Source organism: Gordionus sp. m RMFG-2023, chromosome 1 (assembly GCF_954871325.1).
Source record: "Gordionus sp. m RMFG-2023 chromosome 1, tfGorSpeb1-WG-v2, whole genome shotgun sequence".
Taxonomy (NCBI): domain Eukaryota; kingdom Metazoa; phylum Nematomorpha; class Gordioida; order Chordodea; family Parachordodidae; genus Gordionus; species Gordionus sp. m RMFG-2023.
In genome coordinates, this window is record NC_088775.1 from 39,382,969 (window position 1) to 39,527,147 (window position 144,179).

At 26.8% G+C, this 144,179-nt stretch overlaps 2 protein-coding genes and 1 long non-coding RNA gene across 3 annotated transcripts; 2 read left to right on the forward strand and 1 right to left on the reverse strand.

Moving 5' to 3' along the window:
• The first annotated feature begins 10,577 nt into the window (after positions 1-10,577).
• LOC135923004 (probable glutamine--tRNA ligase) lies at positions 10,578-95,209 on the forward strand. The gene is made up of 19 exons (XM_065457589.1): positions 10,578-10,735; positions 10,779-10,926; positions 10,971-11,080; positions 11,120-11,195; positions 11,407-11,471; positions 32,657-32,804; positions 34,109-34,210; positions 38,927-39,099; positions 43,446-43,545; positions 48,901-49,088; positions 62,003-62,133; positions 68,110-68,340; positions 69,670-69,843; positions 69,967-70,168; positions 78,210-78,302; positions 93,128-93,258; positions 94,418-94,484; positions 94,680-94,805; positions 94,988-95,209. Exons 1-19 carry the CDS (start codon positions 10,622-10,624, stop codon positions 95,033-95,035), a joined length of 2,427 nt encoding a protein of 808 aa, XP_065313661.1. The 5' UTR covers positions 10,578-10,621; the 3' UTR covers positions 95,036-95,209.
• Positions 95,210-136,374: 41,165 nt separating this feature from the next.
• Positions 136,375-137,473, reverse strand: LOC135925344 (mucin-3A-like). Its single transcript, XM_065460616.1, has 9 exons — positions 137,454-137,473; positions 137,153-137,208; positions 137,074-137,109; positions 136,969-137,022; positions 136,883-136,924; positions 136,780-136,836; positions 136,694-136,735; positions 136,588-136,643; positions 136,375-136,502 (listed from the first exon to the last, which is right to left on the reverse strand). The coding sequence occupies exons 1-9, from the start codon at positions 137,471-137,473 to the stop codon at positions 136,476-136,478; spliced, it is 390 nt and encodes a 129-aa protein (XP_065316688.1). The 3' UTR covers positions 136,375-136,475.
• A 3,784-nt stretch (positions 137,474-141,257) lies between these two features.
• Positions 141,258-142,149, forward strand: LOC135922445 (uncharacterized). Its single transcript, XR_010570907.1, has 4 exons — positions 141,258-141,449; positions 141,492-141,560; positions 141,621-141,711; positions 141,760-142,149. It is a non-coding gene; the product is annotated as an uncharacterized LOC135922445 (long non-coding RNA).
• Positions 142,150-144,179: the final 2,030 nt, after the last annotated feature.

Below are 144,179 nucleotides of genomic sequence, written 5' to 3' on the forward strand. Positions count from 1 at the left end.
GGACAGTTGCTTGATGATGAGTCTGAGGTAGAGGTCTGCAATGGGAAGGTTTTTAGCCAAAAAGCCCGCCCACTCATTGTTTTAAATTTTTTTAATCCGACCGCTCTCCCATTTATAATTTTTTAAAATATCGCCCTACAGCCCATTTATCTAAAAATTTTGTTTAACCCGCCCGCTCGTCTATTGCTTAAAGATTATTTAATTGCTGGTTTGGCTCTTTATTATATTAATATATTTTTAATTAAACATATATAATATTATGAAATAAAACTATTATTTTTAATAAATTAAAGTCTGTTCTGCTCATTTCGCTTGAAAATATTAAAAATATATCCGCTTATTACTTTACAATTTAATTTAACCCGTCCAATGTTAAAAATATTTTTAAAACCGACCACACCCGCCAGAAATATGGGCGACGTGGAAGGGCGAGCTATCACCCAATGCAGACCTCTAGTCTGAGGGTATTATAAAAAAAAGCATGCCGACCAACTGAGGGATGCTCATGTATTAAAAAAAGAGTTTTGAAACCCAAATTCAATTTGTAGTGGGGAGAACTGTAGAATGTATAATAACTTTAACTAAATTATTTTGTTTAAGGATACAATATATGGTAATGGTTTGATTATATCGTAAATGTACTTTCGGTGAAGATATAAACATATTATTAAAGAAATATTATCTTTTGATCCTTTCATTTTGTTAAAATAAAATTTTATTTTATTCTTATAAAACCTTTTATATCTTAAACACCACGAACGTCCTTTATGAAGTGAGGAGCCTATTATAAGTGCTCTTAGTGAAATGGCAGAGGCCTGAAAAGCCCAATAATAGAATCCAATTTTTTTTTATATTAAAATGTATTAAATAAATTTTTAATTACTAGTATTTTATGCAATCAATTTCAAATTTATTGATTTAGTTGAAAAAAATCGTATATTATATTGGAGCTTAAAGAAATTAGGTCAGATGTTGATGTATTTTATAAATTATGAGATTTTCGAGTTCAAAGTCAAATGAGATCTTTATGAATTTGATCTTCTCATACGTTAACTTGCGCTTCTGGCCATAGTTCAAATATTGTAAGAGGAGTAGAAGAATATTATAAAACTAGCTGATAGCCCTTCAAGAATGAGGGGAACAGAATTTTCTCCTTATGGATAAATATAAAATTTACCTTCATTTGACAATGGATGAATCAGAATTGAGGGAATAGATTATCCGTATTCATTCTTCCAAGATATCTATAAATATTTAGAGAAAGGGCAAAATATATTATGGAAAATATGGAATAAAAAAATATGACCTGTAAGTTCAATTCTATTAACAAATTTTCCACACCCAGACGCAATTGTTATTGCCCTCTCAGTCTCACTTCGTATAAAATCTATATTCAACTCAAAGGATCATTTAAATGCTTTTAAAACCTTCCTAAATACTCTTTTAAAAAAAGACTAGCCATTAATAGATTCTTATCAATTATGGGGGAAAACCTGATTATCTCATGGGCTGTATATTTTAAATAGTCATTATTATCTATAAAAATTGAAAATAAATATAATATATTTTTAAAAAATCCAGACCGGGCCATGCCAAATTTTTTTTTAAAAAAGAATCCAGGGCAGGCTGTGCAAATGGTACATACAGGTCTCTAATATATTTATTACCTTCAATATAAATATATAATCGGAACATATGAATTTTCATTATATTAATTTCATAAAATTTGTAAAAATTATATTTATGTACTCAATAAAAAAATATTCCTAAATGAATTATTTATACATTCATTTGCAATTTAAAACCTAAAAAATTTACTCGCCTAACTTAAACCCACCTATTCTGTGGATAGACTGAAAGATATTGGGTTGGTGAGTGGGAGGGTTAAAAAATATTTTTATAACAATGGATAGGTGAATTTGAAATATATTTCAGGCAAAATGAGTAACTGGCTTCTATTTATTATTAGATATCATTTTTTTATTTCATAATTTATAAGTCTAAGTAAATAACATTAAAATAATACATAAAGAGCCAAATCAACCAATATAATAATTTTTAAACATGGGCAGGCAAGTTAAACAAAAATTTTAAATAAATGAGCAGGGAGGTGCACCAAAACCTGTCCATTGCAGACCTCTAGTCATGGTGATATCGGAAACAACAGATCATAATGGATTTTTCCTCTGCCAAAGAATTTATTAATAAATGATATGCGTCTCCCACTTTTATTTTCACATCAGGCCCAGTGAGAATTTAGTTAATGCCCATCCCAAGTTTTGCTTGGCCCAATTTCAATATTTTTAAAGATTGTAACAAAGTTATAAATTGTATAAAATGCAAATATTTATTAGATTGTAGGAATATTTATAATGGAAGCAAAGCACTCCTTGTACAATGTTCTTCAGAATTTTGAGATTTTATTAATTTAAATAAAATTAGTTAAAAATTATACTTTTGAAAGATGAATATTTCACCTGTAAGCACTCAGTTAATGATAGATACTACAAATCAACGTATAGCAATTTTCTAACTATTAACCTAATTTGTTAAATATCGACCAAAATTTATTAAAATGTAATAAGACCCTTATTATTTCACATATATTATAACGGAATCACGTGGTCGAGCCCGGCCTCCTATATATCATCTAGAGTTGTTAAACGGCTGAGCCAAGCCCGTTTAGCACTCAGCCAGTTTTTGAGCCGAAAATCGGCTTAGGTTCAAGCCGATTTTGAGTCGAAATTTATCTATTTGAGATTAGTGTTGTTAAACGGCTGAGTTTTTCTTTATTAAAGTCTATATATATTTAAATATTGGTTTACCTTCTATTTTTTTTTCCTTACTTTACTTTTTTTTCTTAGTTAGTTTTCTTATATCAAACAATATCCTAAAGCTTTTGTCAAAACTAATAATTTTGGAGGAAATATTTTCTGAATAAAATAATATCCTAAAAATGGAAGGAAACAATGATCTTATTTCGTCTTTTTCTCTTTTTTCTACTACATAATATATATAAATTGATTAATAATATAATTAATTTACAAACATATGACATAAACAATTTTTATAATTAATTCTTTTTATTTTTTTCACAAATAATAATAATATATTAAAAGAATGATTGCGCAAAAGAATCAAACATGAATGAATTCACAATTTAACATTAAAAAAACGACCCACATAACACTTTTAAAAATAATTTTTGTTAAAATTAGCTAGAATAAATATTTTGAGCATGTTTCGAGATGATTTCGCTGATTGTAAGACATATAAAGTAAGGTGACAATTGTCGTAATACGCATCTTAGAACTTTTAAAAATAATTATAGTTAAAGTAGGATAGAATAAATATTTTGAGCATGTTTCGAGATGGTTTCGGTGATTAACATATAAAGTTAAAGTGACAATTTCATAATACGCATCTCAGAACTTTTGAAAATAATTTTATTAAATAAGCTAGAATAAATATTTTGAGCATGTTTCACATAATTTCAATGATAATATATTAAATGTAGTGGTCAATTGTCATATTATACATTTCTTTAAATTAAAAATAAGTAAAAATGATTATTTTTTTGACATAATTTAAATGTATTAATATTTAATGTAAACTGGAAAAATAACAATTGTCATAAAATTCAACAGGAAATTTTTTTGAATAATTTTAATTAAATAGTCTAGAATAAATATTTTGAGCATATTGGTAGTCGATTTCATTTATTGATATTAAAACCTGTAATAAAAATTAAAATTAACATAATATTATTTCACATTATTTTTAATTTGGGTTAACATTATTATATTTTTCGAAAACACTTAATCTTCTGTGTTGATAATGGTATCATCAGTGGCGTAGCTACGGGGGGGGGGGGGGTTTCGGGTTTGGACCCCCCCCCAGAGCAATTAATTTTTTTTTTAGAATATTCTTTTAAAAGACTCAAAAGTGACTTTATATCAAATAAATACCATGAATATTTATATTTTTCTGGTTTTGATGTTTGTGGAAGGATATTATTACTTTTAATTTTAAATATATATAAATTATTCTGTATATTATTTTAAAGTCATTGATAATAATCTATTAATTTTAATAATATATTATTGATGCATTTTTAAAAAAATATTTATTATAAATTATCCAAGATATGGTTCGATAATAATAATATGAAATAAAAAAGTGCATAATCTACCCCCCCCCCCCCTCAGTGCAATTTTTTTTAGATTATTCGTTCAAAAGACTCAAAAGTGACTTTATATCAAATAAATACCATGAATATTTATATTTTTCTGGTTTTGATGTTAGTGGAAGGATATTATTACTTTTATATATATATAAATTATTCTGTATATTATTTTAAAGTCATTGATAATAATCTAATAAATTATAATAATTTTATGCATATTTAAAAAAATATTTATTATAAATTATCCAAGATATGGTTCGAAAATAATAATATGAAATAAAAAAGTGCATAATCTACCCCCCCCCCCTCAGAGCAATTTTTTTAGATTATTCGTTCAAAAGACTCAAAAGTGACTTTATATCAAATAAATACCATGAATATTTATATTTTTCTTTGATGTTTGTGGAAGGATATTATTACTTATATATATATATATAAATTATTCTGTATATTATTTTAAAGTCATTGATAATAATCTAATAAAATATAATAATATATTATTTATGCATATTTAAAAAAATATTTATTATAATTTATCGAAGATATGGTTCGAAAATAATAATATGAAAATAGTGCATAATCTACTTTCTCTGCTTTTATTTCTAATAATATATATTTGGTTTATATTTTGTAGCATTTTTATAAATGAAATTATTAAAGAGATTAAATTTATGACTAAAAAGTAAAGATTGTTATTTCCTATTTACGAACTTTAAGATTGAAGGAAATGGACATTAGAAAATATTTACTAAGTAACAAAAAAAATTTACCAGCTAATATCTCATGCAATTTATGCCCTGTTGAAAATGATAAGCATGATATAAATACACGAGGTTAAAAAATATTTAATCCAGTGTACTAATTAATATCTTATGCATTATAGGCTCTATTGAAAATAATAAGGATGATGTAAATACACCAGGTCAAAATAACATTTAATATAAAAGATATTTAAAATTAATAGCTAACTATTTTTATTTTAGAATTTAAAATTAAACACCTAGTCATAGTTTTAACTAAATTAAAATTGCCAGTACAAACCACTTTGGGTAATTTATTATTTTAAATAATTTTGGCTAACCAAAATATTTTGACATTTATAAGATATACCCAAACGTAGGAGGGAAGAAAATGATCTTGATACACTCATTTATATACCCAAAGACCATATAAAATCACTACTTAGTACAAGTAATATAATCTATTAAGATTTAAATATTTTTTATTATAGATTTAGATATATCAAGTATTACATTTAATAAAAATGATTATAGTCAACAAAATGAACATACCAAATCACTAATTAATATAGAAAATCAAAATTTTAATGATGAACTTGATATCATAAGCAATAATTTACCACCCACATCAGGTATTTTATAATGACCTTATTTAAATGAATCACTAATTAATATAGAAAATCAAAATTTTAATGATGAACTTGATACCATAAGCAACAATTTACCACCCACATCAGGTATTTTATAATGACCTTATTTAAATGAATCACCAATTAATATAGAAAATCAGAATTTTAATGATGAACTTGATACCATAAGCAACAATTTACCACTCACCTCAGGTATTTTATGAACTTATATTACCTTATTTAAATGTATTCATTTAAATTTTAGAAATACCTAGATACTCTATAAAAAATTATGATAAAAATAAGCTAAATACACTTGATCACTTCAAATCTCTACCTAGTAAAAGTAATGTTAACTATTACCTTTAAATATTTATATCATAATTTTAGGTATATCAAGTATCACATTGAAGAAGAATGATAGTAGTCAACAAAATATTATAGGCTGTATCAATTTAGAATTTAAAGGTTATCTAATATGTTGTTTTATTTTAATTTATTTTTATAGGAATATCTCAATTAATATTCACACCAAGGGGTAAAAAAAATAGTGATAACAAACAAAAAAATACACTAAGTCACAACAAATCACTATCTAATAAATGTAATGTAATCAATTACTTATTAATATTTACATTAAAATTTTAGATATATAAAAAATCTAGGGAGAATTTAAATGGAAATAAAGTTCCACTCATGTCAGGTATTAGTCTTATTTAAATTATATTTATTTAAAATCTTAGCAATTCCCACATACTCCAGAAAACTAAAGGATAATAGACAACCAATTATACTAGATCATTTAGAACCATCACCTACTACAAGTGATATAGTCTATTACTTTATACTAATAATCAAAAGTTGGTTCCAAAGCTAACATGTCATCTATGATTATTAGCCTAGGTTTCTCAATATTAATTTTAAACATCTATCATATATTGGTAAAAAAATATTGCCAACACAATTTTGATTTTTTCACTTTGAAGGATATCGACTTAAATTTACAGTTTAAAAAAAACATTTATTTTTTAATCTATAGTTTTAATGTGTTTACTAATTATAAAATATATCATTTATAATTAAGGCAATATAATATTTATAATTAACGCAATTTATATGTGTAATACTAATATTTATAATTAAGGCAATATAATATTTATAATTAAAGCAATATAATATTTATAATTAAAGCAATATAATATTTATAATTAAAGCAATATAATATTTATAATTAAATCAATATAATATTTATATTTTAAATAATCGCTTTTTATTTGTAAATAACTTCTAAAAGTATAATAAAATGAAACGTATATCAATAAAATTGTGTCAATGTGTTATTTTAATTAAAATTAGTGGCTCAATTTTAGCCGATATGGCTAACTCAATATATTAGCCAGAAAATTTTGCTCATGGAGATACAAGTTTTATATTATTCGAGAAATCTCTAGGCTTGAACAATATTTTTTGGCAAAAATATTGAGTTAGCTGTTTATAAAAATCAGCTCAAGTCGAGCCGTTTAACAACACTAATTAAAATAATTAATAATTCTAGGACTTTTATATTATAAGAAAAACCAATATGATTTTTAAGATAGGCGAAGCCCCCCAGGCTTTTATATATGGACCCCCTCTAAGGAAAATTCCTAGCTACGCCACTGGGTATCATATAAGTTAAAATATTTAGATGTAATCTGCAGGGAGTTCAGCTAGAAAAGATGCATCAATATCATAATAGGGAAAACCGGAGTAAAGCGATTGATAGGGTAACAAACGCGAATAAATTTTTAACAGTACCATAAATAGTTTAAATTTAGTGTGAAGATGTATTTTTATATCTAATTTCTTACGTATGTTTATTTTTTGATGAACCTTCCTGGTTTGACATATTTTGCTATAAAACCGTTTTTTACCCAAAAATTTTATTCTAGTTTATTTTGCTTTTAGCAAAATACATTAAGACTAATAATTTAAGGATTTTTTCATATATGTTTCTTAAATAAAATTTTTATGGCAATACTAGATGTCACGCAATAACAATTTGTATAATAAATATCACTCAGGGGTAAAGTTGTTATGAGTAAAACGGTTAAAATATTCCATCTGATTAAAGTTGGGAAAAAATAATTTTTAAATATTAACGTCCACCAAACCATATAAAGTTATTTTTGAGCACAAGGGAACATTAATGAATAGTTTATGTGTTATTTGGAATGCTAAAAATAATCGCAAAGGGAAAGAATAATTAAAAAATACAAACAATATCCCTAAAATGGGCACACTTTAAATATGCTTATTTTGAAAAAATATTTTACATTCCCATATTGAATTGATTAGTTTATACCTATAGTGATGAATGGATGTCAAAATTGCAATATTTTGTTCAATAAAATAATAGTTATGTACATTCACTTTTATTTTAAGCACTTTACACTGATTACCCTAAATGGGCAAAATGGCTAAAATGGCATACTATATATATTTAATCATAAATCTTATAATATTATAGTTAAAAGGCTATACTTTTTTTATTTTATAGGAGGATTTTATTTATAATTATTTTTTTCAAAATTTTATTGCAAAAATGCAAAATAAAAATACCAATAGTTTTACCCAGGTTTCTCCCATAAAAAACATCTTGGTAAATATTTTTTATTTTTTTTCTAAAATCTAAAAAAAATAAACATTAAATAAATAAATGTATCCTAAATTTATAAAAACAGTTTTATTGATGGCTGAGGCTAACTAAATAAAATTATTTTTTTTATTCATTTTTCTATAACATTAAGTCCTTATTTTTTTCAAAATATAAGCAAGTATAAATAAAAATATAAATAAAAGGAAAAACAGGAAAGTTAAAGATATGAAAACTTTTAATTTTATTTTTATATAATGCTTCCAAGCTTAAATATCAAAGATATTCCAAAGGAGATCGATTCTTCTGAAAATTTAGCGAATTGCAGCATGTGTGACAAAAAGATGAAGTATACAAAATTTAATATATTTTTCTAGCATAGGCGTAGCCAGGATTTTTTAAGGGGGGGGGGAATTAAAAACCCCTTTTTTGCCCGGCCTTAGGCCGGGTTACCTTAGTCTATATATAGTCATAAAATATTTTTACAAATTATAATAAAAAAAAAATAAGCCTGGAACAAATATGAAATATATTTTTATTAGTTTATATAAAATATAATAAATTACTTGTATATACATTAATACAAAAGCATGGTAATAATTTATTCCAAACAATTATAAGAAATTTATTTATAAAAAGTAAGTAGACATATAGTTGATATTCCTCTATTATATAGAATTACTTATAAAATACTAGGTAAAATTACACTTTTACAGACATATTTGACAGTTAGAGAATATATTACAGTTACTAATTTAACAAATTTTACTAATCAATGATCTTGATAATAAATATAGCTACAATTTGCATTCAATTATTTAATGCTATCTATTTATTTTAAGTAAAATGATATTAAAATTAATATTCATATTATTCATCCCACAATGTCTTTAGAAGATAATATGTCCTTATCAATATTTTATAGTTTTCTGTAAAATATATAATTCGCTCTGTTGGTAAAAATTACTTAATTGCCATATGATAATTGATAAAATTAGATATATTTTAAATCTAAGATATATAATATTCCACTGTTTGTATTGTGTTTTAATATTTTTATTTAATTCATGATTTAATTTTATCAATAGTTTTATAATTATATTTTACTTTTATTAAGATAAATAAATTAAAATTACTCACTTTATAAAAAATTATATTTGATATATTATTTTATTTAGTAATTTTATGGATCTATTATTAATAATTATAATACTTTTCACCTTTGTCTTAAGACTTATCTTTGGCTTATATTCCATTTATTAAAAAACATTTTTGGTTCATTTTATATATATATAAATTAATTTATCCAAAAATGTATAAATTATGATGAATAGTTTTATAAAAAAATATCAACTTTTACATTCTTTCTTTCATTTTATTGTTTAAGATATATGCATATATTTTTAAGGATCAGGGAGTGGGGGGATGACTTAGGGGGAAATTTTTATTAGCTAAAAATGATATTAACAAAAAGTGATAAATTTTTGAAGAAAGGGATTTCCCCTTGCCCCCCCCCTCACCTGGCTACGCCTATGTTCTAGTAAATCTTGAAGGGCATATAACCTCTCAGCATTCAAACATAATGAAAGTAGATCTAATAGTGATTCGTCCTTCAATGATAGGAATACAACAGCAAAAGAAAAGTTCCAAAAAATGAAGAATGATAAATCAAAAGTAGTTAAAAATATTTAAATGGCACAATAAAGAAAAAATAATTATTTTTTAGATTTTAGAATGTCTTGTAAAGCTGATTACAGTTAATAATACTAATTAATATAGTTAATTATGGGGGTTACCATATTTTACTAGATCCTTTATGTCATTCTCTACATATGAAAATAAATTATAGACTAAAAGATAATTGAAATTAGTAGTCTATATTTTAACCTCTATACCTTTAGAAATTACCAAATAAGAACAATATTCATATTTTATGTGTGAAATTGCAAATTACTAATATAATGGTCAAAATAAAGTGACTCAGGATTCAGAAAGAAATTATATAATTTCTTATTTTTTATTAATTGGCAGATCTCTTTTCTTTAATCGACATTTATCAGAATAGAATCAACGGTGAGCATCATAATCATATCAATTATAATGTTAAAAGGATTATAATTTAAGTCAAATCTACCCCCCCCCCCAATCCCCCACCCCACCTCCTGTTATGTAGACACTGGTAACAGTTATAAATATATAAGTTTAAAAATGAATTTGGCTTATACTAAGTATCCACCATATGAATATGAAATTGAGTTGGCGGAGAAATATACAATATTATTTTAATTTACTAGGATATTCTTGTTTAAAACTCTTAATAATTAACAGTAAATCAAAATAAAATAGATCAAATTCAAAATTTGCGAATATATTTATGTTTCGCAATTTTATATTAAAACGTAAAGTGTAACAACAACACTGAATATTTGGAATGATTTTATCTGATGTAAATTTTCTTATGAGTATTGGACTTAGTATAGAAAAGGCCAACCAGACAATAAAAAATGAAGCGCTAACAAGGCTTTTAAAATCAAGCATTGAAAAGGTATAATTTTAATCTATTAGCAGTCAAACAGTTTATAATTAAGGTTAAAGAATATGGTGAGGTAGATAAACCCACTGGCATTTTTATATACAATTTGGTTACTAAGATAAAACCTCAAATTAAAAACCACCTTTCTTTATTGCTTGATTATATAGGATCAAAAAGAATTACCAATGATGTTCAATTAAATGGTAACATTTTTATATCTCTTTATATCTAAAATTATTTATATAAGCTGCTCTTGAATATCTCCTTACTAGCTCAGCTTCTAATGTAGACATTAACATGTTAGAGAAAAATTCAGGCATAGGGGTTACAGTTAGTCCAGAAGAAATTGAGCTAGAAGTATATATGCTATTAAAACAGATAGAATGTTTAATATAGGTTGAAAAAGCTTTAGATAAATATAAAAAAGATCTTCAGCAAAAAAGATATAAATTCAATACTGGAATCATAATAGGTAATATTTAATATTTGTTTATCTTTAATTAAAGTTAAAATTCTCTACATCATTTTGTTTTCATAAAATTTCTAAATAATTAATGAGATATTTGTTAAATTAATAGTAAGCATTAATTGAAGATAATTAAAACAATAATATTTTGAAATCAATCATATTTATTATGACATTATCTTTTCCAATATTTTATTTAGTTTTTATAAATTTTTAGGTGAAGTAAGAAAACATCTTAAATGGGCTGAAGGCAAAAATGTCAAGAGTGAAATAGATATCCAAGTTTTTATACTTTTTTAATCTCTATAAATAAGGATCTATGAAAAATAATTTAAAAAAAAATATCACTCAAAAAATTTTTTGGTTTTTTTTTCTGGATAATTATTTCCCACTTGCCATAAATAAGATAGATATTGTAATATAATATGTATATAAAAAAAATAATTACTTAAATATCATATATTTGTGTAATTCCATTTTAAACAGGGCTGTTAACCCTCGTTCTAAAAAATGGGTTTGTATTCAGTGAAACCCTTGAACCAGTTGGGCTCATTAAGAGTCAAGAAAAATAATGACTTATGAAATAAAAATAACAAACATACATTTTAAAAATAGTATGCGAGATTTTTGGATGACCATCTTTAAAATAAACAAAACTTTAAATCTTTTTTTTAAAAATAATACTTAAGATAGAGTTAAAAATTATATATCATTTTATAGCCCTTAAAATTGTACAATAAAAAATATTAAATTAAGTGTTTTATTATTTCCAGTAAAAATGAAATATTAAGATTGTTGCAAAGTGATTTTTTATTGAGTTTTGAATTTGCTAGAAATGTTTATTACCTTCATAATTAACGTTTAATCAAAAAAATCAAAAGCCTATTATTTTTATAAATTATGATATGTATTGAATTGTTTATGTTGTTATTTTTGTATTTTTTGTAAAATGTTTATTTTCATTATTATATTATTATATGAGATTGAATAAGAAAAATCAATTGCAAGAATTATTTCTGGCATTAAATTTCGATTATTACTAACATTACATTTCAAGAATGGTCCAGTAAATAAAAGTCTAACAGATTCAAATGTGTTACAAAGATTGGTACAACTTATTTAAAGAATTTAAAAACACATAACCAAGTTTAACAACATCACAAGAAAAATCACTGTTATTAAAAATAATAGGATGTGATTACAAAATACTGGTAAATTTATATGCATCTGATAGTCCGGGAAACAAAGAGGTATTAGAAATACATAATATTTTAATCAAACATTACTATCCCATACCTAATATAATAGTAGAGAGATATAATTTTTATCAATATAATCAAAAAAATGAGGAAAAAATAATTGACTTTATACAAAATCTTCGAAAATTAGCAACGACTTGTGAATTTGGGAAATATTTAAATACTGCATTAAGAAATAAATTTATATTCATAATAAAAAATCCTAAAATTTTACAAAGACTAATATTTGAGGATGATATAGACATAAATAAAGCTATTCAAATAGCTACTGCAGTTAAAACAGCTTAAAAAATACAAAATTATACAAAATGATGAAACACACAGTTAGAAGAGGAACATAATAATATAAATAAAATTAAAAAAGTTAATAATAATAATGATAAAAAATCAAAATCATATAATAATTATAATGCGAGCTACAAAAAACCAAATCCCTGCCACTCATGTGGCGGAAACCATAAAAGGGAAAATTCTTTTCAAGAATGCCACTTGTTATAAATGCAACAAAATTGGGCACATTGCTCGAATTTGTAAAAAAGAAATAGTACAATGAATATTATCCAGAATTTTGAGTGGATATCAAAATTAACAATAGCTATATCAGAATGGAATTGGATGGAATAGATTGGAAAAATAAACTTAATCATCCCTTAACAAATTGCATGCTAAAACTTAAAAGCTATACAGGAACCAATATACCACTATTAGGTCAAACTCTAGTAAAAGTACAATATAAAGGACGAGTATTAGAACCACCTCTCATAATTACAAAAGGATATACAAAAAATTTAATTGGAAGAAATTGGATAATTAAATTTCCAAAAATGACTGAAATAATTCAAACATAATATACAAAATGAATTTCCTCAATTATTTACCAAAGAATTGGGCTGTTTGAAATATTTTAAGGCACAAATATATATGAAAAACGAAAAAACAAATTTCTGTAAATCATGTTCCATACCATACTCATTAAAAAAAAGTTGGAAGAAGATTTAGACAGATTGCTAACATCACTCACAATAATTGTTCAAGAGAAAGATAAAACATTACGAATTTGAGAGATTTTAAAAGAACCATAAATCAAAATATTAATATTGATTCATATCTAACACCATGAATCCAAGATTTATTAGCCAGTTTGTGAGGCCAGGAATTTTCAATATAGGATCTCTTAGATGCCTATTTTCAAATTAAAGTAGGGGAAGAGTATCAAAAATATCTTGTAATCAATGTGCATAGAGGATTATTTAAATATATAAGTCTACCTTTTGGTTTATTGTCTTCTCCAGCAATATTTCAATGAGCCATCAAGAATTTATTAAAAGGAAGGAGTTGTTATTTAGATGATATTATAATAACCAGAATAGTGAGAAGCACAAAACAAATTTAAAAAATGTACTAAAATGTCTAGACCAAAATGGAATCAAGCTAAAGATAGAAAATTTTTCAAACAACATGTTGAGTACTAGGGCATAATATTTCAAAAAACGGGATTACAACTATAGAAAAAAATACTGAGGCAGTAAAAAAAGCACCAGAACCAACAAACTTGAAACAATTATAGTCATATCTAGGGTCAGCAACATACTATTCAAAATTTATTTCAAATTTTGCAGACAAAGCCAAACTACTATACAAATTATTAGAAAAAGCAGTAGTTTGGAGATGGACAAATGAATGCAAAGATGCAAATAAAAAAATATAGCAAGAAAAAATAGTACTCCAATATTACTACATTATGATCCGAAATTACCCATTATAATAGCAACAGATGCTTCAATAGGAATTGGGACAGTAATATCACATAGAATGGGATAAGGAGAGACAGACCAATTGCATTCACTTCAAGAATGCTACAGAGAAAAATTATAGCCAAATAAAAAGATAAGCTCTTACCATCATATTTGGTACAAAATTCAAGAATTTATATATGGAAAAAAGTCACACAAACAGACCACAAGCCATTAATGAGTTTATTTCATCTAAGAAGAGATTTACCAACAACAGCTACTGCCAGAATACAAAGATGGGCTTTATTATAGCAGGTTGTCAATATAAAATAGAATTCAAAAGGAGTTGACAACTAGCCAATGCTGACATGCTATCTCAATTACATATACAGGTAACCACAATATCAAATGAGAAACACTAGATTAAATACAGGTAGGAGAAGAAACCCCTTTAAATGCAAGGGAATTGAAAGAAAAACAATGCAAGATGATGCACTCTTTAAAGTATACGGTATACAATAGATGGATGGCCAATAAACTATGATATATGTTTAAAGGAGTATAGGCAAAGGAGAGAGGAAATTACAACAGAGAAGGTTTGTTTATTATGGAGAACTAAAATGATAATACCACAACAACCGAAACAACGTGTTGGACATGATATATCAAGGACATATTGGAATGGTACAAATGAAGATAGTTTCATTCATTCTTGAGATGGTCATCTGAAACATTGGTCATCTGTAATGGAATGGCCCAATAAAATAAATATTTATTTTTTATAAAAAATTCAACATAAAATTGATAAATTTAGATATATTAAAAAAGATTTCTAAAGCCCGATTCGACCTGGCCCAAATTTTCTTAAAAAATATTAGGCCCGAACCTGGGGTACAGGCCTGGCCTACTTTTGCAGTTCTCTAGTTTGAATCAGACCTAATGTTAATCTTGTAAGTGGTCAATCCGATTCGATATTAAAATGATATTAGCCTAATACCTATCCAATATTATATCTGATTTTGTATTCTGTAAATATACTAACCGTTTTATTTTTTAATTCATACATCTCATCTCATATACTTTTTCTATAATCTAAGTACACCATAACATTAGTCATTTAAAATGTTATAATGATCATTTAAAGTTTATATTCATGAATCTTAAAGTGTATGAAATATTTTTTATTGATAAATCACTTTTTTTATATAAGAACATTAATCTAATCACTTAATAGAAATAGAAAAATATATTATGAAATATTAAGTTAATTAAAAAGAAATACTAAAATTTATAGTTTATTAGAGGCAGGTCTTGGTCGATGGAGACTCAATATCACTAGCTTCAATAAAAGATTCTGATGAGGTACCTGTGGCAGGTGTTGCTAGATATTGACGAGCAAGTTTAGAGAGAGTTTAATATTTATGGAAGTTCACTGCTTAATATTTTAATGGATCAAATTATTTTTATAATTAAGAAGCCATTTAATGGATCTCGATAACCTATTATTAATGAAATGCTTCCTACTTTTAAAGAGTTAAAACGTGACTTTTCTTTTGTAATAATTATGGGGGGGGTTATGGGGGCGCCATGGTAATTGTTATAGCATACTAATCCAAGTTAATATGTTATATTTAATATAACAAGATTTTTAAGACAATATTAAAAATATTTTTTATTGATTTACTAATAACAATTATGATGTAATATTTCCCATGTTTATAATTATTATATTTTATGGATGATTTTAAAAGAGACAGATTTTCCATCGGTACTGTGGAGATAGGCTGAAAACTCTTTGCATGAATAGTTATAATTTTGTTTAACCATAAGTTCAGCTTCCAATGATGATAATAATCTATTATGTACTTTTCGCCAAGCAGTAGTCATTAGACTGAATATTCTCTCTGATGACACATTTGAATGCGGTAAGAAAATATATAATTGCATATTTTCTCTATCAAAGGTTAGAAAGGAAATCCATCCATTTTTCTTGTCCATTCATATGATTGTTTTTCTCATAATTTATGTTCATAATAGGAATCTATATATATAATCACCGTAATCAAGAAATGAACGTTTTCGTATAATCTTAATGTTAATTTTTATTTTTCTTATCATCTTAATGTTAATTTTTATTTTTACTATCAACTTTCCTATCTTCTTAATGTTAAATAAATCTATGGAGACTATATATCTCTAATGTTAAATTTTAAGAAATTTTTTTGTACATCATTGGATTCGAATCTATGACTTAACGTTTTAAAGACAAACGTTCTTCCCACTCAACCACCTTCTATATTAATTTTATAATATAATCTTTTTAATATATGTTATTATTTTGCTATAAACATTTATTTTTCAATTAATTTATATAATTTAGATCTTAGTGTTATATTAAAAAGAATACTAATCTCACCTCAAATTATGGTAAGAATGAATATTATTTAATTTAAAAATTAACATTTATCTCATATTAATTTTAGCATAATATTTATATTCAATCAAAGTAAAATTTATTAATTTTTATAAAATTATTTTTATATTACAATTTAGATTTAACAAATAAATTTAAATTATTTACCACCCCAAAATATGGCAGTAAATTTTTTTTATCTCAACCACAATATGGGAGCTCTGCAAATAGTATAAAATACCTATTTATCAATATCTTCCATGCCAGAAAATTAATTTCCCTCACTAATCCTAATATTACAATTTAGATTTAACAAGATTTAACAAATAAATTTAAATTATATTTGCCAATTGAAAAGTAAACATTTATCTCATATTACACCCCAAAATATGCCATATAAAATTTTTATCTCAACAACAATATTTGAACTCTAGAAATGACATACAATACCAATTTATCTATATCTACCCTACATTTTTTACTACAATTTCATATATTTTAGGCTAAATTTAATAAAATGAATAATAAAATTTGTCATTTATTTAAAAAAAAATTTCATATAATAGTTCAAGATTTTATCATTCCCGTCATTCTTGACGGGTTATCAACTAGTAAAATTATAATTCTTAAAGAGAATATCTATATTTGATAATTTATAATTAATAATAATTTTTTGAAATTGTTCAAATGCTGGACATTTTTCTAATGTCATAGGGCTAAGATATTTCCCTATATTATCTATAATACCATTTTTCTATATATTCTATAATATTTTTTATAAATATCTTTAATTTATTTTTGAAATTTAAAGCCTTTTCTTCGTCATTTTTATGTTATAAAATATTTTTGGAAATGCTCCCATAAAGATTTTGTTGAATTTTTAAATTTAACGAATTCTTTAGTTTTTGCATAAGAGCGTATATATATTGCTAAGACATCTTCCGATTGTAATTTTAAATTTGTTATTGACTAAAGTGCCAACGTTAAGGACAACACCTAAATATGCCTCTGCAAAATCATCTCCAAAAAATATTTTTAAAATTGGAGGGGTTGCTGATATGATAAAAAATATCCTTTAAGGGGTTAATAATATTTAAGCATCCGCTCAACACCCTGGGATTAATGTAAGTCAGCGTGTTGGAACGTGACGAATAATTCTGATTATTCTAAATTGCACCATTCTACTAATTCTTTTAAAATTGTAACACCTTTTGTTAAGTTGCTAAATTCATTATAGCATTTAATTATACTCTCTATATCATATTTCAGAAAAATCATATACAACCTATTGGTATAAAATTATTATTATGGTTTTTCAATTCCGTCCAAATACTTTGATTTTTCTCAAAGTTTACAGATGTGTTTTCTGCACAATATGCCGTTACATTAGCAATATCAAGTCCAGCTAATTTTAAATTTTCTAGCAAGCATCTAGATATGTCTTTTTACCGTCAGACGAAAAACATTTAAATAATTTAACACTTATTCCATTCTTTTTGTTGAAGTATCTAAGTAATATAGGAAATGTTTTTATTTTACATTTATTCGATGCATCCGTTAGTATTGAAAACGGGTGATTGTTTTTTTGATCTTTTATAATATTTGCCTTTGTTTCTGGTGCCAAAATATTTTGTATTATTTGAGAGTTTTTTGGTTTAATTATATAAGAGATGTATATTGTCAGATTTCACGATTTGCCGTGATTCTCATGATTTCACACCTAATTTTTTACTTAATCAATTTTCTCACACTTCACGCATTTCTCACGTTTTTTTGAGTAAATTAAAATAATCACACTTAGCCTCACACTTTTTCTCACGTTTTTAAATTTTTTTAAAATATTTTAAAATTATTTTTAAAAACATTGTAGTATTTGTTAATAGTCCAGTTAATCAATCATATTCATTGATTTATTATCCACAACACAAATTCAATTTAAAGAAAGTTTATCAAGTAATATGAATTTAAATAACTATATATTTCTTTTATGGATTTTAATCTTAGATTAAAACTAGTAAAATTTTAAATGAAATAAATTATTTGTACATACACTCACAAATTATAATTATTTAATTTAACTTAGATATTGCTAAAGCTTATTAACAATCAAATTAAGAAATATCTAAAAACATTAATTGCTAGAGTTCATTAAATAGATAGATTAAGGATCATTTTTATAAAATAATTAAGTAAAATTAATTTATAATAAAGGTAAAAATGCTAATTTATGATTTTATTTATTCTGTATCTTCTTGAAAACCTCATTTTATCTAAAAATTTAATATAATATCTATTTCTTGAACTTGTTACAGAATGGATTTGCAAATTCAAAATATTTCAGGAAGCTCATCCTAAAGTTAAAATTCTCAAGATAAAAAATTAAAATATAAACAACAAAAAAGAGGAAAATATATCAGGTAAGTTATATTAAAAGTTGGGAACAAAAATATGAATGGTTAAAGCAGCATTCAGGGTAGACTGTAAAATGTAGTATATATGCATCACGCTTTGTATTAAGCCATAGTGGAGAGTGTGATATAATTAAACATATGAAATCTAAGAAACATAAGCTGGTAAATGAACAATATAGAACCAATACTTCAATATTATCATACTTAACCAAATATTCTAAGAATGAAATCGTGTCTGTTATTGCTGAAACAATATTCATATATCATTCCATAAAACATTCCCATAGCTATATGTCGGCTGATTGTTTTAGCAAGCTATTTTACACACTTTAAAATTGCATCAATATTTTCATGTGGCAGAACAAAAGGCTCTAAAATAATACAAAATATTTTGGCACCAGAAACATTGGCAAATATTATAAAAGATCTAAAAATCAATCATCCGTTTTCAATATTAACAGATGCATCGAATAAAGGTAATATAAAAACATTTCCCTTATTACTTAGATACTTCAACAAAAGATTGGAATAAATGTTAAATTACTTACATTTTTTTGTCTGAGAGTGAAACCTCTAAAGACATATCTAGATGCTTGCTAGAAAATTTAAAAATCGCTGGACTTGATATTGCTAATGTAACAGCCTATTGTGCAGATAATGCATCTGTAAACTTTGGGAAAAATCAAAGTATTTGGACAGAATTGAAAAGCCATAATAATTATATTATACCAATAGGTCGCATATGCCACATTCTACAATTCGTTTAAAAACGCCATAATTTTTCTCAAATATGATATTGAGAGTATAGTAATTAAATGCTATAATGAATTTAGTCGACAAAAAGAGTTACAATTTTAAAAGAATTGGTAGAATGGTCAAAATTACTTCGCCATGTTCCAACACGCTGGCTTACATTAATCCCAGCGATTGAGCGGATGCTTAAGTATTTTCAACCAGGGTTCTGAACCCGGACACTGAACCCTCGTATTTTGGCCCCGGATCCACAACCTTTTTAAAAGTGGAGGGTCCAAGGGTTCTAGGTGTCACAAAAATTTTTAAAAATAAAAATATTTTTTTAAAAAATATTCTAAATTTTTTTAACTTTTTTTGTAGAATCATTTATTTTATCTTCACGTTTTTCTTCCAATTTTCTTCCTGGACTTCCATTTTATTTAGAGATTGATATCATAAATTATTTTCCAATGTAATAATATTTTATTATGTAAATTTATTAATATGCTATGTTATAGAAATACGTTGATTATTTTGAAAGTGAATTATTTTGTAGTACAAGTAATAATATTTTAATTTGAATGAAAATGCACAATACGTTGGTCCTCAATGATGCTAGAACGATTATTAAGTTTGAAAGATTTCTGTTTTATTATAGGAGCATGGGAAGTCATTTTGTCGGAAGATGATTGGTGCCAAATAAAGGACCTTACTAGTGTATTAGTTCCTATAATAATAACAATATTAAGATTACAATCAGAACAATTATGTTTATTTAACTTTAAGGCATATGGATTAGATTTAGAAAAATTTACAGTCCTTTTTATACGAAATACTAGAACACATGAAAATTCAAGAGCAACAATATTTGCAAAATAGTGTTGTATACGCTTCTATATATTTAGACCCTCGATATCAAGTTTTTAAGTATTTAGCAAAAACAAATGGCTAAAGACCAACTTAAGGATTTATGGCATAAGCAAAACTCCATTATTTACAATATAGTGGAGGCTACAACAATACCTATTTGTTTTAGTGATAATAATAATAATAATGATAGCACCATTGATGATCTTGAAATTTTACTTTTAGATAGAGAAAAAAAAATCAAATTATCATCAGATGGAAAGGAGGATCAAAAAATGCCTTTTACATCATTAATAGTAAAGTTATCAGAAGTTAAGAGAATAAATAAGGATATAAATATTTTAAAATTCTGGGAAGAAAATTCTTCAATATATTCAGAATTATATATCTTATCTAGAATCTTCATGGCTGTACCGGCGACACAAGTACAATAATTTTATAAATATAACTATCGATTTTAGGTAAGGGTAGAACTTGAATTTTCATCTTTGAAATATATATTGTCTACTTTACTTGAAAATCTAAAGGATGATACTTTAGAAGATATTGTGATTGTGCGAGAATAAATCATTTAAAATATAAATTATTTCATTTAAAAATTTTTAATTTGTAAATTATGAATATGTATATTAGAGATCTGCAAAGTTAGGCCCATATAACATATGTCTTTTATTTTGAGTAATTATAAAAATTAATTTATATATTTAAATAAATTCGGGCCGGACCGACAAAAATTTCGGGTTCGGGCCGGGCCGGCAAAACTTTTTTAAAAAAGTTTCGGTACCGGCCGGGTTTGAAAAATTAGGCCCGATGCAGATCATTAATGTACATATTGAAGTATAATAATAAATGAAAATAAAAAAAAATATTATTTCGAGTCATTATTTTTATGTTTCCTGAACCCGAACCCTGGACCCAGGTCCTTTCAAATTTTATTCCTGTACCCGGACCTGGACCTTTTTTTTTGTCGAAGGGTTCACATCCCTGTTTTCAACCCCTTAAAGGCTATTTTTTATCATTATCAGCAACCCCACCAATGCAGAGGCATATTTAGCAGTGTTGTTAAACGCTACTTTTAAAAGTAGCGCGCTATCGCTCCCGCTATTTTATAAAAAAATAGAACGCTATCGCTACCGCTATCGTTTTCAAATAAGTAGCGCGCTATTAGCTACTTAAAAAAAGTAGCTAAAGCTACTTTTTACGCTATTTTGATTTTTTTTAAAATATTTTTTACGTAACTTTATTTCTTGTTATTATCTTCACCAACTATTCTTTATATCATATTATAAAAAAATTATAATAAATTTAAAACCTGAAAGCCTTCAGGAAATTAAACCAATTATCTGTAATCATCTTACAAACCTTGTTCTGAATTTTGCAAGACATATGGATTTCTGAAATAATATTTGTTAGAATGTCATAAGTCTGACAGCCAATTATTATTTTTAGAGCTAATACTTCAGATTCTCGCTTTAGATTTTTTGGATCAATACAATGTACAGTCACTCCTAAATAAGCTCTAAAAATATGAATATCATATTATAAATCATAAAATAAACATTTTTACCTTCTATTGTGCGTCCAGCAATCTGCTGTTGTACAGATGTAGGAGACATCTGATAGATTTAATATTTTCTTTCATTTCTTTAAAGCTATCCAAAATAAATATCTTGGTACGTAGAGAAAAAGTGTTTATCATCTTTATAAAAGAACCATTATCCACCAAGGATAAGGGTTGAACAGTATCTATTATTAAGTTCATTATGACTTTGTCAGCCAATTTTTGAGATACACCTGGTGTTGATGAATTCAAATTGCTTAATTTTGTTTGAATTAAATTTTATTTGGAAGTGGATGTATCTTCTTCCATTACTCCATTTTGAGATATTTTTCAATCTCTTTATAATTTGAGGTATGAACAGTCTAAAATTATAACAGTAATACTTAAAATAAAAATTATGTAGGAGATAAGTACATAAAAATGATTGAAATAACTATTTTAAAATGTTTTAAATAATTTAGATAAAATTTATGAATATATAAAAAAAAAATGATTGGTCTTTTATTTAAATTTATTTTAAAAATTAAGGATTAGCCTACACATTGATATTAAATTTGTTTAATATATTACCTTTAAATGTTTTTTCAAATTAAAGCTGCTTGTATGATTGAGGATAAAATTTTGCGACACATCTAGCATCGAAACCAATATCCAGTAGTAATTATTTCTTCAAGATTAAATTATTTTTTGAATTTTGGGAAAAGATAATCTATATTTTTCTCATTTTCCAAAGAAATTTCGCTATCTTCAACAATCTCACACATTTTTAATAACTATTTATAATGCTAACTAGATTTATAATGTATATTTTTAAATATAAATTTCAAAATTAAATTAAATAAAAAGATTATAATTTTAGATTTAATAAAAAATATATTTTAATAATTTTTAGATGTAGTTATTATATAAAATTGAAAGTAGCGAAGTAGCGCGCTACTTTCTAAATTAGTAGCAAGCTACCGCTATCGTTATTTTCTAAAAAAAGTAGCCCGCTAAAGTTATCGCTACTTCAAAAAGTAGCGCGGTACTTGTAGCACGCTATATTAACAACACTGATATTTGGGTGTTGTCCTAACGTTGGCACTTTAGTCAACATAAATTTACAATTGCAATGGAAGATGTATTAGCAATATATATACATGATCTTATCCTAAAACTAAAGAATTTATTATATTTAAAAATTTAACAAAATTTTTATGGGAGCATGTTTAAAAATATTTTACAATATAATAATGATGTAGAAAGGGCAATAAATTTCAAAATGAATAAAGATATTTATAAAAAATATTATAGAAAATGTAGAAAAACGTTATTATATTATAGATAATAATATAGGGAAATATCTTAGCTCTATGACATTAGAAAAATGTCCACATTTGAGCAACAAAAAATTAAACAGATACAGATATTCTCTTTGAGGAATATTCACAATTTTTTTTCTATTATATAAGGAAAAATTTTCAAAAAACAATCACATGAATCTAAGAAAAATGGATGTATTTTCTTTCTAATAAAAACTCACCATTGATAGAGAAAATATGCAACATATTTTCTATTCCACATTCAAATGCTTCATCAGATAGAATATTCAGTCTAACCAGGCGCGTACGCAGGAATTTGGTGTGGGGGGGGGGATAATAAAAATTTTAAAAAAATATTGTTATTTAAAAATATTAAGCATAAATTTATTAGGACTAATAACTTTTCTAATATACAATTTTTAAATTAATGTGAATTACAAAAAAATTATATATAAACCGGCATTGAAAAACTATAAAATAAATGTGAATTATAAAATATAAAGTGAATATAAACACGATATGAATCACTTAAATGACCCAAAATTGAAATTTGAATTTTTTGAGCCTTTAAAATTTATATATAAAGTATAAAAAATTTAAATGTTGGAAATATAAATTAATACACAAAAAGTTTCTTAGGAATAATTGTATTTTGTATGTTTTGAGCTAATTTTTCAATTATGCGTTAAATGTCTATGAATATTCAAAAGATCCAAATCATTCAATCTACTTTAAGAAGTTGTATTTCATAGGTATGTTTTTCAGAGACTTACAGGCCCGGCCCCCGAGCTGGTTCGTATTTTAATTTTTTTAAAAATACCCGGCCCGGGCCCAAATTTTTTTTAAAAAACACCCGGGCTAGGCCTTAAAAATTTTTCAAAAACTTATCCGGGCCGAGCTGTATATTTTAAAACTAAATATTTGGAATCGCCATTATTAGCTATATAAATCAATAATAAATATAATTTATTTTAAAAAATTTGGGACTTGCCAAAATTTTATTTTTAAAAAAAACTCACGCCGAAAAATTTTTTTAAAAAAATCCAGGCCGTGCCCTGAAAATGGTACCTCTGCAGGGCTCTGTTATTCTTCTAAAAAAGAGAATGTTCTCTCATTAGTTTACTAATGGGAAGAGTTGCTAATATATATAACCATTTTAATACATTGGGAATATATTCTAAAATGTGTTTGAAATAATGCAAAGCATTTGGGACTGTATCAACCATAGTTAATCTTATAATCATAGTTATTCAGCTAATAAGGCATCATAAGATACTTTAACATCTTCATGATAAAAATCTAACAAATATTTTTTTTTCTATCACCATCTGAAAAAGGTTGGAAAGGCTTTTGTGGAAATAATATCTGCGGATTTGTAAGTGCTGCTTGATGAATTAAAAACTATATATTATTTGGGTTATAAATGTATCTAAGAGAGGGGACATTTACTCTTCTACTGATCCTATATTAATATTTTGACGATGAGCTTGCTTGCTGCAATTCGAGGGGGGCAAATTTTAAACACGTATTTTTTGACTCAACAATAACATATAAAATATATTCTTCATCAACATTAGCTCTAATTTTCTTGAGTTCTAATAAAATGCTCTCCGCTATTCTCATATTCTTAATCAAGTCAATGTCATGTTTTTGAAAAGTATTACATAAAATAGTTGTATAATTAAATAATACATTCTAATGAGAAAAAAAATTTGGAATAAGTATTGAATCCAATAATTTTCTTGCTTCCGAGGAAATATCTCTTTCAAGCCATTATGTTATTTCAGTAAAAGCATTAATAATCGGCTCTTCTAACTCCATAGTTATGCAAATGGCGGAGACTCGATCTCGTACAAGCTTGCAATTTCTTTCTTCCTGTTGGACAAGGAGTTTCAGAGATAATTATTATTTGACTAGAAATTTAGATAAATAATACGCCACTAAAATTTGAAAATAATAGGTAAATTACGCCAAGGAAAACTTGAAATCGAAATTAATTGATAAAATAACTTAGTAGATGAATGTGATAAATAAATGTAATTATATATATATATATGAGATAGGAATAAATATTAACAAATATTAATTAATATTAACAATAATATTTTTGAAAAATATAATCCGGCATCTGCATTTTTTGCCTTGGGGGGGGGGATTTGTCTTCCTTGCTTACGCGCCTGAGACTAATGACTATTGCTTGGCGAAAAGAACGTAATAAATTACAGTTTTGGAAGCTGAACTTATGGTTAAACAAAATTATAACTATTCGCGCAAAGAGTTTTCAGCCTATCTCCACAGTGCCGATGGGAAATCTTTATTGCCTTCTTTAAAATCATTAATAAAATATAATAATTAATAATATGCTATATTTATAAACATGGGAAAATTATACATCATAATTGTTATTAGTAAATTAATAAAGAATTTTATTAAGATTGTCTTAAAAATCTTATTATACTATATATTAGTGATCTGCATCGGGCCTAATTTTTAAACATGTCCGGCCCGAAAATTTTTTAAATAAGTTTTGCCGGCCTGCCCCGAACCATAAATTTTTTTAAAAAAATTTTATCGGCCCGAACCCGAAATTATTTAAAAAATTACCGACCCGGCCCGAATTTATTTAAATATAGAAATTAATTTTTATAATTACTCAAAATAAAAGACATATATGTTAATGTCGTTTAGTTTTAATAAATAAAATCAAATATTTTTATTTTACATAAAAAATTCAATATATAATTGATAAATTTAAATATATTTTAAAAAAATTTCCAAAATTCGACCCGACCCGGCCCGAATTTTTTTAAAAATATTAGGCCTGATCCGAACCCGATTATTTTAAATAGAATTAGGCCCGAAACCCGTTCGGGCCAGGTTAGGGCCGGGCCTAACTTTGCAGATCTCTATTATATATAACATATTAGCTTAAATGAGTATTCTATATCGATTACCCCAGCCAAAGCTCGAGCAAAAGCGGGCCGAAAGCCCACAAATTGTAGGGTATGGGGGCGATGCCCCCCTTTAATTATTATAAAAGAAAAACTCACGTTTTCAAATGAAGAATATCTGGCAAACCGCCGTATTGCCAGAATGGACATTTTAGCAGGAAGCATTCCATAAATAGAAAAATATTGCTCAACAACATAAGGGACTACAATTATCATTCAAATTATTAAAAATATATTTGTATGTGACTTTTGTAATCTGTTTATATTCATAGTATATTTAAAAATATTCAACCAAAATGCTGCTTTATAAATCTTTTAGATATTGATGATTTATTTTATTTATATATACATGATATCAATGATAACCCTTTTAATTTAGTAGAGGTATTTTTTGAATTACATTTGATTTGTCTATATTATAACTAGATTTGTTATACTTCTTCAAATAAATAATTTAAGCATTCCATTGGTGAATTTGCTTGTTTTGTATATAATTTACACATTATACTGATTAATTTTTTTAACATTACTAAATTTTATCCATGGCGATACACCTAATTAAAAAATAGGATAATTTTTATACCATCCTTTATATCTTTTTCAATATAAAAAGAATATTTTTATAAATTAAGCATTTCTTCTTTCATCATCAGAATATAAAATATACAAAATTACAAAAATAAATATATTCTATATGAAATTTTAAATACACATAATTAAAAAATATTATATCATTATAAATGTAATTTTTTATCAAAATATAAAAAATTTATATACATTTGTTTGCAATATATAAATATAAGCAGAGCTGTTAAACCATATTTTTGAAAGTAGTGCGCTATTAGCTACTCTTTTCTACTTTTTAGGCTACTTTATAAAGAAAATATAAATTAGTTTTATTTTTTGGTTATAATGTAATTGTATATATAAAAATCAACATTTATAAATATTTGAATAGGACTAAAATTATTGTAATAAAAAATAACTATGATAACATTTATTTTGATACATTATATAAAATCATTTTTATATTATCATCCCCAAGTCTAGACTGGCGATCACTAAGTATAAGTTTTACCTTACTAAATAATTACTCAACACTAACACTTAAGTGTAATGGAGTATTTTATAAATTATTTTTTAAAATAAGAATAATCATTAAAAATGTTATTTTGAGTATTTTGTGAATTAAAAAAGGCATCTAAAAGATTTTCTATTAGATTATTATCCTTTATTTCAAAAAAATTAACTGAAGAAGTTGCTTTTGGAGTTGTAACTAATGTATCTTTGTTTGGTATAAGATTATTAGCTCCATTATTAACTTATCACACTTTAGATCCAAATGACTTAATTTGGCCAGTTTAGTTAAAATTTGGATGAATCATGGCAGCTAATACATCATCATTGTATAGTTTGAGGAATCTAATTAGTTAAAAAAATTAGTATATTTAAAATATATCTTAATCATTAAAATTTAATAAATCTCAGAACTTTTAAGTTAGAATAAATTATTCATTCAGTATCAGAACAACTATATCACCTAAATTCTATATAATATTTAATTCTAAGTAATTTAAACCAATCTAAATTATGGATCAATCATTGGCTAGTATAGAGTCTATGAGGGAATGGCACAAGTTTAGATTTAATATCTAATTTTGTAGATGGGTTACTCACATTGGGAATAATATCCCCTCTCCATATTATCCTCACCTTCCATAAATTAAAGGGAAACAGCCACATAAAAAAAATTAAAATATAAAAATGAAATTGAATTTTTATTAAAATTATCTGTAGGATTTTCATCGTTAATCCATTGAATTCCAACTTGATCACAGAGAAAATCCATTTCCAATTTTCTTTCACCCATCAAAATGGTACTAATTTGATATCATTATGAACAAAATTCCAACTAGGTTTGTTATGAGTTAATAATTACCTGCCTAATTTGAAGATATATTTTTCCTACATAGATAAATTTGTAGCCACCTTTTGTTTTTCCGTTAATTTGAAAATATTTTTCAAATTTTGGAAAAGAAAAATTCGTATTATTGTTATCAAAAATTTTATTTTCTTCTAGTGTACCTTCCATTTGTTAATATTTTTATTGTCTGACTCACATCAATTTCATTATACATTTTAAATAATTTACACATAGGTTTATAATACAAATTTTGAAAATATATATTTCAATTTCAAAATTAAATAATAAAATATAAAAATTATAAATAATTAATTATGAAATGATATTTAAGTTTTCGTGTTTATAGTTATAATTATACTTTTCTAAAGGAGAGTGTGTTTTATCTTTACCAACTCTGTATAATAGTCATTTTAGAAAATTACATAACTATAAAAATGGGGCTATTCTACCAAAAGCTCAACAAATTCAAATATTTCAAAAACTATTAAATCATCATGAAATATGATATAAAATATGTGAGATGTATATATTTTTCAAATAGAAATGAGATACATAGACATCATATAAGATGTGTCGGGAAACATCACCTAAAACGTATCCAAATACGTCTATAATGTATCTATATACCGACACAATTTTTGCAAATATATCTTAACATAAATACAATTTTTTATAAGATGCTTTTTTATATAATTATCTAAGGTGTGCATGCCTAATTTAGTTTTCTATTTTTAAAATTCAAATTTTGAAGTGAGCTAATTTTTTTAAATATAGTAAAAAGTTTGTCACATTTTGTTATAATTTTTTGTCATATTTTGTTACAAAGTGTAACAATATCCTGATTTGGAATCGAAATCACGACTAATTACGATAACTGAACATTTATCGCAGCAGCTTAGCACTATGTTAGCTTAGCGTTATGCCTTCACGGGTTCTCTTATTTTATTTTTATTTATTTATTTTAAAGTTGTCTTTAATTTACACAAAATATCTATATGGGTATCAAATAAAATCTAATTTATATTTTTGACTGATAATATTCACTCTTGATCTTAATGGGCTGAACTTAGTGCATCAAATAATAGGTAATGAAAATATCTTGATTCTAATGATAATTATCACCCTAAGTGGTTGGACCTAGGTTTTAGTAGATCAATTTTATCGACATAAAATATTGATATGGCATCAAATAAAAGCGAATTAAAATATTTTTTGACTCAGATAATAGTAATCACTCTTGTCTTAATAAGTTGGACTAGGTCTGGAGAGGGTCGAGGGTTAAAATGGATATCAAATTAAAGATAATTTCTTTTGATTGTAATGGTAATTATCACTCTAAGTGGGCGGGTCTATGTCTTGGGGGGTCAGGAAAATTCGTAAGTACAAAATATAAATATGGTTATCAAATATAAGAATTCAAAATTATGTAACTCAAATAATAGTATTTTTTATTGGTCGTAATGGGTTTGACTTAGGTCTGGAAAGAGGAGGGGGGGGGGGGTAGAAAATAAAAATTGGATATGGGTATCAAATAAAAGGTAATACTCATCATCAAATCAAGGATAAAATTTTCAATCCCCATCATTCTTGATGGGCTCTCTATTAGTAAATAATAATTGTTACATTTTAACAATACATATACAAAATATATAATTATAAGCAATAATTATGAGATTTTTAAAACATTCTCAAATTTTTGTCATCATCCATTGCGTAAAATCAAATATGTCCGGTTTGTTTTTGTAATGAAAGCTCGGACATTATTAAATTTATTCAAATATTATTTAAATATAAAATATATTTATATAAAAGTACCCAAATATAGATATATCTAAAATCTAGATACAGATACTTGTTATTAGCTATAGATTTCACATTTTTCAACTTTAAAATTTTAAATTACTGTAAAGAACAGTCAACCAGAATATAAAATTAGTAGGGTTGGCCCATCAGTGTTAATAGTAATCAACACATCATCTAAAGGCATGGTACGTTGAAAAATAGGCGCTGACTTAGATAAACCTTTAGAAATAGTAATTGTCAGTAAGTTCAACTTAATCTCCATTCAAAAGAGGCGCGTCGACTTGTTAAACCAATTAGTTAAAAATCTTCTTTCAGTTTAACATCCACTCGATATTTATTAATATATCCAAAAGTGTCTTCAAATATTACACCATATTTCTCCAATAAAATAGGTATAACATCACGAACTTGATTAAATTCTTCAATTTCAAAATTTTTAAAACACGGCTCGACAATTAACTCTTCTGGAGTTTCACAAATATGATGATTAATGAGCTTCCTCACTCAATAAATTAACCATTTCTTCTCTAATTTTTTTTCTCATGCTATCCGCAATTATTTTCCTTTCAGTAATATCTGCTGCTAAATCACTATTGTTGGTAACAATATCAAAATAATTATGTTTAGGACTTAGTTGGGCGATCCAATCCTACTCATAATAGTCTCCATTTTCCCCACTACCCATAAATTAAGAGCTGTTCTCATTATTAAGAATCACCCTTATTTTGAATTTACCCAAAACCAAAATTTCAGATCCTTCAAATTGTCAAATACACATTCTCATTTTCAAGGGTGCCTTTTGGCCAATATTTGTAATATTGTTCACTTGACATTATTAAAATTCTTGCACTGTATCAAAGAGTATTTAATATTTTTATTATTAATTTTTAAATTATCATTAGGGCATGAACACTGTCCATCTCTTTTGGTCATTGCAATTTTATACGTTTTATTGGCTGAATTATATTTATTATATCTTAATTTTTACTTTCAGTATAATCAATATTCATGCTTAAATTCATTCCTGAGTTAAGAGACCCCTTAATATCATTTATTTTTTATAAACTCCTAATGGATATTTCTCACATTTATTATTATAACCTTTATTATTCAGGGCATACCGCAATTTAAAAATTTTAATTTCATCAATGACCATAAAAATTTCCAGCATTACATCCCTTTTATTTTAGTTAAAATTCGGTTTTCATTCTCATGTCACTAGTTTTTTTTTATTAAATATATCCTCCGGATCTCTTAAAACACTATATATATTAAATAATTTAATATTATAATGATATGGTCTCTCAACCTTTAATTGATGCTTAGTCATTGCACTTCACTCACGGATTGAACACAATTCACCGCGATATGACCAACCTCTTCGCATCTGAATATACAATCCTTCTAGTATTATCTACATTAGTTGACTTAAGTTATGTATATATCTACCCCCCCCCCCTCCCCCCGATTAATATTAATATTGGAGGCCTCTGAGGGAACATATTCCAAAAATTTGCTTCTTTCACGAAGTATTTTTCTTAATATGGACCACATCGACAAACAATATTGTCCTTATCAATTACTTTTGCATTAAAATTCTCATCAATTTTTCGGTCTAAAAACAATTTTTTTACTATGACCCTTCCGGCCACAACTATTACAGGTATTTGTAATATTTTTCTTTTATTTTTCCCATTATCTGAATTACCAATATTTTCATTCAAGTGATTCATCTATCACAGACTACGATGAATTTTGTTTTATATTACTCAAAACTTTACGTTATATCTTTCGATACACCAGAACTTTTACAAACAGTCGGTACTTCACAAGTACCTGACTCTTCCTTCCCACTGAAATGATTTATTTGTTTATCCGGATAATTAAATTAAAAATATTTTTTATATCCTCAGATATATTTAATATATTGTCCGCCAGCATCGACATGTTAATGTTTTTATTGTTTATCGGTATAATAGGAATGCCTAACTTACTCTGCCCTTCATTAACAGAGCGTTTCCTCATATTGTCTTTATTAATAATTTAATAAATGTAAAACTATTTTATCCACACCAACTTTTTTAAATCGACATCCTGGTTAAACGGTAACCATCGAAATAATGGTAATAAAATTATAATAATTGTAACAAGTCTATTCAATGTATTTTTTGTTTTTAGAGAAAAATCCGAATGAATGAATAAATATATTTTCTATTTTTTTTACAATATATAAAAAATGGTTGACATTTTAATTTTATAAAAATAGTAATAATACTAATAACGGTGAAAATAATATTACTCGAAAATAACGGCTAAGGGAAGTTAATTCATTACGGTACATCAAGCCTAAAATTTTGCCCTCTACATGTCTCTAGGTAGTATATTATAAATAATATGCTCCTAATAATCAAATAGAATTTTTAATTAACTTAAAGAATATCGTTTTTTCAAAAAAATTCTATGAATTAAATAAAGGTTTGTTGAAAATCATAATTATTCTCCAACATGATAGATACTGAATTTGCTTGGTCCCAAAACCGACGATGAAATTCTAGTTGCAGACAATCAAACAATCCCTTCTTATAAAAAAAGTGGACCAGTCAATGTTAAACGAGAAAACGTTAAGACCTTCAAATCAAACTTAACGACAGATCATTTGGGTATAACATAAGACACCACCTTATTATTAAGCAGACAACCTCTTTAAAATAATTATGACTTGGCATGATATCTATTTATGTTTTAAATTTTTTGAGATCATAAATATATGCCTTATAAAGTCTAAAATCGCGTTTTCAAAAAATATATATGATAGTAGAGTATCAAATTGTATATCATTTTTATAGCTTTTAAAATATATAAATCTTTTAAAAAATTAAAATATTCTTAATGTTTTTTTATCTCCGATAAAATGTTGAATAAATATTTCGAGAAAGGCCTTTTTTTGGTTAAAACTATGAATGTGTTATTAAACAGCTCGATTTTTGAAAACGGCTAGCCCATTTTAGCCAAAAAATATTACGCAAGCCTGGAGATTTTTTTTAAAGAGGTTTGTCCGTAAATTATGGAATGACCCTTATATTATCTAAGACCTCGTTTATAGCAAGCGCGATTGGCGCAAATGATGCAAAATTATTTGCTAAGCGATAATGTTTTTATAAGATTTCATCGTTTCGCTCAGTATTAATAAATCAGTAATAATTTCACATCGTTTGAGCAAATCGCGCTTACTATAAATGCAGCGTAAGTAGCATTATATATTAGAGTTGGCAAAAATCATTTGTATTTATAAATTTATTTTCAGTTTTGAAATTTACGAACAAACTATTTTTGGACTAATATACGGATTTTATTATATTATTATTACAAAATTGCTTTAATATTAACAATTTCATTTCAATATATTCAATACCAATATTTTTTTAAATATGAGCAAGTTCAAATAATTATAGAGATTCTCTATATCCTCTTAAATTTAAACAAAACGGAGTTTTTTAAGGGAGTTCATTATTATATCAATAAATTAATTTAAGGATTATATATAAAATATTTTTATTGAAAAGAAAAAGAAAAAGAGTAATTATTTAAAATATACTAAAAAATAAAATAGATTTGAATCGTGATTTTTAATCAATTTTACTTTATTATGCCAATCTTACCAAGTTATAATATATAATATTTATAAATAATTAACACTTAATGCTTGAAATGTTATTGCATCATTTTTTAAAATTGCTGAAGATGTTTATTAGAATCATACTGAGAATCGGGTTTTTCATTTAATACTCAATCTTTTGTTGGTAAAAATTAATTTATTTGAATGGTCTTATTCGATTTAATTTGGATGTGCACTTTGGTTACTACGAGGAAATTGTTATAATTTAAAATAAAATTTATTAAGAATATGCATAATAATTCATTGAATCAAACTTATATGCAGAATCTTGGTTATATTTAATAAAAGGTGCGGAGGTCGATTTGAAAACTAGGAACGATAAAATCGGCGATCACACAAACGATGATGATCATTTGGGATTTTACAGGACACTCAATTTTCATAAGCCAGGTATATTGATAGAAATTATTTCTAGATTACGCCTTAAATATTTTAGATATAAATATCTTTTACATGGTGGGGGGGGGGGGTTAATTTGTGCTAAATTTACTATTATGCAAATTATACCGATAATCGTAATTTATACAGACACCTGTTTTCTTTTTTATCTTTTAAATTCCACCGAAATAACAATTAACTCTTTTGTCTATTATTCATCGTTAGCCGTGGTTTTAATGAAATTTATATATGATTTTCATTATTCATTATGGTTTTGATTCATAATTATTAAAACGATATAGCTATCGAAGTATCAGCCTTATTGAGAGCGACCTTTCCAAAATATCCTGTTACTTGTTTATATAGATCTGCTTAATTATTAACACTTATAAAATATAAGGTCCCTCAGTTTTTCTTTAGCACGTAATCACGATCTAGGGTTAAATATACTAGTTTTTGAGAAATTAGTCAGATTATTTTGCTTACAAACTAACCTCTTTTTAAATATTTGAAAAAAATATAACTCTGATTTATACTATACTACATTATCTATATTAAGAAAACGGATCCAGTAATTTTTTTTAAGGGAGGGGTTATAAAATATTTTCTAAACACACCGAATTTTTAAATGTAATAAAACAAATTTCAAAAATCGTGTTTTAATTTTTTTTAAATAAAAAACAAAAAGTTGTGTGTATTAGTTCAAAGTTATGGGATTATATAAAAATTTAACTATATATATATAAAAGATAAAAAAAATTTTTTCAAAGGGCACGTTTTTACACCTAATTTCGTTTTCTCAAATTTCCATATATTTTTCTTGATCCCAGAGTTGTTAAATGCTACTTTCTTCAGTAGCGGTAGCATTAACTGGCTACATTTAAAAAAAAATAGTGATAGCGTAACTTGCTACTCATTTAGAAAGCGCTACTTCTCTATTTTCAATTTTATATAATAAATACACATAAAATTATTAAAATATATTTATAATTAATTCTAAAATCATAATCTTTAATTTTATTAATTTTGAAATTTATAATTAAAAATATGCATTATAAATCGAGTTTTCAAAATAATTAAAATTTTTAAATGTCGACAATAGAGATTGGATAACTTTGGTACAGATCATAAGTAATTTCTCTGGAAAATGTTGATAATATGGAATTTCTTCTACGAGGTCTTGATCCTCTAACTTCCATCAAGGTGCATCTCTTTACCCAATCATCTTTTGCCTTACGTTCCACATGCCCAAACCATCTTAGTATATTTCTTGGAATTACCACTCCAATCTTACTCGTAATTCCTTGCAAGTTTTTCTCTCTCTCAGAGATACCCCACATATCCATCTTATTCTCTTTTCTATTCTTTCTAATTTGGCTTCGTGGGTCGCTTTCACTTCTCATGTTTCGCCGCCATGAACTAAATAATTCCTCTAGCTGCTTATGTAAACCTTCCCTTTTAACTTCAGAGAGACTTTTTGATTTATTAGAATAGACGATATCTCTCTGAACTTCTTCAATGCTTGTCTGATCCTTGCAACAACAGTAGAATCTATACCACCATCTGACAAAACTATTCCACTTTTCCCAGTGTTGATACATTGCTAATATCAAAACCACCATTTTCTACGTTATCAGTATTATGTACCCCTTTTATGCACGTACAAATATTGCTAACATCACACTTTTTTCTTGCTACATCTATTATGCACCCATTTCTAGCATCTGGTGCATTGGATCGAATTTATAGCAACTCCTTACCCACATACACAAGGCCAGTTGCCAGATTTCTCCATATTCAGATTATACATATCAATCATCACCTTTATCTTTGCTGCATTCATTTTCATGTCATTTGCTTCTATAGCCATCTCTATCAACTTATTTTGCCCTTTATACAAGATCATCTGCATATAATAGCTCCCAAGGCCACTACATTAAGAAAAATCATAATGGACTCAACACGGATCCTTGATGAAATCTTACCTTCACTTCAAAGCTTTCACTATCTTCACATCCGTCCGTACAGCAGTTTGTGCACCTATATATATTGCCATCACTGCCATAACTAACCATTCTTACACACATGATTTTATCAAGGCCCATCTAGTAACATCGTGCGGCACCCTGTCAAATGCTTTCTCCAAATCAACAAACGCATAATAAAGTATTTTTTCCTTCGCAAGATACTTCTCCTGTATTTGTCTCATGACGTCCCTTTACCTATATAAAACCAAACTGCATTTCATCAATTTTCGTTTGTTCTCTTATCCACTTCTCTAACTCTCTCAAATACCTTAATTGCATGTTCCAATATAATAACTCCATAAAACCCGCAATTTAAAGGATCACCTTTCCTCTTGTATACAGGATTAATGATATTTGTTCGCCAATCCTCAGGAATATTTCCTTCTGTGATAATTAGATTGGCTAAATTTATTAACCATTCAAATTCAATCCCTAAGTCATCAGGACCTTTAAATATCTCTGATCGTTAAACCCCTTGCCTTCCCTTTATTCATCTTATTCACTGCTCTCTTTATTTTGTCCTTGCCAAATTTACACCCTGGACCTACTACCTTTGCACAACTAACATCATTATCCCATTCATTTTCTTCGTTCAAAAGTTCTTCCATGTAGATTTTCCAGGTGTTCTTAATAACACTACTATCAATCATCATTTTTCCTTCCATATTTTTCAAATATTTAACACCTACCACATCCTATCTCTTTTTGCCATCTGTTTTGCCATTCGGGCTACATTTTCCTTTTTTCTTCTTGTTCAATTTCTTAGCATTTCTTTTCGCCATATTGTAAATAACGTTAACACTATTTTCTTTATTATACCATTCTTTGAAGCACCTCCGTTTCTCGTCCACAGCTTTCGCTACCTCCGGATTCCACAACGATGCCTCCTTATGTTTTGGCGGCCCTTTTGTTCATTCACATACCTCCTCAGTTTCACTCAGGCTTTCATCATGACTTCCCACTAGCCATTTACACCATATGCTTTTGCCACCCCCTCCTCTCTTATTGCCAATATCATATTACTAACACTTTCCTTCAATTTCCAAACCGCCTTGGCACACACTTTTATTTAATGATCCTGGCGCCTTTAAAAGTGAGATCTCCTATAAGTAGTCGGTGCTGATTAATGCATTCCTCTCCCGGTATCAATTTCACATTCTTTACTATGCTCCTATCACATCTCCTTACTAACAAATAATACACTGCACTTTTAGCACTACTCTACTTGTAAGTCACCAGCTTCTCTGATTCTTTAAACATTGTATTACAAACAATCATATCCATAGCATCACTAAAATCTAAAATCCTCTCCCCTTCCAGATTTCTCATGCCCTTACTAAAACCTCCATTTACTCCTTCATAACCCTCACTATTCGCTCCCACATGTTCATTCATATTATCAGCCAGATCTCCTCTTCATTTGCCAGTCTCGATATCGCCCAAATTAGACTGTCCCACCAACCTGAAGAACATATGCCGAAATAATATTGTATAGCTTTATACCAAAAATCATCTTGATAACCATTATATGGTTATTTAGCCTTTCATTGTCCACCCATTTCTCCGCAACCAATCCCCCAACGACAGTCTTACCATCATTGCTTCCTTGCCAGAAAAATTTATACTTTTCACTTGTCTTGCCAATCGTTCTTGCGTCATTGCCTTTCCATCTGGTCTCTTGTATGCAACACACATCTATATGCCTTCTATGCAATACATCGACCACTTCTCCCGCTCTTACCGTCATGCTCCCAACATTCCATGTCACGACTCTTACTCTATCTCTAATTTCTCTTCTTATTACCAGGTCGTTTATGACCATTATGTTTCATTTTCACGAATCGTGGTTCCATCAGGTTTCTCATCTTTCTTTTTGTCGTAGGCAGATGAGGAGGCCCACGGAGTACTTTGGGCTGTACCCCACCCATGCTTTGTTGTAATCATTAGGAAATTTTATAGCATGTTTTTACAATCGGATGCCCTTCCTGATATCAACCAGATGGTTTTTACACCCCGTCGAGGAGAAAGTGATCCTATTCTAGACCAAGACCACAGGGAACCTTATAGACCTTCATTAGCACCTACAGATTTTGCCCCCCCCTCCCGCCACGAGGAGGTTGAAGGTAATATTTTGGGAGAAATTATCTTTATTATCTGAATGTTAAATATAGCTGCTATTATTCACCCTAGTTTGTTGAATTGGCTATACATTAATTTAACCTAATCTAAAGGCAGCTTAATAGGCTAATGGTAAAAATAATACTATACCAAACCAGGATACCCTAGCCAGATCAAAAACGCCACCTACTATAGATGATTTTTTGAAATAAATAATAAAACTATTGAAAATATATCAAAATTAGTGTGAAAAGTAATTAATAGCGCGCTAATTTTAAAAAAAATAGCTAGCAATATCACCCTACTTTTATAAGTAGCGTTTAACAACACTAATTGGTCCATTAAAAAAATGATTAATATATAAAATGGACATTTCTATGAGAATCTTTTTCAATTAGGCACTTGACTTTTCATTTTTTTCTGAAACGCATGATCCTTATCAATTTAGGTTGCCTAAAATCCGCATTATTTGACAATCATTTATTTTTTTAAATGTTAGTATCACACTAATCAAATTTCAATCTATAAATCATGAAAATAATTATTTTTCTTCCGCAAATAATATTTCCATCACCTCGTTCAGGCGAAAATTACAAAACCGATGGTTACGTTATAACGCCCCATACTCCTACTCTACTTAAGGAGCATTTAGAAAGAACAGGGTCACGGGTGGTTACCCGATTTCCACCCGAACCTAACGGAATTTTGCATGTAGGACACGCCAAGGCCATAAACATTGATTTCGGTTATGCACAGGTTTTGTTAAATAAAATTATATATTTCATTATAGCTTTTTAAAAATATAGACTATTTTTTTGAAAATATTTTACGTTAATTAAATAAGTCATTAAAGTTTTTTTATTTTAAATAATCTTAAACGTTATTTCCTGATATCGATTTATCATTAGTAAGATATTTTACTATTATACGATGGTATTTGATACTGCTATAAATTATATCATATGGATATCCACACAGGAAAATCCGCTCAAATATTTGAAATTTTTTAAAATTATTATACTACAATTTTCAAAACTCAATTTTCATAATGATATTCCTTTAAATATAACTCCTTATGTTTATCGCCGGGGTGGCCTAATGGGTTATAATGTATGCTTGAAAACAGAAGGTCCCAGGTTCAATCCTGGTAATGAATATAAAAATTTTCTGGTTTTTCTTCTATGACTGATGTGTAAAGACATATGGTTAGATGAATTTCGGAGCTTAGAGATGACACCCCGGTCACTGACAGGCTTGGACAGCCGGGTGCTAAGGATACTTGTCCAATAAACAAAAATAGGAATATGAAAACTAGGGCGTTCCCTCCAAGCGACGTGCAGGGTGTAGACCTCCATTCTGTGAAAAGTAAAATAAAAGTCAAAGCAAAGAAGACAAAGTTAGCAAGTTTGAATATTGGTACACTTAAAGATAAGACGAGAGAATTGGCATCAATGTTGAACAAGAGAAAAGTTGATATAACGTGCATACAAGAGACGAAATGGAAAGGTCCGAAAACTTTAATGATTGGATGGTTATAAATTTTACTATAATGGAATTCTTAGCAATAGGAATGGTGTCGGCATTATCCTCAGGTGGTAGAAGTCAACAGGATCTCTGATAGACTAATGAAAATAAACTCTGCATTGATCAATCAATACTACACATTCCTTCAGTATATGTCTCAAACGGATTGCAAAGAAGAAGAGAAAGATGACTTTAGAGCTATCTTTGATGAAGGTGTAATGGAAATCCCTAAGGATGATCTAGTCATAATAGGTGGAGACTTGAATCCGCATGTGGGGAAAGCAAGAGACAGCTACAAAAGGCATCATGGTGGTTTTGGATATAGAGAAAGAAATGATGAAGGAGAGCAAGTACTGAAATTTGTGCAAGCCTTCGACCTTGTCTTAACCAACACCTACTATAGGAAAAAAGACAGTCATTTAATAACATATGAAAGTGGTACAAGAAAAACTCAGATAGATTACATGCTTATCTCTCACAGAAAATTAAAAGATGTAATAGACTGCAAAGTCATCCCAGGATAAGATATTGCCGCGCAACACAAGCTACTAGTCATAGATTTACACATCACAAATAAATCCACTCAAAACAAGATATTCATCAAATGGGGTAGATTAAAATCAATGACAGATGCATTTGCAATCAATACAAACATTGAAACAAAAGATTCCTCACAAGTCAGTGAAAAATGTGGACAGACCTTTCATCCAGATTAATAGACACTACCAAATCGACATTAGGCTTGACAAGGGGAGGCAACAAATCATACTAAGAACTATGGTGGTGGAATGAAGAGGTACAAACCACTATACAGGAGAAAAAAACCCTATATAAAAATGGTACAAATCCAAAAACTTAGATGACAAGGCAAATTACAAAAAATCCAAGAGAATAGCTACAAAGGCGGTAGCTAGGGCCAAAGCTATGGCATATATGACATGTATGAAGAACTACATAATAAAGAAGGGCAAAATAAAATATACAGATTAGCGAGAATTCCAGGGATATAAATGGAGCTCCGAAAGTAATTAAAAATAAAGATGGGAAATTGATAATAAAGGAAAAAGAAATGAATAGATGGAAAGAATAATTTCAGGAGCTTCTCAACTTTAATCCCCACATACTACATCTAGATGAACACTCCCCATGTTAAAACCTTATACAGCAAATAAGAGAACAAGAAATAATAACTGCCTCAAGCATATGAAAAACAACAAAGCTAGGGGTTCAGATGATATTCCAATAGAAAGCCTTAAAGCTTTAGGAGCCTCACAGAAAATACTGTGAAAAGAAGAGATTCCTCAAAAATGGAAGCAGAGCTATCTAGTTCCTATCATTAAAAATAAAGGAGATCCACACAATTCTCAAAATTACATAGGCATAAAACTTATGTCACACTCTAAAACTTTACGAAAAAACAATAGAAAAAAGGTTAAGAGATGGAGAGACTCAGTTTGGCTTTATGCCTGGAAGATCAACAACTGATGCAATCTACGCAATTAGGCAAATGAGCGAAAAATACAGGGAAAAGAACAAAAAGCTACACACGGTCTTTCTCGATCTAGAAAAGGCCTTTGATAGAATCCCAAGAAAACTTATCTGGTGGGTGCTATGCCACAAAAAGGTTCCCGAAAAATATATATAAGAATAATAAAGGATATGTATATGGGCCATACAACAATGGTCCGTAGCACAACTGGTACTTCAACAGGCTTCACAAGCCCAGGGAGTACATCAAGGGTCGGCTCTCAGCCCACTTCTCTTCATTACAGTAATAGATGTATTATCACAGTCTATACCTCAATTAGTCCCGTGGAATATGATATTTGCAGATTGTGATACTTGCCGAATCCAAGGATGAAATAGAAGAAAGATTAGCGAGTTGGATGAATATCCTAGAAAAGCACGGACCAAAATTAAACAGAGGAAAGACGGAATATATGGTGATAGGAGGAGATGAAACAGAGAGCATTGTTATAAATGAATGGCAGATATCGGCAATTAATAGCTGCAAATATTTGGGCTCCACTATACAACGGCACAATAGAGAAGATAAAGAGTAAAATTAATCAAGGGTGGTTAAAGTGGAGATCTTTATCTGGAGTGCTCTCTGACAAATAAATCCCACACAAATTGAATGGAAAAATTCACAGTTCCTTAGTACAAACAACTATTCTATATAGTTCGGAAACATGGCCAAGAATCAGACGAGAGAAGTCTACAAACTATATGGGAAAACGTAAAAGAGGAAGGCCAAAACTTGAATGGGGCCATAAAGTTAGAGCCAAGTATAAATTAGATAAAAGAGATAGTATGAATCAAATCTTAGATATTAAAATATCAAAAATATAGAAGATAAATATACTTTTAAATATAAGCGGCAAAATCATTTATAAAGATTTAAACGGGAATTATTTTAAGCTAACCAATAAATATTGTTAAGTAATCTTATGACAAACTTCTTATCCATTAGTAGAGACTAGGGCTTCGGCGCAATCTATGTCAAAATTATCATAAGTATGATAATAATGGTTGTATTTGAATTTATGAAATAACATGAGATAACCCAAACACTTACCTAAAGTTATACATTAATAAATTTTTTAAAATATTTTATACTTTTTTTCTCAAGACTTATTCTAGTATAAAAGTTAATTTTTTCCCCTTGAAGGAGCTTACCACTAGAAAAGGTGAAAGCTAAAGAGAAAAAAAATCTTTTTATGTTTAAATTATAGATCACATATGTACTCTGAAGATGAAAAAATTTTCGTCAACTGACAAAATTTTAACTTCAGAAAATTACGTCTACCTCTACTCGCAAAAAAATTTCATTCACAGCTGATTTAATTATTTAAATTTATTTATATTTTTTAGTATAAAATTAATAACGAGATTTTTATTCAAGAATAATGAATAATCTAAAATGCGTTTTAAACTCATTTTTGCAGAACAAAATATTTTTTTTTCAAATGGCGGGACTGGATAGATATAATCATACGTGCATTTTGCTTAGACTTTGAAAGGATTAATTCTGCTCTATGAAAAATATCTAATTTGCTGAGAGATATTTGAATTTAGATTAATATTAGTTGCGTTTCATCCTTGAATTCCTAAATTAAAATTTTAAAAGTCGAGCCAAATTTTATATTCAATATTTTCTGAGATTAACGTGGCACCATCAACTGTTTTGGGAAATGTATTTATGCCAATACATTTTATCATTTCGAATAATATTCGCTTCATCTTCCTTGTAAACAAATTTTAAAATTAAGGTTATGGTCTATCTAATATTAATGCCATCTTATGAAATAGACTTGTTGATTCTCTTGTAAAATATTTAGAAAAAATATCCAAGTTTACCCAGGTCCCTTAACTCAGTCTTCAATACCACAAATTAGAAAAGATATAAGCTTGGCAAGAATCTTAATTCACTAACATGATAAATTTTTGAACATTTTTTTAAAACTTCTTCATAGTGGAATTCCTGTATTCCAAAATAAATAAAAATTTTAGCCCCATAAAAAATAAAATAATTATTATATATTATGTAATATTATAAACTTCCTTAATACTTATAGGCCAACGATGGAATATGTTACCTTCGGTACGACGATACAAATCCTGAAAAAGAGGAGGAAAAATTCTTTTTGGGTATTGAAGAGATGGTGTCTTGGTTAGGTAAATTTTTATCTTAAAATTTATTATTTTGTTTGTTCCTATTTTTCGAAAGTTTTCTTTAAGTGTTATTCTTCTTTACAAATATTTCCTATGTATTCCGTTGAAAAATTATTAAACTTTTTACTATTGGCCATACCCATATCTGACATTAGTCTCTCTATATAGTTTCGGTAAAGTTAAACAATGTTATGTTCAAAAAGTTCATGTGATCACGAATTGAGATGGGAAAAACGAATGCTCATCACTGACACCGTTTTAGGAACGTTATTTTCAAATGGATATAGCAAATGTAATAAGCGGGAAGGCACAGTTAAGCATTTTGTACTAAAGCCCTGAAATGCGCGGGTTTTAAACTGGAACACCCAGTGGCCTCTACACCTTTTGAGCGATGGAAACAGAATACCCCCTGAAAAGTACCCCTCCTCTCCACCCCTTGAAAAATGTTTTAAAAAATTTGACACTCATAAATTTCAATTTCATTGCATAAATTTTTAACATATAATATAAATAAAATGTAAAATATATACTATAAAAATATTATTTTTAAATTGATAATTTAGATAAATTAAAGGAAGAGAAAGCTAAATAATTTATAATTTCATCAATATTTAATTGTTAAAATAAAAAAAAATTTCCATTGATAAAATGGCTAAATTATGAGAAATGGATATACGAAGTCTTGTTTTAATTAATTTAATTTTACTCATGACCCTTTCGGCAATACATGAGGTAGTAGGACTAGGAATGGTTAATAAATAATTATATAAAATTGTTAAATTAGGGAAAGGAGAAAAATTAAACGAATAATTTTTCCAGGCTGAACCATAAGTCTCAGAATTATCATCATCAGAAGAAGAAGAAGCTAAATAATGTATTAGTAAAAATATTTTAATTAAATAAATTTACAATTCTCAGAATCTGACAAATCTTTAGATTCTTTAACCTCTAGGTCACGAGTAATAATTACATCCCCCATTTAAGCTAGAGATCTGCAAAGTTAGGCCCGGCCCGTATCCGACCAGAGTCCCTAATTCTATTTAAAATAATCGGGTTCGGGCCGGGCCGGTAAATTTATTTAAAATAAATTTCGGGTTCGGGCCGGACTGGCAAAACATTTTTAAAAAAAATTTCGGGCCGGGCTTGAAAAATTAGGCCCGATGCAGATCACTAATTTTAGCCATCTTATAAATATTTCGAAACTTCAACATTTTAAATGGTAAAATTCACAGATATCCTCGATATCATCTTTAACATTGGCTTTTCCGCCATTCCCTCTGGTGTAAAAATGATGTTTGATTTAAAAATTTCATTGATTCATCATTAAATCTTTCATTAAACTGCATAATAATCAAATCAACTGCAGCAATAACGCACTGGTTTTAAAGCTAAAAAAATAATATATTTAATGATGAAAGTATATATATATATACCCCTCCTTTTTGGATTGTAATGTTTAAAGTCTGGAACTTTCAAAATCAAACGGTAGATTTCTCTCCTTCATAAAATCTTGTGCCTTTGAAGAAACATCCAAAAATTCAGTGTTATTATATATTAGGATTAAAAAATAATTTAAAACAATTATTTAAATTATACTTCACAAATTAATCAGCAATCTTTTGCCAATTGAATTTGATTTATTGCAAATCCTATCCTTCAAAATGGTTTGCAATTTTGTACAAGCCAAACTGGTTATTAGGGGTGTACCGATACCACTTTTTGGAGGCAGATCCGATCCGATATTCCCGATATTAAATTATCGGCCGATTACCAATCCGATATCATATCTATATTTGTATTCTGTAAAGATACCAATAGTTTTAATTTTTAATATACTTTTTATTAGTATAACATTTATAATTTAACTATACCATAACTTATGTCATTAAATATATTACAATGATCAGTTATAGTTTTTATTCAATTCAATTGGAATTCTTAAAGTATATAAAATATTTTTATTGTTAAATCACTTTTATATAATAAGTAATAACATTAACCTATATACATAAGTAATAAACAAATTTATTATGAAATTTGAAATAAATATTTAAAATAATATTCATTAATATATCGAAGATTTCTTTTTAGTACCAAAATTTCCAATTTACCAAAGGTCAGCCTGCGGCGATGGTAACTGTCAATATCACCAGCTTAACTAAAAACAGATTCTGAAGAGATTATCACACACTTTTATAAACAGAATGCGCAAAAAAATAACAATATGGCAGAATGTTTATTAATTAATTATTATTATTTTAAAAAAATGATTTTAGATATAACTTTTTTAAAAAATTTTATAACATTTTATTTTTGTTAAAGACGCCATTTTATATCGGTTCGATTCGGAAAATTTTATAATATTGGTCGGTGACCGATATTATAAAACGGGTGAAATATCGGCCCGATCCGATTAAAAATATCGGTACATCTCTACTTGTTATCAACAATAGACTATAGCACTAGCCATTGTGGAAGCGGCAGGATCTTCAGAATCATTTAAATTTATTAAAGCTGCCCTCAAGGCATTATAAAGTATAAAAAAATTTACAATAGCATATGACGAGAGCTAGCTTCTATAAATATAAAATAAACATTTTAAATCTACACAAATAAAATAATATTAACGAAATTGTTGCGATTTACTCAATACATTACTTTGACATGATTTGAGCACTCATATCTTTTAACACCATTAAAATATATAAAAATCTCGTCTAATATTCCTAAAAAATTACGCAGTTCTTTTATTGATTGACATAATTGAACAATGATTAAATTTAATCGATGACAATATCACCAAATAAAAGCTGCTTTTGGCGCCTCCGCTCTAATCAATGCACTCCATTGATTCTTCCACTCATGTTTGAGGCGCCATCATAGCTGGTAAATTCATGTAGCCAAGTTTGGATATTATATTCTTTTTAATATCGAGACCAGTTGTATTTCCCGTACAATATATGTCTATCAGTCTTTCAAGGGGCTTCGTTTCACTATTTTCAACGATAATAGATTTGAATATAATACGTTTTTAATCTCTTATTTTTTTGTCTCCCTTCTTCTTTCTTTATTTTGTTGTATATACATTTTGAGTACAGGTTCAGAATCTGCAATGAGTTTAATAAGGCATTACTTTGCTATTTGTTCAATTTTGAGTAATATTCTTAAAGGCTACTATTTCAAAGCTTTTCTTCAAATTAAGCCCACCATGTCTTTTTCTAATGTGGTCTGTCCATTTATTATCTCTTATATTATGGGATGTGCAATTTTTAACAATTTTTAATTAAGCATTTGTATTTTTTTGGTTAATATTTTTGGATCGACCAAAATTTTTGTCAATACATATTAAATTAAATAATAAATGGGGGGGGGGGTCTTATTATTTCATTCATAAACCAGAAATCACTTAGTTATGGATGGATATAGCAAAACAATAAAAAAATTTTTAAAGTATCCCCACTCTTCGGACCCCCCACCCGTTATAGGGGGCACTGGGAACACCCATCCATTTGTTCTAAAATAATTTAACGCACATGCCCATTAGAAATTATTTAACCCCACCCATCTCCCCCACTCCCAAAGTTTGAAAATTATTTGATTAGATGATTTGGCTCTATTATTTTGTTTTAATGGGATTTATAATATTATGGTTTTTACATGAATATACATAAACAATTTATATCTCCAGGAAAAATAATATAGTAAGATAATTGAGTAGTGGCAAATTACACTTTTGAATAACATCTAGATTGCAAGATGGTATAAAATTTTAGAGTCGTGGCCCATGGCACGAATTTTTATAAAAAAAGTTTTAAAATCGACTTGTCTTTTTTTCTTTGATATTATAAATGGCTCTTCTGAATAGTAATTTTTAGATTTAAAAAATAAAAATAAGTAAACCTTTAAGCGTATTTTAAAGATATTACCTTATATCAAAATCTATATATTAAAAAAAACTTATTAATGGTGTCTGGTTTACTTTTCTGACTATAATTCATAATTAAGAACCAAAATTAAGCCTAGTTAGTCTTAGTATAAGGATTTTTTTAAAACGATATCTTTCAATAATATGACAGAATGCCTGTTAGAGAAAAATATTAGTGTTGCAATAAAATAATAATATAAATTTTTGTGGTATCATCATTTTTTATAATCCCGTGTAATTTTTGAACCAAATTTTATACAATTAGTCTTTGATATATATATTCAGCCCAGCCTGTTTCCAAAGCAAAACCCAAATATATATAATTGAACAACAAACTAAACTATTTATAATATTGAGGAGTGGTTAAATTAAAAACACTACACTCTATGGAATATAACTTCTATCAAATATCAAAATTCATCAATAATCTAGTTCAATAATTTTTTTACCCGGCCAGGCCCAAATAAAAATTTTTCAGACGTCCAGTTGGATGGACACAGTAAAATTTTAACTTAAGAAAATGAAAAGATTTTATGAATAATTAATGATAAACGGGCTTATTGTACTCAAATGATAAGTAAAATGTTGTAGTTTTTTTTAACATATGGTGTAAAAGTCATTAATCTTACTAATGGACGATTTGAAAGGATTTATACAGCTGTCCCTTTTTATGGCATCTCTCACTGACAATTTAAGCCTGAATATTAAAATAAAAATCTATTAATCAATATTATAATTCTGAAACATAATAAATAAAAATGAGCATTTTAAAACAACTGTTTAAATCATACTTCCGAACAAAACATATTCCTATGATCTTAACAATACCATTTTAATAGCTTGGTGTACTTAGTACTTAACCATGTTGTTACTCCTTAATGCTTTCTCGTTATTACATTTTTCAGTCTATAACACCTATCCAAATTTGTTACAAAAAATCGGTTGTAAAGCCGTTTGAGAATAACGATCCTAAAACGTCTTTGACCTCATCTTTCCTGCAATAGATTTCATAATCGTTTTATTATGCCATTTTTTAACATCCATCTTTTTGTGAGCGCATGAATGTTTTTAAGCATTAAATTGATTTTACTAAACTATTAGAACACTGCAATTCGATTTTTAAATCGGCTTGGGACCTAAGAATTAAATTTATAGGCTTATCAAATATGAGCTAATGCTCGAGAAGGCTAAGATAGGATTTTTGACGACTGGAGCTTGACATTTCCCCCCATATATTCCTTGTCTTTCTTATACCAAATAATACATTAAATCTCTACGCTAATACTTTTATTTTTGAACTCTCACTCAATAAATATATTTTTACATTGATATTAATAATGATAATATAAATTTTTCCTACATTCGAAGTAGGCAATTTTTTTACGTGTAGTCAATCACAATACATTATCTCAATTTTCATATTACTTACTTAGGCTACACCCCCTACAGGATAACTCATTCATCTGACTACTTCAACCGTCTTTACCTTATGGCCGTCAGACTTATCGAGAAGGGCCTAGCCTACGTGTGCCACCAAAGCTCAGATGAAATGAAAGGGTTCGACCCGGCCCCTTCTCCTTGGAAGGATAGGGATGTGGTCATAAATTTGACGCTTTTTGAAGTAATTTTCTTATTTCTGTTTGTAACTTCTTTTTTATTTTAACTGGTCATTGTTTACTTTATTTGAATAAGTTGATATAATATAATATCAATAGGTAATGACGTAGAATTGTTTTTGTGTAAGATAAAATTAATGAATGTGAAAAATATAAAAATAGAATCTAGTGGAAAGGTTAAAGAATAAAGGATTTTAAAAGGAGGATGTCTAAAAAAGAAAATAGTAAATAAAAACTAGGAAAGAGAAGCGAAGAAAGGAAGCATAATGAGGCATGGTAGATATAAAACTTAGATAAGCTAATAATGGTGATAGCAAGCCTTTGTCGTAAGAAAAGAGATTCCTTAGGCTGATCGGTTTTTTCAAGAACCGTCTGCCCATTCTTTAAAAAATGAGCCTTGCTATGCGAATGGAGCAGGCTATGGGTATGAATGAGAAAATAGGATGTATGGAACTGTTTTTGGTGATTTTCTGGGTTTCTGTGAGGGCGAGGGCAACGATGTAATGGTGGGATGGTGCATTTGGATCAATGAAGGTCAACTCCCAAACCAGGAGCTGACCCCTTGACCAAGGAATTAAGGACATTCCATCGGTTCTAAAAATACCGTTTGGTTCCAGTCTAGATGGAATTGCGGATTTGATAGCACGTAATATGATATCATTACATTGGCTTGTAAACAAATATTATATATAAAACATTATCATCTTATTTTTTTCAAAAAACATAAGGAAATTTGTAAAATTAATTATAAATAAGACGTCGGAGGGATTTTTTATTTAAAAGTTATCGATATATAAAAAAAATATATAAATAATGAACAATTATTTTTACTTGATTTATGGGCCATTCCATGTCAAATCGAACTAAAAAACATGGTTTTTGCGGGACTTTGCTATTTAGTTGAAATTTTATATTCAGGCCTAAAGCAGTATTCAAATTTTAATACCATAGCTCTTATATATTGGTGGGCCAAAGGATGAATATATTTCCTCTAAATTATAGATTTACTAAAAACCACATAATTTTTTATTTATTTTAGTCTAACTAAGAAATCATAAAAAAATCTGAACCGTTGCATATCTGCAACGTTGACTTTTAGGGGTATAAAGATAAGATAAAATTCTATTAGTGCAAAAAATCGAAATATGAATTCATATTTTTAAAATTTATTAACATATTTTATATTTATAAGATACAATTTTGTAATTTTTATATTTTATGAATTTTTTTTAAACAATCAATATGTATTGGTATTTGACACATGTTACTTATATCTTGTCTGCCTCTGACAAGCTTACAACGTTGCTTTTTGTTATCGATAATAATGTAACATAATGGCCATAAGAATTTTCAGATGTTTCATTTAGTGAGGAAAATTGATTAGGATGACCTCTACTTGTATTCATCTTTTTATTTACCAGAGGTTTTCAGAAATATGGTAATTATTATCATCAGGATACACTCGATTCCGTAACTTTCATGAATCTACTACTGTTACATCAATAAAATTGCTAAAAAAATTTTACCTCATATATTTATTCTATATCTGATAATGATAAAATTATGCCATGAGAAGAAAAATTGGAAAGAGTGGAATATTAGTCCAGTTCAACAGCTTTAACGAGACCTCAAGATACGGGTTCCATATATCGAAAAACTATCAAGTAATAGGCTACAACCTTTTGAATCTTACAAACTTAAAAAGAACATTGGTAAAATATGGCCCTTAATATCAAATTGGCGTATGCAAGAAAAAAAAGGATAAATTAATTACATAAATTTTTAATATTTTAATAATTTTACGGATCTCAAAATATGCTTTGTGTTTTCTATTATAATTTATAATTACGAAAAAAATTTGAAAAAAAGGCGAGCGTCCTACTATAGATCAATATAATGGGAACACGTCTAGCTTATTTTTATTTTCATATTTATCAAATAAAAAGAATAAACCTTCATAAATTGATTTTATTTAATTTAGCGTATATATTTTATTGGAATAAAAATAAGCTAGACGTGTTCCCATTATATTGATCTATATTAGTATTTCAAATTTCTTAAAAAACGATTTAATCTAATTATTAAAAAAAATTGAGAATACTGAACTTCATAAATAGCAAGTGACGTGTTTTAGAGTTACAAGAAACGTCAATTAGGCTGGTTTTCTCGTTTTTTGAAAAAGGTCTCAACTTGCTAAATGAGTTACAATATAATTAGTGAGTTTAAAGAATTTCTTTAGAAAAATAGAGATCGGGAAATATATTATCAGCTAGGAATTTCCAAAAGATGACAAATTTATTGTTCCCAAATATATTTAAAATATAAAAACATAATAAAGATGAACTATATATTAAAAGAAGTAATTGGATAAGTAGTAAAGAATTTTAAACTTTATATTAATTATATCGATCATTTGTCAAATATAAATCAGTATTGCATACATGATAATTAATTCATGATATTACATTCGCGATAATTAATTCGTTGTAATGCATTCGCGTGCATTTGCTATAATGCATTCGCGATAATATATTTGCTGTAATGCATTTGCTATAATAATTTCGCGGTATTGCATTCGCGCTAATACATTCGCTATAATGTTTGCGCGAAAATGCATTCACGATAATGTCTTCGCTCTAATACATTTGCTATGATGCATTCGCGGTCATACATTTACTGTAATGCATTCGTGATACTGTTTTCTCTATGATGCATTCGCGATAATGCTTTCGCGCTAATACATTAGCTATAATGTTTTCGCGAAAATGCATTCGCGATAATGTCTTATCTTTAATACATTTGCTAAAATGCATTCACGGTCATACATTCGCTATAATGCATTCGCGATAATGCATTCATGATACTGTTTTCGCTATGATGCATTCGCGGTAATATCTTTTTGCGATAATGCATTTCGCGGTATTGACGTGATGCGGCATGAATATACTGTTTTTATTAATTTTATCAGAGTTGTTAAAAAATACATTTTATATGGATCTAGATACAGATACATAGTCTAAAAATTTATCTAGATACAGATACAATTTAAAATGTATCTAGGTACAGATACATTTTTATTATACTCTTAGATAAGGTTTGAATAAACCTAAATTAGGATTCTATTTTGAAAATTCATGAAATGATCTAAAAAATTTATTGACTCGATATCACATTTATCAAAATATAACTAAAATAATGATTTTTAGATATTAATATAATATATGATTAATATTATAAATAATTATTATATGTCATTAATAAAATAATTATTATATGTCATTAATAAAATAATATAATATATGATTAAATGATTATAAATAATTATTAGATTTCAGTAATAAAATATTTTCAAAATTTTGGTTTAAGACATCCTCGTTTATCTGTAAAGACATTTTTAGCTATTATAAAAAGTCTTTCAACAGGAGTGCTGGGAGAGATTGTGGTGTTATATTTAATGAATAACATTTTTATATCAGGATATTGTTTAAAAATACTAAAATCTTGGCATTCATTTTTGAAAAAACTATTTAAAATTTGTTGATTATCAGAATTTAAATCATTAACAATCATATCTCCTGCTGTGGGATACTGAAAAAAATCGGATATTAAATTATTAGTTTTTTTTCAGAGGTTAATTTGCACTCATTTGAAGACTGATAATTCCTGAACTAATCTTTGTATTAATTGTTTTTTTTAAATTAAAATTTTCATCCATTTGCAACCATGTCCAATCTAGTTTAAAAAAAGGATGAAGCATAGTTGCCAAAATATTTTTATCTTCAAAAATTGTCCCAATTAACCTAGAATTATTAAATACTGATTAATTTATTATTAATTTACCTATTTTCAATTCCTTTAAGTAAGGCATTTAAGAGTGGTAAACAAAATTTCAGGTTCATTTGTTTAAAATTTTTCAATTTAATAATGAGATGGGAAATTTGTTTACCGGCGATAGGCACTCCAACAATCTGTTGTTGTGCATATTAACGATGGTTCTATTAGACTTTTAATGATTTTCTTCTTTTCATTCTCCCATCTTTGGGAAATTCTAGCAACTACTGTCTGTCTGCAAATTATATTTTTTTGTGGAGCTAATGTTTTGATCATTTTTATAAATGATGGATTTGCAACAATTGAAAATGGCTGAATGCTATCTATAATAAAATCAGATATTAAATCATCTAAAATGGTTTGGGTTAAAGTCTGAGGTCTTTTGAAAAAAAAACAATGGACGATGAGCCTAGTCCAATATTTTCTTTAATAAATTTTTTCTCCTTTCCCTTTTTTATTTGGATTAAGAGTGTTTGATGTTTTCTCTTAAAATTTAAAATTAAAATTGTAAACATTTATTTAGTATCTATACCCTTAAATGTTTTACAATGTTGCAAGTTGAGGTAATGCTAACTGAAATTTTCATATTTTTTGGACATGGCAAACATTTTACTAACAGACATTTGTTTTCTTTATTTTGAGATATTATTTTAAAATATGGTTTATAAATGGCCATGGTATTTCGTCATTTTTGTCATAAATATTAATCTTAAAAATTAATATAATAAAATAAAATACCAATTCCATTGCAATTAAAAAGGCAAATTCCTTGAGATGGATTGTAATATCAGAATTTGCTTGTTATTGATAACTCGGACATAATATTTAATTAATATTTATATATTCTTTTTTATATATTAGTTTTAATATTTTACATATATATATAATTTTTTAATATATATTAATATAAATTTATAGCTCATGTGAAATAAAATAAATTTACACTCAAGTATTTTTATTTATAATACAAAAAAGCATTAAATAATAGTATATCAAAATTTATCTTAAAAACTATCTAAAAACAGATACAGATACCTCTAAAATAATATCTAGATACAGATACCATATTTTTATATCTAGATACTTTAACAACTCTGAATTTTATAATAGCTGTAATTTTTTAGTTATGAACTCAATAAAATATTATTTAATCTTGCTAGGTGATGGTTTTGTATATTAACTTTTTTTTTAAATACAAGACCAAAATATATGCTGCTGAACACCAAAATAAACACTATTTATAATATTGGAGAGTGGTTAAATTAAAAACACTAAACTTTTTGAATTATCACTTCTATAAAATATCATAATTTAGCAAATATATTATAAAAAAGGTCAAGCAACCTTAGTAAAAAATTGAAATTGGGCCAAGCAAAACTTGGGATGAGCATTAACTAAATTCCCATTGGGCCTGAAAATGTTGTCATTTGCAGAACTCTGGTGGTTAATGCATGGGAAAATAAAAGTCAGACGCATATCATTTATATATATTCTTTGGCAGAAGTAAAATCCATTATGATCTGCTGTTGATGTCATCCTGACTGAGATCTGCAATGGGCAGGTTTTGGTGTACCTACCTGCTCATTTATTTAAAAATTTGTTTAACTTGCCTCTCCAATGTCGGCTCTTTATATATTATTTTAATGTTTTTTACTTAAACTTATAAATTATCATTTAAAAAAATAATATCTAATAATAAATAGAACTAATAATAAATAGAAGTCAATATTTCAAATTCACCTGCCCATTGTTTTAAAAATATTTTTTAACCCTCCCACTCACCAACCCAATATCTTTCAGTCTATCCACAGAATAGGCGGGTTTAAGTTAGGCAAAATCTTCATCTAGCAAGAATAAATTTTTTAGGTTTTAAATGCAAATGAATATAAAAAAATTTATTTAGGAATATTTTTTTTATTGAGCACATAAATATAATTTTTACAGATTTTATGGAATTAATATAATGAAAATTTATATGAAGGTAATAAATATATCAAAGCATTTGTACAGTCTTCCCTGGATTTTTTTAAAAAAATTTTTGAAATGGTCCGGTCTAAATTTTTTTAAAATATACTATATTTATTTTCAATTTTTTAAGATAATAATGGCCTTTTTAAATATACAGCCCGACCAGGGTATCTTTAAAATTTTTAAACCTGGCCCGGGTATATTTAAAAAAATTAAAATATGGCCTGACCCCTGTACCTGTATCAAAATATATTTTCTTATAATAAAGATTATCATGAAGAATGGATCCATATCATGAGAAGATGCAAACTTATTCAAAACTCTGTAGATAAAAATTTACCAAGGAGGGCTTTGTGGCCATTGTTTCCTACAATATAATAAATATTTGTATTTTATAAGATTACTAGCTGATATCCCATAGGAATGACAAGGAATTAGTATTTTCTTAATTTGATGATGGGTAAATCAGAATATAAGGTGTGGATCAGAAATTTATCTTATTTTGATGAGAATAAATTACAAAATTTTTATTATTCTTATATATATATATATACTTATTGCATTCAATATGAACAAATATTTGAAACATGTTTGAATATACTTTTTTTAATTAAATTAATTTTCTTATTTTTTTTATTTTTTATTATTTATATACTCAATAAAAAATTTAATCTTTCCTGATGAAGGTTTTGTATATTGTTATCATGGAAACAGATTTTGGATTTGGACTTATTAAGAATGAATCTTAAAATTGGCTTTAAGAAATTGAAATCAATTATTTTAGGAAGAGCAACAGATTGTTTAATCATCAAGATACCAAATATATATATATATATCCAAATATATATTTGGATTTAAGATAATGGATGAGATCATGAATACCAGGGTAAAATAAATGAGGACACGTGCCTCCTGCAAGATCCTTTCGTCAAAGTGACATGTGGGCTGAATAAATTAGTTTTAATGTTACAGTATGTCTTAAGAATTTTGAATAATTAGGAAATTTGGGATAAAAACAATTTATAAAATATTCACGAAATTTGCTATTTAAGCATTTTTAAAGTATACTTTCATAATAATCATGTTAGGAAGAGAATTTTGGATATAATACAAATGACATGTGGAGTTATTTTGTCTTCTCCCTTAACACCAAATCCTAATTGATACGTATACTTAATAAGTTAAGACTCTGGGTTTTGACCCTTGGCAATATTCTTCTAAATAGCCAATTGCAATAAGGTAGATACGACTACAGTATTTGTGAGATAATCAGGTTTGCCCCCATTTCGAATCTATATGGCTAGTCTTTTTTTAAAAGAGTATTTAGGTAAGGTTTAAAAGCAAAAATAATTCTTTGATATGAGTGTAGATTTTATACGAAGTGATAGAGCAAAAACCATTGCGTCTGGATGTGAAAAATTTGTTAAAAGAATTGATAAATATCATAACTCACAAATCATATTTTTTCCATATTTTCCATTATATTTGGACTTTTCTCTAAAAATTTATGGAAATCTTGGAAGAATGAATGCGGATAATCTATTCCTGTCATTTGATTATTCTGATTCATTATCGTAAATAAAGGTAATTTATTATTTATTCATCATTGAATAAAGGAGAAAATTCTGATTCCCCATTATTCTTGATGGGCTATCAGCCTTATCAGGTCAATTCAGCGAAACTTCTATCGTGAAACATTTTCTCGCAAAACTTTTATCGCAAAACTTTTATCGCAAAAAGTTTTTATAGCGAAGGTAAGCGAAACCAATTCTGCGAATTTATCTCCGCGAAACATTTATAGTGAAGACAATTTCGCGAAGCCATTGTCGCGAATTTATTTCCTCGAAAATTTAACCGCGAATTTATTAGAGCAATACGTTTTAGCGAAACATTTTACGCGAACACTTTACAGCGAATTTTTTATCGCGAATATGTTTGCGCGAAGTCATTATCGCGAGCGCATTACCGCGAAACAATAAATATATTGCGAATGCATTTATTTAAAAGAAAACAACATATTATTTATTATTTGATGTTTTTTAATAAAAAATGATATGCTACTATTGTAATATTATTTTTGTTACAATTTATTAGTGATTTTCACGCCCAAGATTTTAAGTAAAAAATATTTCTTGAAGTTCAAAAAGATTTTTGAACATATTATGATAAAATTTTAAATCTTCCTTGTAAATATATCTTTTTTGAGGAATTCTTTTGTGAAATTTATTATAAATAAACAATTTTTAGGTGAGATCTTTTATAGTTTTTTTTATCATTTTTGAAAAATTATCTGTTTCTTATGTATATTAAAAGAGGTGGCTAAATAATTTTTTTTAAATATTTATATTTAACTTATTTATGTTATTTTAAGATCTTTTTAAGGATAATATTTTAATGTGACAATTGTCATATTCGTTATTTTTAAGATTTTTGAAATTTTTTGACTCAAATGGGTAAAAATATCATTTATATTGAAAAGATGTTAAATTATAAATTCAATGAAGATGTTCCTTGGAAATATGGCAATTATCATAATTGGTATTTTTATTTTTAACATGTTAAATTATAATTTCAATTAGGATGTACCATATAAAAGCGACAATAGTCATAATCATTATTTTTAAAGTTTTTTTTACAACTTTTTGACGTAAATGGGCAAAAATATAAGTTGTTACATGTTAAAATAAAATTTCAGTGAAGATGTACCATAGATATAAGTTAAAATTGTCATAATCGTTGTTTATAAAGTTTTTTAAATTTTTTTTGTTGCAAATGGGTAAAAATATAGATTGTAAACATGTTAAAATAAAATTTCAGTGAAGATGTACCATTGAAAAGTGACAATTGTCATAATCGTTATTTTTAAAGTTTTTTGATTATTTTGACCAAAATACGTTCAAATAAATATTGCTTGTATAAATAAAACTTCAGTGAAGATATACCCTAAATAAGTGACAATTATCATAATCATTATTTTTCAATTTTTTTAACGTAAATGGGTAAAAATATAGATTGTAAACATGTTAAAAAAATTTAATGAAGATGTACCATAGAAAAGTGAAAATTGTCATAATCATTATTTTATAAATTTTTTGAATTTTTTTGAAGTCAATGGGCTAAATGTATAGATTGTAAACATGCTAAATTAAAATTTCATGAAGATGTACCATTGAAAAGTGACAATTTTCATAATCGTTATTTTTAAAGTTTTTTGAATTTTTTTGACCAAAATGGGTTAGAATAAATATTGCTAGCATGTTTAAATAAAACTTCAGTGAAGATGTACCTTAGATAAATGACAATTATCATAATCATTATTTTTAAACTTTTTTTGACGTAAATGGGCCAAAATAAGTTTTGATAACATTTAAATAAAACTTCAGTGAATATGTACCCTAGATAAGTGACAATTGTCATAATCGTTATTTTTAAAGTTTTTTGAATTTTTTTGACGCAAATGGGTAAAAATATAGATTGTAAACATGTTAAATTAAAATTTCATAAAGATGTACCATAGAAAAGTGACAATTGTCATAATCGTTATTTTTAATATTATTTGATTTTTTTAGACGCACATGTGCAAAAATATAAATTGCTTACATGTTAAAATAAAATTTCAGTGAAGATGAACCATAGATAAGTTACAATTGTCATAATCATTGTTAATAAGGTTTTTTCAATATTTTTGTTGCAAATGGGTTAAAATATAGATTGTAAACATGCTAAATTAAAATTTCATGAAGATATACCATTGAAATGTGACAATTTTTATAATCATTATTTTTAAAGTTCTTTGATGTTAATGGGTTAAAGTATAGATTTTAATCCATTTTATCCATAATAAAATCTTAACATTAAATTTATAGGATGTTGATTGTATCATATTACTAAATAATATTCATATGGTTTTTAAGTTCTTTCTATAAAAATCCTACCCTGAAATCAGACTCGCCACTATTTTGCCACTAGTATACAAAAATATTTGCTAACTGTGAATGCAATGTTACACATTTTTATATTGTAGAATTAAAATTTATTAATTAAAGGAATAAGATTGTGAATCCATATCTTAAAAGTTTAGAATTTAACATAGGTTACAACTATCTTTAATAATCACTTTGTATATTTTTATCAAATTTTAAGCAGGATAAAAGGAACAACGATTATGAGAATGAAAATATCGATTTGTTCTTTTGTTTGGACTGAAATTTTATTTTAACATGTTAACAATTTATATTTTTGTCCAACTGCGTCAAACAATTCAAAAACTTTAAAAATAACGATTATGACTATTGTCACTTATCTAGGGTACATCTTCACTGAAATATTATTTTAACATGTTAGCAATTTATATTTTAGTCCATTTGCTTCAAAAAAATGTAAAATTTAAAAATAACGATTATGATAATTGTCACTTTTATATTTACATCTTCATGAAATTTTAATTTGACATTTTTACAATCTATTTTTTTACCCTTTTGTATCAAAAAACTTTAAAAACAGCGATTATGACAATTGTCACTTATCTATGGTACATCTTCATAGATATTTTATTTTAACATGTTATCATTTTCTATTTGCCCATTTGCTTCAAACAATTGAAAAACTTTAAAAATAACGATTATGACTATTGTCACTTATCTATAGTACATCTTCACTGAAGTTTTATTTAAACATGTTAGCAATTTATTTTTTGCCTATTTGCGTCAAAAAAATTCCAAAAACTTTAAAAATGATTATGACATTGTCACTTATCTTAGGTATACATCTTCACTGAAGTTATTAAACATGTTTTCAATACTTATTTTGGCCCATATACGTCAAAAAAAGTTTAAAAATAACGATTATTACAATTGTCACTTTTATTTAGTACATCTTCATGAAATTTTAATTTAACAAGTTTTACAATCTATATTTTTACCCATTTGCATCAAAAAACTTTAAAAATAAGGATTATGACAATTGTCACTTATCTAGGGTACATCTTCACTGAAGTTTTATTAATACATGTTAACAATACTTATTTTAATTGATTTACGTCAAAAAACTTTAAAAATAACAATTATGATAATTGTCACTTTTATTAGGTGCATCTTAATTAAAATTTTAATTTAACATGTTAAAAATACATATTTTTCCGTAAAAAAAATCTAATATGTTTAAAAATACCGATTATAATCATTGTCATTTTTCCAAGGAACATCTTCCATAACGAATATAAAAATTGTCAGATTAAATTATTATCCTTAAAAAGATCATGTACATAATAAAGTTAAATAAAAAAAATTTTAAAAAATATTATTTAGAAAACCCACCTCTTTTAATTACTAAAAAAATAGATAATTTTACAAAAACGATAAAAAAACTATAAAAGATTGTTTATTTATAATAAAATTCACAAAAGAATTCCTCAAAAAAGATTTAAAATTTTTATCAAAATATGTTTAAAAATCTTTTTGAACTTCAAAAAATATTTTTTGCTAAAAATTTTGGGCGTGTAAAAATCACTAATAAATTGTAACAAAAATAATATTACAATAGTAGCATATCATTTTTTTATTAAAAATATCAAATAAAAGAAATCATTTTTCATTTCATAATATAATAATATAAATAAAAAATATATATCATAATATGTTTATTTGTTGATAAATAAAATATTAACATTAAATATAAATAAAATAAATTATTTTAATAAAAAAAAATAAATAATAATAGACCGCGTTATATTTCGCGAAATAGTTTTCGCTATATTGTTTTATCGATTTATGTTTCGCGATATTTACTTCGCTGTAAAAATTTTCGCGATTATTGATTCGCGATAAAAATTTCGCTCTAATGTATTCGCTTTAAAGGTTTCGCTATAAGAGTTTCGCTATAAAAAATTCGCGATATTTGCTTCGCTATATTGTTTTCGCGGAAAAATATTCGCTAATGTGGATTCGCGATAAAAGTTTCGCTATAAAATTCATTCGCGATAAACGACATTCGCAATAAAAGTTTCGAGATAAAAGTTTAGCTGACTTGATATGGAACCGCTATCAGCTAGTGATATATATTTGTTTTATCATTTAAAATATTGATATTATAGAAACTCTACATCACATATTTATGTAATTATTTAATTTTTGTTCGAAAGAAAATATTCAAAAACAGTAATTTACATGTATTATGCTATATTGCCCAAAAATATTTTTGAAATCATCCAATCTCACAATTTTTTAAAAATCTTGCCTAAATATGTGCTACAGATAGATTTTTTTACTATTATAAATAAGATCATATAAATACATTCTATTAATATTCATTAATTATTAAATAAATAGAATTACATTTTATTTTGATATTAGTTAGAATAGTATTTATAATTCTCTAATTTCTAATAAATTAATTGAATGATAACAGATTCCTGTTAACGCAAATAGGTAATTTTCACCCTTGCTATCCAAATAATAAGGGCTAAGATCCTAAAATTTGAAAATTGCTTTAGTTACGTGCACCTTAGTTGGCATACAACATTTTATTAAAATTCCAAGGGTTAAGGAGAATCTTGATCGATTTGAAATGGAATATTACCTTTATACAATATTCAGTCTAATTGTTGATATCAATATATTTATTAATAATTTTCATAGGCACAATGAGGGAACGTTTCCCCTACACCCCACTTTCCCCCACAACCTAAACTATGTAAAAGTTAATAATTTATAAACTAATGATTATTATTCAAGATTTTTAGTGAAAACATTTTTATAAAAAGTAAAAAAAAACAAAAGTATTTTTGAAAAATGTAATATAGCCAAAGGCATGCAATAAGTGGATCTAAAGAACTCAACATAATAAGGGTACAAACCACCTTATATTGATCCCCTTCCTTTCCTTGGAAAAATTCTAGCTATACCTTAGTTATTTTATTTCTATGAAATTGTTTGAAGATTATTTCGCTATTTTTATATTAAAATATTTAAAATACTTGGATTTCTCATTTATATTTAATCTGGAGTTATAAAGTAAATATTAATCAATAATCAGCTAGTGAATTTTACTACATTAATAAAATTTGGGCATCATATGAAATGTTCATTTTTAATATTCGGTATTCATTATTATATCGTATAAGGACATGAAAAAAGGCAAAATAGAAGAAGGTATGGCAACGTTGAGAATGAAAGTGACCCTCGAGGAAGGAAAAATTGATCCCGTGGCTTATAGAATTAAATTTGTACCCCATCACCGAACTAAATACGATTGGTAATATATTTTTTGCAGAACTCAAATTGTCTAAACAACTGTTCTCGAATATTGTATTAATTTTACATCATATCAAGGTATATACTTCGAATTCCACTTTGTAACACAAGGCAAAGACAATAGAGAATAGAAGTCTGCAAAGTGATCTTTTTTCACAACTCGATCCCGAATAAAAAAACCCGAACCTGACTAAATTTTTTTAAATTTGAGTGTGAATATTATAATATCCAAAAAACAATTAAAAACTATGTTTATTACCGTAAATAAAAGTTTATTTGACCCCCGTAATATAATCAATATTTATATTAAGTTGCATTTTAATAAATTGGAAACATATACCTTTTATTCAGTTTAAATATTAAAAAGTTGAAATACAATCTAATTTAAAAAATTATTGCGATTATATAAAAATAATGTGCATGATATAATGCTCATATTATATAGATTTATCATTATCATTATGGTATCATATTGTGAATTATTGTAACTCATAAATAATGAGTAGTCGAGTTTATCAGTCTTTAAACAACCTCCTATCTTCAAAGGCCCTACCAGCCGCTAGTAGCGCTCTTTTACTGCTAGCCGAGGAAGCAGGGATAGTCAGGAATTTAAGAGCCAAAACACTTACATTGGGAAAGTCGTTTTGATAAGTCTTCCACCAATTTAAAATTTGGTAAACGATTTTAAATATTGAAAAAATTGAGGCTATTTAATTAAATAGATATTAGATATATATTTTATAATTAACCTCATAGAATATGATGTTAATAAAGTATATAATAATAACACAAAAATATAATAACAAAATAGTATGGTAAACGGATGTTATGAAAAATAATAATTGATAATGACATGTTATTCTGATTGACATTTTAATGATGAAATGTGTTAGATATTTATGAATTAAAATGATTATTTAGGATATTTATATTTATAACGTGTCCGACTCCTCTTGCAACCCGAGTCCAAAAAATCTTTTATGTCCGAGCTCGTGTCGGGTCCGGCAACGGACATCCCGTGCAGAACTCTAATATAGATCCCAAAATATCTTTCATTATTTCAGCCATAGTTATCCTCATATAACCAATGTTATTTCATAAATTCTATTTTTATCATTTAATATACTTTTGATATCATTTTTCACAATTAAACTCAATGTGTGACAAGAACATCTCAGATGATATGGGAGAATCTATTGTTAATAAAATCATCTATAAATTTTTTAAAAGGGGAATATTAAATTAATATTTATTTTACCAAATTGCTATCGAATATTGCCATTAAATGAATTTCATTCCTGTTTTCTTTATCATTCTCACCGTTAAACAAAATTACTTTGTTGTTAGTCCTGAATCTTATAATAATATGAATGAATGCAATTATTAGACATAATTAATTTTATTTTTTAAGCCAATAATTAGGAATTAGTAATTATATTTAAAATTTCTTTGAAACGTTTAATAATTGCAATCATTCATTCGTATTTTTTTTAAAAATTTAAAACTATTAATAATTTCAACATTCTTATTTTATAATTTTTAACGATATATAATAAGTGATTCTGAATTTTTAACTTTTCTTTTGGACTCTGATGATAACTCTAATTACTCTTCTAATTCAATCTCACATTGACCAAAATAAATCGAAATTATCGATACTCAGTCAAATTTTTTTTCAAATAACATGAAAATCATAAAACCACATACGTGTGCACTCTGTAATCACTAGTAAATTTCCAAAAGATATAAAAAAGTACGTTTTATATTGTTTCTAATCTTGTTCTTTTAAAGTGAACATTCTTTGTTATCTTAATTTAATCATTTTAAAACAAATCACTAATAGTCAACAATCACCGATAGTGTTCTTGTCACACATTGAGCTTAATCATCGCAAATAGTGATATCAGTAGATTAAATAATATAAAATACAAATTTATCAAGAATTTATGGGTCAACAATAGTTATGTATGGAAAAGTATGAAATGGCTCATAGACCCAAATCAACTGAAATAATGAAAGTTATTTTTGAATCTTTGTTACCTGCGCTTTGTATTACAGGGTGGAATTGTATATTGATGTCGAAAAGAAATTTAATATTATTAATCATAAGATCTAAAGCCAATTGTTTGAAAAATTATTCCTAGAAAATATTACCCTCATGGAAAAGTCGTGACTATATCATTAATACAATAAATACCATATACATTCCTCCTCCTAGCGATATTTTATCACGCGACACTTTATCACGGCGACACTTTATCATGATATACTTAAATAAATTTTGATAATATTTCATTTTTTGACTTTCCTTTTAAATTTCGATTTTTAAAAAATTTAAATTAATTTTTTTTATTTAAAAAAACTCATATTTTAATTTTCATAAATTTAATTTTTTTTTAAATTTAATTATCAAAGCCGTTTAACAACACTATGCTCCAATATTTTTTTTTTCATAAAAGTTTAAATTTTTGAAATTCAACTAATTTATTTGGACAAAAAAAACATTTTATAATCTATTTACGAAGATTTATTTTATAATTTTATATAGAAAAGCACCATTCCATTTATTTTATATTTAAAATCCAATTTCCGTTGATCCATAATTCGAAACACATATATGAAATCATTTTTATTTAACATCTTTATATTTATTTGAGAGGGACTGTGTTGTTCCCATTATAAGATATAGGGCCTTATGTTTTTGCATATCTTTTTGAATCCCATGTAAAAATTTCCAAAGCGTTTGGTGAGAACATTGGTATAGGTATTGAATTCCATAATGTCACCCTTTAACACAATTTGTTGTTCGGGCGATACCTTCTAACGTTGAATTGTATTTGTTCCATAATTTTACATTATAGAGAGGTGCTGCAAAATTATTTCGTTGCCCTATAAATATATAAATTTACAATAAAAAAATATTTTTTAATTTTTAAGTGGTCTCGTGATAAAGTGTCTCAAGATAAAAAGACACTGATAAAGTTTCCTTATGATAAATTGTCGCCGTGATAAAATGTCGTCGTGATAAAGTGACGCGTGATAAAGTGACTCCAAATCACATTCCTCATTTTCAGTAAACTCATTTGCATCTTTTATAATATGTTTATAATCCCATTAAATTTTGTTTTGAAATACCGAGTTTATAAAATTTTAAATATCCATTTGATTTAGAAATGTTTTCCAGCATTTATAGAGGGGAAAGGATTCTTATTACGGAAAGCTAGTGCCAATATTATTTCATACTTAATAAATTTTATTATAACTGCAAAACTCTTCCCTACGTCTATGTTCAATTATCCGATTTAATATAAGATTAATTTTCGGATTTTTTAAAGTTTGATTGCAAAACAAATTCAGTATTTTAAGCAAATATTAATGAGAAGTAACTTAGTCTATGATCGTTAATCTTAACTAGGAATTCATAATAAAGGGCATTGAACGACGATATTAATTCCACCACAATATGTTTATATATTTCTTTGTAACCCGCGCTCATATGTTTTATATAAATTATTATTTTTTTCAACGCCTGGAAATTACTCTACAAAATGATTATGATTACGGATCATGGTAACTATAATATGAATAATATCAAGCAACAAGATGCGATATAACATTAACTTGATGCAGTCCAAAATTTTATACATGACTACAAAAATCACATACGATGCCTACAGACGAATGACACAACAAAGCTATACGTGGAATCTATCAAGGAAAATTTAATTCCGATAATCAACATGAAACAGTCGAGCAAAATTTTCATGACAGTTCTTTTTGGGGGAACAAAGTGATATTACATATTTTTAATATTGTACCTTCAAGCTATTGTATTATAAATCAATCGCGCGTTTTAATTTTTCTAATTATTTTACTTAATTTTCAAGTTAAATTTTATTTTTACCTTAAATTAAGTTTTATTATTTTAACGCGTTATTTTTTATCGCTCATAATTTAACTTAGCACCGATATTTAGCGTTTTCCAAAATATCGGATTGAGCCAATACCTGTAAAAACCCGATCCGATCTTTTATTTTTCTTTTTTTTGTTATTTTATGTATATTTTACATTAATAATATTTTCTAAATAATTTTTTTTTAAACAATGCAAATGCACAACACCCCTTAAATTTTATTTATTTTAAAAATAGATTTATCGTATTTTAAAAGTTTTTTTTATAAAAATAGAAAGGAATCCCCAAAGTTTTATTTATTTTTAATCTTTTTAAATAATAACGCCAATTTATTATTTATAATTTAATATTTACAAATTTATAACTAAATTTTAAATTAAAATAATTATTAAAATGTATAAGTTTTTTGGAAGAAGGACCTTTATTTTTTATTCTTATATTCTACTTCTTTCTTTGTTATACGCATTATGGCTCGGATGTAGTTCCACCCTCATATAACCTCATATCTTGGTTACAAGGTTTGTTGGTATCCCTGAGAAAAATAATCGGCATAATTATATAAGGTTCATATAATTCACGTATGGTCACCTTTGGGCAGGTCTATGACCAACGTTCAAATTTTAAATAAAAGAATTTTTTTTAATATGGTATCTGAATTATGATTTTACAAAAGATAAAGATAATTTTACAAAATGCGTTTTCTGCGGAATTCTAACTTCACCGGGAGGAATAATGAAAAAATTATTTAAATATCCGTAAACTTTTTTTAATTATTGTAGAAATAAAAAAATTAAATTAAATGCATAATTCGTTTTTTTGCATAAAAAATATGATTTTTTAATTACATTTGGTTCGGGGGTGATGAAAAATCAATATAAATATCGGATCGGTGAAAAATATATGGATCGGCACAGCCCTAATATTTAATAGTTTTAAAAATATAGTTTCGTGACGTTATGATTAGTGTTATTAAACGGCTCAATTTGAGCCGATTTTTAAAAACGGCAAACTCAATATTTTATCCATAATAATATTATGCAAGCCTAAAGGTTTTGCTCATAGATGGCACATAGTATTGAACATCTATTGGCAAGATCTCGATGCTTAGGCAATATTTTCCTGGCTATAATGTTGAGTTAGCCGTTTTTAAAAATCGGCTCAAATCGAGCCGTTTAACAACACTAGTTATGATTATGTTCTATTGTTAAAGAAAAGATATATATAAATAATAATTATAAAATGAAATAAATAAAGAGTTAAAATACGCCATTGATTTATATTAAATACCTCGAAGATACAATGTTAAAATATGTGATATCAACATATGTTTACGTTCATAATACCTATTTAGACATCATTGATGATATTCCATTTTGTAACACAGAATTTGATTTCAGTTGTTAACATCATATATATAAATATAATGTTCATAATAATTTATATGCAAATGTTTTATATTGTATTGTAATTTTAACGTGCAAAACCTTTATATTTTTCAAACATTGAAAACAAATTGTAATAAAGAATTAAATATAATTATATTATATGCCAATTAATGAAGTCTTTCTTTTATGATTAATTTTTTATTTTACTAATTGGGATGAAAAGGAATTGTAATTTTGTAATTATAAATACTCTGTATCATCACGATTACATGTTATTAGATTACCGTTTTTAGATAAAGATTAGTAATTAAAATTAATTACTTTTTTGCTTAATTGTGTCCATCTCTGTTTGAAGCAGTAGAAGTGGTCAAAAAGATAATGTTTTTATGTAGGATCGTTTTTCATTTTGACTAAATAGATATGTGACGTTTTGAGTAGGGATTGGGATTTAAATTTTAATTATATGGATAAATGAATGGGCCGCGAGGAGCATTAAAAAAAATTTTGTATTGGTATTTATTATTAATCTGGTCTAATTGGATAATTTTGTTATTTGGGTGGAAGATCCATATGGAAGGTGGAGAATGAAGATTAATATTATAAAAATATTTCTACACGCACCCCATCATCCATCTTTTCAATTAGTGATGTTTATTACATTTCTCTTTTCTTTAAACAGGTGCATCTATCCAACCTACGATTTCACACACTGTCTTTGCGACTGTTTTGAGGATATAACTCACTCCCTCTGCACTAAGGAATTCCAATCTCGCCGTTCCTCCTATTATTGGCTCTGCAACGCTCTCGATCTATACTGCCCAGTGCAATGGGAGTATGGTAGGCTCAACATGACTCATTCCGTCGTCTCGAAAAGGAAAATAGCGAAGCTCATAGAGGCCGGAGTTGTCAAGTTTTTTTTAAAAACTTTTAAAGTTATCTTAGGAATGTACGGCTTAACAGGGCCTTTATAGAATCGTTATATTTATAATTTTATATCAAAAGCTATTATATATGGGACTTTTGAAAATGAGAATTAAATAAATGCTTGAATGATCCACCTCCTAGTTTTTAACCGGGTTTAAATTTATAAAAACAGTCTAGGGTTTGTAAGCTATTGTTCTTGGGCCTAGGTTTTAACCATATTAATTTTGCTGGTCAGCTTTCTTTACCTGCAGATCTCTGATTTTTTAAAAATAAAAACCATTACATAACACATTTAATACCACAGCCAAAGATATTGATATAGATGTTGCCTTACGTAAGGAACATAAAAATCAATTGTTTTTTTTGCTTAATAATGTAATACTATCATAATGTTTTGAAAACGAACTATCATTTGGTAATTTTGATAATTACAAATTGTACTAATTCTTAAATCAACTTTTTTTCACTTTATTAAAATCTTTTATTTTATATTTTTTCCCCAAAATAATATTTTTTATCTATAAAAGTTGTCAAGTGTATTCTTTAAAACCTAAATAATATCTAATTTAAATTGTTTGTTGGGAGTACGAATAGAGGACTGATAACACAAGAAAGGCAAGTGAAAAAAACAATAAATTAAATTACTTTTTTTTGTTTATCTAAATTATATATATTACAAATTTACAAAATTTCATTCGATATATATAGTGTACAAAATTTAACTATCTACAAAAATAAAACAATTTATTTTTTTAAGGTTAAATAAGAAAAGAACAATTAAAAGTTTTTACATATAGAAAAAGAAAAGTACAAAAGTAAATTTTTTAAGGTTATAAAATTTTTACATATTTAACAAGGACTATATACTTTCTCGGTACAGGAACACCTCTCGCTTTATTTTTTTATTACTCATTTGTCCATAAATGGGAAAGAAACAAAAAAGTTTTATAAAAAAATTTAATTTTGGGGGTTTTTGTTATATTTTTGCCTATTTCAAGAAATGTGAAAATGAATATTGTCTCAAATTGTATCTTATAATTTAAAAATAAGTTGACTCTATAAAATTTATACTTTTTAAATTAACTTCAACTAATAGTTTGGAATTTTCATCCTTTAAAAAAGAGCCAATAGGATTACATCTAGCATTTGAAGATTAAAACTCGAGATAAATACTTGGAAATTGTATCTAAATTGTTTAATTGGTGATTGTGTGGATGGGAATATTTAAACACTAATAATAAAATAAAAAAACGAGATATAAATAATTTGTTAAATAAATTAAACTATTCAATCCCTATTAAATAATCTTGTAAAGGGATTGGGACGATCCCCGATTATATACTCTCACTGCCCTCAAACGTAGAGGCTACCCTCCGTCTGCTATTAACAAGTTTTGCCTTTCCCTTGGGGTCACTACCGCTCTAACTAATGTGGACATCGAAATGTTAGAGTCATTTGTTAGGGACGAGCTCAATTATACAGCTAAAAGGTTATAGATTTTTATTTTCAACATAAATTATATACTAATTTAAATTTCTAATATATTTTTGAATCGTAAAGTGATGTATGTTGAGTACGTTATTTTCTAATATTCATGTTTCAAAAAAAACAGAGCTATGGTCGTTCTAGAACCCCTTAAAGTGACCATAGTGAATTGGGACGAAATCAAAACCCTTTTCCCTTTCGAAGCTTCAAAAGACAGCTCTGGTTGGTTGGAATTGAACGTTCCCGATTTCCCAGTCGACCAATCGCGTGGTAGTCATGTGGTTCGTTTTGGGGCTAATATCTATATCGAGCGCTCGGATTTTAAGAATGTTTATTAATATTTAAAATGCGAAATTTAAAATTTAAAATTTTCAACTTTTTTTGGTTAAACAAATTATTTAGTAGTCGTTTATTCTTTTTATTACCAAAATTATGCAAGCTAGTTATTAATAGGCTTGCTTTTGTGATATTTCTTATAACATTTTAACTATTAAATTTATTATTTTAAACTTTTAAATTAATTTTTTACTTGAGGTGACCAAGAAGGGGCGCTTTTTTTGTAAAGAAATGGGATATTATATATTAGGATTTACATATTATACACATATACTATTAATTTAATATCAATATTGATACTCTTTTTTTATTGAAAATAATTACAAGCCTTCATTGATTTCTAAATTCTGCATTTCACCTACTAGAATATCTTAAATGTATGATTTGTAAAAAGAAATAATTGTTTAAACTCACCGACACCACTTTTACCAAGCACCCATTGTATTAAATCTCAAGGCATCTTATCAAACACCTTTTCTAAATCATTAAACATAAATATAACGGGTTATCTTTAGCTTGGCTTTTTTCCTGCTATTAGCTACCTTAAATATAGCATCGGTTGTCATCTGTCATGAGCTTGAATTGCATCTCATCTATATTTACCACAAACTATTACCTTTTTTCAATCACCGTTTCAAAAAGTTTCATAGTATAGTAATTTTATTGCACGAAAAGAACCGCTATTAATAGGGCAGCCTTTCCCTTAAAAATAGGAATTGTTATGATATTTTCCTAATCCCTCCGCTATGAATGACTGCATTGATGAAATTAGACCACCACTCTACTCTCAGTTGCGGAATATAATACCAGCCGCCATACCATGTTTCATATTTTTTAAAGCCTTCACAATTTCTGCCTTGTCAATAAAACTAGAAGGGTCCTCGTTTAGACCCTTTAGTCATGCCAAGTGGCCCCTACATTTTCTGAGCGACGAAAGCAGAATAACCCCCTGAAACTACCCCCCCCCCCACCATTTGAAAAAAATGGTTAATTATTTTTTCACACCCATAAATTTCAAAAATAATTTCTATTGCATCAATCTTTAATATATAATATAAATTAAATGTAAAAAAAAATATATATGCTAATATTATTTTTTTTAATTGTTTAAATAAATTTTTTCCATTGATAAAATGGTTAAATTATTAAGAAATGGATATTTAATTACTACGAAGTCTTGTTTTAATTAAATTAATTTTACTCATAACCCTTCCGGTACATGAGATATTAGGAATGGTTAATAAATATTTATATATATTGTTAAATTAGGGAAAACAGAAAATTTTTAAAGTAGACGATAAGGTAAAATAAACGAAAGATTTTTTCTAGGGGTGAACCGATACCACTTTTTGGAGGTCAATCCGATATTCCTGATATTAAATTGATATCGGGCGATTAACTATCGGATATCATATATAATTTTGTATTCTGTAAAGATACCAATGGTTTTAATTTTTAATATACTTTTTATTAGTATAACATCTATAATTTAACTATACTATAACGTATGTCATTTAAACATTTTATAATGATCAGTTATAGTTTATATTCAATTCAATTACAATTCTAATAGTATATAATATATTTTTATTGATAAATCACTTATTTATATAATAAGTAATAACATTAATCTATTTACATAATAAGTAATAAACAAATATATTTGAAATAAATTTTCAAATTTATCAGAGGTCAGTCTGCGGAGATGGCGACTATCAATTTCACTAAAAACAGATTCTGAAGAGATTATCGCTATAAAGAGAATGCGCAATATAGCAGAATGTTTATTAATTATTTATTATTATTAAAAAATTAAGCATAAAAATGAATTTCGATTTTATTTATAAAAATAAATGGATTTTAGATAACTTTTTTTAAAAATGGGTGAAATATCGGCCCGATCCGATAAAAAATATCGGTACATCCCTAGTTTTTTCAATCTGAATCATAAGTCTCAGAATTATCATCAAAGAAGAAGCTAAATAATATATTAGCAAAGGTAGTTTAATTAAATAAATTTAATCTTTAGATTCTTTAACCTCTAAAGACACGTGTAATAATTACATTTCCCCTCCATCTTATAAGATAAGTATAAACAATTAATTATCTAATTAAAAAAATACTTTGCTAATCGTCAAATTTTGAGAAATATACTTAAAAGCTACTATTTAAAAACTTTTCTTTATATCGTTAAAATTAAGCCCACCATGTCTTTTTCTAATATGGTCCATCCATTTATCATCTCTTATATTATGACATGCGCAATTATAAATTAAGCATTTGTATTTTTTTTGGTTAATATTTTTGGGCTTTTGAAATTGGAAAAATAATTTTATGACAAGAAATCTCGGATAACATCCTAATTGGCTATACATAGACCAAATTTATTAAAATATAATTAATAACGACACCCCCCCCCCCACACTTATTAATTAATTTAATATTTATTAACGGAATCGCGAGGTGGAGTCCGATATCATAAACCAGAAATCATTTGGTTATGGATGGGTGTAGTAAAACCATAAAAGAATTAAATTTAAAAAAAAATTTTTTAAAGTATCTCCACTCAAATTTTTGGAAGCAATATCTTTGGACCCTTACCGTTGTAGGGGCCACTGGTCATGTCGCAAGTGGTTTTTGTGCAATCGTAATGATATTCTCAAATTTACTTAATTATCCTCAATTGCTTGAGTATTCATAACTATTGTAAAAGGCGGATTTGTATTGTTCATCCTTTTATCTCCATATTGTAATGCCTGATTTAAAATAGTACCTTACTCTGGTTTAGTAAGGGAACGTAATAATGTAGGGTTACATTTATATAGAGAAATGCAACCCACACCTGCAAAAGATCTTATGCTTTTGACACATACATTTTAGTAGTATATAGTCAACTACCTATTAATATGCCAATAACTGTTCATATCTTTTTTAATGAACTTTACTGAGTCATAAGTTCCAATATACATTTGCGACTCTGACGTTCTAGGTTAAATCCTCCGCAAAATTCTACATGACCGTTTTAATTTACCTTTAAAAATGCTAATTCAATAGGTGGAATAGCATTTATGAGGCATACAGGATAAAATATGGATAAAACTCTCTTTAATAACAAGTTTGATTATTACTATTCTTATTCTATCATTAACTTTCTTGACATCAATGGTGGCATTGATCCAAGATTCCAATTCCAGACTGTCCCTTATCATCAAGGTAAGTTTTCATCATGGCTCTGTGTTGAGTCTTTTACTCTTCAACATAATAAATTACACCATTGCTAGAGATAATTATAAGGTTATAGGAAATCCGGTACGAGAATGATCTAGTCCTAATAGCTTGTAACCAAACAGAGCTCTGTCCAGTGTAACTATACCCTGAAAAGGGTCTAAATTAATTTTTCGAAACGAATATAGATAAATAATACCAATAATACAGTATGCTCCTTGTTATATATTTTTGGGGATATTTTAAATTTAATTGAACAATTGCTTTAATTCCCTGTATAAAGGAAGAAATGCATTAATAAAATAATGATAAGATTAAATGTAAAATATGATAATTTAAATTAATTGTTTTTTCCATAAAATGTAATATTTTTATATTAAGGGGAGATTGGGAAATTTCCTATTTTTTGGATCACTTATATAAATATCACAAATATTTTCTCATAAAATAATAAAAATTTTATTTTTAGTATTATTACAATGTAAGATTTAATTAAACCTCACAAGTTAAAAATGATATTACTAGATAAGTAAAATGCTATCAAATAAAACGTTAGGAAACCATTAAAAAAAATTTTAACTTATTTTTCAAATATATAAGAAAATTATAACGTTAAAATACTAAAATATATAAAAAATAATTAGCAAATAAGAGCGTTTTAAAAAATAAATGTAATTTTTAAAAATAGAAGAATAATTATAAATTTTTTATATGGCAGTATCTATGATCTTAATTGTTATGAAAAGGGGAAAAAATGTTACATGTCCCAATATTATTATTGCATGTCTTGCCGCCTATTAAACTTTATGTTTCACACTTAAAATCATTGGCGTACGCAGCGGGGGGGACAGGGGGACAAATCCCCCCCCCCCCCAAAGCCAAAAAATGCAGATGCCGGATATATTTTTCAAAAATATTATTGTATATATTAATTTATATTTGTTAATATTTATTCGTATCTCATATTAAATATATATTATATTACATTTATTATCACATTCATAAGTTATTTTATCAATTAATTTTGATTTCAAGTTTTCCGGCGTAATATTTACTTATTATTTTCAAATTTTTAGTGGCGTAATATTTATCTACCATTTTCAAATTTCTAGTCAAATAATAATTATTTCTGAAACTTCTGGTCCAACAGGGAAAAAGAAATTACAACCTTGTCCAACGAGATAGAGCCTCTTCCATCAAGCACTAACAGCTATTAAGGAGTTAGAATAGCCAATTATTTGCTATTACTGAAATATTACAATGGCCTGAAAGAAATATTTCCTCAGAAGCAATAAAATTATTGGATTCAATTATTCCAAATTTTATTTCTCATTAGAATGTATTATTTAATTATACAACTATTTTAAGTATTACTTTTCAAAAACATGACAATGATTTGATTAAGAAGATGAGAATAGCGGAGAGCATTTTATCAGAACTCAAGGAAATTAGGGCTAATGTTGATGAAGAATTTCATATTTTATATTTTATTGTTGAGTCAAAAGCAGAGCTATACGTGTTTAATATTTGTCTCCCTCGACAGCAAGGCAAGCTCATCGTTAAATTATTAATATAGGATCAGTAGAAGAGTTTATCTTAGATGCAGATACATTTATAACCCAAATAAATGAATTTTTAATATATCATGCAGCACTTACATCTGCAAATATTACTTCCACAAAAGCCTTCAACCTTTTTCAGATGGTGATAGAAAAAAAAAATATTTGTTAGATTTTTATTATGAAGATATTAAAGTATCTTATGATGCCTTACTAGCTGAATAACTATGTTTATAAGATTAACTATAGTTTATATAGTCCCAAAAAATGCTATGGTAGCTCTGCATTATTTCAAAACATTTTAGATTAAATTCCCAATGTATTAAAAGGGTTTATAAACTCTTCCCATTAGTAAACTAATGAGAGAACACTCTCTTTTTTAAGAAGAATAACAGAGGCCTGCAGAAGTACCATTTGCAGGGCACGACCCGGATTTTTTTTAAAGATTTTTTACGCTATTTTTAAAAAAATTTTTAGGCCGCTCGGCTTTTTTTTAAAATTTACAGGCTCGGCCCGGCTTTTTTTAAAATAAAATTTTCAGGCCCGGCCTGGATTTTATAAAATAAAATTATATTTATTTTTTATTTTTATAGCTAATTAACGATTTCAAATATAGGCTGTTTTAAAAAACAGCCCGGCTTGGGTGTTTTTTTAAGAAAATTTAGGTCCGGCCCGGGTGTTTTTTAAAAAAATTTTTGGGCCCGGCCTTGGTATAATTAAAAAAATTAAAATATTGTCCGGCCCAGGAGTCGGGCCTGCAGGTCTCTGAAAAACATACCAAGAGGTACAACATGTGAAAGTAGATTGAAAGGTTTGGATTTTTTGAATATTCATAGGCATTTGACGACAAGCAAGAATGAGATAATTGAAAAATTAGCTCAATTCCAACGAAGATTGGATTTTACATTGTAAATATATAACATACAAAATACAATTATTCCTAAGAAACTTTTTGTGTAAAGGCTCAAAAAATTCAAATTTCTATTTTGGGTCATTTAAGTGATTCTTTACATATAATTTTTTTTATAATTCACATTAATTTAAAATTGTGTATTAGGAATAGTTATTAGTCCTAATAAATTTATGCTTGATATTAAAACAATAATATTTTTCTAAAAAATTTATTATCCCCCCCCCAGACCAAATTCCTGCGTACGCGCCTGCTTAAAATATATTTAGTTTGATAATTTTTACCTTTAATCCTTTTGTAAAAATTATGAATCAATCTTATGGTCCTTTATTTTACTATCGAAGGTTATTAGAATTTAAAATAAAATTAAAAATAAATGTATAATTACAAATTTCTCACCTTTTTATACTTGGTAAAATCAACACAATCACATTTAATGTAGATCTCATAATATAATTACAAATAACAATCTAATGCACAAGAAAGATCAACTCACAATAAGTCTGCTAATTGCACCAATGACTAAATAATGTACTAAATCTAAAAATAAAATGTTACGGGAATGTAAAAAAATATATCATTGTATAATCTACTTTAACAATACTTCGGATTATACACGTATGTTAACCTTTGTATGGAATCTATATCTTATAGGTAGTGTTGGTAGTGATTGAAAAATTACACTATCCAAGCTGTGTTGGAATATTACTATACAGTGTTTTTTGAATATTTTTATTATTAGTTTCATGTTTATATAAAATCTATTAAAAAGGCAATGGAGCTTTTTACTCAACTTCTGCCTCGCATCCTTGATATATGTAATGTAGAGATATTTCCATCCTTAGTCTGATTGCTATTGCGTTTCTTAATTTGTCATCTGTCTAAGATCTTATTGGTTTGCTTGGATATGCCTCTTGAACCAATGAACGGAGGTTTGTTAGCTGCTCAGTTTCCTTGCTCGAAGATAATAGTCAATGGTGCGCGACACGTTAGCTATATCCCATTTCCCTTTGTTACATTTGCTCACCAGCTAAATAACGCTTTGTAATGAATCATTTGTTTTTTGATTAGATTAAAAAATGAGTTTTCGATTACTGATAGAAGATGATTCGAATGAAACGACTGACAAGGGTATAGGAGGGTGTAGACCAAGTCCTAGTAGCTGACAAAATTTTACCCAAATAATATGATTTTTTTTATATATATTAGAGACCTTCATAGGTCGGCCTTGGGCTTAATTATAAATTTTCTAGCGGGCCTGGGCCGGGCTTGGGTTCGTTGGAAATTTTTGCAATAGGGCTTGGGCCTAAATTTTTAAAATCAAATTTAGCTTATTTTAAGGATATTTAATAGGACAAATATAACAAATCATTCTGATTCTATTAGTGTTAGTTATCAAATTTCCTAAACACCTTGGGAGAGTATATATTTTTTAAATCGGAAATTAGTATAATTTTACTTAACTTAACACAACGGCCTGGGCACGAAACAACGAAAATCAGGGAATATTCCCAAAAATGTTCCCAAAGATGGCCAACATTTTCGATATGACATATATTTTCCCAAGTTAGCGTCAAATTCAAAGATTTAAAAACAATTGTTAGACGTAGACAAATAGATATTCAAGTAAACTTTTTATAATATTTGAAAATAAAATTTTAATTAGAAAACATAAAAAGGACATCATTTCATAGACTATAAAGGTTATGAATGTATACACCATAAAATTTGAAAATATAAATCAAAATTTTGTTTATATCATTTATTAATATTATATATATATATTATTACTAAATATAATATTATATTTCTATTAGTATTACTTCTAAGTTAAGTATACATAAAATAATTTTATGGGCTTGGGCCGGGCTTGGGAAATTTTTTAAATATTATAGCGGGCTTGGGAATTTTTTTAAATATTAAAAACGGGCCGGGCTAGGCCTGGGCTTAAAATTTTTTTACGATGAGCCTGGACCGGGCTTGGTCCTAAAATCTAGGCCCATGAAGGTCTCTAATATATATAAAGAAGTCACTTCTTATCCTTTAAATATAAAATAAATTGTATCACTTAAATATTAAAAACAATATTTCTGACTTTGGATAGAAAATTGCCCTAGTTATTCATTATATAATTACCATTCAATATTTTGTTAAAAAATGATCTCTTATATTGATAAAGATTAAAATTGTTTTTAAAAAATTTATTATAATGGAAATATTTCTTTATGTAGATATAATTTTTTCTATCCCTACCTAAACAAAAAAGCCAACGAGGGCACTTATTTAAACCTGTATAAAATAGATTAATTGTTTTATTTTTTTACTCCATATTTTAAACAGGATGCCGACAAATCGTTTAGAAGATTGACACTAAAACAAAGTGTTGGCCTTAGGTACGCTAACATTGTTATCGACGTTTTGGAAATCATCAAGGTATTCATACACATTAATAGATGATAATTTTTAAAATGTAGGGCATTGGGAAAGGAGGGAAAAATCGATATTTTTTCAGCGAATAAGTTGGTATTAAATGATTAAACATATTACTTATAAATTCATTATTTCTATTGATTGTTAAACATTAACATGGATATTATTTAACAATAGTGTAATTGGGATCGGATGGGACAGATTGACGGACAAGTTTTTTTCCATGGACCTAGGTCCCAATCTGTCTTAAAATTTTTTCCGGTAATAATAGGACTGGTAATGGACCTGTTGTTATTTTTCGATAGACCATGATTTTGTCCTGTGTAATTATCGGCCTGAACTAAAGTTCCCACAGTGATCTTCACTATTTAGTAATATTATCCTACGCGGAGAGCGCATTCATTATTTCATTGACATATATTTTAATTTGCATTCATTTCAATTTGCATCAAACAATAACTTAGGGTTATGTCCAAAAAATTCGAAAAGTTTTAAAATTTTAATGAAATCGTTATGATAAATTTTTAAAATATTTTGGACATGTTTTATTTAAAAAAGTTTATTTCTTCTTTTTCGATAAAGTTTCGAAAGTTTGTAAATTCATTTTTTGGATTAGATCAATTTAGATTATATATTTTTTTAGGATGTTATTCGTTATTCTGGTTCAGCATTTTAGTCTGACCAAATTTTAAATTAATCACCAATTTAGGAACATCAACTTTAACTCTTTTGTTATTATTTATAAAGAAAAAGGGAAATGGTTTGTCTCGCCATATATTTTTCTTTTTTAAAATGGAAATAAAGATTTTTTAAATTTGTTTTTGCTAAATTTATAAGCTTTTAAAATTTGCAAATTTTATGAATTTTTTCTAACATGCTTTAAAAATAATTAGTCTAGATAATTTTAATTCAAAAAAGCAAATAACTTATATCCTGAACTATAATCTTTAAAATATTAGCCTTAGAGGTATTCATTTCTAAGTTTATAAAATAAAATATTTATATTGACCTTCAAGAAATAACGACAGGATGAGTAAGTAATTATTACTTTTGATAAGTAATTATTACTTTTGATAAGTATTTTTAACTTTATTAGATATTTTATTTTCTTCAGCTGATCAAAGCCAACTAACATTTTTTATTCGTTAGTCGGCGTAAAGGCGCACAAATAGAATGTAAATTTTGTATATACGACGCATGGTAATTCACCATTCCAAGGAAGAACGTAATTCTCACATTTGACAGTGTTTTACTATTTTTTTATGGCAACCCTCTCATCTTCTGTCGGAATAACATGACCCAAATAAGTAACTTACTTTTCCAAAACTTTAATTTTATCTGTCATCGTTGGCCCAGCCTTATCAAATTTTCTTAATACTTCTAAATTAACTACATGATCAAAATTATCCTCGCAACAATACATCGTCTAAAAAACATTGATCATAGGTTCCTTTAACAGGTTTTGCATAAAGCATTGAAATATTATCGATGCGCCAGTCAACCTAAAAGGGATTACTAGGTATCGGTGATGATCGACATGAGTCGAATTTACTAAAAGGTCCCTACATTCTGGACTAACTCCGAATATTGTAAAAATGCGTCTCGTAAATCATACTTTCTTTTAAAACCTTATTGGCGACAGGTTAAAGAGACGGTGGAAATTAAATTATGCCAAACGAAGACTTGAAAATAGCTCTAAGAAAAGTGAAGAAGCGCAAACATCTAGACAAAGTTCAATCAAAGAATGGATTTCCAATAAAAAAATTTCGCCTGTCGGAATTATGTAAATTGAAGATAGTTGAGCCGATTTTTTAAAAACGGCTAAATCAATATTTCATCCAGAATAATATTACGCAAGCCTGAATATTTTGCTTGTAGAAGGAACAAAGGTTTGGACAACACTAATTGGAGATTAATATCTAGAACTATGTTTATAATTTGGAACTTATTTTTAAAGTAAAAAAAATATCTTTTACCCTAAATTAAAGAAGTATTTGATATTGGCGTATATTGGTACTGAAAATTTAATTATTATTTAGAACTATCACTACCCGAATAATTTGGATCGATTACATTACATAACGTTACTAGTTTGGAAAAAATTTTTAAGGATATAGGCAGTATTTTTCAACATAGGAATAATTTTTATATGCTGAAACAGGTGGAGAAACTATTATTGATTTTTCGATTAAATTAAAAAGTATTTATTCACTTTGTAATTTTAAAACGCCAGTTGACAAACTTTTAAGAGATATTTTTATTTTAGCAGTAGGGTTGCCTAAGTTAGATAAAGAGCTTTGGTCAAAATATTCAGAGATAAAATTAGTTTGAAGATATCATTCATTTATCGATTGCTCAGAAACCCAGATAGTGTATAAAATAAAACATAACCCGTCACAATATTCCAAAAACACTTATTTTAAGAATAATTATAATAATGATAATAAATTCAATAATAGATTTAGTAACATATTCAATAATAATTATATTCCAAATAAATATAAACCTAGTTATAAATGAAATTTTATACAAAAAAACGTCATCTTTTTTCGTTTCGGCAAGGCTAATCATATCGCAAAAGATTGCAGAATGCATGCTATACAGATGATTCTGCAGTGCACACCTCACCTTATAGCTGTGAATATAAATGGATTGCTGTTAACAATGGAATTCAACACAGCTGCTTGCAATGTGATAGATGAAATTGGACTCATATTGACAAACTATTACTTTCGCCTGCTTATAAACTTGTTGGTTATAATAATACCAAAATAGAAATTTTGGGTAAATGTATCATAAGTCGAGGTATAAAATATTCTAAATTTTTACCAACTTGGTAGTAAATCGTTTTCTTTCGCCAAATATATGTTGTTGATTATTAAACCAAAATTTCCGCATATTCGCACGGCACTGGTTCCTTAAGATATTTAAGACGTAGCCCGAGATTAGAGTTGTGCGATCCACTTTTTTGATACCGCCTTCGTCTAGGAGCCTGTCCAACTCAGTTTCTACGGTTCTATGCAGCGGTAATGGAACTTCTTGCTTCGACTTATATGGTACATTTACCCAAATCTTATTTTTTAATATGGTTATAACCTACAAGTTTATACGCATGCGAAAGTAATGGTTTTACAATACTAGCTCAGGCAACTTCGTCTATACCACTGCAGGCAGCGCCAGTGTCGAATTCCATTTTTAACAGTATACTATTTATTTTCACATATTAGGTAGGTTGTTAAAAACGAAAGGCGAGATGTTCGCGTCATAATCATCTTTATAGCATGTGTTCTGCAATCTTTTAAGATATGATTAGCCTTGTCGCAACAGTTTGGGTTATAACTAGGCTTATATTTATTTGGAATATAATTTTTATTCTTGGATTTGTTACCATTAAACTATTATTACAATTCAATTTTTTACCATTTTATAACTATTATTCTTAAAATAAGTGTTTATGGAATATTGCCTCGGCTTTTATTTTATTATCTTGTTCACTTCCACCTGGGTTTCTTTTCCCGCGGAAGAAAGAGCGATTGCTAGACGGACGGCATCTCAAACGAAATATTACCCTTTGAATATTTTGACTGAAGCTATCTATAAAAATGTCTTTTAAAAGTTCGTCAACCAGCGTTTTAAAATTACAAAGTGAACAATTTCTTTTTAATTTAATCGAAAAATCAATCGTTTTCTCCAAACTATTAAGTAAAGTTATGTAATCGATGTCTAGATTATCGTTTAAAAATGAGTTACAAATAATAAACATGGTCCTGAATTTTAACCTTCAATTTACAGAATTCTGGCATATTAAATTTTTTATTGGTAATCCATCATCTTTAATCGTACTTTGGCTATATGTTACTTCTTTGCTTCTCTTTAGAGCTATCTTTAAGTCTTCATTAGGCATAATTCAATTCACTTTGTCTCTTCAATCTGTGGCCGATGAATGGTTTTAAGAGAAACGATTATTTTTTCTAAATATAAAGTAAATGATCAAAAGATACATTAACATTAATACAATTCAAATAATCGATTACCAAAGATGAGTGGCAGTGGCAGTGTCTATTCTTTATCGATTTATGTGTTGTAGCCAGTTGGAGAATATATATAGTTTTTCTTGTTAGAATATATAATGTATAATCGATTAATTGTTTGTATATGATATTTAATTTAATCTTGATTTCCATAATATAAATTTTCCTTGTATATCCTAAATTGTTGCAAATTTCGACCAATAATATTTAAAAATAGTCTAAATTTCGCTAAATTATCATTTTATCAAAATTGTTGTCCAGATGTAAATATCGTTTTATTTCTTAAAAACTATTCCTAGACATTTTTTTGTAGATAAAATATGAACCTGCATCTTTATCTTGAGATCAAAATAAATTTTCTTGGGGAATAATATGATATCATCTATATATAGAATAATATCTATAAAAAGGTCCAAATCAAAAAAATATATATTTCTTTTTTATATTTTCATGGACCATCCTTCTTTTACCCCACAATTGAAGAAGAGAAATGGCTACCCATTAATCATATATCGATAGTAGATCTTATAACAGCGACAGACGTAATTTTTGTTTTCTTTGTATGTAAAATTTTAAATATAGCTACCAAATATTAAATATTTTCATATAGGTTGTTTACTTACATATCGCCCAGGATATCATATTGGTTGACTTTGATTTTTTTTATTTTAATACCATAAAATACATATTTTTATTAAATATATTAATATAATGATTTTTAATAACGTCATCTATATTTTTTTTATTTATAAAAATCAGAGACCTGCAAAGGTACCATTTGCACGGCCCGCCCCGGATTTTTTTTTCAAAAATTTTTTACGGCCCGGGTTTAAAAACTTTAGGCCCGGCCCGGCTCGGAATTTTTTAAAATTGTATTCGACCTGGTATATACAAAAAATTCACCTATTAGGTATTTTATCATATTTTTGGGGGAGTATTATCATTTAATAAGCAAGCATATTCGCTAATGTTGTTAAACGGCTCGTTTTGAGCCAATTTTTAAAAACGGCTAACTTAATATTTTCGTCAGAAAAATATTGACTAAGCCTCGAAATTTCGATACTATGTGTTTAGACCTTTGCTCCTTCTATGAGGGCCATTCCACGTCAAATCGATCACGATTCGGCCGACCCCTTTTAAAATTGTTAAAAATTTCTGAAATTATTTAGACAGGTAAAAGAGTGAGAAAGCCGTTTATTTTCGCTCGCTAGCACACCTGGTTCTCGAGATATAAGGGCTCAAAGGTACAAAAAAGAGCCACTTTGGAATCTGTAAAATATTTAAAATGCTTATATCTCAAAAACTATTTATAGTAAAAAATATTATAATATATCATTTTGTAGATAAAAAAATTCTCAAATGGGCTAACAAAGAATAATAAATATTGGCGCCATTATAGGCTTTTAACATCCGGTTTGCCTAAATTGCTTTTGTATTTTTAAGCAAAATAGTGAGTTTGTTTTCGAATTTTTTTTATTGTTTTTTATTTAGCACCTTTGCTAAATATATATACAATATCAAAACCTTGGCGACGCTATCGACTCCAAAAATTGACAAAAAAATAGATGGCGCTTTATGAAATACGGATTATGGTTAAAATTTTGCTGCTAACTTATCAAAAACCAGATATTTTCACTTTTTATATTAAAAAACTTTGATTTTCTATTAAATATACTAATTAACTGAGGAGCAGAATGGACATATGCCCATTAGACACTTAATAATGTTACAAATTTCCAATAATAAATATCTTTCATATAATTTTTTTAATTTTTAAGGTATCTACAATTTCATCGAATTTTTCATCATTTGATGAAGAAAGATAATGGTATAATTTCAGTCGTTGAAACTTTTTTTACTCTAGATATTTTTTTCTTCGAATATTTCTTTTCACATAATCGTTTTCTTTTAGTGAGAGATTCCCCATTTGATTATAGGGATATATTAATGTTATCAATAGCCTCTTGATTAATTATATGAAGGGGAGAATCAATATCTACATTGTCATTTGAAGTATAAGGAATGTTTGATAATTTTTGTCGCCATGAAGAGTATATTAACATATATAAATTGAAGGTAAATTTTTTTGGGTCATCCAGGGTAGAATCTTTCTTAGATTCTCGCGATAATAAGCATGCATCTCTAGATTAAATGGGTTGCAACATTTTAATATTTGGTACGTCCATCTGTGATGATAATAAGCCTCTCTGTAGATTAAATGGGTTGCAACATTTTAATATTTGGTACGTCCATCTATGATATAGAATAAAATTTTAATTGATCTACACCTAGAATACATGTTTTTGCACTCTCCAAATCCAGATTGTTATTGGTAGACAGACGATAAAATTAATCTAAACAGACAGGTTAAAATTATTCCTCAGAAAGAGAGATCGTTTTAAACAATTTATTTTGTAAAATATAATAGAATATATGCCTAATATTTTTACTGCAGCTGTTATATATTATCGAGCTAATAAGTCATTCGCTCGCTATAGTAGCAAAGTAGAGATCTAAAAAATGTAAAACATTTTAATGATAGTAGGAGGGGGGGGGGCAGAACTGGAAAATTTTATAACAATTCTTATAAACATATTCTTAAGAATAATATTTTCAACCATTAGCGCCATCTACTTTTTTCTTCAATTTTTGGTAAAAATGTATATTATGGAAAAGTCGATAGCATCGCCAAGGTTTTGACATCGTATATATATTTATAAAAGGTGTCTAAATAAAAAGCAAAAAAAAAATTCGAAAACAAACTCACTATTTTGCTTAAAAATACAGGTAAAACAATTTAGGTAAACCGGATGTTAAAAGCCTATAATGGCGCCAATATTTATTATTCTTTGTTAGCCCATTAGAGAATTTTTCTTTACCTTCAAAATGATATATTATAATTTTTTTTACTATAAATAGTTTTTGAGATATAAGCATTTTAAAAATTTTACAGATTCCAAAGTGGCTCTTTTTTGTACCTTTGAGCCCCTATATATCAAGAACCAGGTGTGCTAGAAAGCTAAAATAAACGGCTTTCTCATTTTTTTACCTATATAAATAATTCCAGAAATTTTCAATTTTAAAAGGGGTCGGCCGAAAAAGTGCCTTTTTTGATCGATTTGACATGGAATGGCTCATGAGCAAAATTTTCAGGCTTGACAATATTTTTCTGGATAAAACACTGAGTTAGCCGTTTAAAATCGGCTCAAAATTAGCCGTTTAACAACACTATAACATATTTTATTTATTTTTTATTCTAAACAGATATTTAGTATATTACAAATTGATACTATAAAAATTTTGTGTAAATAATATTTTGAGAACCAATTGTATTTATACAAAAAATAAAACTGATATTTTAATAAATAAATAATATAACATATATTATATAATAATGTATTTATTACCTATTATCCTTTGCATATTTATTCCATGGCAGGAAAACTATAATTATATTATGTAATAGATACTATGAATGTTAGCTGGTGTTAATTTTCACCCAATATTATATTAATCATAACTATATATAATCATTATAACCATATCTAATTGACGAATATAATAATTCAATGTTGTATAAATTTTTTAAAAAAATTTTAAGGCCCAGCCCGCCTAGGTATTTAAAAAAAAAAATTTCAGGCCCGGCGCGAGTATATTTTAAAAATCTGGGCCGGGCCTGCAGGTCTCTGAAAAAAATAATAAGAATTTAAATGAAATTCGCTATCGATTTTTTATGATTAAGCATAAATATATAGGTAATAAACTTTCCAAGCAAATATCAACAACAAAAAATGTGTATGATTAAATACTGCACTGTTAAAAAGCAATTAATCATAATCAATCAAAAAAAATTATATTCTTTTTAAAAAAATTTCAGAAACATTTTTTTTAATATACATAAATGAATTTTTTATTAAATAAAATATTGAGATTCAATATCAAATAATTTATAATTCTATTTTTATTTAATATTAGTGATTTTCAGGCCCGACCCGAAATTTTTTTTAAAAAGTTTTGCCAGCTAGGCCCGAACCCGATTTTTTTTTAAAAAATTTACCAGCCCGGCCCAAATTTATTTAAACATAGAAATTAATTTTTATAGTTACACAAAATAAAAGACATATGTTATATGTCGTTTAGTTACAAATAAAATCAAATATTTTTATTTTACATAAAAAATTCAATATAAAATTGATAAATTTAGATATATTTAAAAAAAATTCCAAGGTCCCACCCGATCCGGTCCGAATTTTATTAAAAAATATTAGGCAAGGCCCAAACCCGATTATTATTAATAAAATTAGGCCCGAGCCCGGTCTGAAGCCTGTTCGGATATGGCCAAGCACGGGCCGGGCCTGACTTTTCAGATCTCTACTTAATATTAATGGAAAAAAAATATGTAGTTACTAGCTTTTAAAACTCAAATTTTAGCTTTAGATTTCAAAATTTAACAAATATATATCCATAAGAGGGCTTTAAAGGCATATATATATGAAAATATGATCTTAGGACTGGTTAGCGCTTTTTTTATTGGGTGTGATTACATGTGGAAAACCTAAAAATTAAAAAAAAATGATAGGTTTCTTTGATATTTAATTTGTGAGTAGGTTTAGAATCCTAAAATAATAGAAAACTTGTAAGGCACATATTGCTGGTGTTATTGATCAAAATTTCTTAATTTTTGTTTTATTTGCGTATATTTACCTGTTAAGCATTATTCCAAAAATTATTTTAAAAATATTTGACCGAAAACTTTACACGTATTTTTATATATATTAAACAAAGATGGACAATTTTCAATAATTTGGCCAATCGAATATTTAGTAAGTGGTTAGTTTTAAACTCGGCATTCAGTCAAATTATATTTTCAATAATTTTTGGAATATTACCACATAAATGTACACGTATAAATCAAAAATTAAGAATTTTCCATGGATAATGCCAGCAATGCTGTATTTAGTCATAGGGTCGCAAATCGGTTATCGGTCAAATCACAATATTTTTTGGGATAATGTTTTACACGTATTTATAGGTATATAAAACAAAGATATTTTTCATTGATTACTAGCAAATTTGCTCAATCGAATATTTAGTAAGTGATCGGTTATGAGTTCAGCATTCGGTCAAATCATAATATTTTCAAAATAATTTTTGGAATAATGCTTAATACCTAAATATACGCTTTTAAAACAAAAATGAAGAAATTTTGAAATTATGTCAGCAATATGTGCCTTACAAGTTATCTATTATTTTACGATTCCAAACCTACTCATAAAAATATTAAAGAAACCTATCATTTTTAATTTTTAGGTTTTCCACATGTATTTATACCCAAATATAGAAAAAGCGCTAACCAATAATCATTCTGGTTTACTAAAATCATATTTTCATATTTATACATTTAACGCCCTTTTATGGATATATATTTGTTATCAAAATATATATAAATAAAATTTAAGTTATAAGATTGTAAATATTTTTTTTTCATTAATATTAAGTAAAAATAGAATTACAAATTATATGATATTTAATCTCAATTTTTTATTTAATATATAGTCATATCGCCCAAAAAATTAACTTCTCAAACAATATTTTATTATTTTTACTCTTGGATTTTTTTAAAAAATACTAAATATAAAATTTTAAGAACTTTAAAATGTTATGTAATTTGTAACTATTTTAAGAAACAAGATTTAATGAAATCACGCATTGCGCGATTTTCGACTTTGAAGCAGTATATCTTAAAATTTTTATTTTATTAAAATTTACAGAGTTGTTAAAGGATCTAGATATAAAAATGTGATATCTGTATCTAGATAGATTTTTGATTAAAATATCTGTATCTAGATATTATTTTAGACGATATATCTGTATCTAGATCCATTTAAAAAGTATCTTTTAACAACTCTGAAAATTTACATCATAAATAATTAATATGCCAAGTTTCATTCAATTTTGAGAAGGTAGTTCTAAACACTTTGTAATAGAATGACACTATATTTATTATTTTCTGACCATATATCTCAACTTCTCCCGCAAGTTCTTTAATTATTATAATATATTTTATTTTGAATTAAAATTTTTTATAAGAATGAATAATCTAATACCAATGTTCATGTTCCAAAAATCAAACATTGGTGTCTCTCTTTTCAAGGGATCTAAACCGAAACGAATATCGGTTCGGGTTCAGGTTCGGATAAAAATAGCGGTTCGAGGTTCAGGTTCGGTTCGTAAAAAATTAATATATCGGTTCGGTTCGAACCTCTAAAAACCGGTTTGAACACTTTTGTATTCAAACCTACATTCGAATTATGTATAGGGAAATTATTTTTTCATTAATTTAAAAAACGCATATATAAAACCTTCATTTTTATTAATTGCACATTATAAAATAACTAGTTGATAACCCGTCAAAAATGACGGGGATGAGAATTTTATTCGTTTTTTTACGATAATTCTTTTTACCCCTCCCCCTCCTCCTTCAGGCCAATTCCAACCCATTAAGACTAAGAGAGAGGAATTGTCTTTTTTATTCAATGATTGATGAATAATATATTTTACCTTTATTTGATGATGGATGAATCAGACATTTTCCTTTTTATGAGATGTGATTTCGAAATTTATTATTTAAATTACAAAAATGAAACAATATCTCTTATTAGCACCCTAAATACTAACAATATTTACCAGAGCTCCTGTTAGTCAGAATTACTGTTCACTCCCCACCGCGTGAAGGTAGGAGATGGATTTTAGGGGAGCAAAGAAATGAAAAAAAGAATGAAAATAAGAAGGAAGAAATAGAAAAAAAGAGACAAAGATATGAATTATAAGAAAATATAATAAATATTTATACTTCAAGAGTTGATGATTATCGGGTTACAACACATATGCATTTGTAGCCATATAAAAAATATAATATAATAAATTTTATAATATAGAAAATTTTACCTAAAAAAGGAGATTTCAATCTCTTTTCTTTGCTCAAGGTGGTTTCGTTTTTGAAGATGATGTTGTGATTTCCTTGCTCGTTTGTCGTAAATAACCTGAAATAAAACGTGTAAATTGAAATTATAAAATAGAATTTACTGTTGTTGGTAGTGATGGTGAAGAAGTTCTCTTTTCTTTGCTCAAGGTGGTTTCGTTTTTGAAGATGATGTTGTGATTTCCTTGCTCGTAGTTTGCCGTAAATAACCTGAAATAAAACGTGTAAATTGAAATAGAATATACTGTTGTTGGTGAGGAAGATGGTTTAGCGATGGTGAAGAAGTTCTCTTTTCTTTGCTCAAGTTGGTTTCGTTTTTGAAGATGATGTTGTAATTTCCTTGCTCGTAGTTTGCCATAAATAACCTGAAAAAAAACGTGTAAATTGAAATTATAAAATAGAATTTACTGTTGTTGGTAGTGATGGTGAAGAAGTTCTCTTTTCTTTGCTCAAGGTGGTTTCGTTTTTGAAGATGATGTTGTGATTTCCTTGTTCGTAGTTTGCCGTAAATAACCTGAAATAAAACGTGTAAATTGAAATTATAAAATAGAATATACTGTTGTTGGTGAGGAAGATGGTTTAGCGATGGTGAAGAAGTTCTCTTTTCTTTGCTCAAGGTGGTTTCGTTTTTGAAGATGATGTTGTGATTTCCTTGCTCGTAGTTTGCCGTAAATAACCTGAAATAAAACGTGTAAATTGAAATTAAATAGAATATACTGTTGTTGGTGAGGAAGATGGTTTAGCGATGGTGAAGAAGTTCTCTTTTCTTTGCTCAAGTTGGTTTCGTTTTTGAAGATGATGTTGTAATTTCCTTGCTCGTAGTTTGCCGTAAATAACCTGAAAAAAAACGTGTAAATTGAAATTATAAAATAGAATTTACTGTTGTTGGTAGCGATGGTGAAGAAGTTCTCTTTTCTTTGCTCAAGGTGGTTTCGTTTTTGAAGATGATGTTGTGATTTCCTTGTTCGTAGTTTGCCGTAAATAACCTGAAATAAAACGTGTAAATTGAAATTATAAAATAGAATATACTGTTGTTGGTGAGGAAGATGGTTTAGCGATGGTGAAGAAGTTCTCTTTTCTTTGCTCAGGTGGTTTCGTTTTTGAAGATGATGTTATAAATTAAAATTTTTAACTTCGTTTGTTTTTATTGATTTGGGTAGATTAAGATTCTGTTGAATGAATGGTACATTTTGGTAATATGATTCGTGGAATTTAATTTAAAAAAATTAATTTATTAAGATAAATTAAAATTTTTAACTTGGTTTATTTTGATTGATTTTGGTAGATTAAGATTATGCTGAATGGTACATTTCGGTAATATATATCGTGGAATCTAATTTTAAAAAATTTATTTGATAACATAAATTAAATTTTTTAACTTCTGTTTTTATTGATTTGGGTAGATTAAGAGTCCGTTGAATGGCACATTTCGGCAATATGATTGGAATCTAATTTAAATAAATTTATTTATTGTCATAAATTAAAATTTTTAACTTGATTTGTTTTTATTGATATATGATCACTGAAAAAATTATACTTAGATATTGCACCAAAGGTATCTTATGTAGGAATCTAAAAAAAATAATAAAATAGATTTTAATGGCCCACAGTAATGTTCAACTTGTTCTTGATTTTCAGTATCTTCAAGATGATTGGATGTTGAAGCAAATTGTTTATTTCCAGTATCTTCAAGATGGTTGGATGTTGTAGGAATAAGACTTTGCTCGTTCCTTTTCTTGATACGACAAAGTGCCTGTTCTTTCTAGCTTTCTCCTTATGTTGATTTATTATTAAAATTTAAAAATATAAGAATTACTCAATTTTATAAAAATAAGTTTAGTTTAAAATATTTATTATTGTGGACATAAAATAAAATTACTAAATATATACTTCATAAACATATTTATAAAAAATAATGAAAAATATTAGAATAGCCCCTCACCTAATAAATATATATTTCGGAATCACATCTTATAAGGTAGGAAAAATCTGATCAGCTAACATACAATACAAATTTAAAAAAATATAAAATTTACTCTTGTTGAAGCAATAATGCCTTCTTTAGATTTTGGTAGTATGAAACGTTCCATTGTTTGGTTTTGTTGAATGGTATCTTGTGTAGGAATCTAGAAAAAAAATAATAAAATAGATTTTAATGGCCCACAGTAATGTTCAACTTGTTCTTGATTTTCAGTATCTTCAAGATTAAGATGTGTAAATTGAAAGTATATGGTTTTGCTCGATGTGGTGTCTGTTAAAAAATATAATTATTTACTGATGATTGAAGGTTTTGCTCGATGTTGTGTCTGTTAAAAAAAATATCAATTATTGTAATTATTATATTATTATATGTTTTGTAATTGTTTTTTGTATTGAAATTATTTTTTTGAAAATGGCGGTTCGATTTGGTTTATGAATGCTTGTTTGATATGTTTAAGCTATGATGATTTTTATTGAATATATATATATTATAGATTTGAATTCCTTAGCTCTTGTAGGATTATCTGCAAACATTTTTTTCATACTAATGTTCCTTCCTGCCTATTGCCTCAAAATACTTCTGAAATGCTTTCCATGATTTATAGGAGATTAAATCCATTTTGCTAATATGATCTAAATTGGCTTAAAATTGCTATGATAGATAGATAGATAAATTATAGATATATAGAAAGAACAATATATTTGACATCAATTAAGACAAAATATTTACATTTCAACTTAGAAATATAATTCTATTTAAAATAAAAGATAATATTATAGATGGCGCTAATTTAACATAACTTAAATACTTCCGAATATGTTAATATTAATTAAATATTATTAAGAATCACTCCCTATTTAAGTAGAACAAACGTCCAATAATTAATAAAGAAGTTGAATATTACATAATATATTAACAAAATTATAATTGACTATTATCAGGTAAAATAATTGACTATATAATGTCACAGTTGTGACTGTGACTGCTATAATCATTTTGATTATACAAATAATATTTAAAAGAAAACTATTGGCTAAATTTGATTGACATTTTTTGAGGATTATATATATAGATATTTAATTTATAAATATAAAATATATATCAAATTAATTTTAATATGAACATTTTCCTTTTTTTACTTAAATTTTTTTTATTAAGCCGCACAATTAATATATTTTCAAAACTCGGCTCACTCAAATTACATCTATAATGAGATAGCAATTTAATTGTTGAAAAATCTTTCCACACTAACTTGAGTAGCCGGCACTGCCAATATGATATCAGATTTGATATGTCATTTATAATAATATTTTGGATTTAATTTTTCTCTAAGCATTATAATTTATAAACTTAAAATATTAAAAAATGTTGTAAAATGACATTATACTAAAGTTTATAAAAATTATGACCGACACTTATCAATCAAATGTGATTGATGATAATCTTTAAAATAATTCGAATATAATTGAAATCTAATAATAACTTACATATTATTTTATAAGCCTAAAATCATGAGACTCGAACCGGTTCAGAGACAATTTAGCGGTTCGGTTCAGGTTCGATTTTTTTTAGCGGTTTAGGTTCGATTCAGGTTTTATAAAAAAATACCGGTTTTTAACGGTTCGGTTTAGGTTCGGTTTGGATCCCTGCTCTTTTCATAGAGATAATGATGTTGTAATATCTATAGTAATGCTTAACAATAAATACATAATGATGTATTATATATATTATAAAGTAATATATGAAATACTTTGTATTTATTATTAACGAAATATGTTTAATCGGGGATTCCCAACAGATGAAAATAATTATTTTTGTATATATCTATTGCTAGTTTCCCAGCAAAGAAAATGTAATCAGTCAATTGAAAGTCAAAGCACGGGCTGTAGCCTATGAGAAACCAAAATCTTTTATCCACTGGGTATCTGATCCCATGTTGTGCGAAATACGATTATACGAAAAATTGTAAATTATATAAATATAACATTAAGTATCGAAATTGTACAAATATTATTTACCTTAAGAACATACTAATTTCACTGCACCTATAGTATTTAATATTAAAAAGCTTATGAATGTATAATGGAAATTGACTAATTAAGTGTTCTACTGACATTTTTCGGAGTTTTTAATCCCACTTTTAAAAATGGTATATTAAAAATTCCACCGATTTGAAATTTTTGCCTATTAATACTACCGGGTGTCGAACCGGTACGTGACACCGATAATTATATAAAAATTACTTAGAAACATAAAATTAACAACATATTTTATCTAAATTTATGTAATAATTGTGATGAGATAAAATAAAAATTTGACTTTCTTATTTTCTTTTGGATTGTAATGCGCCATTCAAACGGATAATTTATAAATTCGATCCAATTATCTAAGTTTTATCTCATCCGATGAATAATCTACCATGCTTCCTTATACTTACTCTTTCCTTCTTATTCTTAGTTTCTATACTAATTACTTTTTTAGACATTCTCTATTTTAATCTCTTATCCCTTTTCCTATATTTTTCGCCTATATTTAGTTATACTATTTACTTTTTAAATCCCTTTTCCTAAATTCTATATCTATATTTTTCGATTTTATTAATTGCATCTATATATTATATCATTTATCATTTAAATAAAGAAACAAATGAACAGTCAAAAAAAATATAATTTTTATTTCTTATAAGAAAACGAAAAAGGTTATAAGTTTATTTATATTTTAAAAACAAAGGAGCACAAGAGTGGTACCTTTTTAATCATTTTATAAATTTAAATGGTCTAAAGAACCGACAATTTTAACGACAAATTATAAAAATGTTTAGTACTATTTTGCAAGGAAAAATATTTTTTTAGTGCAAAATTTTATCCATAAATTATTGAACTAACTTTTAAATGGTTGAATAGTTTAGAGTTGTCAAAAAGAATAAAATGTATAGGTCGAAACTATCAGGCCGATACATTTTGGATATCAGTGCATATTTGATTTCATTCTTAATAAAGGATGAGGAATGCGTAAAATACCTAATATCTTGTTAAAACGCTTCTTATCTTATATCAATGCAATCGAGAGTCCTGTGTATTATTTATTTTAACATTTGATATTTTTTAATATTTTCATTATAAAGATTTATACACAAGAACCCTGATAATTTGACTCAAGTTCCTGACGGCTTTTTATCCGATATCAATCCAGTTGATTTTTTTTTTAATATTTATTTTAACATTTTATTAAATTATATTTATTAAATGTTAAACAAAGTATGTCTCGGACTTCCTGAATACATTTAAATTCCAGTTTGATATTCCTATCATTAAATTGATATTTAATTTTGAACGATTGCTATTTATATTAGATTGTTTTTTTTATATTTATTATTTGAAACCAAGAATTCTGTCAAAACGATGCCCCATGCTTTGGCAGACAAATCCGTCAAGGGTTCCTCCAATTTCGATAAATTTCAATTCGAACGAGTGGGTTACTTCAGCGTAGACCCTGATTCCAAACTTGAAAAAGTATTTAGTTTGGAAAATTTATACTTTTAAAGATTTGTAAGGGAATCCCAAAATTATGAATTTTAAAAATATATATATTTTGGCAAGATTCATTTTTGTTCACAAGTAATTTCCTTTAATTAAATTTTATATGTTTTTGTTAATATAATATCTTTTTAATAAAATTATGTTTCATTTATTAGATGGTTTTCAATAGATGCGTTTCATTAAAGGAAGATTCAAAGAAATAATTAGGCTGTTAAAATATTTGCTTAATTTTATTAAAAATTGATAGTTGTTTATTTGATATTAAATGTGTTAATTTTTTGGTTAAAAAATAATTATTGTATTTTTTTGAGTTTCATTTTCAATAATTGCTAGAATTTATTTAAATATCTTACCTTATGCCTAAATATATCCTTCATATATATATGTATTGGTAATATATGAAGTCAATGTGTAGAAAAAGAAAAATCATCAAAATTTTTTTGTAGAAAATTTTTAATGCATTTTATTTTCTGATGATTATATTTGTTGGATTGGTAATTATTATTATTTCAAGAATAAATAAAGTTTTGTATATAATAATAGTGATGTATATTGTATATAACAAGATCTACATTTTTAAATAGTATCCTTCGTAGATATAGATTTATTGTTATTTGTGTAGCAATGTATCTTTTCCCCGCTGTGTAATTCTGGGCTAAGACTACGTTCAAACTTGATGGAACATTATTTTTTTCTAGTTAATTAACCAAATTATCGAATAGAATGAGGTATGGTATTTTTTATTGTAAAAATAAGAATTAAAAAACTTTTAATATCTATTTTTTTTATTTAAATATTTTACTGGTAAAAAATTTAAAAAATGCAAGTTAACACAGGATTGTTATATTTGATATCGTTATTTGATGGTATTTATTATATTACTAGCTAATAACCCGTCAAGAATGACGGGGTGAGGGGTAATTAGTTAGTTTGTTTATAGAGATAAAATTGTTGCAATGTAACCCGTGAGTATTAAGGGTATTTGAAATATCAAAATTTAAATTTGTGATAGGAATCATATTGAGTAAAATTAAAAATAGAGATTCTTCAAAAATTTTAAATGTAACCTAGACATTGGTCTCAAAATTTTGTTTTGCAGACACAGCTAGGCCTGATCAAAAAACCACGTCCCATGCAACTTTCCCCAAATTTTTCCATTTATTTCTATTGTAATTTAATAATAATGTCTTAAATTTTATTTTATATTTGGAATAAAATTTAAATTTGTGATAGAAATCATATTGAATAAAATTTAAAATAGAGATGCTTGGAAATTTTTTAATTTTAAATATGGGGTAGACATTAACCTGAATTTTTATTTGCAGACATAGCCAGGCCTGATCAAAAAACCAAGTCCCATGCAACTTTCATAAAATTTTGCCATTTATTTATATATAATAATGTCTTAAATTTAATTTTAAATTCCATTTATTTCTATTGTAATTTAATGACAATATCTTAAATTTTTTTTATATTTAGAATAAAATTTAAATTTGTGATAGAAATCATATTGGGTAAAATTTAAAATAGATATGTTCGAAAATTCTTTAATTTTAAATATGGACCAGACATTGGCCTGAAAGTTTTTTTCTCAAACCTGGCCAACCCATAATTTTGTAATTTTTTCCAAGCCTGGAGATAGGTGAATCTCTGAAAAACATATTGTTGGGAAAATTTTCTCAAATCCTCCAAAGACCATAATAATTTTGTTAGTTGAGAACTGAAATAAAATATATAAAAGTTATAATTCATTTAAAAAAATCAGAATATGAAAGTTGCATGTGCCTGGTTTTTTAATCAGGCCTGGCGATTTCTGCAAAAAAAAATTTTCAGGTCAATGTCTAGTCCATATTTAAAATAAAAAAATTTTCAAGCATTTCTATTTTATAACCCAATATGATATTTATCACAAATCTAAATTTTATTCTAAATATAAAATTAAATTTTAGACATTTTTATTAAATAACAATAAAAATAAATGGCAAAATTTTATGAAAGTTGCATAGGACTTGGTTTTTTGATCAGGCCTGGCTATGTCTGCAAAAAAAAATTTTCAGGCCAATGTATAAAATCCATATTTAAAGTTCAAAAATCTTAAAGCTTTTCTATTTTAAATTTTATTCAATACGATTTCCATCACAAATTTAAATTTTGATATTTCTAATTCATTCTCACGGTATATATTGCAACAATTTTACCTCTTTTTCTCCTAAATTTTAATATTTATATAAAATTTATTAATAAAGTATATTTAGTACCATACACAAACTAAAATATTACCCTTCAACACCTTCAGGTATTTATAGCAATAAATGGAAAAATTTTAAAAATATCAGCTATTAATTAATATATATATAATTAATATTTTAGTTTAAATTATGTTCAAGTTGGTGCATGCTTAAAACATACGCCTTTGAAACGGGAGGTTTGTGGTTCGAGTCTCGTAGAGAGCAAAAAATAACATTACACTATATAGTCTCCTTAAATTTAAAATACATTAGGAAGATACGAAAACGATCATGTTTTGATTATGGAGATTAAATAACGTTCTAAGTTTTATTATTGTACATACACCTCATAATTTGAATAGATTTTTTGTCATATTTCTTAACCCTTAATAGATATTTAATAAGAATTTTTAAACATATTTATATGTTAATGATTTCAATCATGAAAATTCTTATTTCTGGGTTAATGGCGGGATTTAAATTAATTATCATTTTTCTATGGTTCATCTACATAGAAATTTTAATTTAACATGTTTTATAATATATATTATGTTTATCACTTTGTTTAAGAAATTTACATATTACAGTGGCGTATCCAGGATTTTCTTATAGGGGGGAAAAAAATTTTGGGGGCTTCGCCCCCAAACCCCCTTTACCTGGCCTTCGGCCAGCTTTCCCCCGGCCTACGGCCGGGTCTTATTTAGCTATTCTATTAAATTATTCATAATTTAATTATATTTCTATTTTTAACTATTATTTACTAATTCGTGATTATGGATAGGATATTACATGCCTCTTTTTTATTATTTCAAGATAGGTATATTATATTTAATAAAGTGTTTTTAAATGTAAAGTTGAAATAAAGTGTAATGTCATTTTTTTTATAAAATTTGCTTTAAAAACTAGCCTCAGCTTAAATTCTCATACAATATAAGTAGAATATAATTTTTTTATTGAAAATACTAGTAGTAGTTTAAAATATTGACTAGAAAATAATTAAATTAACAAGTTTTTTTTAACTTCTTATCAAATACAAGATTTTTAATTATTTCGTTTGTCGTTGGAACCAAATCTCTGTGTATATTTAACAGAGCTAACCCATTTAGCCGAGATTCAGTACTTCGTAAATATGTTTTCAACCCTCTCAAGTTGGAAAAAGTCCTTTCATTCGTACATGTTGTAATAGGCATACATGCAAGAATATAAAACAACTTCGAAATATTAGGAAATTGAGCCAAGGTTTCTTTACACCGATTGAGCGCATCAATAGCATGCTCAGGTAAAATAGCTAAACGTATAAATATTTATACCACAATTCGAATTCACTGATTAAATTTATTTCAGTATCAATCTCATAGGAATAAAATTTTTCTAAATATTTAATTTTACCAATAGTGGCATTAGAAAATGAAGAAGGATCTTTGGGTAATAAAACTTGAAGATTGCTAAAGACTTGTTTTTTATCTAAAACCCGTACTTTTATTTGCGATAAAAAAGTATCTAAGAATGGGATGAAAATGGATATTTTATAATCTTCTTCAGTTGAGCCTATATTTATTTTCATCTCAATAATGGCCTAGGTGCTAGACGAGGTTTAATTAGTATTATATCATAAAATTTAGCCTTCGATTCAACGTCTACATTCATTCTTATTGTATCTACCTGTTCATGTATATTTTCCGCCAAATCAATAACCTGAACCAAATCTAAATTGGTTTTTGTAAATTTCTACAAAGTAGTGAGCTATAGGAAAATAATTTATTGATGCAACTAGCAGCAATGAAAAACTCTGATTGATCAATTGAATTCAATAATGATATCGCTGCTAACGACACATTATTTTTTTTCATGCTCAACCTTATTTATAAATTATCGTTTGATTTCAATCTCTTTGACTAAATATTTTTCCATTTTATTAATATTTTTGAATAATATGTTGGAAAATTGATATTCAAATATTTGAAAAATTTTGACTGGGGGGGGGGGGGGGGGGGTCTGGGGGGTAGGGGTAAAATTTTTATTAGCTTAAAATGATATTTATGAAAATAGTCAAATTTGCGATGGGCGGGGGAAATTTCCCCCTTTCCCCCCCATTGGTTACACGCCTGTCATATTAAGTTTTGTCTATAAATGAACAAGTATTTAAAATAAAGTCATTGTTTTACTTCAAAATTTTACTGATTAAAATTCTTTTACTTCTCAGTCTTAACACAACATATTGGCTCTGCGAATTAAAAAATGGAGATAAATACAAATGTTCAAATAGCATTACAAGAGGGAGTAGATTTAGAAACATGTTTATCTAGGCTTAAAATTTTTGTAGATCATAAAAATTACAGAGACATAAAAACGTTTCTTATTTCTAACTTGCCTAGGTCACAAAACCTATTCAATAATGTATAATTTCTATACACCTACTAAGCAGGGTTGCCATGTCTCCCCCTATCAGCGGGAGACTCCCGCAATTTTTTAGTTCACGCAGACATCTTTTTCCCGCAAAACTACCGCAATTTTTTTATTTAGTATTTTAACGTTTTTAATATATAAGTAATAGCTTTGAGAGACAGTAATTGATTATTTTTATATAAAATAAATTTTAAATATTTATTTGAAAAACATGTCCAGTTGTAAATTTCTTTCTATCCTGTTTTATTTTTATCCAATAAAAAATCAGAATCATTTTATTCATATAAGTCAGTACAGGGGAGTATATCAACATCGATTGCAATACAAAAATATTCTTAAAAAATAATAAGTAATACAGATGTAACTACAGTTGCGGAAATCGTATTCAACTATCATGTAGTTAAACAATCACAGAGATATATCATCACAATGTGGGTCGAATCTTTTCAATGATATTTAACGACTCCAATATAAGTGCAAATCTTGTGGTAGAACAAAAATAAGCAAGTCTATCACAAGCTTTTTAGTGCTTGAATCCTAGAGGTCAATTCTAGACGATTTGAATGGTGGGCATCCATATGCTATTCTAACAGATGCATCTAATAAGAGAAATATTAAAACTTCCTTTGATCCTTCACTATTTCCACAAGAATAAGAACATTTCAATAAAACTGTTAAAAAATTTTTCCTCGGATAGTGAAAAATCCAACGATGTAGCTAACTACACAATGGTAAATATAGCTGATTCAGGGTTATCAATTATTTGCATGTCAGCTTTCTGCACTGATAATGCCTGTAAATTTTGGCAAGAACCAAAGTTACCGAATTGAGGCAGCACAATAATGAATTAATACCAATTGGCTGTTGAATCAGCTATATTTATCATTATGTGGCTGGCAACATTGTTGGATTTTTCACTATCCGAGGAAAATATTTTAACAGTTTTATTGCAATGTTCTTATTCTTGTTGAAATAGCGAAGGATCGAGGGAAATGTTTTAATATTTCCCTTATTAGATGTATCTGTGAGAATTGCATATGGATGCCCATCTTTCAAATCGTCTAGAATTGACCTCTAGAATTGACCTCTAGGATTTAGATACTAAAACATTTATGATAGCCTTTCTCATTTTTGTTTTGCCACAAGTAAGGTTTGCACTTATATTGGAGTGTTTAAATATCATGAGAAAAAGATTCGACCCACATTGTGATGATATAACTCTGTGAATGATTAATTACATGATAGATGTATACGATTTCCGCAAATGTAGTTGCATCAGTATTATTTATTATTTTTGAGAATATTTTTGTATTGCAATCGATGTAGATATACTCCCCTGTACTGACTTATATGAATGAAAGATTTATTATTGGATAAAAATAAAACAGGATAAAAAGAAATTTACAAACTAGACATGTTTTTCGAATAAATATTTAAAATTTATTTTAAAAATATAAAAATAATCAATTAATGTCTCTCAAAATTATTATTTATATATAAAAACGTTAAAATACTAATAAAAAAAAATTGAGGAAGAAATTAAAAAATTGCGGTGTATTTTTGAGGGAGATTTCTAATTGCGGTAGTTTTGCGGAAGAGAGATGTCTGCGTGTAAACTAAAAAATTGCAGTAGTCTCCCGCTGATGGAAGGAGACATGACAACCCTGATCATATATATCATCATATATCTGAGTCACAATTTCGTCAATGGATTTTCTCATTTTAGTAGCTCTATCGACCATTATATAAGAGCTATTCCTTATGGATGTGTCTAATTTTAATTTTAGATATTTCATCGGGGGAAGTAAGGAAGAATATACATTTTTCATTATTTGTCTTTATAAAAGAATTACGAATAGCCTTAATGATTGTTCTTAATTTTGATAATTGACTGTCATCATTCTTGAGTATTTCTTGTACTATTAAATGAGTACGTGTGCAAAACATCGTGCATCTAAAATTTTACAAGTTGGGAGTTTTATACAAAGAATTTTTATGAAAGTTGAATTCGAGCTTGCATTATCACAAGTAATTGCTATGTTACTCATATCGATATTAAAATTTTTTAAAATTTGAGAAAACTCTCCATATATATTTTTACCAGAATGGGAATCAGTAAATGGTACTATACATAATAACAGATTTCATCTTCCATTTTTCATCTATAAAGTGGCAGTCAACCCTAAAAATGGTACATTAGTAATGCCTGACCATTGTCGGTGGTAATGTTGGTTTGGCACTTTAAATCATTTATAATTATTTTAACTTTATTGTATTCTTTGTTATAAATTTCATTCATATATAGTTTAATTGAGGGTATTAAACAAATTTTTACAATAGGATTTAAAGCTCTAACAAATGATTTAAATACATTTGTGGGAAAATTTTAAATGTATATTTGACTTGAGCAAAAATTTAAAAAAATAATGTTTAATATCATCAATATTTTGGTTAAATCATTTAATGGTTTTCTATTGTTTTATTATTTTGAATCTTTTGATGAAATCTGTTATTGTGATTAATTAGTGCAGAGGTGGGTTTTTTCTTACATATTATTTCTAGCTTACATATTTTACTTTACATTTGGCAGTTACTGTTTTAGAATAATGAAGATAATGTTTCCATATTAAAGAATTTTTTCGCCTTGCATCAGGTTCAGCTTGATCAGATATTTATTAGATAGAAGTATATCTAAAACCTATTGAGGATTGGCTTTGTCCATCACCACCTCTTCCTACATCAAGATTTTTAAATTGATCTTTGAATATATTTAAAATTATATAAATGATATAAAATCTAAGTTTACCATCCTATATGAGATTCCAGATATGATACATTAGCAGCTGAAGGAAAAAATATTTAAAATATTGAGGAGAATAATATGATTCCGAGATTGTTTTCTGCAATTTTATTCAACATCATATAGCACATGAGAGGTAGTTAAGAGTACATAGAAGTATACCTATATCAAACATAATACATCAGAATATTTTACATCATCAAAGTCTTAGTATCGCGAAATCAAAAAAAGAATATTTACATTATGAGTGTCCTTACAAAAATGTTAGCTATGTATATTAATCGATAAAATAAATAATAATAAAATAATAATGAATCATTAAGTTAGGCAAAACGAAGATAATATTCTTCGTTTAAAATTAAATTTAACTGAAGTGTTAAAATAATAAAAAAATGTAAATTGTAACGCGATAAAATATAAACAAAACTAAAATAATTTAAATTACACCTTAAGGCATAAAACTAAAATATATTTATATATATATAACAAATTTAAAACAACTTAAGAAACAGTAAATCAATTAATACTTCAGAACATTAGCAATTCTTTTAAATCAATCCTTTCTTATAGTGAGAATTTTATATTAATTTTGTAGTACATAGATTATAGACTATTATTTAAAATTGAATTAAAATTATTTAAGATGTAATATCATTTTATTAGAGGTGATTATGACAATGTAATTAATAGTGGGGATGAAGATTTATATAAGATAGTGATCATGATCAGGATTGCCATGTCTCCCCCCATCAGCGGGAGACTCCAGCAATTTTTTAGTTTACTCGCAGACATCTCTCTCCCGCAAAACTACCGCAATTGGAAATCTTCCGCAAACTGCTACCGCAATTTTTTAATTTCTCCCGCATTTTTTTTAGTATTTTAACGTTTTATATAAATAATAATTTTGAGAGACAGTAATTGATTTATTTGAAAAACATGTCCAGTTTGTAAAGTTTTTTTATCCTGTTTTATTTTTATTAAATAATATATCAACATCATTTTATTCATGTAAGTCAATACAGGGTATATCAACATCGATTGCACTACAAAAATATTCTCCTAAAATAATAAATTACAGTTACGGAAATCGTATACAACTATCATTTAGTTCAACATTCACATATCTATATCGTCACAATGTGGGTCGAATTTTTCCCATGATATTTAACGACCCAATATAGGTGCAAATCTTACTTTTGGTAGAACAAAAATGAGCAAGGTTATCACAAGTGTTTTAGAACCTGAATCCTGGAGGTCAATTCTAGACGATTTGAAAGATGGACATCCATATACAATTCTAACAGATGCATCTAACAAGGGAAATATTAAAACATTTCCCTCGATCCTTCACTATTTCAACAAGAATAAGAACATTTCAATAAAACAGTTAAAAAAATTTTCCTCGGATAGTGAAAAATCCAACGGTATAGCTAACCACATAATGGTAAATATAGCTGATTCAGGGTTATTAATGAGTTGCATGACAGCTTTTTGCACTGATTATGCCTATATAAATTTTGGCAAAATTGAGGCAGCACAATAATGAATTAATATCAATTGGCTGTATATGCCATATACTACATAATTCTTGCAAGAAGGCATGTAGATGTCGAAATAATTGTGATGAAAGTATTTAGTTCATCAACTAAAAGTGTTGATGAATTAAAAGAGTTAATGGAGTGGTCTGACTTGGAATGGTGTAAGTTGTTGCGGTTATCATTAATACCCGTCATCGATAGAATTTTAAAATTTTACAAACCCTTAAAAAATTCTTAAATAAAGATTTTAAAAGCTAACCAAAAATTTTGAAAAATTTTTTCGAGTATGAAATGGCAGAAGCTGGGATTAGTTTCACATGTAGGAAATCTACTTCATGCAGTTAATATTCGTTGCAATCAGAATCTTCTTTTTTAATAAAGGTTCACAAAATCATGTTACAGCTCTGTTCATCTCAACAGTTAAAAATTTATAATAAATTTTATGGCGCTATTGCTAAATAATATTATATTAAAATGTTCAAATAATACTATAATACATTTTTAAATGAAGCAGTTATTAAGACAGTTTTAGAATATTTACAATCAAAATTTGATTAACTCTATTTACAAATGTATAAATATTATGACCTTGGAACAGAAACTATCAATTGAGGTTTTTATAATATAATAAATATATTAAAAATATGGAAAGACATTGATGTCTTGTTTGAGGAGATTGTAATTCTCTCTATTTTTTATGATTCGCCAGAATATTTAAAGTTAGATGGTTTAAATCTGAGGAGAAATGGGTAGAATTTTTTCGTAATAACAATAAATCCCCATGCTTGGAAAAAGATGCCACTATGTCTTCTCCTTATCTCATTCCAATGCCTCAACCGAGCTCATTTTTAGCCTGATGAGGACTGCCTGGAAAAAGGAGAGAAATCGGACATAAGAGGCGGAGCTAATGGTTAAACAAATTTATAATATGTCATGCCAGGATATAAATATCTCAATAACGACGGTAAACGTATAGTTTCATTATTCAAATCTCAAATAAAATATAATTAACACATTATAACTATTTATCTTCCATATTTTTTTTATATTTTATAAAATCTTATTTATACATTCGCATAAAAATAAATATATTTTTTACATTGTAAATCAAAAATAGAGAGCATTACAATCTCCTCAAACAAGACATCAATGTCTATCGGTATCTTTAAAATATTTGAACACTTTAATATAGTTTTAGCAATGGGGTCATAAAATTTATTATCAATTTTTAACTGTAAAGATGAATACATCTGCAGCATAATTTTGTGAATTATTGTTAAAATTCTTCTGATTGCAACTGCACATTAACAGTATGTAGTAGATTTTCTACATGTGAAATCATTCCTAAATATACCCCTGCCATTAATTATTGAAAAATTTTTTAAAATGTTAGGACAGCTTTTATAATCTTTATTTAAGAAATTTTTTTAAAGGTTGATAAAATTTAAAAATTCTATCGATGGCGGGCATTAGGAACATATCAAAACCAACATTGTGCTCACCCAATTCTGTAAATACGCTTTGGTTTTTTCCAAATTCACTGAGGCATTATCAGATCAGAAAACTGACATGCAATTTATTGATCACCCGAATCTGCTATATTTACCATTATATGGTTAGCTATGTCTTAGGATTTTTCACTATTTGAGGAGAAAATATTTAATAGTTTTATTGAAAGAACCTTAAATTTGTTGAAATAGCGGAGGATCAATATTTTAATATTTCCCTTATTAGATGCATCTATTAGAATTGCATATATATGCCCATCTTTCAAATTGTCAAGAAATGACCTCCTGGATTCAGGTCCTAAAACATTGATGATATCCTCGCTCATTTTTGTTCTACAAGTAAAGTTTTCATTTATCTTGATGAGGAAAAGATTCTGCCCACATTGTAATGATAAGTTGCTCTGTGAATGTTGTACTACAAGATAAGTGATAACAATTGCCGCAACTGTAGTTGCATCTGTATAATTTCTTATTTATAGAGAATATTTTTGTTTTACAATGAATGTAAATACACTCCCCTGCACTGATTATAATAATATGATTGAATTATAATAAATAAAATAATTATCAATGAAATGAGTACAATATTATCTTATTATGTATTTAAACTTGATACGTGATAAATAAGCGCCTATCCTTATAATGTTATACACACACACGGTAGATTTGCAATTGCGGTCTTGCGGGATATTCGCATAAAATATTGTAAAATTAAAATCGTTTGTTTTTTTTATAAAATTTTAACTTGTTTACATTCTTTTATATTTAAAAAGGTCGTTGGTTTTTTTTATAAATTAATATATTAATAAATCATGATGTTATTTTATTTTGAAAAATATTTACCCACTTTGCATTTGTATCAGTGGCGTCGCTAAGAGGGGGAAGCGCAGGGGCTCGAGCCCCATTAAAAATTTGAATAGCCCCCTGAAGCAAATTTTTTTTTAATGGCTCCTTAATATCCCCATAACTAAAAATAAATTTTTTTGATTGCCCACTGAATGATTTCTTTATAATTCTATTGAGTAATATCTATATTTAATTTTATAATTTAAAAATTAATAAGTGTATCTAATTAGGTTAATACTTGTAAATAATATTTTCACTATGTTAGCTTGAAATCAAATTCTATGTTAAAAATGTAATATTAATATCACTCACTAAATATTAATTTAGCATTAACAGTTGAAGGTTTATTGACTTTTATTATTTAAATTATTATATAACCCTAATTAAATAAATATTAATTGAAAATTAACAAATTTAATATTGTAATTAGCTGAGTTCAAAATCACTAATCAATTATATTATTGATATTTAAATTTAATTACCATGCCTCAAACATATAGTTTATAATCCTCTATTAGATATAATTGGTTATAAAAGATTAGGTTAAATACCACTTTGACGTATTTGACAATTATATAATTTATTACAGTTAATATTTTAATAAATTTTACTAATAAATGTTTTTCATAATAAATAAAAGTAAAAAATTGCTTTTAATATTTAACGCCATCTAATTATTTAGAAATATATTTAAAATTTTAACATCTTATAATTTATCCCATAATGTATGTAATAAATTAGATAACTTTTTTTCTCTTTTTTGCGTGTTTTTAGGAAAGCTATTTTTTTATTATTTGAAAAACAGTTTTGAGTTAAATTTTTAATACTAGTATATTTTTGATATTATTACAAACTAATACTATTTTAAGATATAATATACCAACTAGAAGTGGTGCGACAATAATATATAAAACCTTAATTAATTTCTTTTATCATATCATATCACTCTGGTAGGTCCGGTAAGAACGATGTAAGGATCAATTACCAAAACCTATGCCATTATTTAGAGTCTTAATTGATCCTAATTGATCTTCAAACCAGACATCAGCGGAATAAAAGGTTATTGAGTTATAAGCAAAATAATGAAAGTGCGAAGATTTGTAGCTGTAGGAATGATTTGGGGATCAATTACCGAAACTTATACCATTGTATAGCCCGTTAATTTATCCTAATTGATCTTCTATCCGGAAAGCAGCGGAATGAACCGTTACTGAGTTATGAGCAAAATAAGAAAGTGCTGGCACTTAGCCAAAACCGAAAATATAAAAGATCACAATCTGAAATTTGGCAATTATTTAGGCTTTAATTTGTGCGTTAATAATTTCCAAACCGGATATCGATATCACTAACCGCAACCGAGTTATGACCTGTTTTTAAAGCGTGAAGTTGTAAGAATTTTTTTAAAAAGTGAGGATCAATTACCAAAAACTATACCTAATTGTGGTGCGTTAATTGATCCTCCAGAATCTTTAAACCGCATATCAACGGAATGAACCGTTCGTGAGTTATAAGCAAAATAGAAAGGTTTTGGCATCTTGCCAAAATTAAAAATTTGAGCAATCATTTTTTTTAATTATAACCAATATTTAGTACCTTATTTGATCCTCCGTATTCATCAAACGGAATGTCAAAAAAATTAAAGACTATTGAGTTATAAGCAAAATAATGAAAGGGTGAAGATTTGCAGCTGTAGGAACGATTTGAGGATCAATTACCGAAACTTATACCATTGTATAGCCCGTTAATTGATCCTAATTGATCTTCTATCCGGAAAGCAGCGGAATAAACCGTTACTGAGTTATGAGCAAAATAAGAAAGTGCTGGCACTTAGCCAAAACCGAAAATATAAAAGATCACGATCTGAAATTTGGCAATTATTTAGGCTTTAATTTGTGCGTTAATAATTTCCAAACTGGATATCGATATCACTGACCGCAACCGAGTTATGACCTGTTTTTAAAGCGTGAAGTTGTAAGAATTTTTTTAAAAAGTGAGGATGAATTACCAAAAACTATACCAAATTGTGGTGCGTTAATTGATCCTCCAGAATCTTTAAACCGCATATCAACGGAATAAACCGTTCGTGAGTTATAAGCAAAACAAAAAAGTATTGGCACTTTGCCAAAACTGTCAAAACCGAAAATAAAAAAGATCATGTTTTGAAACTTGACAATTATGTAGTATTCAATACGTACATTAACAATCACCAAACCGGATATCGATATCACTAACCAATACCGAGTTATAACCGTTTTAAAAACGTTAAGTTAGAAGAATTAATTTAGAAAGTGAGGATCAATTACCGATAATTGTGCCAAAGTGTAGTACGTTAATTGATCCTCCAGAACCTATAAACCCCATACCAGCGGAATGAACCTGGTGAGTTATATGCAAAATAGAAAAGTTTTGGCATTTTACCAAAATCTAAAATTCGAATTTTATTTAGAGCCAATATTTAGTGCATCAATTGATCCTCCGCATTTAAAAGGAATGTCAAAAAAAATAAAGAAAAATGAGTTATTAACAATAAGTGTTTCAGGGACGTGACAAATTTTGTATTCTTTAACGATGAAACTTATTTCTTAGAGTTCCATTACTAGTGAGCACTTTAATAAGTTTAATAGCCCAAATTAAAATAAAAGTTAATAACAAATAAATGGTGGTACACCAAAACAAAATCTAGAGCAGAAGAAAACATCCTGTTTTTGCCATTATTTAGTTATTTATTAGTTAAATTTCGTATTTAATTTGGTTAGCCCCATTATAATTTTTTTTAAAAGCTATGTAAATAATTCAAGGTCAAATTTTGACCTGAGAAATTATGGAAGCACTGCCCTATTAAATTATTACGATTTGCTAGGCCAATAATGTAGCTTTAAAGGCTATTATGTTTCTGTTATAAAAGTCTATTCCTTCCTAATTGATAGATCTCAACATTTTTAAACAAATATATTCGAAGATGTACTTATAATTTTGAATTACAGTAGCTATCTAGAAAAATTATGTTTTTATAACTTTTTAATACTTGGTCGTTTCAATGTATACTTAATATCATTCTCAAAAATTACCCTAAAAACTTTATACAATGAATATATAATATTTTTAATACTTTATTCGCAAATATCCCATGTATATATTCCCAAATATCATCCTGGATTCAAATTATATCGCTACTAAATTTCATTTAACTTTGTTGTAGTAATATAAAATTTAGCCAAATATATCGGCCTTTATGGCTTTTGAATTTGTCCCTTTATTTTAATCTCATATCTATATATATAATCCTCAAAAAACATCAATCAAATTTAGCCCATAGTATTTTTTTAAAAATATTTGTCCAATAAAAGTCATAACATATAAATTAGTTACTGATCATAGTCAAATATATTTTTGTTTTTAAATTATGTAATACTCATTTCTTTTTTAATTATTGGAAGTTTGTCCTACTTCATTGACAAATTTTGATAATTTAATTTATGTTAAATTATAATTTTAATCTATAAATTATTTAGCCATCTATCATCATATTAATATTTATTTTAATTACATTATATTTAAAAGTAGAAATGTAAATGTTTTATCTATTTTTTAGAATATAAATTATAAATATAAATAAATAAAATTTTATTATTTTGAAAATTTTTTTTATTGTGCACATAAATTAAAATAACTAAATATATACTTTATAGACATATTTTATCATAAAATGTCATAGGTAATCAGTAATATTTTAACAAAGAATTTTCCTATGGGTCTCAAGAATAAGCTAATTTAAAGATATTTTGATTCACAAAATATCACTCTTAGTCTTAATAGGTTGGAATTAGTTTGAAGGGGGGGGGGGTTAAAAAGAATAAAAATTAGATATTTAAATAAAAGGTAACATTTGTCGTTGAAGAACAAAGAAAATTCTTATTCACCGCCATTTTTGACGGGCTATCTACAAGTAATATAATAGTGAAGGAATGTTGAAAAATAATATGAGCGAATAATAATATATTATTCAGAAAAGGAAAAAACATAGGTAATTTATTATATTCGCTATATATATATTTATTATAAGCGCGGGGATGTAGCGTATTAATTAGTAATTGCTGTTGAATCCTTTCAGTTTAAGTAAACTTGGGTATTTCATAGGAAATCTGTGGAATTGATTCGAACTTCATCCAATCGCCAGGTTGTTGTTGTAGGTACGGGCAGGCCCGAGATCAGGGAAAAGATCATAACGTTATCTAATATCCCTGAGAAAGCTATCTATAAAGATTATAAATTATTTTAACTATATAATACTTGATTCTCAGTTATTCAATTCGATGTACAGATATTGTGTAATATCCCTGGTTATTCAATTCGATTTACAGATATTGTGTAATATCCGTTAGAAAGCTATCTATAAAGATTATAAATTATTTTAACTATATAATACTTGGTTCTCAGTTATTCAATTCGATGTACAGATATTGTGTAATATCCCTGTTTATTCAATTCGATTTACAGATATTGTGTAATATCCGTTAGAAAGCTGCCTAATAAATGTCCAAACCTTTGTACCATGTATGAACAAATTTTCAGGCTTGCTAAGATTTTTTCGGAACATATTGAGTTAGCCGTTTTAAAAAATGGGCACAAATAGAATCGTTTAACAATATTATATATTTTTTTTTAATTTCTATAAATTTGAAAATTATAAGATTTTTAGCCTAGAGTTGTTAATCGAAAGAGTCTTGAGCCAAATTTTGGGTCGAAAAAATTGACCCAAACTGACTTGAGTTATGAACTCGAGTCGTGAACTCAAGTTTATATACTTAAATCGACTAGAAACTTGAGTCGTCGACTAGAGAATGAGAATTTTCATAATTATAACTATTTCTTATTTTTATTATGAATTTCTTCAAAGTAATAATAAAGATCGTTGTTTTTTGATCTTATAGCATCACACAGCATATTTTTATTTTTTATATTAATGTGGTGCAGATATGCCCCAGGCTAGATTTCCATATCTACTGTTATTTTTTTGACGGATTTTATTCATAATATAATATTTGGACTTTACGCTATATAATTTAAAAAATTGAGCATTTTTATCAGAACTTAAATCTTGGCCATTATGGATTAAATGGCCATACTGGAGCTAATGGGAGGGAGTCTGAATTTAGTTTTTGCATGAATAATTGTAAATGTAAGAGGAATTTGGTGACGTAATGGAAATAGTTGTTTGATATATTTTCTTTAAGAAAGGTATAAATCGGGCCTAATTTTTCAAGCCCGGCTGGGCCCGAAATTTTTTTAAAAAAGTTTTGCTGACCCGGCCTGAATTTATTTAAATATAGAAATTTATTTTTATAATTACTCAAAATAAAAGATATTGCTATATAAGTATAATCAAATATTTTTATTTTAAATAAAAAATATAACGTAAAATTCAAATATTTAAAAAAATTTCCAAGACCAGGTACCGGCTAGATTTTTTTAAAAAAAATATTAAATCCGATCCAGCCCCCATTTATTTTTAAAAAAATAAACCAAGGTACGGGCCGGACTGATCTCTAGTCTGTCTAAGTACAAAAAAAATATTTTTTTCTTGATATTTTGATTAGATGCTTTAAAAATTTTAGTTATTCTTAATGTGTTAATTAAAAATATTTTTTTTAAGAAATCACTAAAAAATAAAATTATAAATATATAATTGATTTATTAATCACATTTGGGAACTGGTTAATTTTTTTTATAATTAAAAACAATATTTGTAAATTTTTATAGGGTGTTTGTAAAAAATTTTGATATTTTTAAACTTTAATTAACACGAACGTCAAAGAAGTTAAGAATTAAAATAGTTTTTTTATGTTATGAACACATGTATATTTATATCATTTTTTGAGTTTGTAAAAAAACATTTCGATAAAAATTGATCTTTGTTTTGCTTATAACTAACCGTTAAACAAGATTAGCTAATATGCCTGCTTATTGAATGATAATAGGGCGGGGATGGTTGGGACACTTTCAAACCTTAATAATTTTAATATTAATAGACTTATCTGAATAATTAAAACATCTTCTGAATCCCAGAAGTATTGGATATTTGAAATAATTAATATATATTTTATAAAGATTATATTTTTTAGAAAATTTAATTTAAAAAAAAAATTTTTTTTGCCCCAACTATGACAGACTCTGTGTATGTTGGGACACACATATGTGATAGTTGGGACACTCGTGAAATAGAGGTCTAAATTTAAAAATTTTAAATCAATAATCCAGTAAGACTAGATATGACACATATGATTTTATTGATAGTGTAATTCATAATCAATAACTATATAAAAAAATTTTAGCAAAATTTAGCATATTTTGAGAAAAAAAAATTGTAAAAAAAAATTTCATTTAATCATAAACATAGTGAAAGATAAGTATTAATTATTCATTATTCAAAATACTAAATTAATAATAAAATTATAAAATGAGCTAAAATGGCGTATCCCAACTATACTATGACCAACTATGACCGAGCCCACTAACTTTATAAATATCAACCAAAATCATATTAATTCATGTTTATTGATTCCAAAAGTTTGCCAGATTGGGAAATAGGTTTAAACTTTCCTAAAATCTATTTATTAGGATTTTTGAAACGATAAAGGCAAATATTTTATATTAATTTTGATATGCCAAAACTTCTTCTGTAAAAATTAAAATACTAAATATTTTTCAAATTTTTTTTAGCTAATCATGTATGACGTAATTATCTATGTTAAGCTCAAATTTCCAGTCTTATAAATAATAGCTCAAATTATAATCAGAGTGTCCTAACGTTCCCCTGTACTAAATGTACCCATATAATTTAAAAAATAAAATTTAAAAATCTTACCAAATTTAATTACGATGGAATATTATTTATGATTTTTAAAAGAATTTTAATAGTGTTGTTAATTTGCTTGGTCGTAAAATTTACGACCAAATTTTGTGCTCAGGCCGACCCGGGGTTCAGACCCGGGGTTCAGACCAGGGTTCAGACCAGGGTTCAGACCCGGGGTTCAGACCAGGGTTCAGACCCGGGGTCCAGACCAGGGGTCCAGACTTACACCTTGGGGTTGGGTTCGGATAAATGAAAAGTAAAAAAAAATATTTCATTTTCTAATCTTAAATTAAATCTTATTCTTCTTATCTTATTCATTCTAAATTAATAAAGCTTTTTTTATTATTATTTTCTTACCATTTTCTTTCTTTTGATAAAAAATTTATATGGTAAAATAAAAATATTATGTAATAAATATTCAAAAAGAGTAGCCCATGCATGACGGAATAAAAATAAAAAAGTAAAATTTTATTTTAACACATATTGATATTGTAATTTAATGTGGAGGACCAATATAAAAATTCAACGTCATTCATGCATGTATAAATAATAAAAAGAAATGTAAATTTATAATTTGTGATAAAATAATGGCCAATAAAAAGTTTTTCTTTATTATATTAAAGTTATATTCCCAATAATATATATGTCATAATTTTTAAAGGGATGTCAACTATCCAGGATCACCACGGGTTTTAAAGTTATAACTAATAAATTTGGGTTTTAAGTAGGTGTATACCGATATCACTTTTTGGAGGCCTATCCGATCCGATATTAAATTGATATCGACCGATTACCGATCCGATATCATATCTAATTTTTATGTCATTTATTTAAATATATTATAATGATCAGTTATAGTTTTTATTCAATTCTATTGCAATTCTAAAAGTATATAAAATATTTTTATTGTTAAATAACTTTTATATAAATAAGTAACATTAATCTATATATAATAAATAATAAACATATATAATATGAAATTTGAATAAAATTTTAAACAATATTTAACATTAAAAAATCGAAGATTTCTTATTGGAAATACCAAAATTTACTTATTTATCAGAAATCAATTTACGTTTACGGCGATGTTAACTGTCAAGTTAATTAATATCACCAAATTCACTAAAAAAAGATTCTGAAGAGATTATCGCAAACTTTTATAAACAGAATGTGCATAAAAATAACAATATGGCAGAATGATTAATTAATTATTATTATTAAAAAAATATGGATTTCGATTTTATTTATTAAAATAAATGACTATTAAAAACTTAAGAAATTGTTGAGAAAATTTTTGTTATTTTTTAAAAACTTCCTGTAATTTAACTTAAATAATTATTTTTCAAATGGTTCTTCAAACCAAATAACAAAACAAGATCCATATAATTGAGGTAATTACTAGTTTTTTATTTAATATATTTCACACACAGCCTCTTTAACTCACATACGATATGATATATCAAAAAGGAAATTCGATCTATATCATAGTGTTGTTAATTTGCTTAGTCGTAAAATTTACGACCAAATTTTGTGCTCAGGCCGACCCGGGGTTCAGACCCGGGGTCCAGACCCGAGGTTCATATTATTTTTATATGTTAAATTTTTTATTCCGGAATCTAGACACGGGGTTCAGAACAGATATATGTAAAGTAAGATAAAATAAATCTCATATCTAATCTTAAATTAAATTAATATTATTATACCTTCTAAATTAATAATTCAAAGCTTTATTTTATTCTCTTTTTTCTTTTTTGTTTGTAAAATTAATTATAATAAATAACACATTTATTTAAAAAGTTATTTAACTTTAATTAAATAAAATAAACTATATAAATTGATTTAATTTTTTTTATAAATTGCAAATGTTTTATTTTATTTATTTTTCATTTCTTAGTTATAAATATAATATCGTCAATAGTTTTTCTTTTTTATTAATTTTAATGTCAGCTTATTAAGCTTGGTTTTAAAAAAATATTTTATTTTGATTTCGCGGCTTTGTCCACGTGAAAGAAACATGCATATATTTATATATATATATATACTAAATGGGGGTGAAGTGCTAGTAGAAATAAATTTATTTTTAAAATTTGATTTAAATAAAAATATATACAATAGAATATAAAATACAATATTAATTATATTTATATAATTTTTTCATAAACACGAATCGAATGCATCTCATCTTGCTCGTGGATATAGACTCCAGCCTAAAAAATATTTAAAATATAAAAAATCCGGTCAGAAAGTTCGTATCTAATTCTGAACTAAGATCAGGATGGTATAGAAATAATCTATAAGCAAACCTACATAATAATTCATTTTTATTATTTCCAAGCCCTAAGAGTCCCCGATTAAAAATTTTTTAGTCATAAGCAGAGTTGCTTGCAGGATTTTCCTATTTAAGTTCGATATTATTGATAAATAATTTTAATTAAAATATTTGAAACAACATTATTTATGGGGTTCGACTCGAGTTAATGCTGGCTTATTTCTTATATAAATATTGCTAATTTAGATCGCAGTAATTTTATTAGACCCACCTCGGGTTTGGGATTTACACAACCAAGACCAACCAATTAAACAACACCCATATCTATATTTTGTGTTAATAAAAATATACCTGACCCCCCCCCCAGGACCTATACCCGCCCTGTATGAGTGATCATTATCATTATTATTATCATTACAAAAAAATATTTTTATTTCCATAAAAAAATATTAATTTTCACCCCCCCCCCCACTTTCACCCCCCCCCCCTCTACCCCATCCACCTCCAAAACCAAGTCATTCATACCCATCAAGATAAAAAATGAATACTTTCATTCTAAAGATATTTAGTTTAGAAGATTATATTTTACCCATATATCGATATTTTGTTTTGATAAATTATTCCTGACCCCCCAAGACCTAGTAGACCCGCCCTGCCCTCTTTCAGTCATTATTATTATTGCAATAAAAAATATTTAATTATTAACTTGTTTATTAAATCGTTACACGACACGACCCCGGGTCTACACGACACGACCCCGGGTCTGGACCCCGGGTCTGAACCCCGGGTCTGTGCTCAGAGCTGGTTTGGTCGATTTTTTAGACCCAAACCCCGGGTCTGATTTTATACAACCAACCAATTAACAACACTAAATTTTAGTTAATGAAAAAGATTGATTTATTAACACATCTGGTTAATATTTAAAATTAATTAAACATTATAATTAATAAAAAAATAATTTCTAGCATATTTATTAATATTATAAAAAAATGATATTAATCACAACAACAGTAATTACAGTGAAAGGGGGGATATTTTTTACCAGATGTTAAAACAAAATAAAATGATACTATTATATTTTTATTTTAATCATACTTAAACATTAATCTATGTTAAAAAAATTTTAAACAACTTTTTTTTAAAAAAAAAACTTTTTAAAAAAAACATATTTTTTCACATATCATTTACATAATTTAATATTTTTGTATATTTAATTTAATATTAATTAATATTTCAATCTTATAATGTTTAATATAGACTGCATTCTTTATAACTTTAATACATCTCCTTTACTCTCAAGTACTTCTGTAAATTATTCTTTGCCAATCTCAGATGGGAATGATATGGAAAATTATCAATCACATTCTAATATTTCTACAAATAATGATTCTTTAGCAACTTTTAATGAAAATATAAATCATTCTCAAATATCATCCATTCCTAAACCTAAAAGAACATACAATTGTTGGAACAAAGATAAAATTGAAATGGTAATGAAAAAATTAGCAATGCCAGAGGAAGAACAGATGAAGGTTAAGGACATTGCTAAATTTGTTAATATGTCTAAGGCATCAATACATAAAATAAAACGGGATACATTCCCAGAAATTATTGGTGAGCCCTTAAAGGAATTCTCGCTTAAACAAAGGGGGAGAAAAATTAAAGACACAGCAAATATTGAAAGGCAAATTATGGATTTGCTAATCGACAATAATACCTTCACGGTGAAGGATATAATTGAGAATTTGCCCTCTGGTTCTCCAAAAAATATTGGAACTATAAGGAAATATATTAAAAACATCCGATGGTCCAAAAAAAGAGCTGGGAAAGAACCAGATCGCAGGAATACACCAGGAGCTATCAATATTCGACAGGTGTGTTGCCGCAAAATGCTGAACATCTCCAGAGAAAGACTCTATTTTCTCGACGAAACAGGCATCAATTTTCATGTTGTACCTGTCTATGCTTGGGCACCACTCAACGTTAGACCATCAATAAAGGTGCCACCCTCAAAAGGGAAAAATGTAAGTGTACTTTGCACTATAGGAATTTATGGAGTTATACATTATAAAATCATCGAAGGATCATATAATGGTATGTTATTCCGAGATTCATTAATGGATATTATTAGTATATTAACACCAGATGCCATATTAGTTATGGACAATGCGTCAATACATAAAAGTCATCTAATTGATGACTATAAAGAGAGAATTGAATATCTTCCCCCATACTCACCACAATTAAACCCAATTGAAAATTTTTTCGGGGTTTTCAAAAACAAGTACAGGTCATTAATTCCCAGACCAAGTACAAGGGAACATATAATAAATAATATTAATCAAATAATGAATTAATTTATTCCATATGATTTTACAAATTTCTATAATCATATGCAACATTATTTGGAGCTGGGCTATCGTGGACTACCTCTTGACTAAAGTAATCTAATTATATAATAAATTACGATTAACATTTTTTAATATTTATAGGTACTACTTAAGCAAGCAATTTATGACTATGAACTATCATTAAATATTTCATATTTTATTAATTAATATTCATGTATTAGTGTAATTACGAATATATTTCTTATTATATATAATTATATGTATTATACGAATTGTATAAAATATTAAATTAAAGTTATGTCTCAAATATGATAAAATAAAGTGAGAGAAAAAAACTATTTTCAGAAATAAAAGATTCTGACTAAGATCTTACAACTTAAATGAATAATTTATCATTATATTTAAAATTATTCTACATAAAATATCGTTAACTAAGTAAAAGAAAATATGTGATGACAAAACTTTTTATATTTTTTTATAAAAAATTTTTTTTAAGTGTGACATTTATAAAAGTTGTTTAATATTTTTTTAACATAGATTAATGTTTAAGTATGATTAAAATAAAAATATAATAGTATCATTTTATTTTGTTTTAACATCTGGTAAAAAATATCCCCCCTTTCACTGTAATTAGAACACAACGCCCCCACGCTTATAATAAATATATATCGTGATTAAAACAAATTATACTGTTGTTGCTTTTTCTGATTTATATATTACTATTCGTACATAATATTATTCACCATTCCTTCACTATTATATTACATAAAAAATCTTCGACAGATAAAATATAACGACAAGTACAAAAGCCATATAATTTTTCTAGATAGCTACTTGTAATTCAAGTTTACTTACATTCTTCTAATATTTTTTAAAATAGTTAAGATCTATCAATAAAAAAGGAATATACTTTTATAAATATAATAGCCTTTCGAGCTTTATCATTGGCCTTTTAAATCGATAAAATTTAATAATATCCATAATTTGTCGGGTCGAAATTTGACCTTGAAATATTTATTGTTGATAACTTACTTTTCTTTAATTTTTTTGACATTCCTTTTAAATGCGGAGGATCAATTGAGGCACTAAATATTGGCTCTAAATAAAATTGGAATTTTAGATTTTGGTAAAATGCCAAAACTTTTCTATTTTGCATATAACTCACCAACGGTTCATTCCGCTGGTATGGGGCTTATAGATTCTGAAGGATCAATTAACGTACTACAATTTGGCGCAATTATCGGTAATTGATCCTCACTTTCTAAATTAATTCTTCTAGCTTAACGTTTTTAAAACGGTTATAACTCGGTATTGGTTAGTGATATCGATATCCGGTTTGGTGATTGTTAATGTACGTATTGAATACTACATAATTGTCAAGTTTCAAAACATGATCTTTTTTATTTTCGGTTTTGGCAGTTTTGGCAAAGTGCCAATACTTTTTTGTTTTGCTTATAACTCACGAACGGTTCATTCCGTTGATATGCGGTTTAAAGATTCTGGAGGATCAATTAACGCACCACACTTTGGCATTAATTTCAGTAATTGATCCTCACTTTTTAAAAAAATTCCTACAACTTCACGCTTTAAAAACAGGTCATAACTCAGTTGCGGTTAGTGATATCGATATCCGGTTTGGAAATTATTAACGCACAAATTAAAACCTAAATAATTGCCAAATTTCAGATCGTGATCTTTTATATTTTCGGTTTGGCCTAAGTGCCAGCACTTTCTTAATTTGCTCATAACTAAGTAACGGTTCATTCCGCTGCTTTCCGGATAGAAGATCAATTAGGATCAATTAACGGGCTATACAATGATATAAGTTTCGGTACCACAAATCGTTCCTACAGCTTAAATATTTCCGCCAACTTAACGTTTTTAAAACGGTTATAACTCGGTATTGGTTAGTGATATCGATATCCGGTTTGGTGATTGTTAATGTACGTATTGAATACTACATAATTGCCAAGTTTCAAAACATGATCTTTTTTATTTTCGGTTTTGGCAGTTTTGGCAAAGTGCCAATACTTTTTTGTTTTGCTTATAACTCACGAACGGTTTATTCCGTTGATATGCGGTTTAAAGATTCTGGAGGATCAATTAACGCACTACAATTTGGTATAGTTTTTGGTAATTTTTTTTTCCGGTTATGGGATACTTTATTTGAATATTTACTGATATGATCCTCACTTTTTAAAAAAATTCTTACAACTTCACGCTTTAAAAACAAGTCATAACTCGGTTGCGGTTAGTGATATCGATATCCGGTTTGGAAATTATTAACGCACAAATTAAAGCCTAAATAATTGCCAAATTTCAGATCGTGATCTTTTATATTTTCGGTTTTGGCTAAGTGCCAGCACTTTCTTAATTTGCTCATAACTCAGTAACGGTTCATTCCGCTGCTTTCCGGATAGAAGATCAATTAGGATCAATTAACGGGGTATACAATGGTATAAGTTTCGGTAATTGATCCTCAAATCGTTCCTACAGCTGCAAATCTTCACACTTTTATTATTTTGCTTATAACTCAATAGCCTTTAATTTTTTTGACATTCCGTTTGAAGAATACGGAGGATCAATTAAGGTACTAAATATTGGCTATAATTAAAAAAATGATTGCTCAAATTTTTAATTTTGGCAAGATGCCAAAACCTTTCTATTTTGCTTATATCTCACGAACGGTTTATTCCGTTGATATGCGGTTTAAAGATTCTGGAGGATCAATTAACGCACCACAATTAGTTATAGTTTTTGGTAATTGATCCTAACTTTTTAAAAAAATTCTTACAACTTCACGCTTTAAAAACAGGTCATAACTCGGTTGCGGTTAGTGATATCGATATCCGGTTTGGAAATTATTAACGCACAAATTAAAGCCTAAATAATTGTTAAATTTCAGATCGTGATCTTTTATATTTTCGGTTTTGGCTAAGTGCCAGCACTTTCTTATTTTGCTCATAACTCAGTAACGGTTCATTCCGCTGCTTTCCGGATAGAAGATTAATTAGGATCAATTAACGGGCTATACAATGGTATAAGTTTCGGTAATTGATCCCCAAATAATTCCTACAGCTACAAATCTTCGCACTTTCATTATTTTGCTTATAACTCAATAACCTTTTATTCCGCTGATGTCTGGTTTGAAGATCAATTAGGATCAATTAAGACTCTAAATAATGGCATAGGTATTGGTAATTGATCCTTACATCGTTCTTACAACTTCACCCTCACTCAGGTTCTTATTTTAGTTACAAAATGTTTCATTTCTAATATGACATCCCTGCCTTGTAAATTACTTAAGGCTTCAATACATTTGCTTAATTTCTTCTAAAGATTTTTAGTGTTTTTGTTTTATCAATTTATCTAGCATAATAAATTCTGATACAAGTTAATATAGTGAGTGTCATGGCTATGACTGCAAATTAACCAACATCTATTATTTGTATGGCTATGTAATAAGATTATTATTACAGCTGCTGAGAGCATATGATTGCATATTTTATAAGAAATAATGGTCAACTGTGTAGTTGTTTATATATCATTAATAATGGAAGATAATCTTTTAGAAATTTTATATCTCTCAATTTTTTTCTCAATTACTCGAGCTTTCATCATGTCATTTAAGAGGAAGCTCTACACCATATAGTTTTATGATTTGGATTGGTCTTTTATATTTTCTTCTCCAAGAATTGTTGATTTGGTATAAATTTATCCTTATTAGTCCATTCTATAAAACAATGTCTAAAAATGGTAACAGAGTGTTATATTAGTTACTTGACCTTTTGTCAATGTAAGTTGCTAATTTTATAATATGTAGTTTTTAAAAACCATTATCAATTGAGGCATATGTATGAATTAATTAATCTTTTTTATCACTTGTAATTCTTTAGACGCAAAATTTATATCAGCAATCGAAAATATTTTATACTGTAATAAATAGATTTTATATTAAAATATAATATTTTTAGAAATGTCTTATATTGTTTTAATTATTTATATGATGCTACTTTATTTTGTATGCATAATATAATAAATGACAAAATATGAATCAGAATAATTATTCAGAGTTAGCAAATTTTTAAAAAGAATAATATAAAACCTGGCCGAAGGCCCGCAAATGGGGGGGGGGGAATATGGGGGCTTCGCCCCCCATAATTTTTTTTTAGTTGAGCCCCTTTAGATTGTAAAGGCTAGTGACGCCCCTGATTTTAAGCTTCCTGATTTAATTGAAAACAATCATAACAATAAAAATTCTTATAGTTTCAATTAAATTAAGACATTTCCTAATAATAGTGTTGTTAATCGGCTTAGCCGAGTCGGCTCGAACAGAGCTCACCCAAATTTTGGGTCGTTTTTTTCGACTCCAACTCAAAGTATTGGTCGTTTTTTTCGACTCCGACCCAAGTCCAAGCTGAAAAAAACGACCTCGACCCAAAATATGGGTCGTTTTTTACGACTCCGACTCAAAATTTGGGTTGTATTTTTCGACTCAAACTTGAAATTTGGGTCATATTTTTCGACTCAAACTTGAAGTTTGGGTCGTATTTTTCGACTCAAACTTGAAGTTTAGATCGTATTTTTCGACTCCAACTCAAAGTTTGGGTCGTTTTTCTGACTCAGACTCAAACATCGGGTCGTTTCATTCAATCAGACCCAAAATATGGATCTTTTTTTTTAAAGACGACTTAAAGTTAGGGTTGCTTTTTTTCACCCCTAACCCAATATCTACATCATTTTTTTCGATCAAAAGTCAAATAACATTTAGTATATATTAATATTATAAGCGGGAAAGTTACTTAAAGCTTCTTTAAATTATAATGCTCTGATTAACTATTCATCATACTTATATTTTAACATTTTTAAGTGAAGATGTACCATAGAAAAGTGCCATTTGTCATGATGGTTATTTTTGAACTTTTTTAAATGAAATAGATAAAAATATATATTGTAGACATGTTAAATCAAAATTTCAGTGATGATGTACCATAGATAAGTGGTAATTGTCATAATCGCTATTTTTGAACTTTTTTGAGTTTTTTTAAAGCAAATTGCTAAAAATATATATTCTAAACATGTTAAATTAAAAATTCAGTGAGGATGTATCATAGATAGGTGACAATTGTCATAATCGCTATTTTTGAACTTTTCCAAATTTTTTTAAAGGAAATATCTAAAAATATATATTCTAAACATGTTAAATTAAAAATTCATTGGGGATGTATCATAGATAGGTGACAATTGTCATAATCGCTATTTTTGAACTTTTTCAAATTTTTTTAAAGGAAATATATATATTCTAAACATGTTAAATTAAAAATTAGGATGTATCATAGATAGATGACAATTGTCATAATCGCTATTTTTTAACTTTTTTGAGTTTTTTTAAAGCAAATTGCTAAAAATATATATTCTAAACATGTTAAATTAAAAATTCAGTGAGGATGTATCATAGATAGGTGACAATTGTCATAATCGCTATTTTTGAACTTTTTCAAATTTTTTTAAAGGAAATAGCTAAAAATATATATTCTAAACATGTTAAATTAAAAATTCAGTGAGGATGTATCATATATAGGTGACAATTGTCATAATCGCTATTTTTGAACTTTTTCAAATTTTTTTAAAGAAAATATCTAAAAATATATATTCTAAACATGTTAAATTAAAAATTCAGTGATCTATGGTACATCATCACTGAAATTTTGATATAACATGTCTACAATATATATTTTTATCTATTTCATTTAAAAAAGTTCAAAAATAACCATCATGACAAATGCCACTTTTCTATGGTACATCTTCATTTAAAAATATAACTATGATGAATAGTTAATCAGAGCATTATAATTTAAAGAAGCTTTAAGTTACTTTCCCGCCTATAATATTAATATATACTAAATGTTATTTGACTTTTGGTCCAATAAAATAGTTCAAAAATAGCGATTATGACAATTGTCACCTATCTATGATACATCCTCACTGAATTTTTAATTTAACATGTTTAGAATATATATTTTTAGATATTTCCTTTAAAAAAATTTGAAAAAGTTCAAAAATAGCTATTATGACAATTGTCACCTATCTATGATACATCCTCACTGAATTTTTAATTTAACATGTTTAGAATATATAATTTTAGATATTTCCTTTAAAAAAATTTGAAAAAGTTTAAAAATAGCGATTATGACAATTGTCACCTATCTATGATACATCCTCACTGAATATTTAATTTAACATGTTTAGAATATATTTTTTTAGATATTTCCTTTAAAAAAATTTGAAAAAGTTCAAAAATAGAAATTATGACAATTGTCACCTATCTATGATACATCCTCACTGAATTTTTAATTTAACATGTTTAGAATATATATTTTTAGATATTTCCTTTAAAAAAATTTGAAAAAGTTCAAAAATAGCGATTATGACAATTGTCACCTATCTATGATACATCCTCATTGAATTTTTAATTTAACATGTTTTGAATATATATTTTTAGCTATTTCCTTTAAAAAAATTTGAAAAAGTTCAAAAATACCGATTATGACAATTGTCACCTATCTATGATACATCCTCACTGAATTTTTAATTTAACATGTTTAGAATATATATTTTTAGCTATTTCCTTTAAAAAAATTTGAAAAAGTTCAAAAATAGCGATTATGACAATTGTCACCTATCTATGATACATCCTCACGAATTTTTAATTTAACATTTTAGAATATATATTTTTAGATATTTCCTTTAAAAAAATTTGAAAAAGTTCAAAAATAGCAATTATGACAATCGTCACCTATCTATGATACATCCTCATTGAATTTTTAATTTAACATGTTTAGAATATATATTTTTAGCAATTTGCTTTAAAAAAACTCAAAAAAGTTCAAAAATAGCGATTATGACAATTACCACTTATCTATGGTACATCATCACTGAAATTTTGATTTAACATGTCTACAATATATATTTTTATCTATTTCATTTAAAAAAGTTCAAAAATAACCATCATGACAAATGGCACTTTTCTATGGTACGTCTTCACTTACAAATTTTAAAATATAACTATGATGAATTGTTAATCAGAGCATTATAATTTAAAGAAGCTTTAAGTAACTTTCCCGCCTATAATATTAATATATACTAAATGTTATTTTTTGGTCGAAAAAAATGATCTAGATATTGGGTTAGGAGTGAAAAAAAGCAACCCTAACTTTAAGTCGTCTTTAAAAAAAAAGATCCATATTTTGGGTCGGATTGAATGAAACGACCCGATGTTTGAGTCTGAGTCAGAAAAACGACCCAAACTTTGAGTTGGAGTTGAAAAATACGATCTAAACTTCAAGTTTGAGTCGAAAAATACGATCTAAACTTCAAGTTTGAGTCGAAAAATACGATCTAAACTTCAAGTTTGAGTCAAAAAATACGACCCAAATTTCAAGTTTGAGTCGAAAAATACAACCCAAATTTTGAGTCGGAGTCGTAAAAAACGACCCATATTTTGGGTCGAGGTCGTTTTTTTCAGCTTGGACTTGGGTCGGAGTCGAAAAAAACGACCCATATTTTGGGTCGAAGTCGTTTTTTTCGGCTTGAACTCGAGTAGAAGTCGAAAAAAACGACCCAAACATTGAGTCGGGGTCGAATAAAACGACCCGAGCTTTGGGTCGGGGTCGCGACTCGCGGCGTTTTAACAACACTACCTAATAAAAATGATAATAATATTATTGCTGAATTTGAATTAATGACATCAGAGGATGCTGAAGATTTATTCAAGGATGTATACAATAAATATTATATTTAAAGGAACAAAATTAATTTATCATAAATTAAAAAATGATTTAATAAATTATAAAACCCCAATTCAATATTTTAGCATTATTTTTAAATAAAAAATTTATTATCAAAAGGGATCAAAGATCCATATCTAGTCTACATCTTTGACTAGAAGAGAAATAATAAAAATAAAATACAATGCAAATATAATATTTGTTAATCTTTTATCTATATTATAATTTTTAGATGTCCTATATATATAATGTCATCGTGACATCATGACATCTGTACGTATTTATTTGTTTTAATTTTTTTAGGTTTCATTTTATTAAAATTATCATAAAAAAATGTAAAAAAAATTAAATACAATTATGAACAATATTAAATTAAAAATATATTTAAAAAAAATAAATAAGATAAATACAATTATGAACAATATTAGATTAAAAATATATTTAAAAAAAAACAAATAAGAATATTTTTTTTATAAAGAAAAACAGTAAAAAAGCTTAAAAATATTTTAAAAAATATATATCACCCTAGAGAAGAGTGAATGCTTAAAAATTGGACCGGCAAATCTGCTGACGAAGGTAAAATCCTTCATTGGGGTCCTCAAAGTTCTATCTCATTTTTCAACTATGGTTCTAAAATATATAATTTTTCCCAAATATTATATAAAATAATTATTTCTAATTTAGCTTTATTATTATTATTTAATAAAAATTATTATTGTATCAAATATTAATGATACGAAATGACTAAAATAAAAGGAAACTGCACATATTCCTGCCAATTATTTTAAGAATAATGTTGCCAGTTATTTTTACTAGATATTTTAGAGTAATGATTATCAGTATATGGAAGATGTAGCACTTGTAAATGTTTATGATGATTTAAATTATATATTTAATTTTATTTATAAATGAATAATATTTTATATTAAATAGTATGTTTTAATGAATAAAAATTATAAAATTATTTTACTTACTTATATATTGAGTCAACTTTCTTGATTTATCGTATTAATTTATATTGCCTTTAATTGTTGTATATAAGTGTAAAATAAATATTTGGCAAAATTATTTTAAACATAAACTGTTAAAAAAACTGAGAGAGGAAAGTGTAAATAAGGCAATGTCTATCTAATATTTAGAATATAATATTAAGCTAAAATAATTTAGAAGATCTTGTATGAATATAAGCTTAGATTAAAATTATGAAGAATGGAAAATTTTACCTTCTTGTTCCTTAAATGAATCTATATTATAATTTTCCAATGTCCTCACCACGTCATCGCTACGTCATGTCATCGGTACGTATTTACTTTTTTATTTTTTATTTTTTATTTGTTGATTTTATTTATTTATTTTATACAAACAGATGATCCTACCAACAGTCTTAATTTATTTTTAAATAGATTATATTTTTTATTATTTTTAGCGATTATTATTTTTAGCGATTTATCATATTTGATTTTGCAAAAATGGATAGTAATTTATAAATAATATTGCATGGACGATGGTTCAACAAGTTAATTATTATCCTTGAATTCCTGAAATCGGAGTGCCAGTAATTTTAAAAAATTTTCTAAATAAGGGCACTCTAGGATTTTCATGTGAAACAGGCTGAAGGCTATGAATCATACAAGTATATTGTAAATCTTCAGGCAACTAACCCTTATAATTGCCTTATTCACTTATATCTGTTTGTTTTCTGAAGTTTAAATATTTAAATAAGAATATTAAATTAAGTTAATTATACTAAATGTTTTATCTACTTTATAAATTTAGAATAAGAATCTTTAATTAGGTTAAAGCGTTGTGTAAATTTAATCAAGAAAGTGTTAATTAAAAAATAGGAAATTTGAATGCAGGTTCATCTTATGTGGTTCAAAAACATTATGACCAATGTAAACGGGTTACTCTTTAACACTTACTTTCACTAAGTATAACTAAATATCACAAAATTTCAAGCAACTACTTGATATAAATTGCCTTATTCAATCACATTTCCCTGTTTTGAAAATTTTAAATATTTGAATAAGTCTATTAAATTGTGTTAAATTAAACTGAATTTCTCATCACATTTTCCTGGTTTGAAAATTTTAAATATTTGAATAAGTTTATTAAATTGTGTTAAACTAGACTGAATGTCTCATCTATCTCATAAATTAGATTATGAATTATTAAAATTAAGCCAAACTGTTGTGTAACTAAAATTAATAAATTGATGACTAATAATGATACAATTTAGGATGCTGTATGGTTTTAATTAGTGTTGTTAAAAAGTCGAGTTCACCCGACTCTGATTCAGAGTCTGAGTCGTTAGTCCAATTAGTCGACTCACTGAAGTCGTGAACTCGAGTCGAGAACTCAAGTCGACTTAAGTCGTGAACTCTAGTCGACTTGAATCGTGAACTTCAGTCAACCCGAGTCATGAACTTAAGTCGACTTGAGTCGAGAAGATGAGTTTTCCACTTGAGTGGTGAACTTAAGTCGACTAGAGGACGAATATTTCGAATAGGTGTACAATATTATTTTTGTTACAATTAATTTGTGGTTTTCATGCAAAAATTTTAAGCAAAATTTGAATTGATAAGAATTTAAAATCTTCTTTTTTAATTAATTTTTTTGTGAATTATTAATCTTTTAGTTGAAATCTTATATGGGTTTATTTTTATCATTTTTGTAAAATTATCTATTTTTTTAGTATATTAAAAAAACTAGTTTAAATAATTTATAAATATTTATATTAAATTTTTATGTTATTTTACATGATCGTCTTATAATATTTTAATGTGACAATTGTTATGATATTTTTTAACATTTTGGAAATTTTTGGTACAAAAGGGTAAAAATATAATTTATATTATAAATATGTTAAATTATAACTTCAATGATGATGTTCCTTTGTAAAAATGACAAATATCATAATCTGTATTTTACAACATATTAGTTTATTTTTGACGCTAATGGGTAAAAACATAAATTGTAAATATGTTAAATTAAAATTTCAGTGAAAATTTCCCCTAGATAAGTGACAATTGTCATAAACGTTATTTTTAAAGTTTTTTGAATTTTTTTAAAGCAAATGGGTAAAAATATATATTATAAACATGTTAAATTAAAATTTCAGTGAGGATGTACCATGGAAAGTGACAATTGTCATAATCGTTATTTTTGAACTTTTTTGAATTTTTTTAAAGTAAATAGGTAAAAATATATATTGTAAATAAGTTAAATTAAAATTTCAGTGAAGATGTACCATAGAGTGACAATTATCATAATCGTTATTTTTGAACTTTTTTTAATTTTTTTAAAGTAAATCGGTAAAAATATAGTAAAAATGTTAAATTAAAATTTCAGTGAAGATATACCATAGAAAAGTGACAATTGTCATAATCGTTATTTTTGAACTTTTTTGTTAAAACGAGGTGACTTTTAGCCTAGGCCCGTTTATCTTATTAGGCGAGGAGGAGAGCACACTTTTTAATTACATAACCATTTAAATCTGAAAGTAAGGAGATTGATTTGTAAATCTACACGTATAATTAAATATCTTGATTTGAAAACTATTTAAATAAAAAAAAAGATTAAGTTTTGTTAATTGGTTAGTTGTGTAACCCCCAGATCAGTGGTTTGGGTCTAAAAATTGACTAAACCAGCTCTGATCACGAGCCTCTGGAAAAGACCCGGGGTTCACACACTTAATCGCCACGCCTAAAAAATGCGAACATGTATTTTCTTTAAAAAATATTACAAAACGATACTGAATTTGTTATTATTTATATAAAGTATATAAGAATAAATGTGTGGGGGGGGGGGGGGGGGGGGGTGGGGGGGGAATTAACTAAACCTTTTTTCGCAAAATCGATTTTCATAATTCTTCCTCAAAAAAATTTTTCTCGCAATTGATCAGACGTACCATGTTTTCTCTAAAAGTCAAAACAAATCTTTTCCTCTTTTAATAATTTTTTTTAAAAAGGCAAAAACATAGCCATTCATGGCACATTTCCCCTATAATGTCAATATTATTTTTAATTTCATATAATAAAATATCGAATCCCGGAAAAAACCTCGGAATAAAAACCTCCTGCTAGGACCTAATAATATCGGTATATTTTTATTTGAATTTAATAAAGTATAGGCAAATTATTATTTTAGAAAAAATTATTATAGAAATATAATTTAATAATAAATTTTTTTAGGCCCCAATTCATTACTTTTTAACTATTAGATTAGCAGAGAGAAAAAAATAACAGATCTTTTATATAAAATATGCAACTTTTATATTTCATTGCACATTAATCGCCTAAAAAATAAAAATGATTAGTTTTAACAATACGGGGAAAATATACTATAATTCATATCAAATTTGTTTCTTAAAATTATCTCGTGTTTTTCTGTTCTTTATCATAAGGTATATCGAACAGCAAGCTATTATATTAAATATATTTAAGATAAATGTATAGTATCTATTAGAATCACAATCTAATTTTCTATTTTGGAAATGATTTCACAAACTTGTTACAATTTTTTTCATACTTTATTCCTCAAACTGGTAATGGATTCAAAGAAAAATATTTCACGCTTGAGAATTATAGCCTCGAGCATCAAATCGGGTTAGACTTAATTTTAATAAATTTTTTAGTCATTTTGACACCTTCTATTTGGACATATAAAATTAAATTTGATCTATGTTTTGAAATTTTCTTAGGTATACGTCTGTAGAGGTGTCATTATTAATGGTTTTTTGTAAAAAATTAATAGGCTTAGGGTGAGGCAATATAGAATGTTTGCTTATATACATATATCTCTGCTTTCATTCTACTTATAAACTTAAGTTTGTAAAAATTTTGTTCTTTCCTCCTTTCTTCGGTTATTATACAGATTGAATCCCTAAGAAGCATTAATGAGCAATTAAAAATTTCATAAAATTCCAATCGTTCATCCGACTTTACGGAATTCATAAATTGACAGAGAAATTTTATATATTTTTACAATAGTTTTATAATTATTTGATTCGAGTCTGTCGCTAAGTGTATTATATTTATAACTAGGTTATCATATTCATATTATAAGCCTTTTAATATTATTGTAATTATTGGTTATTTCTGATATGATTGTTATATATTAAAAGTTCTCAATATAAATCTCACTATAAAATCAGGGAAAGCGAACGAACTCTAAGCTCCAAAGGAAAATTATAAATTTATGTGTCCAGTTAACCGAAATATTTATAAATAAATTTATGAATTATACTCTGACCCCAGTTCAGTCGGATTGGATTCAAACTCGGATCGATCAATAGAGGGCTGTAGCTTCCAAAATTCTTTTTTCCTTCGACATTCTAAATTTGAATGAAAATATAAAAAGAATGCATAACTCAATGATATAATATCATCAACTTTTAAATTACAGTTGTAACCCTTATCCTTAACGTTTATTACCAGCCAAAAGCGGTGCCGGCCTAACTCAAGGGTCTTGATGAAGTTCCTAAGAAATATTTAACTGGTTCCGAAATAAATCCTGGATATATCATAGAGCATGAGGAACCTGGTTATGTGTTACTGATATATTTTAAACGTCATACATCTTTATTATGGTATAAATGGCTTGATTTACTCAGAAACAAAGCGTAATATTCTGCACAATTAATGAAAATTTTCCAATAAACAACCATTTAGAACCAAACATGAGATACATCTTACCCTAAAATTTGTATGGATTTTAATAAAAGACAATTATATTTAGAATATATTATTTTGAATTATGATAGTTAAAATATTTATTAGTAATATTCTAGTTGAAATACGAAATTTTATAATAATCTATAAACCCATAATAGTTTTAAAAAGAAATAGGCATATGATGGTAAATAATAATTGGATTTTTTTTAAGCAAAATACTTTTATCACACCAAAATATTTAATATAATCATAGAAATAATTGCATAAATTTTATTATGTTAACAAAAATAGTGTTTAATTTGATCAGTAATATTTATAAATAATATATAATTTTATTAAATTAAGACTAAATTGCATATTTAAATTAATGATAACTTCAAAATTTTACTATTTTTAGATAAAATTAAATGAGAAAATTATTAATGGTCAGTTTGGTAACTTTCTTTTATTTTTGGGGGTCATGATAGTCGAAAAAGATTTGCGAAGCTTATGAAGAACTGATTTTTTGCGTTTTATTCTTGTATCATGTTCTTTCTTCCCAGTCTCACCTTCTTGCCTATTTAGAGTTTCACAACTTTCAGCATCATTTTGCCAATTTCGATTTCCATCTTTTACATAGAGATTGTTTCCATCAATACCACTCTTAAAATTAGAGTAATCAGGAATTTTCTCAATATTTGCAGTGGGATAAAGGATAGATTTATTAAAAATTAGATTATTATCTTGAACCCTGTATAGTTTTTTGATATTAGCAAGATTTTTAACACAAGTCTCCATTCCATCTAATTCTGATATACTCATTGATCGTCTTGCATTATGTTTAATGTGACACTCATTCACATGACGAGGTGCATTATTGGGCTTTGATCTAAAAATAATATAGTATTGAATATTTGAAATTTTTGTTTATATTTAAGAAATAAAAGATGATTTAATATCTATAAAAATTTTTTATAATAACCAATTATGATCTATAACCAGGGTTGGCAAGTCGGTCAATTGACCAGTCAAATTCAGTCAATTGACTGGTCAATTGACCCTAGAAGTATTTGACCTGTCAAATACGGTCAAATACTCTAAAAAATTTAAATGAAAAATAAATTAAAAATATGTTTAAAAAAGGGAAAAACGATGTAAATACATGTGATCACAATGTTTGCTTATTTTTTGTGTCCACAATATCAAGAGGAAAACTCACAAGTATGTGATATAATTCAAGAATTAGTTATTTTACAAGGTAGTGATGACCAAAATATTTTAAGTGATATAATTAATTTCAGAAGCAAAAACAGCATGTTTAATATAGCAAATTATGTGGAAAGTAACCAGAAACAATCAATTCCGACCTAGTTAATAGATTAAACTTTGTCCACCCTGCCCATTAAGAGACTAACAATTCCTAGTTCTACTTCTCCTTTAGAAAGAAATAGGTCGATTTGCGTTAATATTCTTATGAAAATGGAAATCGATTGAAGATCTAAGACATCAGGAAAATTGATTAAAAAATATTAAAGAAAATGATAATATTGAATATGAATCAGAACAAAACTCTGCTACAGAGAGCTACATGTTAGTTATTGAATGACAATGAATTTAAAAAATTAATATTATAGATTCATTTTACTATTATATTCAAAATAAAGTTAATATTAACTTAAAAAAACATATATTTGAATTTGACCCCATTTGACCGTATTTGACCATATTTGACCTGTCAAATATCGGTCAATTGACCGAAACGTATTTGACCGGTCAAATGCACAACCCTGTCTATAACTAATAATTTTAAATAAAATTGTTTGAAACTCTTCTGAAATTGTAATTATTTATGATGTTTATAATTAATTATTTCATATTTTTAATTATTTTCAAATCGAAGATCGAAAGTACATAAAAACATATTTTACGAATAAAAGATCCTCGGTGGTAAAGGCGGGGGTTCGCAATCAGATAGGTCTTGTGATTTTGTATTGTTTAAACCATCAGGAGAATTAATGGTATTGTCCCGAAAGTTAGGAGTAGTTTGTGTGTTTAATAATCCCTGAGTAATCTTATTCGAACCGCTGTTTATAGCCACAACTCTATCGCAGTGATACTCAGAATTAAGCTCATTTTTGTAGAAAGATTTAAATTGGCTTTCTTTATTTAATGTATCATAATTTGGTATAATTGTTCCTAATTTAGGCTCAACCCAATGTAATTTAAGGATTACTTTGGATTCGTTTTTATTTAATATCTTTTTTTCACTACTATTTGAAATTAGGTTTTGGTTGTTTATGTTTTTATATTTTGGGATTTGAGAGATGCAGACATCACCAGCCGATCTATTATTGTCAGGATTCAAGTTAATATCTCGATTTCTCTGCCTCTCTAAGGGGTCCCCAAAAGTCATGCTGACATGGCCCTCATCTAAATGCTTTGAAATAGATTTTTCAATATTCGTATTTATCTTGTTTTCAAAGTGAATTTGATCAGTATGCTGCTCAGATTTTAAAATTAAAGTGGGGTCGTGCTTAGAGATTGCAATTTTTGCATTAACCTCATCTTTGACGAATGTGGCATCATCGGCTATAAAATTAACTACTGGTTTTTCTAAATTTTGGAAGGCATCCAAATAAAACGCAGAATCTCTCGTTGTTTTAAGTGAGTTTAATTTTTTAACCTCAGCTAAATATGAACCAATTTTAAGACTAGATACGGAATTTAATCCTACAATTGTAGTTTTGGGGACAAATTGATCAATTGGCACTTCAGTAGTCTCAGGATTAAATTGCCTAACATATTTAAATGGAGGGGGAATATGACTATTAGGAATAACATTTTTGTGGATCTTATTGATTAATAATTTTTTGGAGTTGCTATTAATCTCGACCTTAGAAACTTCTTTGACTTTTAAATTTGAGGACTTGGTTGGTAATAAATAAGACGGCTGAGAGTTGGATAATTCATTTTTTAGGTCCGAAACAAAAATTTTGGATCCTGATACCGTATTCGTCTGGAATTGGGATGTTACAGAAGAGTTTTTGGCGGCTAAAGTATTAATTTTCAAATTTGCGTTAGATGATTTTAGAGGTTTATAAGTAGATTTCATTTTATGAAGTAAAAAAAAATATTAATTTGTTTATAAATGACAATTTTTATACGTAATTGAATTGATTGATAGAATATTTACAACTTCCATTGTTTGTTTTGTTATAACTTACTTCTTCTTTTTTTAAATAAATTTTTTTTAAAAATGCCTTTGAGGATAATGGTTTCTATTGGTATAGTATTTTTTTTTTAATTTTTTCTGGTTAGATTTATTTTGTCTGCCAAAAATAAGTTTGCCTTTATTATTTTATTTTTAAGGGATATGCTAATTTTGCAATTTTATTATTAAATTTAGAAAATATAAAAGTAATAAAAGCATTCTTCTTCTTTTTTAATTTAGAAAAATATTGTTGAAATTTGTTTAAAACTCTTTCCTGTATCTTTTTATATATAATTAAACAAATACCTTTTCCATATTTTTGTGTTTATACGCACATAAATAAAAATTTTTCACATCTTTAATTTCGAAATACCAAACCGATATATCAGTCAATCCAATTTTAGATTGTATTCAATTCCTTCAATCATCTGACAAACTTGGTGGTCGAATGGATAGAATCACTCCCTAGTCATAAATTGGTAATCTCTCATCAGACAACAATTTATTCAAGGGTAACACCAATGCAGGCGCGTACGCAGGAAATTGGTCTGGGGGGGGGGGGGGGGGGCTAATAAAATATTTTAAGAAATATTATTGTTTTTTAAAAATATCAAGCATAAATTTATCAGGACTAATAACTATTTCTAATACACAATTTTAAATTAATGTGAATTATAAAAAAATTATATGTAAAGAATCACTTAAATGACCCAAAATAGAAATTTGAATTTTTTTGAGCTTTAAAATTTATATATAAAGTATAAAAAATTTAAATGTTAGGAATATAAATTAATACATAAAAAGCTCAGGGAATAATTGTATTTTGTATGTTATATATTTACAATGTAAAATCCAATCTTCGTTGGGATTGAGCTAACTCAATTATCTCATCCTTGCTTGTTGTCAAATGCCTATTAATATTTAAAAGATCCAAACCTTTCAATCTACTTTCAAAAGTTGTACTTCTTGGTATGTTTTTGACCTGCAGGCCCGGCCCCCGGGCTGGACAGTATGGCCGGGCTTGAAATTTTTAAAAATAAACACCCGGGCTGAGCCTGAATTTTTTAAAAAAAACATCTAGGCCGGGCTGAAAATTTTTTTTAACAGCCTATATTTGAAAACGTTATTATTAGCTATAAAAATCAAAAATAAATATAATTTATTTTTTAAAAATCCGGGTTGGGCCTGAAAATTTTATTTTAAAAAAGGCCGGGCCGGGCCTGAAAATTGAGCTTAGCCGTAAAAATCTTTAAAAAAATCCGGGTCGTGCCCTGCAAATGGTACCTCTGCAGGGCTATGTTATTCTTCTTAAAAAAGAGAATGTTCTCTCATTAGTTTACTATTGGGAAGAGTTGCTAATATATATAAACCCTTTTAATACATTGGAAATATAATCTAAAATGTGTTTGAAATAATGCAGAGCATCCATAGCATTTTTGGGACTGTATCGACCATAGTTAATCTTATAAACATAGTTATTCAGCTAACATCATAAGATACTTTAACATCTTCATGATAAAAATCCAACAAATATTTTTTTTTTGTATCACCATCTGAAAAAGATTGGGAAGGCTTTTATGGAAATAATATTTGCAGATTGGTAAGTGCTGCATAATGAATTAAAAACCATTCATTTATTTGGTTTATAAATGTATTTGTATCTAAGATATACTCTTCTACTGATCCTATATTAATGTAAAAATCATATATTAATATGATTAATATGGAGCTCTCATATTTATGCAAAGATCAGACAGAACCAGATACTTAAAAAAATAAATAAAGCAAATAAATAATTATTGATTTATTATTTATCTTTAAAAAAGATGTAATATTTTTTTAATTATTCCAAGGTCATGCCTAAATATAATTAAAAAATAGCCTAGCTATATTATACATCAAGGGTTACTATAATATGTCACATTCTATATTTAATTTTATTTTTTTAAATTAAAAAAAAATAGCCTTATAAACATATTTTTACCACTAATATTTTGATGTAAATCTATTAACACATTGGCTACTTCTAAAGGGAGATCACAATTACCTATACATATAATTTAGTAATTGTCAATTTGTGTATTGAATAGTTTCAATTCCAACATCTGAATTAATAACATGATAAGCACCTGAATTATTTTGATTTGAGATAAAAGTTTGAAAGGCTATGGCAAAACCAAAAGTTTGAGGGGCTAATGTAAAATTTGTAATTTGTGGAGCTAATAAATATAAGTTAATGTTATAAATAAAAACATCATAAATACCTTGATTTGGTTAATTTTAATAAAAGTATACAAAAAATACCTTAATATGTAAGGCTAGGGCAACTGAACTTGAAGGTAGAGGGGCTAATGCTAAATCTTTAAATCAATGTTAAAATTATTGTAAGGATATATATATATATAAATACCTTGATTTGCATTAGAAGTTTTAGGGGCTATTGAAGATTGGGCTAAAAATTTTAAGTTAATTTTAATAAAAGTGTACAAAAAATACCTTGATGTGTAATGGCTAGGGCAACTGAACTTGAAGGTGGAGGGGCTAATGTTATATCTTTAAATCAATGTTAAAATTATTGTAAGGATAAATATATAAATACCTTGATTTGCATTAGAAGTTTGAGGGGCTATTGAAACTTGGGCTAATAATTTTAAGTTAATTTTAATAAAAGTATACAAAAAATACCTTGATGTGTGGCTAGGGCAACTGAACTTGAAGGTGGAGGGGCTAATGCTAAATCTTTAAATCAATGTTAAAATTATTGTAAGGATATATATATATATAAATTACCTTGATTTGCATTAGAAGTTTGAGGGGCAACTTGGGCTAATAATTTTAAGTTAATTTTAATAAAAGTATACAAAAATACCTTGATGTGTAATGGCTAGGGCAACTGAACTTGAAGGTGGAGGGCTAATGCTAAATCTTAAAATCAATGTTAAAATTATTGTATATATATATATAAATACCATGATATGCATTAGAAGTTTAAAGGGCTATTGAAACTTGGGCTAATAATTTTAAATTAATTTTAATAAAAGTATACTAAAAATACCTTGATGTGTAATGGCCAGGGCAACTGAACTTGAAGGTGGAGGGGCTAATGCTAAATCTTTAAATCAATGTTAAAATTATTGTAAGGATATCTTGATTTGCATTAGGAGTTATGCCTGCTACCAAGTTTTGACATTCTAAAGAATGTTGGATGGTGATAATTAAATCGAGACCAATCATTAATTTGGCTCTACCACCACATCTTTTGCGACAAGTAAGGTAAACGGCCTTTTTACCACTTGTATGGGCCAAATATTCATGCCCTTAGTAGCATATATATTACTTTTTCTTCTGTGTTTGCTGAAAACAAAAATTATAAATATATAAAATGGTTTATTACTTTTATTTCAAGTTGTTTATATTTAAGATAATTTTTAAGGTTATCAGCTACAGTTGGAATAAAATTTCAAAAATATTTTAATAAAGATTTCCTTACAAAAGATTTTATTTTATTATAAAATTCTCAAAATATTTTCTCAAAATTATAGAAGATTTTTTTACAAAAAATATTTTTTATTTTGCTCAAAAATCTTCTTTGAGCAAGCTCAAAATTTTTTTTAGCGAAAAAATCTTCGCATTTTTTGATCTTCAAAAGAGCAACGATCTGTGAAGATTTTTGAATTTTGAGCAAATGTTAAACCCTGGTGCCACCTACCTATCCCGGCAATTTTATTCAGCCTGAAAAGCCAAAGAATAAGATGGGCGGCGCCGCCAGACTCGGCGCTGATTTTTTTTATGGCGGCGGCCCGGCGTTCTTACTTTTTAGAATTATAATTATATATTAAATTATTATTATTTAAAACATTAATAAAATTAAATTATGAATAGTATTCTATTGGCATAAAATAAAATAGTACATATCATTTATATTCATTCATATTCATACATCACTATTTATTTTAATGTTTTTTAAATATCTTTTTAATATATAAAATAAATATAAATCTAATAGGGCGAAATTATGTTATATGCTGCTTATGTTTAATGTCATTTGATTCTATAAACAATAAGATGATTTTCTAAAGGTTTGAAATTTAAATAAAATGATTATTAAAAAATAAATTGACTAAAAAAATAGAAATATGATATTTGATTCCTTGTCAGAATTGTCTGACAGGACAACCATTAGTTCGTGTGAACTAAATGCTTATTCATCTATAAAGGCCAATGTTTTAAATCTGATTGATTCTGGATCAAAATTATCATCTACCACTTTTGATTTATTATGGACAGATCATTTCAAGCATCGAAATTATATATCGTTTAGTTTTCGTCATTTAAATGAAAATTTTGATTTAAAATATTTTACTCTGACAACTAGAAACGTGACTCAAAAGCATACTGGTGAAACTATATTATCTGAGATCGATAGTATAGAAGAGGAATTTCATTTAAAAAACAGAATAATACAGATGGTAACTGTATTGGGGTTAATGTCAAAAGAAGAGTAAGATTGGGGGATTATGAGCTCTATTTATGATTAGGGCATGGACTTTATAATTTAGTTACAGCTGATAAAAAAAATTTCCAGAATTAATATTTAAAAAAATTAGCGAAATCATTTCATATCGAGTAGCTGATTTAGAAATGTAAAATTAAGGGGATGCCTGTAATCAATTAATGAGGCAGGCCATATTTTGGATATTGATGATTCTGATACATACCTTAATAATGCATTGCACCAACAGATCCAATTAATACGAAAAACTTAAAAATTAAATTACCCTACCCGTTGGCACAGCATACTAATTATGCTAGAAAGTATCCTTAGCCTTCAAGATTCCGATAAATAATGAAAATAAAACAAGAAAACAATCCTTAAAACTTTTTAATAACGAATGGGTATGGAATTTACACGTTAATATATGCATTCAGAGAATAGGTGGAATTTCCTCCCTCTCAAAAGGGATCAACAATAATTTAGGATTATTATTTCAGGTGAAATAGAAACACATATACAAATCAAATCTGATTTTTCAGGTCTCATATGCCTAAAAGAAAATATGCAAAAAAAGCTTGACAATAAGTGTCCAATTACCGAACTTCAAGTAATTTATTTTATATCATATATTTTTTAATAAAATTATATTTTAAACATTCGATATTAGCGACACCTTGATCCGAGATTTTCTTAAAATTGTTTCAGACTATTTAAATTCGAATTGGCATCACTGCATATTTTAATCAGACATTTAAAACTTTTAGAGCTTGATAGAAATTCACAGAGTGAAATTCAAGTTGTGAAAATAATGGGAAAACATCAAGTTCTTATATAGCTAAAATAGCTCGTAAACATTCACTTCCAAACCACATTAGCAATATTGAGAAAGAATGCTATATTTGACTCAGCCAACATAGTATACCAGAAGAGGATGCACTAACATTTTGGAATATATAAGCGACTGGAACTTCCTAGGCTTGCAATTTTAGCTAGGAAGGTTCTTTTTACCTGCGATCAGTACACCCAGGTGAATAATTTTTTCCATCGCATTGCAAAAAGGACTTCTCTATGTCCCATGTATCTTGATAAATATTTAATCATGACTATAATTTTACTAAATCTGAATTCCAATTTATATTTTTACTTCATATTTCGATTGCATTCCAAATTTATATTTTAATTTGTTTTAATAAAAAATCAATAGAATATTACTATCAAGTGTTGGTGTGACTCTGATCTGAGTAAAAATGCAATTCCTAACTAAGTCTATTTCTGAAAATGAGAAAATAAATAAATTTAAATAGGAGTGAGCAGAAAATAATTTAAGAAATGAAATAAACTTTATTACCAATGTTAAAACTAAGAGTGCCCAAATAAGTTATAGAAAAATGTAATTTGAAAAAAAAATTCATTTAAAAATTTTTTAAAATAAATAGCACGCCACAGGCGCCCCTAATTTATTAGGCAGCGACAAAATTAGCGAGCCACCGGACACTGATAAAAAAATTTTAAAACCACCTCCGTCAATTTAGGCTTCGGAGCACAGGTCTAGCTATAAGTGTTGAACAGCTTCCTATTTGTGCTCCTTAATATTTTTACTAATTATTTGTATCATTAAGATTAGCAAAATACAATGACTCTTTTCATATATCTATCTACCACATTGCATTCACTATTAGAGGTGGGCCCAGGAACCATTTGTGAAGTAATGAATAAATTTGACTAATTCAGAGCTTAAAATATTTTGAGAACTTCAAGACTGGCTCTTAACAATATTTCGCATAATCTTCACAGCTAAGAAATGTACTATATTTATCAAGATTTTACTGTATAATGCTATAGTAATATATCATAACTATATTATCCAAATTTTCATAGATTAATGAATACTATAATTTAATATTTCGGTATTGAATGATTAATGTAATCTGAACTGAAAGAGCCAATCAATTTAAAGCTACAAAAAATTATAAACTTACTAATAAATCATTTTTCAGATAAAATATTTAAACATATTCCAGAGTTTGGAACCGGATCCCCTTTATGAAACATATAGGAACCCGATTTCCTAAAAATGCAAATATAAATATTATATTGTTCAAAATATTGTGGTATTCATTTTAGAGGATTTGGTGTTTAAATTATTTCATTGCTCCAACAAGATCTAAACTGAAACCAGAACCCTTAGGAATTGTGTCAAATTTAAAAATCAGGCAGCAAATTTTAGGAACGGGAATCATTTCTTAATAAATAATACTTAGAGGCAAAATCTCAACGCTAACTTTGAATAATTGCTAAAATAAATATTTTGTATCTAATTCATGTATAAAAATCGGCCAAAAAAATAGACTAGAGTATCCCTTAAAATAGATTATCCCATAAAATTAAAATATTTAAAAAAAACTTTGCCGCATGATATACTTTTTTTTTGTGTTTTGATGTTTTGTCGCATGACTTTTTGCTAAATCTTAAGCTTAAAATTTGTATGCTCAATTTAACAAGCTGATTGATCAATATATACTTTATATATAAATATTACCTTATGATTCCTTCACATTTTAGAAAATATGATAGTAATATACTACTATGTATTACAAATGCACCAAGCCATCATGTGCGGGTAAAGGGATATTTAAAAACAATATCTTTCATGTATCCAAACAATGCACTGGTATATTTTTTATTAATCTTATATAAAATAATCATATTATAGCTCTTGCCTGCTTAGAAAGTTTATCTAAAATATTTTCTCCAGCATCATTTGAGACCATAACCAATCCAGGTAAATTATAGAATATATTACTATTATGCTATCTTGTTAACCTGGAAATTTTCTTCTTAGAATATATTGCTAATATGCTATCTTGTTAACCTGGAAATTTTCTTCTTAGCATCAATTAATATAATCCATTCAGGAACTCCAACTAATCAAGGTAAATTTAAAATATGCTATCTTGTTAACCTGGAAATTTTAATCTTAGCATCACTTGATATAATCCATTCAGAAACTCCAACCAACCAAAGTAAATTTAAAATATGCTATCTTGTTAACCGGGAAATTTTAATCTTAGCATTACTTGATATAATCCATTAGGAACTCCAACCAACCAAAGAAAATTTAAAATATGCTATCTTGTTAACCTGGAAATTTTAATCTTAGCATCATTTATAATCCATTCAGGAACAATTAATTTTTTTAAAGCAAAATGCCCAATATAAATTTATAAAATCTAAATTTAATAAAAATCTACTATTTTCTAATAATTATTTATATTCTCAAAATAGAGAAAACTATTATATGCCTACATAGATATTTATTAATTATTAGGTTTTTACCTAAAAATTCACATCACTCTTTATCAATATTATGATCATGCTGTCAAAATTTTCATTTTTTAATGCTTTTTATGCCAAATTTACACCATTTTATATAATATTGATATGCAACCCTAATTTTATATATTACTATTGAAATACAAATTGCAATCATTATTTTATATACCACCTATTGATATACAAATTGTAATCATCATTTTATATACAATTAATATTCAATTGCAATATATACAAATTTTTATGCACCACCATCAATATACAGTCTTAATAAATATAATTTTATAATTGATATGCAAATTGCAATCTTTATTTTATATACCTTCATCAATATATAGTCTCAATAAATATAAATTTATATACTATTGATATATAAATTGCAATCATTATTTTATATAGCATTATTATACAATTGCAATCATTATTTTATATTTATCAATCACAATAATAATATTTATATATACTATTGATATAATTGCAAAAGTAATTTTAAAATTGTTAGGCTTATATTTCATTATTCTTACAACATGCATGCTTATTCATTATATCATATTATTTATAAGTAATGTTGTTAAAGAGCTCGATTTGAGCCGATTTTTAAAAATGGCTAACTCAATATTTTATCCTTAAAAATATTAGGCAAGCCAGCAGACCTTGCTCAGAGGTAGCATAAAGGTTTGGCATCTATTAGCTAAATCTCGAGGCTTAATCAATATTTTGCTAACGAAAATTTGAGTTAGCCGTTTTTAAAAACTTGACTCAAATCGAGCCTTTTAACAATATTTGTAATCAGAATACGTATGATAAATAGATTTCCTAGTAAGATAAGTAACTAGAAACCTCTAACAAAATAAATCTCATATTTATAGGGATAACAAGTATAAATCCCTATGATAAAAATTTTTTTAATGGAGTTCCTAGTAGGAAAAGAGATTAACATATTCCCATTAATCATTAGAAATCTAAAAAAAAATTAAATATGAGTAAATCTGATATTTATAGGAATAATAAGTATTTATCTCAACGATAAAAATTTTATTAATGGAGTTCCTAGTAGGAAAAGAGATTAACATATTCCCATTAATCATTAGAAATCTAAAAAAAAATTAAAATATGAGTAAATCTGATATTTATAGGAATAATAAGTATAAATCTCTATAATAAAAATTTTATTAATGGAGTTCCTAGTAGGAAAAGAGATCAACATATTCCCATTAATCATTAGAAATCTAAAAAAAAAATTAAAATATGAGTAAATCTGATATTTATAGAAATAATAAGTATAAATCTCAACGATAAAAATTTTATTAATGGAGTTCCTAGTAGGAAAAGATATTAACATATTCCCATTAATCATTAGAAATCTAGAAAAAAATTAAAATATGAGTAAATCTGATATTTATAGGAATAATAAGTATAAATCTCTACTATAAAAATTTTAATAATGGAGTTCCTAGTAATATTAACCATATTGTATTATATATAATATTGAATTATAAATAAATTATATTAAATAGATAAATAATATTATAAATATATAAAATATGAAATATATAATATGAAATATATAATATAAATTATTCTATTTTAATTATATATTAATTATCTTAATAATATTAATTATTACATTATAATTAAATCATATTATATAATTATATATTACTAAAATTTATATTAATACAATTTATATATTTTTATTTATATTAAATTAATTTAATTACTTTAAATATTATATTAATAATATATTTTGTTAAATATTACAATTATATATTTTTATTTATATTAAATTAATTTATTTACTTTAAATATTATATTAATAATATATTATGTTAAATATTACAATTATATATTTATTAAAATTTATTATAAATGTTTTTAATATTTATTATATAATTATATTAAATATTTGATTAAGATATTTACTAAAATTTATAATGATATTAATTTAATATTAAATACTTAAATAGAAAAAACTATCTAATCTGTAAAAGTCAAATTTTTGATATTTTTTTAAATCTTTCGCTTCAAACTTATAGGGGCCATTTTGACAGCCATTTTAGCTTATTTG

Bases quoted from the DNA above. Each gene is read 5' to 3' on its own strand.
- LOC135925344 (XM_065460616.1), bottom strand. From the start codon at position 137,473: ATGTCAAAACTTGGTAGCAG. The intron at 137,209-137,453 runs GCATAACTCCTA...ATTGATTTTAAG, and splicing joins ATGTCAAAACTTGGTAGCAG to ATTTAGCATTAGCCCTCCAC. The intron at 137,110-137,152 runs GTATTTTTGTAT...TAAAATTATTAG, and splicing joins CCTAGCCATTACACATCAAG to CCCAAGTTGCCCCTCAAACT.
- LOC135923004 (XM_065457589.1), top strand. From the start codon at position 10,622: ATGATTTTATCTGATGTAAATTTTCTTATGAGTATTGGACTTAGTATA. The intron at 32,805-34,108 runs GTATAACATAAG...ATTTAATAAAAG, and splicing joins CTTAACGACAGATCATTTGG to GTGCGGAGGTCGATTTGAAA. The intron at 62,134-68,109 runs GTAATATATTTT...TTCTTTAAACAG, and splicing joins CACCGAACTAAATACGATTG to GTGCATCTATCCAACCTACG.